Source organism: Centroberyx affinis, unplaced genomic scaffold (assembly GCF_046629955.1).
Source record: "Centroberyx affinis isolate AG114_WGS23_722 - 3 ecotype Tasmania unplaced genomic scaffold, CSIRO-AGI_Caff_v1 ptg006031l_1, whole genome shotgun sequence".
Taxonomy (NCBI): domain Eukaryota; kingdom Metazoa; phylum Chordata; class Actinopteri; order Beryciformes; family Berycidae; genus Centroberyx; species Centroberyx affinis.
In genome coordinates, this window is record NW_027283067.1 from 94,830 (window position 1) to 239,008 (window position 144,179).

General features: G+C 43.5%; 5 protein-coding genes across 7 annotated transcripts in view; 3 read left to right on the plus strand and 2 right to left on the minus strand.

Moving 5' to 3' along the window:
- Positions 1 to 37,884: 37,884 nt before the first annotated feature.
- Positions 37,885 to 102,602, minus strand: ttll7 (tubulin tyrosine ligase-like family, member 7). The gene is made up of 22 exons (XM_071512038.1): positions 102,578 to 102,602; positions 102,008 to 102,139; positions 99,681 to 99,802; positions 95,850 to 95,917; positions 95,425 to 95,583; positions 90,994 to 91,210; positions 88,763 to 88,927; positions 84,441 to 84,599; positions 71,454 to 71,548; positions 69,084 to 69,231; positions 67,695 to 67,768; positions 63,581 to 63,716; positions 59,678 to 59,764; positions 56,074 to 56,305; positions 53,241 to 53,536; positions 51,276 to 51,410; positions 49,049 to 49,129; positions 47,358 to 47,518; positions 44,055 to 44,228; positions 42,489 to 42,598; positions 38,619 to 38,694; positions 37,885 to 38,005 (listed from the first exon to the last, which is right to left on the minus strand). Exons 1-22 carry the CDS (start codon positions 102,600 to 102,602, stop codon positions 37,885 to 37,887), a joined length of 2,973 nt encoding a protein of 990 aa, XP_071368139.1.
- Positions 102,603 to 112,916: 10,314 nt separating this feature from the next.
- On the plus strand, positions 112,917 to 126,681 carry prkacba (protein kinase, cAMP-dependent, catalytic, beta a). Of its 3 annotated transcripts, XM_071512035.1 has the most exons (11): positions 112,917 to 113,226; positions 116,328 to 116,336; positions 117,020 to 117,081; positions 117,506 to 117,634; positions 118,277 to 118,375; positions 118,687 to 118,769; positions 121,161 to 121,287; positions 121,695 to 121,790; positions 122,249 to 122,371; positions 122,627 to 122,791; positions 123,182 to 126,681. In XM_071512035.1, the coding sequence occupies exons 1-11, from the start codon at positions 113,181 to 113,183 to the stop codon at positions 123,305 to 123,307; spliced, it is 1,065 nt and encodes a 354-aa protein (XP_071368136.1). In that variant the 5' UTR covers positions 112,917 to 113,180; the 3' UTR covers positions 123,308 to 126,681. The 3 variants fall into 3 exon arrangements, with proteins under 3 accessions (XP_071368136.1, XP_071368135.1, XP_071368134.1); XM_071512034.1 differs by lacking the exon at positions 116,328 to 116,336; XM_071512033.1 differs by lacking the exons at positions 112,917 to 113,226; positions 116,328 to 116,336 and adding an exon at positions 115,020 to 115,231.
- A 258-nt stretch (positions 126,682 to 126,939) lies between these two features.
- On the plus strand, positions 126,940 to 129,612 carry samd13 (sterile alpha motif domain containing 13). Its single transcript, XM_071512037.1, has 5 exons — positions 126,940 to 127,123; positions 127,506 to 127,623; positions 128,263 to 128,305; positions 128,424 to 128,535; positions 128,643 to 129,612. Exons 2-5 carry the CDS (start codon positions 127,596 to 127,598, stop codon positions 128,784 to 128,786), a joined length of 327 nt encoding a protein of 108 aa, XP_071368138.1. The 5' UTR covers positions 126,940 to 127,123; positions 127,506 to 127,595; the 3' UTR covers positions 128,787 to 129,612.
- Positions 129,613 to 130,334: 722 nt separating this feature from the next.
- On the minus strand, positions 130,335 to 135,826 carry uox (urate oxidase). The gene is made up of 8 exons (XM_071512039.1): positions 135,806 to 135,826; positions 134,445 to 134,657; positions 133,094 to 133,210; positions 132,722 to 132,800; positions 131,447 to 131,633; positions 131,018 to 131,141; positions 130,511 to 130,594; positions 130,335 to 130,409 (listed from the first exon to the last, which is right to left on the minus strand). Exons 1-8 carry the CDS (start codon positions 135,824 to 135,826, stop codon positions 130,335 to 130,337), a joined length of 900 nt encoding a protein of 299 aa, XP_071368140.1.
- Positions 135,827 to 137,483: 1,657 nt separating this feature from the next.
- Positions 137,484 to 144,179, plus strand: part of dnase2b (deoxyribonuclease II beta) — a 6,862-nt gene continuing 166 nt past the window's right edge. The window contains exons 1-6 of the mRNA XM_071512036.1: positions 137,484 to 137,599; positions 138,291 to 138,465; positions 139,215 to 139,293; positions 139,931 to 140,092; positions 141,051 to 141,248; positions 142,436 to 144,179. The exon at positions 142,436 to 144,179 is cut by the window's right edge and continues 166 nt beyond it. Of these exons, the coding sequence (XP_071368137.1) occupies positions 137,490 to 137,599; positions 138,291 to 138,465; positions 139,215 to 139,293; positions 139,931 to 140,092; positions 141,051 to 141,248; positions 142,436 to 142,770 (1,059 nt within the window). The 5' untranslated portion in view covers positions 137,484 to 137,489 and the 3' untranslated portion in view covers positions 142,771 to 144,179. The remainder of the gene's footprint in view (positions 137,600 to 138,290; positions 138,466 to 139,214; positions 139,294 to 139,930; positions 140,093 to 141,050; positions 141,249 to 142,435) is intronic.

A 144,179-nucleotide genomic window follows, 5' to 3' on the forward strand; every position in this document is an offset into this window, starting at 1 on the left:
TTCATGATTTCTCTGTTAGAGAGATGTCATCACAAGAGACGGGGGGAAAAAAAAGAAAGAGAAAAAAAAAAAAAAAAGAAGAAACTTGGCGGTCCAGCAGATGACAGCCCGTCAAGCCCCTATGTGGAAATAATGGAAGCCGTTGTCTCTCAGATAGAGCCGTGTGCAATAATAGATCTTGTATGAGAGCCAGTCCCCAACTAGCTATCCTCCACCTGTGTACATATATTATGATAAAACCTGTCATTACAAAGGATGGAATCTTCCCTCATCTCGGCTCTGCATTGGAATATATATAGATATTTTTTTTACCCCTCTTTTCTGCAGCCATGTCTTGTAATTGGTTTCCCCGCGGATGCCCTGACCATAATGCAGATTGCAGATTGCCACGGATCTGAGCTTGTGCTGATTTGTTTGAAAGTTCCAAATGACCCATAGCTGGTGACTTCAAGATGTTTCTGGGAGTTGCATCCAAAAACAGGGATGCAGCAGGAACAGGGTGCTCTCTTGGTGGTGGTGGTGGTGGGAAGGGGAGGGATTGGAATGAGACTCGAGAGGCCAGATCACCGAATCTGGGCCCAGGGTTTTTTGGCAGGCAGCTGAGTGTGAAATTTACAGAATTTCTTATGATGGTAGTGCAGCTGCCTCTGTGCCTGCACCTCCACATCGCCAGGCACGGGGTCTGAGAGACGGATAGAGGGCTGGAAAGAGGGAGTGGAAGAATTTCAGATGTGATGTCTTGCCAGCTATTGTACAAAATACTATAATGCAGATGAGGTAGACGGATTGGTACATTACTTAGATTTTTCCGTGTACAGAAAAACGTCAAGGACAAAATTTTTTGGCTGGGTAAACGTCTTTTTTTTTTTATTCATTTTAGTCTTTCATTTACATTTACACTGCAATACATTATGTTTAGCTGAGAGTGCTATGGGAAAAGGACAGTTTGAAACGCCATTAAAATTCCACCTTAATAAAACGGAGTTGCGAGGATCCAAGGCATACATAAACATAAAGCAACAAGGATAAAATGACATCCAAGTGTTTAAATTTAGGAAAGCCTGTTGGACTACTTCACCCTTTTTTTCTTAGAGTACTTCACTCCTTTTCTTTTTTCCCCTCCCTTTTCTTTTTCTGCCTCCTCCTCAGTGCCCAAAGCCACTCATATTTACATGGTGGTGTTGTGGAAGTACTATAGCATGGCTAATTTGCAGCAGGCCCCATGTTTTCCTTGCAAATTGCAGTCACATATCATTTAGTTTCCCTTTATTATTGCAAAGAAAAACAATCAGAAAACCTCAAACGGGGGCCACTGTGCGCTGGTCTCATCCCTGGCTCCGGCTCTCCTCCCAGTTCATCACACTAACTGTCTCTGCCCCTGCCAGGATCTGCTGGAACAGATGCCTTCTTATTTTGACGGCCCGCTGCTTGCCTCAGTCAGTTGGGCAGCAGGTCACGAATGCACACACACACCCATGAGGACACACACACACACACACACACACACACACACACATTCGTCATGACGGCTGTGAAGCATATGTGTTTAACTTGCTGGTTGTTTAAGTAAGCTGAGAAGAATCCCCTCAGGTGATTAGTTCATTTGCGAGTCGTCGGCTAGCATAGGCCCGCTGCCCTTCGCTGTTTCTCTCTCTCTCTCTCTCTCTCTCTCTGTTTTGCTCTCACTGGCTCTCTTTCTGTCTTATTCTCTCGCTATCTGCCTTTCTTTCCCTTCCTCTCCCTCTTTCTCCCCTCTGTTCTGCTGTTTGTTTATGTTTCTCTGGACTCAGAGGGAGGAGAGGGAGATAGAGAGAAAGCGAGCAAAAAAAAAAAAAAAATGAAGGGAGAGAAATGTTAAGCTGGCTGGAGTAATAGCGCGGGTCTTTGTCCTGCACTCATTATTTTCGCTTTGATTACAATCTGGAGCGGCTCAAGTTACCCTAATTCAGCCGGCTGAGGCTCTGGCTGAAATTGTGCCTTGCTGAGTGATGGTTGAATTGAAGCTGCCAGGGGGGTCAATACTGGCTTTGGTGTAAAAACAAAAAAAAAGAAAAAAAAAAAACAAAGTCAATATCAACTGTAATAATATGACAAACACGCAGCACCATAATGAACACGATCTCCAAGTGAATTTCAGACTCATCCAGCATGGAGGAGATGTAAACGATGAGACCGACCGTGTAATTCCTTCAGGGACGTTTTCGTGCCAACGGGGCGCCTTGTTTACGCCAGAATGAGACTGTTGAGAAATTGTCTCGCCGTTGCACAACGTCGAGTGGCTGGAGGAGCGGGCGGGCGGGCGGGCGGGCGGGCGTGCTGGGATCCTCTGGCCAGTGACGGTGGTACCGTGGGAGGAGACTGAGGGCCGGGGACGCCGCCTCAGGCCAACCACCACTAGACACGGAGCTCCGCAGAGGCCCGGTCCCCATGTAGCGCTAATCACAACCCCCTGCTCCTTCCATCTGTTCTCCATCAGCGGCCTTACAGTACTATTCCTCCGCTCTACCTCCATCCGCCTCCATCCTCTCCCCTCCTGGCTAGGCGCCATCGACAAACCTCTATCTCTCTCACCGTCTCTTGTTCTGGCTGGCCTCTTCCAATTTTTTTTCATTGCTATTTTTTTTTTTTTTTTTTTACATAGTACTTCCCTATCATCCACATTTATTTCAAGGAAACAGGAATGTTTGTTACACCTATTGTCCGGGCGCTGAGGCTCCGTCGCACCTCTAATATTAGTTTCTCTTCTAAGAATATATTGCTTTTGCTGCTGCAGCTAACTTGAAGCCTAAAATGTAAATGTAAAACACAATCTGTTGATCCTCGATGCTTTCTTGCGCTCTGTCTCTCTTACACTTTTATGTTCACTCTCTTTCACACAGTCTCTCTCTCCCTATCTCTCTCTCTCTCTATGCTCCCTTTTGCCTTCAGGTTACAGTATGTAATCTTTTAGAGGAGGCAGAAAGTTTCACTAGACAGATGTGACTTTCTCACCGTGTCGCCGCCGTCACTTCAATTACTAGCCGAGTGCAGAGTTATAGCTATGCTGATTTTTTGCTGCCCTTAATGATCAGATTAGAGTTACTAATTAAAAAAAAAAAAACACAATATTACGAGCCGCCCTAACGCTTCTCTGGGCGGTGATGAGTGAGGGCAAAGTTATTATTCTTTTGAACTCCTGTGGTGAGGGGGAAAGAAGGCAGACATTCAAAGCAGCATGACGTTTGGTGTTTGTTATTTCTCCTCAACGTTTTTTAATTCCTGGGCCAGAGATTTATGGGTTGATAAGTATCCTGAACTTTTCCTTTTTTTTTTTTTTTTCAAATGGGGATAATTTGAATATACCTCACAGGCAGGCTGAGCTTTTCTCTCTCTCTGACTTTTGTTTCCTCTCTCTCTCTCTCTCTGTCTCGCTCTCTTCTTCATCTTCTTTCTGTCTGACTCTCTTCTCTCGCTCTTGCTGTGTTGCTTTGGTATTCTCCTTTTATTTTAGCCAGGGTTTTTCTCTGCTTTCTGCACCACAGTGGACGTGGCATGTTTTTCCTGTTGGGATTTACTCTGCCTCTGCGAGTGTTATTGGAATTCAACTTCCTATTGTGAAAAAGAGTTGTTGTTTTCTAAGGAGGAAACCATGACATGACCGCAGTGTTTCTTTTTCCAATGTATTACAGCTTTAAAGTCATGCTTGTAAACTCTCCGTAGTCTCACCCTTGGAACCGCCGACATACAAAACGTTATCGGAGAGAGAACAGTAAATAAAACATGTTTGAGGCCAAGAAAATGACCCACATACACACACGCACTCTCCTGTAGTGCATTTAAATCCATTTCACCCACTTGCCTCAGATTTCAACAACTCTCCCAGAACTTTTGGCTTTTCTTTTTTCCTCGGCAACTGAAAAAAAAGAACAGTGAGAAAGAAAAAGGAAAAAAGTAACTTTCACATGGATGTAGGTCAGGAAATTTGGACTGAATATATTTCTCATGAATTTTCTGCCCTTAACCAAGTCGCCCAGGAGCTGCCTGTGGTCTCGCCCGCCAAGCTATCGGCGGACGGCACTTCCTCATTCAGCCATTACATCATCTGTTTCTATTTCCTGTCAAGCGTGACTGCTCGACAGCCCATCTGTATAATTAAAACGACCTTTAAGCAATTTGCTGCCGAGTTTCTAATATTTTTAGCCTGGTCATTATTCCCGATGCGCAGATGTGGCATGTCAAGGAAAACACTCCGCAATGATGAGGGAACGTGGGCCTGACAGCATCTCTCTCCTATTGTTCATTTGGGAAAAAATTTGGGTATAGGTAGTCAGGTTGGTGATGGAGCTATTGCCCAATTTATTCATTCAAGTGTCAGTTATACAGACAAATATATGTAGCGCCAATGTGGGGCTGAATTTTGGAGCTGTTACAGCCTGTCAACATAGTGAGAGCGCAGTCATTAATCACCATACATTTGATCAGAATGCAGCGAACCTCTACTGTTTCCTGTGATGGAAGGACGATGGAAGGCTGCGTTAGATCTTGTTCCGCTAATTGGGTTAGTCCAGCTAATGGCCATTTAGATGGCGGATAACAGGGAGGCATTTTACTCCACAAATGTGGTGATGGAAGCAGAAGCTATCTTGTATTTGAATTACACTCGAGATAAGAAAGCTCACCATTTCTGATAGTGCTTGCTTTGGACTTCTTAGATAGAGAGCACAGTCTGAGGATATTTGGTCCTTTTTGCACATATTCTTTGGTAAATCCTGCTCTGAGGCTGCCTAGGTTGCCAGGTAATTCTTTTTAAAGTGCACTCTGATGCAGCAGAAAAAGGCTCAGCAGGTATTTGTTTTCTCCTTTCTTTATTCTCACAATCCAGGTGTGATGGTTTGACAGATTTGTATAATGTATGCAAGAAAGTGTGTGCAGTGGAACTCGCCGGTGCCACAAGTGGTTTCTAATTTGTGCGAAATGCTATGTGAAATCACACCGCCTCTCCTCGTTTAAGCGGTTATTCTCTCTATCCCTTGCAGTTACAGCACGCAGAGCATTTTCCAAAAATGTTATTTCAAACTCCTTTGAGAGGAACAGCAGTGCACTGTACAGGGCCGTGGGAATTGAGCAGGGAATTAAAATTACAATACTTGCATGCCCAGCTGCCCAACTCAAATTGCTCAGCTGTTATATGCCTCTCTATGCAATATCCTGCCATTGAGCTCTGTGCAAGGCACGCTAATAATGAAGCCGTCTCTGGCGTACGGATTTCCTAGCGCAGGTCTTGAAAATTGGAATAGTGGGAACAGATCTGTGACTGTACTGGTCTAAATGGGCTAAGGGGCTTGCTATTCCCCATCCAAAGTCACCGCTGTTGTTTTTGTGGCGTCCGGTGGAAATGACTGCACACTCGCTGTGAACAAATGGCCAGCTTGGAACTCCTAAAAGCACCTCAAAAAGTGAAATTACCCCAGTAATATCGGAGCATGTCTACACAGCTCTTTTAGTGTTACTAAAAAAAAACAAACAAAGACTGGTTGGCATCCTTGCTTGAGTGTAGCTCTGGGTGCAGTTTCTGTTTGGCTGCCAATGCAGTTTCTGGCCCCGTTATTTCCTTCCAAATGAGAAAGAAATGTTGTTTGTCCCCCACCATGAGCGAGCGGCCGCTGAGATGAGGAATAGGCCCACTGCTTCACACAGACTAACGTGACAGGCTGCATGACATCACTTAGCCAAAATGGATTGCCACTTCAAAATGGGACAGTTTTGCCCAGTGTTAGCGGGGCTCTCACTGGAAGGAAATAATTGACTCTGAAACGTATTCAATGTATTTTCATTTTGTTTTAGTTCTGGCAGAGGTGTTGTTTTTCTGCGGGTGGCAAAGATTTGTTGCCAGTGTTTGGTATCTTTAGACTTGGATTTCTCTGGGAAAAGTGAATGAAAGACAAGAATTAAAATTCCCTAATTAGAGCAGTTGAAAGTATTTCACGGTGTCCTATGGTGTGCTTAATAACTTATGTTCAGCTGTATTTCCCAGGCATGATATTTAGCTAGAGAATATTACCTTAGTGACACCCACAGTCTATAGTTAGTGGAATCATAATGGATGAAAATTATATTTATTGATGGTCCTGTGGGAAGAGCAATAGAAAAAAGTTCAATGGATAGAGCAAAGGTTGCCAAGGTTACATTTTTAATTACCAGCCACTGAAAATATACTGTATGCTCGGTGTTTCGTTTAAACCCAAAAAGTATCCACAAAATTACAACAATGAACCAGACTAATCATTGTCATTTCTCAAATATGCATTAGACATAATACAAAGAAAGGTTATCCAGTCCACAACTCTTGTTTGGAGGTTCACATTAGCCAGATGATAATGTTAAATGCGCATAGCTGTTCTCCCAGGAGTGTGTGTGATCCTCCCACCCCACCCCTCCTCTCTCCTGGGTCAGGACTTCTTTGGCTGTGACCTGCGCACCAGTCGGGCCCTGGGGCCTCAAGCGCACACAAACACACACACACACACACACACACATGGCCTGAACCGCTGCTCCCGAGCACTTTCAATTTCACTCAACTACCCCATGTTCTCCCCCTCCAGTACACACACACACGCACAGCACAGCACAGGCACATCTGGTTTCCAGGATGGCTCCCATGAATGCAGACCTTTTAGCTGCCGGTACAGGCAGGCCGCTGGTGTTAATGACTGGGGCATTCCTTGGCTCCCAGGATGAAAATGTGGAGAGGATGCAAAACAGAGGCAGCCATCGCTTCTAAGGGGTAACCCAATCCATCCAGCAGGAGCTGCGTGTGTGTGTGTGTGTGTGTGCAAAAGGCCGAAGGGGGGAAGCCCAGCTAAAGGTCCTTGAGGTCAGAAGAGGCTGCCACAGCAGACCGGCGCGTATGTGCCAGGGCTCGCTTCCTCCCAAAAGCACCGAGAGGTCACAGCAATTTCCCCAAGTCAGGGGTGGGTCAGGGTCCCACTTCCCCTCCCTATCAGTCACTGAAGGACGGGGAGGAGAGAGAGCGAGGCACGGTCATTGTAGAATTACCTCCCCGAAATCCCCAGGAGTGTCGGGATCGGGGGGGAAAAGGACGCTGTTGTTTTGCGAGGCATGAGGTTATGTGAGGGGAATGTGAAAGCTAAAGAGAAGTATTTTTCAGTCTGCGGCTTAAAATGTAATTATTCCGTTCATAATTGGAGGGGAATTTCCTCACAGGTGTCATTATCTCTCTGATTACCGGCCCGGTCCCACGATGCTTGGCGTTAAGTTGTTCTTTAACGTCAGCACATCACCTGACTTGGCAGCAATAAGCGAACAGGGATGCCGTGCTCGGGGATCGAAACAGAATACATTAAGGGTGGAAGTCAAACTTTCCCCCCGAAAAGAGCTCAATAATGATTTAAGTAGCTTGCGGTGGAAGGGATTATTTTACTGATTTTTTTTTTTTTTTTTTGGAGAGGTTTTTCCTTGACCCAAATAGCAGGCTTCCCTCTGTCTCTTCTCCGCTCACTTTCGTTCTCTATTTCTCTTTTGAATCCCCAAAGAAAGGCAGCGGTCCAAACATGCTCCATATTTATTGCAGTGTGGTCATTTAGCTGAGTGCTTTGGATAAGTCTTCCAAAAAAAAACAACAAAAAAAAAAAAACGGCTGTGTGAAGTTAATGTGCCGATGGTGCTCACCCAAAACCTGCCATGGGCAACGTCTAGAGACTTAATTTAACGAACTCAGACCTAATACCATCAATACATTAAGCACCTTGATCCCCCACTTCCTCTCTGTCTCTCGACAAATGCAAAATTTATTTGGGGGTAGGGCGGCTTTTTGCTGCCTCGCACATATTTCTGTAGATTGGGGTGATGATTAACCGATTATGAAGATCTAAATCCCCCCCATTTCTTGGTAAGTATGAGTCTGTCTGTCACTCCACTGCCCTGAAAAGTTTGCTTAAGGGCATGGGAAGCCAGCCTATATTGGCTCATCAAAATGGGCCAGTAATTGGTGGCCCTCCAGTGATGGGTATTATGAACTGCGAAAACCCATCGGTGAGGGTTTTTAATATCTGAGAAGGGAATACCACTCCATTTGAGAATTCACATATCCTATACTTCTGGGCTAAGACGGCTCAATCAATATTTGTGAACACGGACCATTGTCCATAGCTAGCTTTTTTATGTAAAAAAACAACAACATTTGAGTCCTGAAAATCCCCTTAGTATTCCCATGTAAGGGTCAACTATACAGGGAGTTTTTCTAATTTATGACTTATTTGTATTTATTGTTTATTTCTGAGTTTGCTACGGCGTGTTTTCCACCAGTGTTTCATACAACAGCCTTGAGGTATTGCCGTGCACGCTTCCCATCCTGTCGCATCAACAGTGTAACAGTATTTATTTGCACATGTAAAAATGCTAAACATGCACCCAGAGATAGTGGAGGGGTCCGCCGCCTCTGGAGACACATGTTCCCCTGCTGTCCCCCTGATATCGAAACCCCTCCTGTGTCTCTCTCTCTGCTTTATAACTGCCGGAAAAAATTTTAAAAAATGCTGAAGGTGAGTGGACTGCCCATTCTCCTTTAAAAAAAAAAAAAAAAAAATGCTAAATGTGCAGGCGTCCTGGTGGCAAGTCCGGCCCGGAACCTTTGTCGCATGTCATCCCCCTCTCTCTCCTAATTTTTCCCGTCTCCCGTCCCCATTTCTACTGTAAAATTATCACAATAAAGGCGAAAAGCCCCCCCCCAAAAAAACTGCTAAAACACACAAAAAATATAGTTTAAAAAGCTTAAAAAATAGGGAGGCTTCTATAAAAATCCCACCTCAAATAAAACAATGAAATACACCAAAAAAATAAAGAAAAAAAAATCCAACATTGCCCCGCTCCTTGCTTCCCCCCCCTCCCCTCCACCCCTTCGCTGCTGCAACATATTTCAATGAATGCATGATTGACTTCTCATCCGGGAGGCACGAGGCGGCCACCCGGACGCAAACGGCAAACAGGCAAGCCGGCGTGGCACTCGAGCCGCCGATAACAACAGCCATCACCCTGTGCACCACTAAGCAGTTACCACATGATTTTATGAGAGCCATGCTCATTTATGAGTGCAATCAGTTGCAACCCAATGCCCCATAGGATGTCAGTGTTAGCGCCCCTCTTTGTCCTATGATGATGGACTGTCGGTTCAATGGCGTTATTGTAGCCGTAGTGGCCGCCGAGGGAGTAATACATTGATAACAATATCAGCTCATGAAGACGGTCTGTTGGCGAAAAGGTCACTCCCTTTCTTGCCTCTACTGTATCTCTCTCTCTCCTCCCTCTGTCTCGTGATTCCTCCCCCCTGGTTTCCCCTGTCTCTCTCCCTCTCTCTCTCTCTCTCTGTGTCTCTCTATCTCGCTCGCTCAGGGTGATGACGGTTGCCCCTCGGTGTGTAAGGAAACTGGAATGTCATGTTTTAACTGGAGTTGGAGGTGCGTTGACAGGCCAGACAGAGCGAACAGATGGCAGCGTGACATGCCCAAGGTCATCTGGCACGCCGCTGTCGGGAGCGCTGGATTTGAAACCCAACACTTTTTCGCCTGCTTCCCTTTTCTTTCTTTGGATCCCCCCTCCTCCTCCCTTCTCTATCCCCCTTCCCTTCCTCGCTCTTTCTCTCTCTCTCTCTCTCTCTCTCTCTCTCTCCCGTCTATCATTTATTCCTTTCTCTGTTTATCATTCTCTAACTCTTCCCCTCTCTCTTCTGCCTGCCCTCTCTCTCAGTTACTCCTTTTCTCTGTTTATCTCTCCTTCTCTCCCTCTCACCTCAATCTAGGTCACAAAGCCTCCTGTACAGGCTGCTGCCTATCTCTGCTTAAACACACTCCCCCCTAGACTCTCCTGACTACTCTATTCACACACACACACACACACACACAGAGGAACGCACATTCGCTTCGATGAACATCCATATTCTTCCTCACTTCCTCTCCTCTCTCTCTCCCACACATGCTCTACTGGCGTCACATCGGCCCCCTACCCCATAAAAAGGTGCCAGGATATCTTTGTCTCCTAAAGTATAGCCCCGAACAGCGCTGTCAGCACAGATGAGTAAGGAATCCAAATGAGTTTTAATTACCTTTGCAGCCATGCCTGGAAGGTCGTGCACCGGAAATCCCAGCCACACCGGTACAGTAGGCATGCCATGTCGCAACACATGCCTTCTTTGTCTCCCGGCTAATTTCCAACAGAAGCAGAAAAGTAGAAAGGGGGGAAAACAAGAGTGAGAGAACAAGGGAGGGAAGGAGATAGGGAGGCAAAAAAAAAAAAAAAAAAGGAGAAAACTGCTGTTATTGTTACTGGGTGCTGCTTTCTCCCTCGTTGCATGTTTGTTGCAAAATCCCAAGCAGCGGAGGGCAGAGCACAATGTCCTCACCTTACCCGAATCTTGTCAGAACTGTTCGTTTCAGCTCAGCAGGCAGAGCCGTTGTCCCAAAACAACACCGCCTCTCGCTTTTCTGATAAAGAAAACATTGCAATGGAAATACAAAAGCGGCTCGGGAGGGTAATAAGTCAAGGGGCGATGGCAAAAATTTCATTCATTGAATTTTCATTTTTGAAACTGTATCTGTGTCAAAGTTGCTTGTTTTATCAAGCATGTCAGACAGCTTGTGTCCGTCCTGCCAAGAGCTGGTAACCTCTTGGTGTATTTTTAATGCAGCCCTGCGAGACTCCTACGGGTGCTTAGCTCCATTTGCAGCTCTCACAAGCTGCTCCCAGCCGCACAAACAACGGCCCGAACGAACCCTAACGAGGTGAGAAGGACACCGTGACAACAGCAGCCTCCTAACGTGACATTTCCTCGACACAGGCAGCCCCCACGAATAAATACACAAATTCGTTTGGGAGACCTCGGCTAACTAGGTCTGCCTCTTCCCCCCAGATCACTGACTCGAAACAGCCTGTGTTGTGTTTATTAGCATGTGTTTACGGTGTGTATTTGTAGTCGTTGGGACCGTGTTTGTCATTGCTGTTGCTCAGGCCCTGTGATTATGCCTGTCGTTTTTTGGCAGTGTATTGTCTGAATATAAACAGCATAACAATGCCAGGGCTGATTAGTCTTGAACGCAGCATAGACGGCAGATCTCTATCTGGGGTGATGCAGCAGTAAAGTCATGCTGGGAGAGAGAGGGAGAGGAGGCAGAGAGGGAAGGAAGGAGGGAGGGAGGGAAAAACTGTTTCAAATCTTCTCATCTACAAAGGTTATTTTCTGAATAGTAAGTCTTTCAGCATAAAACCGCATGTTTTTCCTTGAATAGAAATATGCGTAGCCACAAACAGAGAGCATATGGATGTATTTATGGCACCGCTTTGTTCTTGCAGTGTTGAATGTGTAATGTCGAGACTTTAAAAAGCCTCTTTTCATCTCTTGTTTTTCTCCTAGTTTCCCCTGCTTTTTCAAAAAAGCATTTTACTCTGCGAGAATGGAATTACAAGGTATATTACAAGTGAATGCCGGTATAATTTGTCGCAATTACACCTTATAAACCTCGACGTTTTGCTCAATACGTCCAGCGCCCTCGCAATTCCCCTGCGGTCGAGGGAATGCAGAACATTTGCTGTTTAAAAAAAAGGAATAATACTGAAGTTTGTGTGCAAAAAAATAAAAGCTAAATTCGCTCGCTGGGGACAGCAAAACTCGATGGCAGTCAAAGTCGGGGTCCGGATTGACGTCTCGGTGAGAAATTTGATTTTGTGAACAACTCCAAAGTTGTTGCTTTGGCCATTAATCATCCGTCCCTGGAGAAGGGAAGTCAGTGGAGCACAGGACCCTCTCTGTGTCGCCGCGACACAGGCTGAAAGCCGAACCCAGCGCTCTTGAACAATAGATGCCCTGGCGAGACACCATTTTGTTACAGTGTGTGAGTGTGTGTGTTTGTGCGAGAGGCCAGGATGGATTCTTGAAAGTACAGTGACACCTAAAGGCCTAATCCTATAGGCCCTCTCTCTCTCTCTCTCTCTCTCTCTCTCTCTCTCTCTCTCTCTCTCTCTCTCTCACTCTCTCTCTCTGACAATGGGAGCAAAGCCACTTAAGTCAAGGACATGGTGAAATTTGGGGAAAAAGTGATGAGTTTTCACTTTTACTGCACTTGATAGTTCCAAGCGCTTGTACGGGGCATCAAATTCCCCTCCTAATGACATGCCTGGGGCTGCCTGCAGGAAAAGTGGCATTTTCATCTCCCAACCTGAGCATCTGATTGGACATCGGGTGGGAGAGAAAAAAAAAAATGGATGCTGTTTTTTTTTTTCACTTGGTTGGTGGAATGGAATTGGAATGTATATATGGCAATGTGGTTCGTGTTTCTGTGCCCTCAAACCAATCATTTTATTTTTTGGTTGTTGTTTTTTTGTTTTTTTTGTTTTTTTTGTGGTTATTTGGTGTTTTAAAAATTTTGACCAGTGTTTGTGTGCGCGGGTCAGTTCTTCACAAGTGTGTGTGTGTGTGTGTGTGCGTGTGTGTGCATGCATGTGTGTGTTTGTGTGTGTGCACATGCTGCAAGACTGTTTGGGTTGAGTCTTTATAATAGGCACAGGGAGGTAGACCCACCCAAACTAAGTTTACCTACATTCTTATTAGCAGAATAGAGTTTACTCACCTATTTTATTACTGGTTTTAAAGTTTTTATGACCTAAATTCATAGTAAACATCATGCTAAGTAGTATCAAACTGCTGTAAGATACATGGGGATAGGGTTTTTTAAGGAAAAAAAGTACTTTTTAAATTATTTTGATGATTGTGATGCCTTAAAGATGAACACCTTTTTATTTGCCGCTACATTACTGACTACACTCATACAGTGCTATTTTGTGTGCAAGTGTGTCTGTACGTGTGCGCGCGCACACACACACACACACACACACACACACACACACACACACACACACACACACACTTTTCCCAGCTGAACAGTACCACTGTAGTGGTGAGATCCTCACTGGGCAGCCCTTTGATCTCGGCTCGTCTCTTGTGTCTGCTTTCACGGCCAGCTCTGCGTGCGGAGCCAGTTTTTAATATGGCAGCGCACCCTGGGTCCCAGAGTAACAATAAACTTTACCTTCAACTGTCAGCAGGTCTTAATCACTGGGATTACTGCAGCACTAAATGTTGGATTCCTGTTAATATTCCTGCCGGAGAAAAAGGTAAACAGACCCAAAGAGATAAATATCGCCCGCCCCCCAACAGAAATATCCTTTGGAGTTCACAATCTCATTTTCATCACTTGCAAATATGGCGGTGGAGACAAAAAGGGAAAGAATAAGCCTCAGTTTCGATGACTGCGGACAATTACAATGGAATTCTTTTTCGGCGGTGGGCTTTCTCCCACAAATGTACAATCGGTCATTTTCAAAGAGCCTTCAGTGGAGCTGTTATTTGGCGTCCCGTGAGGCAGCATGGCTGCAGCTCACTATCCTGCCAGCTAATGGAGCTTCAGAGGCCTGCAAATGGCCAGGAGCGAACACGTACCGGCCTCTGTGGGCCACATGGATTTAGATATCCATTTAGTTTGGCCTCCCTGATGAATAAAGAGAAAACAACCAAGCTAAAATTAATAAACTCAAACAAAAAGTTATATTATCATATTATTGTTGTTGTTGTTATTGTTATTATTAAAAGAATGTAGCTAGAGACTGAAACATAATAATAATAATAATGATAATAATAATAGCAAAATTACACTTCAATTTTTCTCTACTAGTAATACACTACATGGCTATTTTTCCATTGTTATTGTTGTTTTTCTATTACTACTATCTGCTTGTAACTGCACAGTATAATTCATTGCAATGTTACAGTAAAAAAAAAGAGTATAATATTCCTCTTTTATTTATTTTTTTTATTATTGAAAAAATAATATCTGTGACTCAGTGGCTGAACATTTTAACCTCTTAAAACTTCCTCTATTTATACATTTTACCTCATTTTGCAAATTTCCCTAACATTTTCCTCAACTGCCAAAATATTTGAAATAAACATTCACCCAATTGGAGAAACTGGATGGCATCCATATATTCACACACCCTAAAAATGGCGTCTAGTGGAGTGTGCTGTTTCAGGAGCTAAATCCGCTCTCTGCTGGGCCCAAATATTTTACCATAGCTTAGCTGCTCCACTAAAATCTGCACTTGTGTGCACTCCATTGCCCCCTCATCTTGCTTTGAAAACACCACTGGATTAGAGGCCGTTGTCTCAGGACTCAGGCGGCTTGACTCCTCGGCGACACGGGTCTCATGTCTGTGTCATGTTCTGGGAGCAGGCGGCAGAGAGAGAGACAGAGAGACTTAAACAATTCAAGAGTACAGTCTCTTCAGGGAAGACCCTCGGCCGCCTGCGAGAGGCTGGGCCTGAGAACAAGCGTTCATGCATTTTCATCAACAGTGATATCATTCACAGGGAATGCGATTCAGGTTGGTTTGAATGAATACATTAAGTAAAAGGGGGAGTCATTTATTTAGATTGTGCTGTATAGTCAATGTTTAGGCTGTGCATGGCTGAGCTCTGGTTACAGGAGCAAATGAAAAAATGGCTTTGTATGAATTTGATTTTTTTTTTTTACTTTTTTCTTCCTCATTCATTCAATTGCATTCCCTGTAAGTGACCCTCCCCCAGTTTTTTTTTTTCTTGCGCTGTAAAACTCCAGATTTGAATGTATGAATAAACCCATGCAATCCCATGGCTGAGAAATCCCCACAACTAGAGCCACATGAATATTTTCATAAATAACTTGTGTTTCACGTTTCACTTGGAGAGCGGGGCTTCCTCACACGTTCCCCTTTTGATTTCAATTGCAAAGCCCGGTGAGTAAAGTGAATATTATCAGGCGGAGACACTTCCATCACCCTATTCGTTTTAGCTAATTAAATTGCTATGAATCCTGCTATCACAGTGTTAGCACCGCGGCTATATGATGGCAGTCTTTATTGAAATGATTTCCATGGGTGTTTGTCTCACTCCTGGCTCAGTGTCAGGCTTTTAGGAAGAGAGACAGAGAGAAAGAGGTGGGGAGAGAGGGAGAGAGAGGGATGGGGGAAAGAGAATAGGAATTGATTAGTGAGCTGGGATGGAAAATAAAGACTTCATCAGGATCACTTTGTGCAGTCCTCACAATCAGCTGTGAAACAATGCAGCCTCTCTAATGAGGGGAGAGAGAGAGGACTGTGTTTGCGCGTGTGTGTGTGTGTGTACCTGCATGAAAGCACATTTGTGTGTGTTTGTGTGTGTGTGTTGTTCCATTGAAATGAAAGTAAAAGGGATCAGAAAGAGAGTGGTTTGTGTCCCATCCGCTCAGATCCTCCACTCATCCTCCACAAGTTTCTAATGGAAAGAAAGTATTTTTTGTCATTCTTGAAACATTCAGGCAAGGAACCAAACAATTCTGCTTCACTTGAGTGCTGTTGAATTTAATTTTTTAAGTCTCATCATCTAAAGATTTTATGTTAAATTGTCATGAACATTCATAGTTTACGGCAGTATAGAGGTTGTGCCCCTCTGGAGGACGGATAGCATCCACACTCCAAAAGGATTCAGACTGTCAACAACTGCAAGCATGGTGGCTGTTTGAAAAAAAATAAAAATAAAAAAGCAGGCTGACGAGCCACACTAGCAGTGTGTGGATTTAGACGCATTAGTTTTAAGCACACACAATTTATTCACGCCAAGTTGCTTCTTGGTGTAACATACTCCAATTAATTCTACATCACACAAAACCTGAATAACCAAAGTTGCATTTCAAATATTTTATTAGTATTTACAATTTCTTTTATGAATATAATTTCAATTAAGAGATGTAATAAATGTAATAAATGATGAGGTGTTCTCAAGAATTATCGGCACCCTTTGGTAAGGAAGACTCAAAAAGATTACAACAGATAAATTCTTGTAATGATATTTTACTCAAAAGCAATTGCCCAGGAAAAAATAGATTGTGTCTGATGTGTGATAAGCATTATTCTTAAAAAAAAAAAAAGAAAAAAAGATTTTGGAAAGAAAAGAAAATGGTGGTCGCAATTATCAGCAACTACTATTGTGGAGCTTATTAAAGGTTTCCTAAGGTGTTTTTTGTTTTTGTTTTTTTTTGTTTTTTTTATATTCAATATATCTGTGTCAAGTTTGATCCATCTAGATCATGACACTCCCTGTTTATTCTTATGAGATGCTCTGTCAAGCCCTAACTCTCACATCTTGGTTTTCACTGCTACCCAGTGAGCTTTCTCAGAATTTTTCAGGTACTGTATTTTATTTTATTTTATTTTTTGCTGTGGTATATTGTGATCTACATCGCTGAATATTGGATTTCCATGGTACTAATGGGAGCAACATCCCCTCAAACTATTACCCTGGTTATAATACTCTTAAATATCCAGATGGATACCTCTACAGCAAGATTCTCACTTGCTATAGAGATCAATAAGAAAACAGCCGGAAGAAAACCTCTACTGCAAAATAAACCTCTATCTTCATGGTCGTAGCGAAGCAGTAATGGTTGGCGGCTGATGTACTCCCTCCGCGTCATGATAGCTTGACATTATTTATTCACCGTCGAAGTCTGTGCTGTACGAGAGTTAACAGCCAAACCCGCTCCGCACCTGAAAACCCATTGAGATGCATTCGATAAAGTGCAGTCGAGGCATGACAGAGAAGCTTAGAAGATTATACCGTATTCTGCTTTAGTCGAGTTCTCCTGAGATCTCGCAACACATCAAACTTAGGGGGATTTTCATTATCTTTGAAGCAATAATTAACTCATTTACAGATTAAAACATGATCACACAGTGAAAATAAAATAAAAAAGAAAAATAACAGAAGAATCACAGTTGAGCAAAAGAACCTAATATTCCCAATTCTCTAAATTTGCTTCTCTTTTACAGCCACTTTAGCTCATCATCAGGGTGCCAATGATTCTGCGAGGCTCTGTATTTATAACACTTCAATACACAAGACCGTCATTTAAAGGCTAATTGTGAAGATCTTCTTATCAACACCATGGACAGTTGTGAGATTCATTAAACTCGAGTCTCCGATGATGAGGGGAAAATACGCACCAAACTGGGGCATGACACATCAGCCAATCAAGGCAGAGCGTCATCAGGCAGGCGTCCAATCAGAAGCCTGCTCCGGGTCGTGCTGACGAATCACTCAAGACCTTTTTTTTTTTTTCCTTTTTTCTTCTTCTTCTTTCTCCTTTCCTTACTTATCTCTATGCTGATAGAGTATTCTGACTGAATGTGAGAATGGCTGTATTGCCACAGTGTTGCTCTCACACGCTCCCCTCCTCTGGTTATTTGGGTAGGGTAGAGAAACTGTGGCTGACTCCTGGAAGAAACCCTCTGGCGACTGCTATTTATAGGGAAGAGACACAGTTGCATTTGCATCTGGAGCTTATGAGAGAGAGAGAGAGAGAAAAGAGAGAGAGGGAGAAAGAGAGAGAGGGAGAGAGTGGGTGAGAAGCATGAAGGATACAGTCAATTTTTGAAATAAATAATTTATCCCGAAAGCCAAGTCATTTGTTTCCAGGACAAATAAAGGAAGAGAGGAAAAAAGGGGGGAAGAGGGTAGAAGAGTAAGAGACTTTGTCCAGATTCTCTTTTTCTTGCCCATAAGGTGAAAAAAAAAAAAAAAACACTTTGAAATAAGACAGGCTGACCCAAATTGAATTAAATCGATTTGGATTCTCCTGAGCCTGCTTTTTCCACAGTGTGCACTGTATTATCCTCCCTTTCCCGTGACAGTGTCATGAGAAGTATGCATTACTCAGCTCCTCATAAAAATACTCTGGAGCTGCGGTATCGATCCCCGTGCTTCGATAATTGAGCCGCCAATGCAGAACGACGACGTCCCCATTGTTCCCATTTGTGCCGCGAGTGTACATCTCCCATAAGCCCGGCTTACAGGGAAGAGCCGCGGCCTGCGAGCGCTCACCGAATGAACGACGTTTAGTATGAGATCAGCAAAACACGTATGGATTTTGACTCAGACAGAAAGGACAATCCCTGGATCTGCCCCCACAAACCGCAGAGACGTAATGCAGATTAAAACCTAGGTACAGGAGTCGGTTTGATTCCCTGAGAATGAATGGAGAAGGGAGAAAATGGAGAAAGAGAGAGAGAGGGGGGGGGGGTGGGGGAGAGTGAAAAAAAAAGAACAACTTGATGGCTTAAACACATTTTTTTTTTGCCTGTGTTCGTCCGCTCCGTTTGAAGTCCCGCGCGGCGCTCGCATGGGATTTTCCACATCTGCGTGAGCCTCAGAGTGTGTGCGGCGCGTTCATTCAACATGTAAAAAAGCACAAAGCGTGGCTCTCTACGTCACAACAAGGAAAAACGTACAGCGGGGCCTCTCAAGGCGAATCAGAGCAGCTAAATCTCTCCGCACCGACGTACACAAGCGAGCCTGTGTCTAATTCTGAGTGTGTGTGTGTGTGTGTGTACGCGTATGACCCCCTCTCTGTGATGAGCGCATCAGCATGCAGCATCCAAGTGACCATCCCCGGACCAGACACTGGGCAGCGTTCGGTTCGCCATTGTCCTCTCCGGCTCACCGACACATTAAGGCGGTATAATTAAAGAGCTGCGTTGAAGTGTGAAAGGAGTTGTGTTCTCAAGGCTTTCAAATGAACCCATTTACATCTGCGTTGTTGTCACAATTTCTTCGGATGGGGGCTTAAGGTATAAATATGTTAATGCGTGTTTACCCCCCATTCACCACAAGGGCACGGGCGTATTGAGTGTAGTGGAGCACACAGTTGTGTTGTGGAAGGGAAAGGGGGCTGAATGGGGGGGGAGAGAGAGAGTTAAGGAAAGAGAGAGGCAGAGGGAGAAGTGGGGAGAAAAAGAGTGAGGGAGGGAGGGAGGGAGGGAGAGGGTGGCGTATACATTATTAACTACGACTTCATCACATGTTCCCAGTTTCTTGGGGACTTATTATTCCGAGGCGCTTTAATGAATAACAAGAGAAGAGAGGGCAGAGAGAGAGAGAGAGAGAGAGCGAAAGGGAGTGATTGATGAAGCGAGTGCAGACACCGCCACCACCTGGCTCGCTCCAGTACTGCGTCACAAACAAGAATGCCAAGCAGATGTATATAAAAATAGCCACAGAGGGCAACAACCTCCAAAGTGTCCCTGGCATTAGCATTTGACAAGGTCCCTGCCTGCCATGCTGCATATAGATTGGGATTTGCTTTGTCAAGGATACTTGTCAAGCGGACGCATGACAGCCAGATTTCATGAGCCCCCGCGCAACAGCGAGGTTGGACATCCAGGAGAGCGCTCGCTAAAGCCTCCCAGTGGGTGTGTGTACGTGTGTGTGTTTGTGTGTGCGTGTGCGAATGAGAGAGAGAGAGAAAGAAAGTATATTTGAGTTAGAGTCTTTGTGCTTGAGTGTGTGTGTGTGTGTATGCAGGTGTGTGTGAGCGTTCCTGCGTCTGTATGTGTTTGTGTGCCTGCAAAAGAGAGTTGGAGGGTACGATTCGCTGTATCCAAGGTGACCGATTTTTTTTTTTTTTTTTTTTTTTTCTCGTCGGAGTGGGTGGGGGCATTTCTGATCGCCAGCGTCCTACTTTCCACAAGTTTATCCTCTCACGTAAGAGCAATGGACATTTCTATTTAATTCCCCGCCATATTACTCACTGTCTCCCGGTCGTTACATATGCAGAGAGAATGAACGAAAGAAAGATGAGAAGAAAGGAAAGGGAGGGAGAAAGAAAGCAAGCAAGGAAGGAAGGAAGGGAGGACGGAAGGAGGAAAGGAAGGAGGGGAGAGAGAGGGAGAGAAAGAACGGAAGGAAGAGCGAAGACAGGCTTTCTCTTCAGTTGCCAATGTTTCTTGCAACCTTGGGCAGTGTAGCTAGGTTGTTCTTTTTGCATGCCTTTTAGTCCTGTCAGTGTGAGCTGGTGAGTGTGTGTGTGTGTATGGTTGTGAGAGAGAGAGAGAGAGAGGGAGAGAGAAACTACCTGAAAGAGCAAGAGATGCTCCTAAGCAGCCTCCATGCCCTTCAGGGCCGCAGAAAGAAGAACGGAGTGAGAGCGAGCGAGCGAGGGAGCGGGGAGCGAGCGAGGGCCTTCCGGGGAAGAGGAAAAAGAGGATGCAATATCAGAGGTTGTCAGGTCCGTTTACAGAGCAGCGTGATTCGGGCCTGTGAGCTCCCTGCTGCTGCCTTTCATTTTGACTCAGAGCAAAAAGTAGTGCATGCGTAGAGGACCATTATAGGGGAAGCTCATAGGAGAAGAAAGGCTTTTACACTCTCCCCGGATCCCTTCATCTGTCCACCCGAGTCCCCGGACCTTTCCCCCTCTCTACCGTTTCAACCCCCGTCTCTCTTCCTCTCTCTCTCTCTCTTGTCCATGCAAGTTCACGTTTGGAAGCACATACATCGTGTGTGTTGTTTGGCCCTCGACTGCCAAAGCAACAGCGCTGGTCTGTCCAAAATCACTGGTTCTCTTTAAGAGGGAAACACTCTCTCAAAACACAAAAAAACTAGGGAGATTGACTGAATAATTGATAAATTGGTTGATTTTATTTCAGTGTTGTGAACTTGATGTCTATACATGTTGCAATTTGTGTATGACAAACATATTCCTACATGAACCTGATATCATACAAAAAATTAACCGTTTTTTTTTACGACTTTCATCTAACCAAAAGAAAGCAGAAGTAGAATATATTTTAGAAGATATTTTACGATAAAGCACACTTGCCAGCTCATTCTATAAAACATAAAATTATATAAAGCATACAATGAATTTGAATAAATTTAATATGAATGGCAACTGAATGAATGAATGAATGAACCAGCGAACCAGCCAGCCAATCAATCAATCAATCTGCAGGAATGACTCTGAAGAAAGGTTACACTGAGTAGATGAAGTGGTGCGGAAGGTCAAAACAGTGGGGGAAATGTTTGCATTGAGAAACTACAATAAATGAAACGACAGGCTTCATTAACAAAGCTTCAGACGGATCTCAATCGTCGCCTCAGTTCTGATGCCACTCAAGATCAGAAGCAACGTCGATGCAAAAGGTTAGTGCAAGGTGACATCTTGTCAAAACTGGAATACCGACCCCTCTCTAATGGCTGTAAGACTTCGACAGTCCGTCTCCCGCAAATGACCGCCGTCTGGCCTGGTCCTCGTCATCTTTATTTTGTAACCCTAACCCCATCTGCAGCTGTTTTCACAGGCCTTTGATATTTCTTTTCTTTCTCAACAATCAGGCCAACTGGTAGTGTGTTGTGCGAGAGGCTGCTGTGTGTCCACTCTAATGTGTGACAGCCTAACTGTTTCTCTGGCTTGGCCGAGACTCTAAGTGCAGCAAACAAGCAGCTAAGTCCCAAGGATTCAGCTGGTGACTACCGACGCCCAGACTTCACAGACTCGGCTTAACAGTGTTTATTACTAGAGGTCAAAGTTCACGCCTCGCCTAATAACCTGAGGCGGGACATGCCGTCGCGGCTGCTTGAGAGGGAAAGGCGGCGGCGAAGCGGACGGCTGTCGCTCTCGTTTCCCCCCGGAAGAAAAAGAGAAGAGACAGGAGGGGAGTGATGGTTGAGTTTGAGTTTTGGGGTTTGTGGTTTGGGGAGGGGGTCACACCTGTAACCTGTCACTCAAAGGCTGTCATCACCAATCTCAGCCATTCATCATGTTTGCAAAACCATTAATCTCATTCCTCCCTGGGAGCAACTGTTCGGAGGTCGGAGACAGGATCTGTCCCTGTCTTGTTCCCCCCCCCCCCTCTGTTACATCTTAGTTCTGAGGAAGCTTACATCCGTGCCGACGTGTCGCGACGTGAAATCAAAGCCCTTGGTCCCTCTAGCATAAACCCTCTCTTTTGTCCCAAGGTTGTGTCACGTACTCGCAATAAGCAGCGACATCAAAGTATCAATGGATTCTCCAGGTGATGAAAACCAGGATGTGTTCACATGCAGCCTGAAGACTAAATCATCTATCATCTTGTCGTACAAGACCGGACAAACAGATCACATGCGTAACCCGGAAAGCAATGGGTTTGTACATTGGCTACAGCAGAGGTAATCTCACAAGACTTGGCTTTATTGCCTCTCTCAGCCCCGTAATGATGTTAGGACTCTGGGCTGCTTTGGTTTGTCGGGCTCCGGCTCCCCAGCCAGCCTCCATTTGGCTGTGGGGAAGAAGGCGATATTGGCCTGACTGCGGAGAAATTTCCCCTAACAGGTTAAACCTCTGTTTACACTTGGGCCTGCAGACACACATATGAATATAATGGAAATATACATACACACACAAAACACAATGGGGCGTACACACCCATGCACTCATGATGAATCTGTAGACTACATGTTCGCACAGACACGCAATCACACACATTCACTTGCTTATATACAGTATGCACACACACTCACACATTCAGTACACAGAAACACACACTGAATGTCTGTAAAAAATGAGTGGAGTTGAAAGGGGGAGAGCACTATCATGTAATAACATTGTGATGTGGGGTACAGAGTGGGTGGAGGTGTTGCAGTACATGTTACTGTTGCCAAATGACATCAAATAAATGATGCAATTACTTAAAAGCCGTGCAGCAGCGGTCACTAAACATCCCTCTCTGAAAGTGCACAGCTGTCTCTGTGTGTGTGTGTGTGTGTGTGTGTGTGTGTGTATTTCTCTCAGCATCTGTGTGTCGATGCGCAGTGTTTCTGTCTGTGTGTGTCTGTGTTTGTGTGTGGCCGCTTGTTCGTGTGTGTTCTCTGCCGAATTTATCATGCCACATAAACACAGAGTTGCTAAGCTCTTCGGGGGACCTTTTTAAGAGTACTCCAACTACAGCAACACACACACACACACACACACAGACAAAAACACACACACACACACACACCAATCCCTGCTTCGGGGTTCAACAGTTCACATGGTCACCTTGTGAACTATCCCTCAACCTCTGCAAGACATCAGTGGTCCCTGCGCTCTCCGGAGCAAAGGGAGGACTTAAATGAAATAATAAATATCCTCGGTATGGCTCCCACCAGCGCACCAGGACACTCTGACCCCTCTCAGGACCTTCCAAACCAGGCAGGAAGAGTCAGCGAGAGGCGGCGGTGGGGGGGAGGGAGAGAGGGAGGACGCGGGGAGCCGGGAGGGGAGGCTGCATGCTGCTCAGGTGACCCAGGAAATGCCTGGAAAAGGCCGGGGACCATCTGTCTGTTTCGGGGTGGGGGGGGGGGTGAGAGTAAACGGCCGGGCGGTTCAGCAGTGGTCAGCGCAAAACCTAGAGCTTTATCTGAGCCGGGGTGAGCCAAGCTGAGCCGGTCAGTTGGCAAACGTCACTGAAAATATGTCGGTGTGCGCCGGACAACGCGGGTCAGATGGGTTACGATCCGGGAGGGAGGGATGGACGGAGGGAGAGATGAACTCAGGAGAAAAAAAAAAGAAATAGCCCCTCTGGAAGAGAAAGCGAGAGAAGGAGCACTAATAACAAAACAACAACTCCTAAGATAGACAGTCATTTCTGCAGTATATATACTTACTTTTTTTTAATATGCCCTTATTGTATTCTTTGCCACTGAACACAAAACCTTTCATTACATTACATTATGTCATTTAGCAAAGCGACTCACAATAAGTACATTTCAACTGAAGTACATTTTGTTAACCTTTCAATGGCAACCAGTCAGTATTTGGGAAGAAGAAAAGAAGGTGTGATTTCTAAAACTACAAAGGAAATCTGACGACAAAAAAAACAGAAGATGCCTCACAGAGAGAGAGAGAGGAGAGAGAGAGAGAGAGGCAGAAGCGTTCCTCACTACTTCCAATTACGTTATCACTCATTCATCCACTGCTCGCAAAGTATATTATCTTTAACAAGCGATATATGTCGACTCGCTTTTGATCCTCGGACGTGTCCTTCACCCCAAAACTGGACGGCGTAGGAGTGACGTCTATAGGCCCAGATGCTGCGGTCTGTGAAAACACGGTGTGGGCGAGCCCCCTCTCTCCGAGGGCCGGAGTTCAGAGCTGTTATAACATGAGAGGACAGCGGGATTACATGAAAACCTACAGCTGTGGCTCCAGTGTGTGTGAGAGAGAACGAGAGAGGATACAAAAGATTAAAGGCTGAGTGGCGGATTGAAGGACACAAAGATTGTGTAGTGCATTTGTGTGCGGTAAGGTGTGTGTGTGTGTGTGTGTGTGATTATATGAGAGGGAGTGAGTGCGACATCAAGAGGGATATTTTGTGCTCTGCTTCACTGTGTTTCTGTTTTCTGTGTGTGTGTGTGTGTGTGTGTGTACGTCTATATGTTCTTACATGTGGGGGATGGCAGTAGCCTAGAGCAACCTGGGCGTTGCAAGATCATTTTGGGGGTTGCTAGATGATTTATGGGATAGTAAAAAAACATATTTCTCTTACACAAATGTATTATCATGTCTATTTTTTCAGATTTTGCTTTTTTCTTGTGGAATACTGAATAGCTTTCAGGCTGTTGGCCTCTGACAATTAATCAAATGAAACAACCTGAGAAGGGAAAATCATTATTTGCATCACTTCATTTTAAGGGGTCAAAAAGGTTGAGAAAAGGTGCCAGTTTGACTCCCACGACCAGCTGGGAAAATACTGTTTAAAGTGAATGAATAACATTCTCCCCTTACTCAGTAACCACTGCCAAGGAGCCTTTGAGCAAGGCACTGAACCCCCCCACTGCTCCTGTGTAGCTGCTCAGTAACCAACAGCAGAAGACTGTGGTTGAACTTGGCAGTTCCCAGTTGGGAAAATGTGGGGAAGTGTGAATGTGAAGCAGGGCGTCGCTGGAAAAGAGCAACCCAGCTCAGGTGACCTTCCCTGGATAAATGTGTGTGTGTGTGTTTAACATGGCCCGACCTGCTCTCTCCTCCTCCACAGAGCTAAAATGGCAGCAACAGAGCTCTCTCTTCCCTCTGTTCAGTTTGACTCAGATTCAAAGACGGCATCACTGCCAAAAACAACACAGAGAATAGTGGAGTATCAAATCAAAACCATACCAAGTGATGAGCCTGCTAACTTTGCTGTAATACAGTGTTGCCATGATAACCGATACTACTTCAATTGAATTCTGTTGGGAAAGATTGAATTCAGTATTGCATTTTCTAAACGTTCAAAACTTTCAAATTCAATTTCATTGTCACCTCCGGAGGGCGTGTAAGTGCAGATGGCACGTGGATTGGAACGGTTAAAAGAAGAAGAAAAAGGATTGGAATGGAGTCAAACATCTGAAAACATGGCAGCAGCGTCAAACAGTCCACCACATCTTGAACTGAATCCCAGTCCGACTAAACTGTCCGACATAACTGGTGCCAGGAGCCAAATATGGAACCATTTCATTTACAAAGTCGACGTATCAAATGTGCAGGAAGTTGCTAGAAAGATGTCCGAGTCAGGTAGGGTAACACACCAGCTTTTCTTGTTTGCCATGGTATTGTGGTAGCAGCGAATTTTCACATATTAAACTTAGTATTGGTGTCAAAGTCCAAATTCTGGTATCACAACGACACGATTAGAACAATAAAATAGTTGATTACATTTATGATATCTGATAGAAGCAAGAATATTTTGCATTAACTCACAACAGCTCTCAAAAGCTCTCTCTCTGTCTGTCTCTCTCTGTATCTGTCTTTCTCTCTGCATCTCTCTCTCTCTCTCTCTCTGTCCGTCTCTGTCTCTCGAAGAGGCATCTGGGGACAGGCTTCAGCGGAGCGCATTTCTAAACAGCCTGTCTATGGGGGGTTAGTTTGTTTTACTGTCCCAGCAGGAGGGCTGATGGGAGTCAACCGGGGTCAAGGCAGGCTGAGACTTCATAGCGGTGCTTTGACAGGGGGGCGTAGCCTCTTCAGACCCCACAGATTGCTGGTTCAATAACGGCACCGAGCGCCCCACTCAGGGAGTTTGTGTACCCTTTATAGAGGACGACTTTAATCAAGCCTGGTTGAGTTGTTTGTGTTATTGTTTTAAAGGAGGAGTGAGTCTTTTTTTTTTTTTTTTTTATAGCGAGTGTCAGTTTGTCATTTAGGTGTGTAGGCGATCCGGTTGGCCCATCAAATGTTCACTAGCTTTGTCCAGTGTGCGGCTTACACACAACAGATGGAGAGGAAAGCAGGTTCAACATTTCAGCGAGCAAGGTTTCAGTTTGGGTTTCCGACAGTGAACCATATGGAGAATGGTAACGGCATAATAAGGATGCTATTAAAAATCCAAGCAGCACACCACCTATAGGTTCAGCATAGATAAAGTAACTTTTTTTTGTGTTGAGAGTTATTGAGGCCAGCGTTTTTACCCACTATTGTCGTCCTCTTGCGTTGTGATGTCCCGCCCCTGGAGGATGCGTGAGAGGAGTTTACAGGCATGGCGAACAGTTCTTGGCAGATGTGAGCAGCTGGGCTCTGCAGAAGGGCTACTTAAAGAGGCCTTACAGGTGCGGTAATGAGCAGGTTTTTAAAATCCCCCCGCCGCCTCGCTCCTAATCAGCCTTGGGGCTATTTTTACCAACCCCTATGGGCCCCTCGGGCTCATCCACTTTGAGTTGCTCTGAGAGGGCACGCCGTTCTCACTGAAACACACACACACACACACACACACACTTAGTGACACACAGCACGTTCACACAGAGATACAGTGATACAGCACACACACACACACACACACACACGCTCACATCTAATATCGAGCCACAGGCAAGACAATAGTCACATGCTCTCACCTTGTTAGGGCTTTTAGAGGTTTTTCAGGTGGTTTAAAGTTTTGTCGGAGGAGTAGCGAAGGATTTAACTTCTATCTCTTGAGAAATCAGAAAAAAAAACACTACCTCTGCTTTAGAAAGGACGAAGTGTATGACTTTCCCACATTTTGATGCAGTGATAAAACTGTAATATAGATTTAGTTTACACAAAAAAAAAGGCCAAGCCATCGTCACTTGGCAGCTGTTTTAAATTTTAGCTTCGAAATATTTCCGCTCTCAAAATGTCTCTCCGTGAGTTTTCCTAGACCCACTTCCAGAGAAATAACAGTTAATTAAATTTACCACATTCGATTGACATCTTGTTGGCCTTCTCTTAGACCACCCAAAAAACACTGGCCTTTCCAGTGTTAAACTCTGTTTTGAGACTATTTTGAGATAATTGTGTGGGATTAATTCAGTAATACAAGTTATTCAATATAATACCGTGGTATACCAGATAAAAACCTTACTAAATTCCTAATGACAACAGCAGCTTTTCAAACCATCTGTCTGTCTCTCTCTCTCTCTCTCTCTCTCTGTCTGTCTGTCTTCTCTCTGTTTATCTCTCTCTCTCTGTCTTCTTTCCATTTATCTCTCTCTCTCTCCCTCCCTGTTTTCCCAGCTTGATTGACACTGTGGAAGGTCAGGCACATGTACATCATACTACACTTCAACACACACTCACACACACACACAAACTCGCAAACAAACACACAACAACATGACACGGGGAAGCAGTTTTCCAGCTGGTGGAAAATCATAATCCTGTCATCTCGGGGAAAGTGGATCCAGCATGGCGGGACGTTGCCGTGGCAGCAGCTAACCTTTGGCCAAGTGGAGCTGTGTCGTGTCTGTTAGTCCCATCCGGGGCCCGGTTTACAGTCGCAGAGCCGCCGCCGCTGCTCCCAAACCTGCTGTAAGGAGGACCAGACGTCTCGCCCAGGGACCGAGGAGCTGAGACAGACACAGGCGCCTGTTTGATGACTGGATCTTTAAACACGACGCACTCCCGTGGGTTTCGGTGCTCCAAGTATCGCTCAGACACCGTCGTCTGGTTACCAGTCAGCCTTATTAGCCGCCTGTAGGCGTGTGTTCGCTTCCCAAAATCTCTCTGTTTCTGTCTGACTCTCTCCCTCTCTTTTTGCCTGTATCTCTGCCTGTCTCTCCTTTGTCTTCCTCTCTCTCCATTTGTCTCTTTGTCTTTTTTTTTTTTTTCTTCCTTGACTAGCGAAACTACTGAGTGAGATTTGGTCGTCAACAAGGATAAGAGGAGAAAAGGGATTGGGATTAATTAGCTATCATTCCGTACACTTGAAGAATGTGGTCCGAGGTTCAAGGCAGCTCTCTTTCTCGCCTTCCGCCATCTCGGGAGTTTGAAGCCCCAGAAAGCCTTAGATCATCTGAAATGTTTAAGTCTGCGCAAGGCCTTTGAAATAATTACACGGCAAAGGAATGCTCATTTTAGAGACGAGTTGAAATAATTTCCGTTTGCTCTCCTTTTTCCCCCCGTCACACTCGTCTGCATTTGAAGTTCTCAACCGTGGTGGAAACTCGCCTACTTATCGGCTCCCCTCTGATGCAAAGTATACTCCGCAAACCGGGACTTTCTACTCAAAGTGCCACACAGCCTATAGCCCAAGTGCAAATATTCCTGGATGACAAAAGAGAACAGAAATAGGTTATTAATCCGGTCATTCATCCTCCAGTGACAGACTCACATTAGAAATCAGCACCTACAGCTGATAGAGGCTCACTCCAAAAGCCCCAGGCGAGAGTTGTTCTGACAGTTGTTCGCCATTTGCCTGGCGTTCTATCCATGAATTACTGAGTAGATTTAAACACCTACATGTTGCCACACTTCTCCAGTGTTATCCCTCAAAACATTTTGACAGCTACATATTATTTATTGGCAATTAGTTTTTTTCCATTGAAGCAACAGCGCAAGCGGTTGTCAAAAGGGAAACTTGACATGACAATCCTTCAAGGTCAGTATTGTTTAAAAACTTTCAAGATCCATTTACCATCATTTTCATATCGTATTTATGCTACTACTTTGCTCACCTGTGCTACTTTACTACTTTGCTTACTTACTTTGCCTTAGACTTCCCATCAGCCATGTCCCATTACGCCTGATGTACAGTCGCATTTTCTCATGTGTAGCATCAGCAGCATGATGCTAGATACAGTAATTTAGTGGTGCTGTTCAACATGCCTAAAACACAGTGATAATTTCCATTTCTATTTGCATTTAACAGCTCAATTAAAAGTATCAGTTTGTATGACAGTTCATTTGGAGGCTCAAATATATAATATGCCTATTATGTCTGTAATTAGAATAGAATCGCCCTGCTCCAGTGTTTGGGAGCTTCATGGCCAAATCAATGACTCTCAAGTAATTTATTGAGAGGTGCAGGCTATTGTACTTGGAGCACTCTTGACTGTGTAGAGGAATACACTTGAAAATACAGTTCAAGACTAGATTGTAACCAAATGGAATTATCAACTCAGTGTTATCAACCATGATTGTGTGTGTGTGTGTGTGATGTGTTCTAGTTATTTTAGTTACAGTATGTGTAAAGTTCCACAAAGCAACTATAAGACAAAGCTGTATCTTAAATATTTAACTGGAAGAAGTCCATATATGAATGATTTTCTCCAAGGTTTTATGTAATTGTATTGAACTTTTCAAGTGTTCACCGTGCATGCTGTTTAATGGTGGTAATGTCAATTAGCGTCGGTATGACGCGGCGTAGGCACGGCATCAGGTTCAAGGATAAAGCTGTACAAGCTGAGAGATGCCGAGACACTAGCAGTCTGAGAGGCCAATTATTTCAAGTTTCAGAGGCGGTGAGAATGTTCCGCTAATTATCGAAAGCTGAGTTTGTTCAGGTTTGCTGAGAAGCTGCAGATACACTAGAACAATTTGCTCCCATTGAGTATCCGCAAGGCTAATTGACGTCAGCCTGACTATTGAAAGAGAGGAGTCAATTTGTTTTGTAGACACGTCCATTTACTTTGGATGTGCCATCTCAACTTAAAAAGTATTCTGGCTGTATTTCACGCCCCTGAGCAGCTGCGAAGAAAGTTTTGCCAATGCAGAAAGTAAACAGAAGTTTGAAGGACCTTGAGTGGCGTACGTCTTCCTGTGGGTACGTAAACTTTAAAATGTGGGCTTCAAAAGACTAGCTTTCTGAGACATAATGGGAGCAAGATAACAGCTATATTTACTAAAGTGATTTCATGCAAAATTACCACACTGCCAATGCAACACAAACACTGATTTGCCTAAATACACAATCAAAGCGCGCACACACACTGACACACACCAAAACCTAAACACACACACAACACATACACAAAATTTCTCACAAAGTGTGCAGAAAATGTCTGGGAAGTCTAATCTCGCCAAATCACACTATTTAATCTCTCAGGCTTCAAAAAGAAGTCCTGCATTCAGTCAAAGTTAGCAAAATGGAGAAGTGCTGTTATGAGTCCCTTCTGTGAATGGAGTAAAAGAAATACAAAGTGCTCACACACAATTGGGTGAAAAACATTTTGCAATTACAGTACAAGAAATTAACAAATAAGGTGTGTATGCCTGAAAGAATAAGAATATGCTCACATGATATCGTTGCGTGATTCTGTGGCAAACATGAACGGTGGGACAGAATCTCTTCTGCTAGACGCTCTGGGATTTTTACCAGGCTAGACATGTTTGTCTTCCATTTACTGGAGTGGACCTAGACACCTGAGGGATCACCAAGAGGGGTCATGAGCGCCGGTGACCTGTGTCCGTCTTATTGTTCCAACAAAATGGCTGACCCTTCCTCAGTGGAACCCGACAGCCATAACAATGACAGACAGACCCTTGAAGTGGAGCCACGGAAACAATAAAAGAATCCAGACACGGGGAGAGTGCTTGCAGCTTGGAGAGGTTCACAGGGTCACCGTTTTTAAATTCCTCTTCTTTTTGGAAAAGATGAGGTCATGGTTACACCTGGTCAAGCGATTCGAGAGCGATTCAAAATGGCTGCCGACTCTGGAGACCGAGCCGTGGTTTCTGTTGAGTGTTCCACCAGCTGAGGTGAGCCGAGTGCAGATCGGCCAGCAGTCTGTCTCTGTGCTGCATCAGGGATAAAATGAAGACTGGGAATGATTTGGCATGGGACTAGTTGGCGGCAAGAAGAATCAAAGCTAAAGACTGACCAAGAGTTGAACGTTAACCTGCATCTCAGCAAGTGATACGGCCATTAGCCTTGTATCTTTATTTGATCCCTATTTGATATGCTACTGCATGCTGAAACATGGTCATCCATGGCATTGGAGGGGTGACTGGGGAGCTGAAATAAAGATTACACTGTATCATCTTATTTCACATTAGAATGTGTTGCATATTATTAAACAGACAATGCAAAGTATTCACAATGAGGAAGCATTAAAAGTGCTAGCGGCAAACCCAGACTACATAAATATTCAAATACATCTTGCTCAGTTCAGTGGTTGACCTGAGTTCAGCATGTGGATGGTTCCAACTGTTTGCAATGTGCAGACATGCAAATACAAGGTCAGCATCCTCATTAGACAAATACAATATCACACAATTTGGAGGGAAAAAAATAGAGACAGAGATGCAAAAAGCAGAGGGAAGGCTAAACAGAAAGAAAAAATACAAATAAGATGAGAGATAGAGACAGAGAAATAGAGATACAGAGAGACACTGAGAGAAAGAAAGTGAGAAATACCTGAGAGAGATAAGAGACCCAGAAAGAGACAGACGGACAGAGACAGTAATGGTGAAAGAAAAGTAAGAATCAAGGACGGCGGGGTAATTGCTCAATAGTTACGTCTGCTTCTATTGAGAGGAGCATCGTTCACTGCCACGGCACCGGGCCAAAGGCATCCCCATGAAACGAAGCACTTAAAAAAGAGCAGGGCACATGTAATTACAGGAGTGGGCAGCACGATGTGAGTGTAGGCGTACCTTGGCACCCTCAAAGGCAGGGGAATGAGCGAGGAAAGAATAGAATAGGGGCGTGAGGATTATAAAGACGGAGAGATTTGTGAGAGGAGGGAAGGAGCAAGGCCAGGGGAGAGGCAGTAAATTGATGATGGGTTTGAGGGCGGGCAGGGAGAGAGAAGGGGGGAAAAAAAGGAGAGGAAACAAACAAAAAAGAAAAGAAGGTCTGAGCCAAATCCACAAGGTGAGTCAGTAAGCCTAGGAGCAGGTAAGGCAGAGGGAGAGATGGAGGGCTGGTTGGCAGAGGCTCCAGTCAAACCAGCTGTTCCCCTTACACACCGACGCTCAGCAGTGGACTAATAGGCAGAGTGAGTCAGTGGCTTCGTCTCCTGTCTCCCAGGCTGCCTGGAGGGCCTGTATTGATAATATCCCAGCCTGCAAGGCTCAATCCTTCCCCTGGGGCACTCAGCAGCAAGTGGATGAAGAGTCCCCGGACAGTCTTTTGGCTCCACAGCTCGACACTATAGAAGAGGGAGAGATGTGCACACACACACAGGCAGGCAGGTACATGCATGCACAGACGCTCACATATGTGCAGGCACGTACACACACACACACACACACACAGGCGCACGTGCCCGAACTCAGACACATTCCCACACCTCATTTATTCTCATTTTGAGTCTCCCCTCTCACACTCGCTGCAGAGTGAGGGGCAGAGAGCAATGATCACAGAGGGGGCGAGGGGATGTATGAGGGAGGGAAAGGAGAGACGGGAAAAAGAGAATGACAGCCTACACCGAGGATAGTCCTCCTCTCTTCTCTGCCATCAGAAGTGTTAATCCAGCCAAAGGAGGCGCAGACCACCTCTCACACCTGCCTCCTCTCCATCTTGTTAGGGCCAGACGGGAGAGAAAGTGACTTCCCTCCGTACTTCCACCACAGGGCTCTTTCCCTTACATTAATACCTTTACTGCTCGGCTCCATTTGTTACACACACTCAAGACACACACTCAGGGGGAGCCCGGGGCTTTGAATGATGGCCATATGCAGAGCTGTGCTCATCTGTAACCCCCTGTGGCTGGAACAAAGTACAGTAGACTCCTTGAGTGCTGGAACCAAGGTTAACATTGGGTAGTGGTGCACTGCAGCCTGATTCAGAGCCTCTGCATAGAACTACGCCCAACTGGGGTCGACCATACCGTAAAGGTTAGTGAAGTGGGCGTGTGGCTGGAAGGTCGCCGCTTTAAATTCATGCATATGAGTGTGTGTGTAAAAATCTGGGCAGGGAAGGTGAATGAGCAACTCCTCTCCTCATTCAACAACCACTGTGAGAACGGCGTTTAACCGCTCTGTGACCGGCAGTAGGAAACAGCGGTTGCACGGCTCCCAGGTGTGAATGTGTGTTAATGTGTGAACGTGAAGCAAAGCGGTGGTGAAAAAGCATGCATGCTCAGCAAAACCCTTCCCCCGATAAACACAGGTTAAAAAAAGATAGCTGATGGATGGATCAAAGGCAGAGAGAAAGGACTCACACTCGGGCCGGCGCACCAAACCAACACCAGCTTCCCATTAAAATTCAAACAGGGCAAACCAAGGGTATAGAAACTAATACATAATGATTGGGTTCGTGGAGTGTGTATGTGTGTATGTGTGTGCGTGTTTGTGTATGAGTGTGTGTAGTCAGCGGAGAAACAAAACATTGAAAGATTCCGCTTTTCCATTACACAGGATGCAACATTTCTTAATTAGTTTGTTGATGAATGTAGCCTTTTGTGCTCATTGGACGAAAAATGGGGTGACCTATGCATGAATAAGCCCAAATCACCTTGAATTAGCTCCATACCTAACAATGTGTGTGTGTGTGTGTGTGTGTGTGTGTGTGTGTGTGTGTGTGTGTAAAAGACGGAAAATTAAAGGTGCAGCTTAGCTTGTGAGACAAATGCTGTTATCAGGGTTGAGGTGACACGTGTGTATGTGTGTGTGTGTGTGTGTGTGTGTGGATCACAATTCTGATATGTTTCATTGGGGAATAATTCACTTTATTCACCTTTGCCAGATTTGGTTTACGTCATACTTGTGGTGGGAAACACAACCTGTAATTTAGAAAAGCAGATGTACACAGAGGCAGACTCAACCAGCCTTTGGACAAAGAATTTAAAATATAAACCAAAATTAACCTTCGATATTGTTGAGGGATGAGTTCCCATTCCACAGCTACATCAACTGAATTAAAGGGAACATCATGATGTTGATCCATCTTAGTTGATGTTAGCAGTCAGCTACACCATGTTGTTAACTCCATATTTATCTCCAAATAACGTTGATGTCTTCTGAGTGGCGTTTTCTATATTTCCCCAACATATGAATGAAGCAAATTATGCCTGATGTGTCCGCAGTCCGCATCAAGATAGGCATGTTGGCGGCAACGAGCTGAAATTGCACTTTACTCATTCTACACACTGGGTGTGTCTGTGTGTGAAGTGTTTACTCATTAGTGAAGGGTTTGAAATTGAGGCCTTCATCTGGTAGGAAAATGCAAATGTGCTGCAGAGAAACAGAAATGTATGTGCTGGCAAATAACCCCGGCTGCAGGGACAGGCTGAGTGAAGACCGTCCCGGCCCCTCGGTGCGCCTGTGTTTATCTGTTGGTTTATGTGTGGGTTGCAGGCAGGGCCCCTGCTGAGAGGAAAGATGTTGTAAACTAGACACCATGGATAATGTATTGCAGAGGGTGTCACTTAATGCGTCCCGAGCGAATACGCATAAACATACACACACAGACACGGATGTCAGGACACAAACAGAGACAGGTGTGAGACAAGAGAAACAAATAAAAACGCAGCAGTGAACATATGTGAACATGCTATGCAGACATACAGAACATGTTGCCGTTACATGCAGAGGCTAGGAGAGATAAAACAATCTATGCAGGTATGAACAGGCCAGCACACACACACACACACACACACTCTGCACTCAGATAACATTTGTGTCAAACAATAACAAACTCACTGTTGTAATTTGAAAGGCCATATACCACTACAGGGCCCAGTCAGTTATAAAGTCTCATCAGAAAGGAAAAGGAGGGCAGCCAGGCCACAGGACACCTTACTCCAGCAGCCATAATTACAGTACAAATCACACTGCTCTCTTCCTCCCATGTCATCTGAAATAGTGGATTAAGAGCAAAACCAGGTTTTTGAAGCTCGGCCATCTCCGGAGCTTTTCTCCCCGGTCAGTGTGCGTGTGCGAGAGCGTACGTGTCTGTGTGTGCGCCGCCTTATCTCATCTGAACCATCCACCTCTCACACAGGCTCCCAGTCGATTTTTTACTCTCCAAGCCAGGGATGTCGGCTTACGGGCCCCGAAACTGGGTCATCCGCAGGGACTTGGTGGAAAAAAAGGGCTGGACACCGGCTGCAAAGCTGCCTGGACCGCGGACAGGTAAGGGAGAAAGGGATAGAGGAATCGGAGGGAGGGAGGAGGGGAGAGGCGAGTGGAAAGGTCAGGACAGAACAGCGCTGCCCTGTTGCTGGGGGAGATATTTTTGGACAGCGCGGCGGGGTCGCAGCGCCAGGCTGTCAGCCTCTGCGCTCGTCTGGTTGTGGGGGCCGCAGCCAAGGCAGAGGCAGGAGAGCCTCAAGGTCACGGCCTCCACCTCTCCTGTTGACAGAAAGAGAGAGAGAGAGAGGGATGGAAGGAGGAGGGAGGGGCGGAAAGGTCAGAGGGAGCCGGACGCCGCCGCCACGCGTTGCTGCCGTGACGGGTCTAAATAAAAACCGACTCCATTCCTCCCGAGCGAAGCCGCGAGCGCGCACACACACACACACACACACACACACACACACATATACACGCAGGGCAGCTTTCGGGTCAAGATGGAACAAGACGGGGCTGCTGGGTACACACTCTCGTTTCGGAGGCGAGTGACAGGTCAGGAGTGTCACCTGTCCACTGGGGCCTCTGGTGGGAAACGCGATATCACTCCAAGGCTGACCCAGATAGCCTGTCAGAGCTTACAGCTGTGTGAGGAGCGGATATCAGGTGGACGGGAAATTTGATAATCCATTACAGTTCCATTACAGCGCTACAGAAGTCAAAGTCAGTGTTTGTAATTAGCTACGCGTGACTTTGCTTATTTATTTATTTCACAGCTCCCATTTCCACTGATATTATCTCAGGTAATTAATTGGTAAGAAATAACACTCTGGCAATGTGTCAGCTACGCACCAACAAAGAGCTACTTAAATGATTCATTTATCTGTATTTCTGTGGTTCAAGTAATGAGAGGTTTATGAAAACAAAAAGAGTAATTTATACTTCAAGAAAACAACAACACGAAAAAGATTAAATGTGTTTGTTTAAACATTTTATTGCTATGTAAAATTAAAAATCTCATACCTCCAATGAAAAAGTACTACTCTTAAATAACAAAAAAAAAACATCAGGCAAAATAAAAATATTTGGCGTTGTGAATCGACGTTCAGTATATGGGGAGAACACACCTTTAATTTTTTTTGCAGTTTTAGCACGGAATTGCCGCTATACCTATTAGTCAGAATTGTTGTTATAAAATGTACAGTGTAATGTATAATCTGTTGGCACACTACCACCTTTAAAAGTCTAACCAGTAGTATTTGATCTCATGGGGTAGTAAACAGAGCACAGTCTATCTAAACATATAACACTTCGTTCTCCCTATTAACATTTAAATACTTTATGTAACGGAGGTCCTACGGTAATTCATGACATAATAACCTTAATTAAAACCCAATTGAACACATTAAGTAGATGCGCTGAATGCTGGCACATGTCTGTTTGCCCTGGCACTTGTACCTGCAGTAAAAGGGGGGGAAACAGGACGCAGCTGCTAAAACAAGGTATGGCTGCTCGTCCCAGGCAAAGCACCGCAGTCACAATACAGTAAATCTGGGCAGACGACGTGCAAAGTATGTCCCTCCTCCCCCGCCGTAAACTCACATCCGTCAACGTGCCGTACAATCCATAGGTGATGCAACACATTCGTGAACTTAAGACCACAAATCTAAAAATGAAGTGTCTCTTTTCTGAGAGTGCAGCCAATAAAAAAGACACAATAATTAATGACAACACAAAAATTCAAGTATTTTCCGTACGCGGTTGCTCTGCCTAGTGACTACGTCTGGATGGGGGGGCTAAAATCTATGCATGCAAAAACTACCGTAACGTACACCCCACTGGGCGGTGTCTTATATTCCCTTTCTGTGACGTACTGCAAAGTGCATAAACAGGATGCTCTCTGAGACTTAAGTTTGGCTCTTTACGCTGTGGCGTCAAAGTCGAGTCGCTCACTGAGAAGCAAAGAGGCTTGGCTTACTACATTGACATTCTAAACATTGTGTTGCTCAATAGTGCTGCACTTAATATCACACAGGTAAAACATTAAGCTAGCGTTCAAAAGTTAAACGTTTTTAAGTTTCCAGGCACCACCTCTCTACTGTACTTTGGACTGCAAAAACTAGAACATAAAGTGACTGTTAAAACATTTATAAACATAAAACCTCTGTTATAAGTTATGAAATAAATTAAATACAGACAGCGGCAAAGTAATTGATCATAGCCAGCAAAAATAAGCCTTTTGTTGTTTTTTTGTTTTTTTTACATCCGCTTTCTCAAAGAAGGGATAGCTTTGTTGATATCATTCCATATCTGCATTCTGCATCAGCATTCACTGCATTCATGGAATACCTTACAAAATAAATAAGTACATAAATAAATAATCCTTGCATTGTTTAGTATTTGTTATTCTTTCCCTTTACAGTACCATGACTTGTAACTGTACAGTGAGCAGGTATATTACAGCGGTTACAATGAGAGAGAGAGAGAGGGGGTAAACCCATTGTCTGATATTAACGGGGCTAAAGTTAGGGATCAAGGGTACCGGCGGTGTGCTGGTCTGGGCGGAGCTGGTCTAGGCAGGGCAGGGCCAAACTAAACTAAGCCCAACAAGACTCTTTATCTATCCCATATGGTCTGGCCTTTTTTGGTGTACCGCAGGGGCTTTGGCCAAGGTCCAGGCTCCATCCTGTGTCCAATACTGCCCCGTGCACAGATCCAAACCGGAATTGCTGGGACTGGAGGTTGGCTGGGTGAAGGTTAAGGGTGGCTGAGGTCAAAAGGTGAGGTGTCAGAAGCCAGGGTTGCCACGGTGACCTCAGAACTGGCCCATCCTGGCGGCAAAGAGGCTGCGGGAGCGCGGCATGGCCGAGGAGACGCGGCCAAAGCTGGACGAAGGCCACTTCATGATGAACTGGGAGGTCACTGGCAGCAGATACCTGGACAGACGGACAAGAGAGAGGGATGGAGGGATGAGGGGAAAGGATGAACATAATGAGGGGATTAGATATGCAAAAGTCAGAGTTTAGCGGTCAGGGCGCATTAACCCTCGGCACAGTAATCACATTACCCCTGCTTTTAAAATGAAAATGCTGTGTGAACACTACCAGTTATGGTCAGCTCACATTTGCATATTGCAATTTTAACGATGGCCAAGTGAGTTAAAGATCTTATAATTCCCAACCAAAAAAAAATAAAATATGGCCAGTGTCTGTGTAATTATAATAGGATTTGCTCACATTATTTGTCCCTCTGTCAATCTGGAGGCTTAAAAGTTGAGATCCATATGATATGAAGTATTTTATATAATGCACAAATTGTCAATTTATACATAGCGGTATCAATTAGAGTCCTGTTTGACGAGCAATAAGCAATATTTATCTGCTTGTAGAGTAATAATTTATCGGCCTCATACTGGACAGATCGAAGATGAATTTCTTTCAGAACAATGAAGTTTCTTAGCGCAAGCTGAATTGAACTTTGACCTTTTAAACTTTTGGTATCATGAACAGAAAATCCTCACCTATCATTCCGCGGCATAGACGTCAGTACCTTTCTAAGACTTTTCTATGACACCTTCCACCGAGACAGAGCAGTGAGGCAGCTCCTGCTAACAGCGTTCCAGTACCTGAGAATGAGACCAGCGTCAGGTTGAGATAGAGTCAGGAGGGGCTGAACCCAGCGCCTAGCTTCCTTGGTTACTGGGTATGAGTCAGATGTGGTTGTCAGAGCAATGTCAGATGAGATGATCAAATCCTGGATAAAGTTAATTCCAAGTTTGGGTCTGGGTTACACTTGAAGTTATGCATTAGATGTTAGGTCTTGTTTAGTAGACATGAGACGGGGCATTTTGAGCTCTTCAAGATTGATCAGTTGGAACAATGACTTACATTATGAGCTTTTCCAGCACAACATACTTTTCCATACTGTGTGATTATCTGTGACCTGATTGCCACATCCACAATTCCGATCTTTGCTAATAAAAATCTACGCATACACCATTAGTCAAACGAGTACAATGGTCAAAAGAAATAGTCCCTGTGGAAACGTTAAAGATGTGACAATCTAATCAAAAGGCAGCCACTGGGGCTGAGGATTACAGTGTGTGAAAATAATATCTTCTTTTAAGCTGGTGGGGAGATAGCACACTTTTCCCTGACAGCCCTCTTTCCTTGTGAAATAGCTCTTGGACAAATTAGCTGAGCAGCTTCTTCTAAAGTCGACCGGAAAGAAAAAAAGCCTGTCGCTAAGGGCATCCGCTTCAACACAGCCCCAGACCCAGGAGAGTTAGGAGGGATTCAAATTAACTTCATTTAGTTCAACGAGAATGTCCTTGAAACAGCTTCAAGTGGGCCGTGGGTACTTGTCGAACACATCTTCTTCGGCTGTGGCTGAACTTGGCGAACAAGGGCACAGTCCAGCACCTCTTCTGAAACTCCACTGCTCAAGCCTTACAGAACAGAAGGGCAGGATGAGCTCTGCCATGACTAGCACACACTAAATATAGTCATTGTTTTTCTGAGCTGTTAGCATTTGCAGCTGTTACACAGCTTAAAGTGCAGTCTCAGAGACATTTAGTGATTGAGTGTCATAATTTTGTGTCACCATTGGATTCATCCCATCTACATTGCTTATGTTTCTCTTCCCCTCTCTCTAGTTTATTCCATTCCATCACCCTCTTTTATGAGATTCACCAAAACCATCTGTTGGTTGGGATTCTGTTCTTGGTTTTTGCAGAGTGATTTCTCCTCTCTCCCCTCCATTTCCATAAGGTTTTCACTGAAAACCCAGGCCCAACCATGGAAATGGCGAGCGAAAAAAATGAAAATCAAATATTGAATGCATGCATTGGGGGCTGAGTGTGTTCTTCAGAGCTCCTCTGCTATTCACTTTGAGAATATTGTGCTCGTAGAAGGAATCATGTGGGGGAGGTGGGGGGCTCCTCACGTCCGAGCGGCCGCTGTCTCTGCAGGCTATATTTAATTAGACCCTGCTTCGACATCTTCCAGGTTCTTCCTCCTTTTGATCATGAAGAAGATCTTGGCAACAACGTGCATGCTTGAAAGCCAGGGGGAAGCCTCTGCATGGGCTTCTGCTTCCCTTCAAACCATTAGTTGACAGAGAGAGAGAGAGAGAGAAAGAGACTCCCTCGCTTCATTCGTTACATGCAAAACTCAGCACTACATACACAGTCCACTACTGTTCCTACTGACAGGCGAAGTCGATGCCACTCCTGCGTCCTCTATCGAGACACAGCTGCCACAGCGAATTAGCAGGAGGACAGACACAACAAAGTACCATGACTAAGGATGGAGGGGGAGATCGCTGCGATAGCTGACGCAATCAGAAACCGAGTGGCATACAGAGGCTTCAAGGTTATCTGCAGCCCACATTCAGCCAAACACCCCAATTAACCCTAATTATCGCCACACTTTTCAGACAGATGAAAGTTAACAGGATCTGAAACTTTTGTCATTATGGGAAAATTGTCTTTGGTTAGTGACAGTTTTTCCAGGCTTAGCGCAAAAGTCATTAGTGGCCGTTTGGCTAGTTCCTCTCGTCTGCCCACACAGACTGAAGGACTTCGCTAAGACCCATGAGGCTATTAACACACCTGATCAAGGCACTCCAGCGAGGAAGGATGCTTGAACAAGAGCGGGCAGGTGTGGTCAACAATGGAGACCCCCAAGATCCCAGCTCTCACACCCACTCTGACGTGCGCCAAAGGCTGCCAAGAGCTGTGCGAGTGTGTGTATGTGTGCGTGTATGCACAAGTGACTGCGAATTATTAATTAACTGGGGCTGAATTTGCCTGAGTATATGATCTCTGATTTCAGTGTGTGTATTGGAAGAAAGTTGTGGGCAGTAAAAAGGAGATGAAGTAGTCAGAAGGTGGGAGTCGCTGAAACTGGGCTAGTCGGGTTTCCATTCAAGCATTATTTCGCTAATTGTGATTTATCAAATTAGAATGCTAAATGGAAATGGCAAAATTTGATAAAATTTCCTCAATGTCACAAAAAAGGTTTTGCATTCACTTGAAGTGGAATTTATTGTTGTTGAAGTTATGCAGTGAATGGCAATGAAAACACATTAGTCAAATAATGATGGAGGCTTGGCATGATGAATGGTTCAAGCTCATTGCACAACAGTTCAAAAGTAGCTTTTGACAATCTGAAATTTTGTCTGGAAACTATCTGTCCACCACGGCCTTCCAGAAATGTCACACCTGTTGTCGCTCCCATGTATAAGATGCCCATTATGGTTGCAGGGTGGCTAATAGTTGGTACATTAAAATATTGCCAAGTGCATTTTGTTGTTTTCATCGTTGGATGAAACAACTTGTCCAATACTAATCAATTCTTGAAATACACTCCATTTTTCAGGTGAATGTGTTTTTTCTGACATTCAGGAAGCCTATTTATTTGCTTCAACACAGATGATTAAAGCTTACTAAATTCACATTTTATTTTATGCAACATTTCAGAAGTTTGCATAAAACTCGCTTAAGAGTTGGATGGAAACGTAGCTTGTGAGAAACAGCTCTAGGTGAGCTGAGTGTCAGTCACTGAGGCGGGCGGATGATGCTTGCATAACAGGCACATGACACGCGTGCGTGCACACACGTGTGCACACACACCTACACACTCACACACATACACACAAGTTACCCTCCCATACAAAGCTTATGCGACCAATGAGAAAATAATCCTAATTGCTTCTCGACTATCTGAGGACAAAGGAGTGGTGGCGGGGTTGCCACTCTACTCATGGCGTTCCCTGCATGCCTGATGGAGAGATGAACCTTTTATGTTGTGAAACTGCAAACCACACGGTGCAAGGGGAACCATTTTATGTCTTCTTGTGACAAGAAGAGAGCGCTCCTGTGTAGCTCAGCGAGTTGATCATGGCACTGACGCTGTGCAGGTGAGGGGTTCACTTCCCACTGGGGCCACTCATACTAAAAATGTATGCAATCAGTCTACTGTAAGGCGCTTTGGATAAAAGCATCAACTGAAAGGCATACGTTATGTGGCAGCAGAGCGATTGGCTGGTGATGTACAGCAAGTTAACCAAATGGTTGTGGTGTTGACAAGCAATGCTCCAAACAGTCTCAATATGCTTCCTTCACCTGTCTCCTTTCCTTCAAATTCATTATGCACATTATGGACTAAATTGCAAATATCAATGTTGTTGAAACCCATCCCATTCTTATATCAACAATCCCTTATTTGAATGTTAGTGAGGGAAAGGAGAGGAGGTCATGCTAGACTGTTGGTTGTGCAGCCAAAGTGACGATCGTTAAGCAGGTGGGACCAAGCCATAGGCATGGCTGTGAGGGAGGTGAGAGCAGCAGGAAGCGGTGAATGGGGGGGGGGGGTGCTGGAAGGCGGGGGGTTTAGCAGAACTAAACCAAGCAGAGACCTGCGTCGAGGGGCGAAGTGACGGAGGAAGAAGAGGAAGAAGAAGCGGCAGCAGCAGCAGCAGCAGAGGTGGAGCCATGGGCAGAGGCTGGTCCAGCAGCCAATGGTTCGCTTTTTTACACAGACATATATAGACACACAGAGGGAAATAAGGAGAAACAGACCAATGCACGCTTAAATGGAGTCGCAAGGATACCTCCTATAAAAATATGGATACACCAGTGTATAATGTTCATGCATGCTCGAGTCACTAAATCCCATTCCAGTTATATCTTTAAATCCTCACATAAACGACTAATGAATTCTTACGCTCTGTGCACTTAAATCCATCCTCAAAACAATTTGGCTAAAGATAAAACGATCAAAGGCAAAGACGTCAGATTAGTCGAAACATTTGTAGCTCTGCAACTGTAAGCCTATAGTATAAACACAAACCCCCTCCAATTTTTTTTTTTTTTCAGTGGAGGTTTTTATAGGCGCAAAGTGATAGCCTGTTAAAATATGCGTAAGAGTTATGAATCATGTAAAGCGAGGCCCCGGGAAAAAAGGAGCTCTCTCTCTCGTAAGGTCATTTGCAGCACAGGCTCATCTGGGCTCTAATTGAATTAAGCAGGCCTCGAGGGGCCCCGGGCTAACCTGAGCGCTAATCTGTGGGCCATTATTTCCTGTTAACAGCACTCTCTATCCCTCTCCCCCCACACCCCCCCACACCCCCGTCCGCCAGCCCAAAGCATATGTGCCTTAAAAGTTCACTCACTCCAAACCTTAGCTGCTGTCTCCTGCGGGGATCGACCTTAAAAATAGAATGTAGCTTTTTTTTTTTAAAGGGTTAGGTATTTTGAAGATGATGTTTCGAAGGCTCCACGAAGGAGGGAGGCAAAAAAAGTTTTCTGAGAAAGGTCCAGTGTTGATAGTTGCGTAAAGTTTAAAATTAAAGTTTATATGTTTGTGTGTGTGCATGTGTGTTTGTGCACATGTTCGAATGCTGGGTAGAAAAAACAACCTTCCATACATTCCAGTGTTTAAGAATATAGCCTGCATTGTCCACTTCATATGGATACAGTTTATTTCAGTGTTTTTCTAAAGTGACAGTTAGTCAGTGGTTCATATTGCCTTAACAAACTCAACCTTTCAACCACTTTCCTTTTGGAACGAAACTCTATCAATCAGAAAAAAAAAGACACCACACTAAAGGTTCCTAACAAGTCTGCCTTTAAGCTTGAGGAGGTTTGAATACTGCTCATAAGCTTTGCTGCATGTAATTCCCTCCCATTGCCTTCTGGGATTTTCTGCCATTCTCTACAGTTTACATTTACGTTTAAGGCATTTGGATGATGCTCTCGTCCAGAGCGGTTCAGGGCCTCGCTCAACGACACTGACAGGATATACGGCCGCAACCTGCGACCTTACCAACACGGGATTGTCTCTTGAACCGCTAGGACACCCAGCCACCCTACTGTACAGCCTACTATCTGGAGAAGCAGAAACACTATAAAAAATAATCTTCCAAAAATAAATAAGTCGGCGGATATTGGACGTGGCAGGGTTGGGTGTCCCTCCTCCTCACCTGGTGTCGTCCCATTCGGGGCTGAGTCCGGTCAGCGAGCCGCGGGACTCGGAGACAAACTTGTAGACGACCAGCAGGCAGTCGCGGCACAGCTGGACCAGCCGGCGGCAGCACTGCAGCTCCTGGGGCGACACCACCTCGCTGCTCTTACTGAAGATGGTCTCCCACGAAGAACTGGAGAACAGAGGAGAACACACACACACACACACACACACACACACAGAGTCATTTACAGTTAACAGTTACACATCGCATTGTATATTAACCCATGTACGCAAGTATTGGAGAGAGAAACGTGTACAGAGGCGAATATACACATGCATGATGCACGCAAACGCAGAGCACATGGGACCGTGTGCGCTAATGCGATACACAGACACACACACACACACACACACACACACACACGACAGGCACACAGGAAGACAGACAGAAACACAGAGAGGAAGGATGAAACAAATCCAAGTACAGTTAACCCTCTTTACAACCCCGGACATACCCCTGACTGTGAGAGAGCTTCAACAACTGAGACACAGAACCCCGGGGGGTACGTTTGATGTCTCCCCCCTTTCACTCCTTGGGAGGCGGGGGGTGCTTTCTCTGAAAGGGTTCAAAACTGTGTGTGTTTCCATCTCTCCCTCTAAGTCTTTTTCAAAGCCTGTTGAATTCGGCGCCCACAATAGCCGCCAGGGCGTTTGATTGTTGTTAAGTCCCTTAGATAAAATATCAAACAAGAGAGAGAGAGGAGCAGGGGGGTTGCACTCGGATTTGGAGTGTGCTTTTTGAGGTGCACCGCTTCACTGTCGCCGCGTGACACCGGGGCCCCCTGCGGGGTTCATCCCTGTAGGGGCCGTGGCCTGCCGTGGGGAGGGGTTGGCCGACGGGCTAGCCAGCTAGCTGGTTCATCCAGGGCAGGCTGTGATCAGACAAAAGCAGCATGGGGCGCAGCGTGCTGGGGGTAGCGATGTGTCGGCTAGGCTAGGCTAGGCTAATCCCCCCTCGGGCCACAGCGGCCCCCGACTCCCCTCAAAGGGAAAATCTGGCCATTCGATCATCGAGCCGTAATCTTTCCTCTCCTTTTTTTTTACGATGTCTCATTTTCTACCCCTCTCACATCCTCTTTTTCTCTGTTACCGAGTCCCTCAATTTCTCTCCCTCGCCTTATCATTCCCTTCATCTCTATCACTCACTCTCTCCCTTTCTCACTCTCTCTCAATTACCGCCGCTACGGAAGCAAGGGAAGAGGGAAATGGAGAGTTGTGGGCAGCGACTACAGTTAAACCCTCTGAGCCCTCTGTGGCGGGGGAGACACGGCCGCCGAACAACTGAACTGTAAAGAACACGGAGAGAGGAAGGCGCAACAAGGTCGCACCTTCATCAGAGATGAGATGAAAAGCTGCCAGCACAGCAGCTGTCTGTATGTGTGTGTCGGGGTGTGTGAGTTTTTGTGTGAGTGTGTGGTGTGTCTGTGTGAGGGCACAAATGTGTGTCTTTGAAGTAATAAATGTGTGGGAACCACTCGGTGCATTTGAAAATGTGTCGCCCTGTGTGTGTGTGTGTGTGTGTGTGTGTGTGTGTGTGTGTGTGTGCGTACGCATGTGTGTGTGTAAGTGTATATGTGCGTGTGTGTGTCTTTGTGTCTTTGAAGGAAGACAAATAAATCTATGAAACCAATGTTTGGGAACCAGTCAGTGCATTTGAATATTTTGTGTGTGTGTGTGTATGTGTGTGTGTGGGGCATGTACGCTGTTCATAAGGTTCTATAGGGACACAATCAAGTGGAATGACTCATCTTGTGGAAAGCCACTTTCTGACACTTCAAAAAAGAAGAAAAAAAAAAAAACTAAAAAAAGGAACCACAAGAAAACTTCAAAGTGTCAGATAACAAACCAAAGTAAGGGTAGTAGGAGGCCTTCTATCGCCTTTTTCCTCCTTCCATCCCTCCCCTTTCCCTTTTTTTTTTTCCCTCTCATCTGATCAACAGCCAAGATCTGTGGCCTTATTTTGCACCCTGTCTCCTCAACAGAGAACCATGTTGCTTTCATCCCCGAGAGCTTTTAGAAAAGATGAGTGCAGCGGGGTCTGGTCGGTCTGGTCGGTCTGCCTCTGTCTGCCTGCTGCCGTCGCTTCCCCAGCCGTATATAATAAAGGCTAAATGCCCCCACTGTCACTCAAACACGTATAGCGACAAATGCTGGGCGTGGGGATATGGGAAGATTGCGTGGTGCGTGAACTTCTTGTTGTGAAGACGAAAGAAAGATTGGTGTTATGGAAGGCACCGAGTGGAAATTGGGCTGGGTGTGATCACACGTGTTTGTGTTGATTCTGAAGAAAGACTTCTTTCAGCTGCCATGAACATGTCAATTTAATCAGACTTCTTATACATTTTGCTAATCAAATTCCACTTCTCAATGACTCCATGATATATGGTGCAATTGTCAATGTTTTAATGTCATTTTTTGTTGAAAAGCTGTCTCTAGTTCTTGCTTTGGCTAGATTATTACTTAAGGTTTCATCAGGTTGTCATCAGGAAACTTGTACAGTATAATTAGTATTAAGGTTGTTATTTACTGTTTACTGTTTATCTGTCGCCAATTCTGCTGATTGTGATGATTTCACTACTTTACTGATGATTTAGATGGTGTTGAATAGGTACACATTTCATGACTGAATTTTGAAGCATGAAATACGGAAGTGGTGGCAGCAGCAATTCCTCTAACGTCCGCTAGGTGCTGGCTCCAAAAAGACACCAAACCCGGCCCAACTGCAAGTCAATGGGACCACAACCCAACTTCTCGACAAAAATATAAAGTCAATACATTTTTTCGACAAGAGGTTATCCTCTCAGTGGCTATTTTCGCTTCTTCTAATGTGTGCCCCTATGGTCATTTTCAAAATAATTGTGTCATTAACGGGATATAACGGATATAAAACTGGGTTGACTTCCTAGTGATTGACAGGTCGCCTATTACGGGCCAATACTAAGCGGCGCTGTGGCTCTGTGGCAAACCCGAATTCCACCCTCGGCCTCGCTTTGGCTGCTCTGGCTCCAAAAAATGTCACGGTGGCGACCGTAAACACAATCTCCAAGCTTCAAAACAGCCCTTCAGAAGCCAATGGGTGACGTCACACTCACTACGTCCATCTTTTTTTACAGTCTATGCATGAAACTCATTTAAAAATACATTTTAAAAAAATGCAATTTGAAATGACAGCAGGTATATTTCCATCCACAGCCCAGCCCCTGTCCACCACCTGCCTCCCAGCCCCTGTCCACCGCCCTGCCCAGGCTGGCTGGCCTACCCGGTGTTGGAGAAGCAGTTCCACAGGCCCTGTCCGTGGCTCCACAGCAGCCGGTTGAAGACGCGGTTGAAGAGGCGGTAGAGGTGCAGGGTCTCCACGTCCGGCTCCCTCCAGATCCGCTGCAGCGCCGAGCGCACGTTGGTACGTACGATGTCCAACACCTGAACAACAGAGAAAGAGAATGGAAGAGAGAGAAAGAAAGAAAGAAAGAGAGAGAGAGAGAGAGAGAGAGGGGGAGAGAGCACACCAAAGGTTCAAATCATGCCTGTCAGAATGAGTGCAATGCTGCGAGACCAAGGCGACTGCATTTTTAAATGAATATGCGTGAGGTGGAATTTGTTCCAACTGGAAGATTTCTCCCATTTTATTACCTAGCTTTTATATCTTGAGGTTAGCAGCCATGGAGGCTAATGCATTCGCTCAGGAACAGAGGAGAGGGCAAGCATGCGTTTATGAGCTATGCATACACAGGTGCACACACACACACAAACACATAGATATATGCACATACACGCACACACAAACACTTTTTTCATTGGAACACGGTATGCACAAAACACAATCATTTGCTCCCACCTCATGCATTACGTGCGCTGATGATGAGTGTTTATGTCTGCTTTGTGTGTGTGTGTGTGTGTGTGTAGGGGGGGCTGGGGGGGGGGGGGGGATGGAGGCTGTGTTAGAGGCAGGACAGGAAGTGTTAGGGCCGACAGTGGAGAGCCAGAGCAGAGGACTAATTGCCACGCCGACGTCAGTCTGTCAGAGAGGGTGTCAGAAGTTCCCGGGCGGTCTGAGGACCCCTGCGCCAGCCTTCCATCTTCCATCTTCCCCTTTTTCGTTTCCCCATCCCCTCCCCACCTCACTCCCTGCTCAGAGTGCCGTGGCTCTTCTGCCTTTGATTCCTCGCTCCTCATTACTGACGTGTCTGTCAGACTGTGTGTGTGTGTATGTGTATGCGCGTTGTGTGTGCGCATTTGTGATACGAAGAGGCAAGATTTCTCTACAGTGATATGAGTTGTAACAGGCAAGTGTGACACACATACACACACACACACACGCAGACACACTGGTAGTTGAGTAAACACACACACACATATTTTTTGGTATGGTAATGAGATGGCAGAGCGTTGGGCGCTACATTCCTGACCTCTGCCTGCTGCTCATTAGGCTGCCCCACTCCAAATAAAACATCAGCTCGCACCGCCACAGCCCACAACATAGCTGAGCACAGTCGTGCAGAAAGGAACGGCTGAGAGATCACATCATTACTGACACGCCTACTGGATGCCATTTCACGTCTGCTCCCCTTTTCGGTTTTGTTTACATCCTATTTGGTGTCTGTATCTCTCACTCCGTCTGACATAGTAATGATTTTCATGCTTCTTTTAGTTGTATTTGCTGTAACGTTTGATTTTTGGATTATTTTTGCATTTTAAAACTTGTTCAAAATAGTTCAAAGGATTAGATAGGAGCAGTGACATTTTGTCACATTCACCAATGTTTGCATCGTCTATTCTGTGAAGGGGGCCGGCGAGGGTAGAGGCAGGCGGATTATATATTTGAAGTGGAATTCAGCCCATTTTTAAGGCTGTCCAAATTGACATATGCAAAAATTTTAAAAAATTGCGTGGCTACAATGTCTCAGTACCTCACTGCTGTTAATTAGAAAGGCATTAATAAGTAAGACTCACCTTCCGTTGCTTGGTAGAGTCCAACTTCACCAGCCAATAGGAGGCCACCTTTGGTTTATGGTATTTCCAGTTGTCGAGGATCTGAGGAAGAAAAGCCAGAGTGAAAAAAGTGGAAAAAAAATCGTTTTGAGCATGCACCAAATTTACAATTCACCAAATGGGACATGTGCTTGTATTCCTTAAGAAGAGTTACAAGCAAGCGAAAGATTAAGAAGCATTTCAAAGGAATCATTTCAAACTAAAAAAAGAACGTTGCAATTCCCAACAATTTCATCCCCCTCCGATTCGCGCATGTCTCTCTCTCTCTCTCTCTCTCTCTTTCTCCCTCTTTCTCTTTTTCCTCCATTTCATCTTTGTTTTCCAGCAATCGTCCAATGGAAACTGGGGTTGTATAGTTACTACAGTATTCTAATTGGCAGGCATCGTGTTGTGTGATTCAATTGCTGCCAGTGAGAAAAAAAAAATCAACAATAAAATCAACGGGTGGTGCTGCAGAGACGGCAAAGGGGGAAAGCGAATAGACCTTTTTATCGTGAGAGGTACTCTATAGAGGTTCCCCGTATACGTCACGCTACTCTATAGCGACCTGTCACTGCCTTGCCAGAGGTTACACTGGGGCATAATTTGACTTGAAGTGGTTGCTTTTCTTCCAGTATTTTAAAACTGAATGGATGTTTCAGAAAAAGAGAAAGAGAGGAAGAAGAAAACAAAGAGCTACTGTAGCGCTCATACCCAAAACCATGAACTCACCCGGCGCACCTTCTTTCACACTTTGTGCCGTATCTTTGCAGAGGAGGCGAATTTAAATGCAGCAGAACTGCGGGATAATGGTGAAATCGAGTGGTGATCTTTGTTACTTTAGCAGAAACTTACAGTATGTTTTGAGGGTGCGCATCAAAAATCCTCGGGGCATGTTTCGTTATGTTCAGATCCTGTGGTGGATATTCCCATGTGCTTGCTCCTAGTGCCAACATCACTGTGTACCTACAGGCACTGTTATTGTTGCCGTGTTGACTTAGGCTACATCTCCCCACTGGTGCACATAAACCTCTCACGCAGCATGCTAGATCCCCAGCAAACACTGCTCCCATTGGGAAGCTGTAGAGTAAACTTTACGTGTACACACACACACACACACACACACAAAATCCACAAGGATTTCGCAGATAGAGGGCTAAGGTGCACGGTAAACAGTTCTATTTTCCTTCGATGAAGTTACTTCTTTGGTATTATCTCTCGACAAGAACCGTTCGTACCTAGACTGGTGCTCCGCATGCTCATTTGTCACGTTTTTGTCATACATACATACACAAATTACCCTCAATTAAAGCACAACAAAAGCACTCCATACATTTCAACTTTCAGCAGTTCCAACCGTGCCAGAAAAAATATGCAGGTTTTGAGTGAAAAATAAAGCTGGCAATTACTCTGACACAAACACGTCATTAGCCCAATTAGCCTTCAACTTTAAATCACGGCAAACACAAAATGCCAAAGTGCCAGGTGAACACTCCCCCGTCTCCCGAGGCAAAGAACGAGCGCTACAGGTGCAGCCGCTCATCTGCGTTTCCATGGCGCTCTCATTAGGGTTCGTTAACACTACAGGTGTGGTGGTAATTGTCTTGCGCGACCCCGACACACCCAGACTACACACACACACACACACATACACACACCGAACGTAAGCACACAGAGAGAAGCCATACACACAAATATATAGCTCAGCAGACCCAGAGAGGAAGGAGGCACTGATTAATACAATGGAGCGGTGGGGAATAGCGCGGGGCTGCAGCCTGACCGACGGCTTGTCACCGGGGTCGACTGAAAGACAATGGGAGCCGAGCCAAAGCGGGCCGGCTATTGTGGAGGGAGACGACGAGGTCACTTTTAGTTAGGCTGCAGAGTGACCGCAGAGTGACCGCACCTGGCCGCAGCGGGGGCTCAGGGAATACAGCAGGACCAGTCGGCTGTTCAACACATTCACACACACACACACACACACACACACACACACACGCTTTCTCTTGCTTTGTTTCTCTGGGTCTGTCTGCCTTTTTCTTACTTTATTCCTCTCTGTTTCGTTCTTATTTTCTTTCTGCCTCGTTGATTCTGCCCGTTGCTTTCTCTACACACACACAAACGCACATAGGATCCGTATATGAAGTAATGCGCACACACACACACACACCCACATACACACACTCACACACACAAATAGTGCGCCCACCTCATCCAGCACGGCCTCAGCCTCCTCCTCGGTTTTGCCAGGGAACCGGATCCTCATGGCGGTGAGCGCAGCCAGGCTCTGTCGCACCAGCTCCGCCTCCTGCTCCTTACTCCTCAGGTTTAGCAACGGATCGCCCTATGAACACACACACACACAAACACAAACACACACACAACCACACAAACAAACACACATGTCGAGGAACACAGGTCAAACCCATCCGGTACACAGGTAAAAGAAAAGTTCCACTCAACACTACTGTATCATTTCACCACCACATCAGATCTGACGAGGCTGTTGTTCAATGCATACAGCATGTTATGAACAGACATGGGAGAAATGGAGGAGGCAAATCATTTTTTTATTTTTTTTTGCATTTATTTAAAACCTGCATGGAAGCCAGAGGGGTAGTTTTGAACATCAGGACAAAGCAGGCAATGTCTTTTCAAATACATACAAGTATACTAAATTGACTTAATTGCTTACTTTCTTGCGACTGCATTAACTTTGTGGCCTATATGGCAAACCCGTCCCATATGGCCCCTTTCAGAATATCTGAATTCAATGGACTTTATTGTATGTCACTGGCCTGTAACTTTTATGTATGTCTTGATGCTGCTTTCCTCACCAAGACTCCACTGAAGAAACATAAAGATTAAAAATAATGCAATGAGAAATTACCTGCAGATAAATTACATTAGAAGTGCAATAAAGGATATGAGCTCAAAAGTAAAAAAAAAAAAAAAGAAAAAACAGTGGTATTTTCCACTGGCAAAAGGGCATTACATGAATAATGTAGGCTAAGAAATTAACTTTCTTTTCAGAGGGCAGTTTTTGCCCCCTCAATCTGATTTTTAGGGGCATTTTGTTTCTTTTCGGGGGGGAGGCTCCCATGAATCAACTACGGAGGCCCACGGGGGACAGTAGTCGTATTCACGCGACTATTTGTCAACAAAAAAAATTTGAACAAGGTGAAATGCAAAAAAAGGGTACTTCTAATTATCGGGGGCATTTGTGTGTGTGTATTTGTGGCTTCACACAAATATGTCACCCAACTGTCAGAACACATGCTGTTTTTTTAATGTTTATGCCTAATTTACAAGCAAAACAAGCAAAAGACTTGCAACGGCAATGTTTTCTTATTCGGCAGATTAACCACAGTAGTGATGCGCTCACTGGTGAAATTATATCCGTATTTGCTGAGATTTGCTGGGCGTACTGATCGCCACATGTCTGTTAAAGACAAAACATGTGACAAAAAAAGTGTGCAAGCAGGTCTTGTTGAGGCAGTAAAGGTCAGGAAAAAATGCTTTTGGCAGTGTGTGTGTGTGTGTGTGTGTATGAGGGTACAAGCATACAATCATGTGCACTCTATGGCCTTTGTCAGTTGAAACGTTTTCCACTGAATTCAATTCTCGATGTTATAAAGTATTCCGTTCCATTTCATTTCATTCCACTTTATCCAAAGGTTACCAGCGTACGTTCTTCAGCTTGTAAAGGAGGAAAAGTGAATGGAGGAGGCAGGCGGAAAGCAACAGATGGCGACATAATAGGAGAGCATTGTCACGGGCTACAGTAGGCCCATACAGTGCTGAAGGAGCCGCTTAAAAGGTTCCAGTGGCCCTTGGTACTGTATATTCCAAAGGAGGAGAAAAGCACGCGGAAAAGAGAAAGATAAGTAAAGTGGAAGTATGTTGGCAGAGCAAGTAAATTTGTGTGTCAGAGTTGGGTCAAGTGGAATTTGGAAATCATTCTTGACGTTTACTTTAACCTGCTTGGAGTAGTAGATCAGCGGGGATTGACACACTGCACAATACACAGCCAGGAACTTGAGGCTAATTTGACAATCAAATTAGTGTACTTTTCCTGCGAGTGACAACTTTTCTGACACACTCTGAATTGTTGTGATGAGGTAAACCCCAGTGTGTGTGTGTGTGTGTGTGTGTGTGTGTGTGCGTATCTCACCATGTTAGAGTGGATGGTCCCCAGGCTGTTGCTGTGAGGCACACGGTGGGCGGAGCCACTGCGGCTCAGCGAATGGGAGCGCAGCGAGGCGGAGCTCGGCCTAACCAGGGGCGTGGCCAGGGGAACGGTGGGCGAGGGCTTGGCCGACGGCGCCCGTGCCTCGCTGGGCGACGACAGGGAGGCGATGGAGCGCGGGCAGGAGATGGAGCGTCTGATTGGGCCAGAGAGCGTGGGGGACGCGGAGGGGGCGGGGCTCGGTTTGAGCGGCTTGACTGGAGGTTTCCAGTGCACGCGACCTGCGGAGGGAGAGAGAGAGAGAGAGAGGGGGGAGGGAAAGGGGGGAAGAACGATTAAAGATTTGAAGTGGTGACCTACATAAAGCCCAGCCAATGAGAAGTCTTCATGTTTTTTTTTTTGCCTCTGCTCCCTCTCTTGCTGTCAGTTTTTCGATTTCTTTTCTTCTCTCTCTCTTTTTTTGCCTTGTCCCCGATCCCGTCTTCTTCTCCCAATCACTGTCAAGCTCTCCTCTCTGCTTTCCATCCATTGGCGGGTGGCTTTGGAAATGAAGTGCGGCATTAAAACTCCCATAGCCGCACTCTGGCACAGTGGCCTAGTGGCCCAGTGTGTGTGTGTGTGTGTGTGTGTACGTGTGCGTGCGTGCGTGTGTGTGTTATTAACGACTGCAGCATGTGTTTCAGTAGTCCGGCCTGGCTGCTCTCTTTGTGGGATGGATTAAAGAGCACAGACCCTCCAGCCGGTTGCTCTCTCTCTCACACACACCTACACACACCCACACACACTCACACAGACACACACACACACAAACACATGGAAAGTGTGGTTGAAAACCCACAATGAAACTCTCCATCACCCTTGAACCTCCTCCAGTTTGTCCACCAGCCAGTGCATTAGTGTGTGTGTGTGTGTGTGTGTGTTCATGTGTGCGGAGTGCATGTCCGAAATCAAGTGTGTACTTGTTTGAGTGCACACACTTGAATACACAAGTGTTTATATGTTCCTGTATGTGTGTGTGTGTGTGTGTGTGTGTGCGTGTGTGAGAGAGAGAGAGAGTGAGTGTGTGTGTGTGTGTGTGCGTGTGTGTGTGTGTGTGTGCGTGTGTGTGTGGCTGTCCCAGTGCCGAACCTTCCGAGGTTTGGCAGTTGCCAAATGAGCGCATTATGGGGCTTAGTACTAGCAGCCCCCTGGTGGCTTGGTACGGAGTAGGCCTTGGCAGTGCTGCTGTCTCTCGTGCACTCATGCACACACACACACACACACACACACACAGATAGAGAGTCCAAAAGTTGGGCCTAATGGCTTTGTCCCTCATTTTGTGGCAAATGGAAAAAGCTCATGCAAGTGTCGTCTCTTTTGAGCAGGAAAAGCCGCCGCGCCACAATGCGACGCGTGAACGCGTTCTTTCCGGCTCCAAGGTCGGCGCTGCGTCCGCTGTGAAAGGCGCCCTCTCACTTCACAGAGCTCAATGTGAGTCGACGCCTGCGACTTCTGCGAACACGGAAGAATACTTGAGACTTATCACTCTCGGTATGAAACACGGAATATTTCAGGAAGCTTTACTCAAGGAGCTTTCAAGGTAAACCACGAAAGGGCTCTTTTCTTTTTCCCTCTTGCTTTCAATCTGTTTCCCTTTTCCCTTTTCTCTCTATCTCTACTCTCTTCCCTCTTCTTCTCCGTTCTCCAAAATTGCACTTTTCAGGACCCTTTTCTTTTCCTCGAGTGCTTTCCGGCGCTTGACCGTGAGTCGTCATCAGACGATCAAGACCAAGACATTTGTGTGTGTGTGTGTGTGTGTGTGTGTGTGTGTCCGCAGCTGTGCCACTATAGCGCTCCTTTACTTAGGAACTGAGCAACAAAAGAGCCACACCCCTTGAGTCACAGTCTATGATCATCTTGCATAGACTTTAATTAAAATCCATGGATTTGGTCCCATTTTACCACATTAATTAGGCACGTAAATACTTGCGGGCCGATTAACATCTGTGATGTAGCCCCTACCATGCCACCACAACCTACCCTGCACTCCTTCTTAAGAGTGTGTGTGTGTGTGTGTGTGTGTGTGTGTGTGTGTGTGTGTGTGTGTGGGTGGGGGGGGGGGGGGCGGGAGAGTTACTGCAGGTACTGATCGAAGTAAAACTCTCAGCATTTGTATTTGAAAAAGTGTGTGTGCTGCATAACTATGAATACTTGTTTCAAAATGTGGATGTGTGGGTGGTGCTCATGGCGTACCTGGGGTGTGTGCCATGTGCTCACAGCATCATGGGATTGTGTCCAATTCCCAAACTGTATTGTTATACACTTCCCTCCCACTTCATCTCTCTCTCTGTCTCTCTCTGTCTCTCTCTGTCTATCTCTCTCTCTGTTGTCTTTCTTGTTCCTCTCTACTGCAGTCCAATAAAATGTGGAAATACCAAAACAATAATCTTAAAAATGCGTATACGTGTGCATAGGTGTGTGTACATTTGCAGATGTGAAACAAAGGTTTGTCTTAGCAATTAAGTCAACCCCTGTAATCATATGGAAGGCTGCAGCCTAGAAAGAGAGAGAGCAAGAGAGAGAAGAGCAAGAGGAAAATAGAACGAGAGAGAAAGTGAGGAGAAAGCAAATAAGCAAAAAAGAAAGTAAAAAAAGAAAGCAAGCAAGAAAGAAAGTAGGCAAGAAAGTAAACAAAAGAAACAAAGAAAGACTGAAGTAACTCAGTCAAGGAAAAGAGAGAGAGAGAGGGTCATGGAAAAAAGCTTTCTGTCAAATCCCCACACCCTCGGCTTCCTCATAAAGACATTCCTGGACACTTTTACACATCCTGCCTCTTTACCCGAGCGCTCGGCCGAGCTCTTCTCCTTGCTGTCCCCCAAGTCGTAGGAAACTTTCTTCTCCCTCTTCTCTCCTCCTCCTCCTCCTCCTCCCCCCGCTCTCCTCCTGTCCTCCTCCTCTTCGTCTGAGGAGGAGCAGGAGTTATCGGCGCTGCTGCCGCTGGTGAAGTCGGCCAGGTAGTCCGGTCGCTGCCGCCTCGGTGTCTGACCGCTCTCCGGCATGGATGACAGGGGCTGGCAGGGACACACACACACACACACACATACATATGCATAAGACACATATAAACACACACATCATACATAAGACACACACATACATATACATGAGACTAGAATGTAGAAATACACACAGGAGGCAGAGTTACATGCACAAACACAAGTCATATGAGACAAACGCATTCATGGGGGAGAGAGACATGAAAACACACACGCATACACACACACACATCCTTGGACTTCTATCCTTATGAGGACCTTCTATTCACTACATTCGTTCCCTAACCCTAACCTTACCCCTCACCACTACATTCCTAATCTTAACCCTTACCCTCTCCTAAACCTAATCCTAATTCTAACCTTAACCTTAAACCCTAAACTAGCCCCTTGAAGAAGTGAAGACCCTCCAAAATGACCTCATTTTGCAAAAATGTCCTCCCTCCGAAGGTCTAAAGCTCAAACTAGTTCTCACAAGGATAGAAGTACAATAACACACACACACACACACACACACATAAGAAGACAGTGAGATGATGTCAGCCCCCCCCTCAGCCTCTCTTCACCCTCAGACCATTACCATCTGTCACTGGGAGACCTAGAGGTGACAAGGCTGGTCCACTGTGAAAGAACGTGTGCATACATACACATACACACATGCATTCTTTAACAGGCCTGGCGGGCATTGTAAACAAGAACATGACTGACTTGAATAACTTGAACAAAATGGACCTGCTTGGTTATGTGAAGGCTGACTTAAAAGAAAAACAATTTCTCATGAGGTGTTCATATTTGAAAACCTCTATAAATGATAGAAATTGTCAAATACGTATAAGAACAGACTGAATGTGGACTTTAACTTCCACTTTCACAATGCTGACTCCTACACTGTTCCCTCCTTGGGTCTAGAGCTGCAACGATTAATCGATTAATCGATTAGTTGTCAACTATTAAATTAATTGCCAACGATTTTGATAATCGATTAATCGTTTGAGTAATTTTTAAAGAAAAATAAGTCAAAATTCTCTGATTCCAGCTTCTTAAATGTGAATATTTTCTGGTTTCTTTACTCCTCTATGACAGTAAACTGAATATCTTTGGGTTGTGGACAAAACAAGACATTTGAGGACATCATCTTGGGCTTTGGGAAACACTGATCGACATTTTTCACCATTTTCTGACATTTTATAGACCAAACAACTAATCGATTAATCGAGAAAATAATTGACAGATTAATTGACAATGAAAATAATCATTAGTTGCAGCCCTACTTGGGTCCTTGAGAAACAAATCTGCCATTGTTTTCCCACTGATTAGAACAGGGTGAAATTGCCAGCAGACTGACATCAGTCAGTATTCAGAATACTGAAAGGAGAGAGTTTGTCTCTGTGTGCTTTTTCATATTTCACCTGCAATGCTTAGGGTCAGAAACTCTGGTCGTATCAATAAAGAATGTCCATAGCAATAAATTTTTCATTTTTACACGTACTATTTTACACAAAAGAAGCGGGTTGTGGCTTAACTGTATTAAAGGTAAATAAACCATCTGTAAGGACATTTTAATCAAACAAATACATAAACATGTACTTAAATTAACCAAACTTTTTTTTTTTTTTTTTTTGAACAAAGAAAAAGTTGATTAAATTGAATGTCTATTTCACATCCTGGAAGGGGACACATTGTTAGCATTAATAAGGCATTCACACATCTGTTATTCAACGGTTTGCTCGGGCAGCGCTGTCGGGCCGACCCAAATTAATGGGCAGGAAGTGATCACACAGGGCTTACACTGTCACCGCCGGGGAGCGGTGAGGATGAGTGATGGAGGAGGATAGAGAGACAGAGATTAAATATATGAGAGGGGAGAAAGAAAGAGAAGAAGGGCGACATCGGATAGATGGGAGGAGAGAAAAAAAAAGGAGAAGACAGAGATGCTGGATATATGGGAGAAGAGACAGAAAGAGAAGAGGTATTGAATAGATGAAGAGAAACAGAAGACAGAGAGAGAGAGAGAGAGACTTTGAGCATGGCTGAAGAGAGAGAAGGAGACATTGCATAGATGGGGAGAGAGAGGCTCAGGGAGAGACATTGAACAGACGAGGAGAGAGAGAGAAAGAACGGAAGAGAGAGAGAAACTTCTGATACATGTGAAGGGAAAGAACTGGAGAGAGAAAGATAGGCAGAGAGCGAAGGGAGGGAAAGACGAGTCAAGTGAAGAGTGACGGAGGAAAAGCAGGCAACGGGGTGAATTGAGGAGACAGAGGGAAATGGGAGGAGAGAGGGGGAGAGACCACAAGAAACAAACGCGATAAGGGCGCATATCATAATTGGAGAGGGAGGAGTTAAAAAGAGAGAGGATAAAGAGAACGACTGAATAAGAGGGAGAGAAACCCAGAAGGCGCTTGCTTGCTCTCCCTCTGTGGCACACTTTCACCACTTCACTTCCTTCCTTCCTTCCTCTCTCGCTCTCTCTCCCTCTGAACATTTGCTCAGCGATAACAAACCTTAGCGCCCCTTCCTTCAAAAATCCTCCCTCTAATCGCTTTGCTTCACTCCTCTCTTCTCGCTCTCGTACACTCGTTGGTTCACTTTCACCAGATGGCTCGTGAGTACTACACCCCAAGGAGTGAATCTATCCGTCAGAGCTCTCTCTTTCCCCCTGCTCTCTCTCCCTCTGTCTCTCTCCACACACTCGGCAACGTCGAAACTGACGGGGCCCAAATTAATTTGGACAACAGTGATTGTGTCTGAACGAGTTCTCATTCCGGCTAAGGCCTCTCTAATGCAGCGCTGAACTGCCCTGTCGAGTCCCTAACACACTCTTTGAGTGTTCCAGCCAATTTAGCCCTCGAGTGAGGGATGGATGTAGATGTGCAGACAGAGAGGAAGGGATGGAGAGGTGGAAGGGGGGGGAGTGAAGCAAGGTGATGGAGGGAGTAATGCGCTGTCGTGGGAAATTGAGGGGGCGTATAGGTGTATGTGACAGACTGGGAGAGAGAGAGAGAGAAGGAGAAAGAGAAAGACAGAGAGAGAAAGAGAGATAGAGAGATAGACAGAGAGAGAGATAGCACAGAGAGAAGGAGAGAGACAGCCTGACAGCTGTCCCCTAAGGGAGTTGGGTCTTTTCTTTGGGCCTCTTTCTGATTCTTTTCTTTCTCCCCTATACCGCACCCCCCCTCTTTATTTTTCTGAATCACGTCCTATGTGCTTTCTCTGGGCGTTAGCTCCAGGCATCTACCTGCCCTCCCCCTCCCTCTCCCTCTTTCTCTCCTTCTGACACTCTTTCTTACGCTTTCTCTTAGTTCCCTTGAGGCATTTGGCCCCCTTTCTCCCTCCTCTCTCTCTCTCTCGCTCTCCCTGTCTCTCCCACTCTCTCTCTCTCTCACCCACCTTGGGGCCTCGTTGCCTGGAGGATTTGCCCATCAGCTTCTCGTCGTCCAGTTCGCACTGCTCCAACAGATCCAAGATGTCCTCCTCCTGCAACAGGGAAAACGCAGAGGAGATGAGAAACTGCCAAAGGTGTCCATTTTGGATCCATAAGGAATGTATATCATCAGCAAAGAGCAAGAGGATAGTCACATTTTGATGACATATAAACAAGGAACAATTACAACTTCAATTTTTCACATCTCTCATAACTATGAAGTAAAAATGAGGCATGAGAAGAAATAAGAAACTTCATTGATTAAAAAAATAAAGAGCATGAAAAAGTTTGACTTCACAGCGGCCGAGCCGTCTGTGCCATGTCCGGGGGCCAGAAAAAAGGCCCTGGCCGAACATGCATTGCTCCTTGGCAGTGCTGATAGAGGCTGAATTTGGAAAAGGCAGCGTCACAGCCATAGCCAATATGCTGGGGCCCTGGCCATTTGGCCAGAGCTGAAATGCAGGCAAAGGTGATTAATGCTGCTTTGCGGTTGGGGCATAACAAGCTCCCACTTGCCGCTCAAACACAGATGAAAAGTGATTGTTTTCTCTCAGATTAGCCATCAGGCTGCTTTCTGGGGTCCGCAAAAAGGTCACTGTGCCCCTGGCTCTATGTCTGTGTTAGTGTGTGTGTGGGTGAGTGTGTGCGTGTGCATGCGTGTGTGTATACTACACCCCATACAGTAGCATATTTGCTTGTGTGAAAGACTATGAATGGCTGCCAAAGTGTGTATGTGTGGGTTCGCACACTTTTTTGTGGCTCTTGCGTGCCTCTTGTGTGCATACTATATACATACTGTGTGCATATGTGCATGCATTTGTAGGCGCGTGTGTGTGTGTGTGCGCGCATGTGTGTGAGAACAGTGCTGGCATGATCTGAGTCCCTGATCTTGGCCTGAGCAGCCAGCTCAGCTAGCATCACAGCATGTTGGGCGGGCATTAGCTCATATAGACCCTGAGCATCATGTACGGTACATATGGCACATCCTGCTTCATATTTGCCCCACTCTCTCTCTTCCCCTCTCTGCCATCTCTCCCTCTTTTCTTCTTTCCATTCTCCATGCCTAAATATGGCCACCGTTATGGATACACATGGAGTTAGCAGGATACACACTTGTAGATTCCCATAAAAAACACTAATTTTAAGATAGTAAATCACATCTAAATCACACATTTGTATGTTTGCTAGCCTGTTATGACATTAGCTATGTTAACTGTCTCTATAGTCACCAGACTGTAAAATGGCAAAACAAAAAAGGCATTACAGAGAGTAACATCACTAGGGAGTTAGCTGCACTCATCTGTGCAGATGATTTATGTGGATATTATGGAAGAAATATTCATATCACTTGTATTCTCCAATGCAACATAGACAAATATTGTTTTCTTAAAAATGTACTGTGTTTTATATTATTAAATATTACTTGTTTTTCTACTTTTTGGTTAATGTGGACTTACTGCAAACTAGTCTACCAGATCTCTGCTACAGTATTTGGGCCTATGATTGCAGCTGCTGGTTTCTCCAGCAAACCCTCCCAGATATACAGTATATTAAAAAAACACTGATCGATATGATATGGACTGATAAAACATTACAAAATCAATACTTCACTCCCTTTGTCTGAGTACTGTCTGGCCCAAACATGTTGTGCACAGCTATTCATTTAGATGAAATAAATATATTTACCCCTAACAAATCCTGGGAAGCTTATCACGAAAATTTTACATTTTAACTTGATAATTATAAAAAGAAACTGTAAAAAATGCATACTTTGCGTTGTTTTCAAAAAGTGACTTACAAATTAGAGGCATTTTTACTACCGTCTGCAAACTCAAAATCCTTTCACTAGGTGAAAGCTTCCTCTCCCACCATAGTTTAAAAACCACTGGAGGGCCATTACCTTGTTAAATTGTACTGAAGCGCATTGCAGGGATGTTTTGACATGTTTTTATGGAAAGGGAGGAAACTGAACTTGACACATATATAAAAATAACAGATGGACTGAAAGCAATTGAGTTTTTCTTGCCATGTAAGTAAAGGTGTTCACAACACAGTGAGTCTACATTAAATGATGCACTTCTATAGGTTTGTGAGAGCCGTTATTTAGCAATCATTTGGTTACCTGCAATCACTTGGTTACCTTGGTTACCACCATGGTTACCTGTAGCTAACATTAAAACGTCTGTCGCAACTAGCTTAGATGATGCTCTCTCACTGTTAATGCCCCACTCTGTAAATGAAACATACTATGAGGGGCTACACTCCTGCTTTGCTCTTCATCACTGAGGCTATGAGGCTGTTGTTTGAGGTTCTGAGTTGGTTTGCTTTTACAAAATTACAACAGATGTATATTGCATCTCCTCCCAGTGGACATATTTTGATATGCCTTTATGTCAGTGCTGTTGCCAATAATATCCATATTCAGTATTCACCACTACTATTCAGTATCTAAAAAGCTGTTAAGCTTTTTTGTTTCATCTGTCTCTTTCCTACTCATCAACGCTTCTTCCCTCCATGTATCTTTATATCCCACAGTGACTTCCTCCATGTCTCTTTGTATCGTTGATTTGTTCTTTCTGACTACTTAGCCGGGCTTGGAGACAGAAAATTGCCTCTTTCAGTTGCTCATTTTTTCAGTGACTCTCTCCTACTCACCTCAAGTCAAATCTTGATTTATAAAGTGCTTTTCACAATACAAGTCTGTCACTGTACTTAACAAATAAAAGTGACAAGACACAAAAATGCAATTGAAAACAAAGATAATTTTTTTCTCAGCATTTCACCATTTTTTCATTGTATGCCTGACTATTTCCTTCTCAAATCCTCCTCTGCTCTCTACTTAAACACTCTACATTCATCTCCATCCTCTCCTCTCTCCCCTCTCTCCTGTAAACCTGTGTGGTATGGAAATCCACTTCCCTCCTTCTCAAAGTCTCTTCATACCTTTACCTTCAAAGCTCGCTGAAGCTACATTCCTCCTGGTACCAGAGAGGCTTTGGCATTTATATGCATACAATGGCTTCTTCCCCGTATAAACATGCACATATCTCAAAGTATGGCCACACAAAGTGTGTGTGTGTGTGTGTGTGTGTGTGTGTGCGTGCGGTGTCCATGTGTGTGTGCATGTGCATTCATGTGTATATGTTCAAATGTGTATCCCTATATCTTGGTCACAAACTGGAAAATTCACTTATGGCGAAGCGCATTCAAATGTGTGGGGCAACTCATCAACTTTGAACAGCCTCTTCAATATAAATACAAAGACAGCTCACAAGTCAAATCTACAGAGCTGCAACTCACTGAGAGAAAAAGAAAGAGAGAGGAGACAGAGGAAGAATTAGAAAGAGGGCGAAGGAAAGTGAAGAGAGAGAGTCTAAGTGGGAAAAAAAACAAAAATTAAATTGTTGTGTGGGATTTGCCTTGCTTTTAAAACCTCATGTTCACAGCCAGATAAATACTTGTGGAGAAAGAGAGAGAGAATGACAGTGAGAGAGAGAGAGAGAGAGAGAGAGAGAGAGAGAGAGAGAGAGAGAGAGATAGAGAGGGGAGGAAGGACATTCTGTCAGACATTCTAACAAATACGAAGGACTGCAGCACGCTTTTCCGCATTATTTGTGCACCCTTCTTTTCTGTTTGTGGGCAGAATCTAAATAGGAGATAGGTGTGTGCGTGTGTGTGTGTATGTGTGTGTGTGTGTGTGTGTGTGTGTACACAGGTTTCTGTGGCATGTGCTCGTCCACAAGTGTCTGCATATTGCGTGCGTCTGTGTGTGGGTGTCTTCAGGTTTCTATGGTGTATGAGTCCGTGTCCGTGTGTGTGTGTGTGTGTGTGTGTGTGTGTGCATGACAGTCTGCCACTGAGGTACGTGCCTTCATTCGTTTCAGAGGATTATTCATTTCCTTTTGAAGTGAGGCGGCCCGCCCGGCGAGGAAGGTCTGAAAGGCGGCCGAGAGCAGGCTTTCATACTTCTCCAACAGCAGCTTGTCGTCTGGGGGGTAAATACGTCTGTAGGCCGCAGAGACACAGAGAGAGAGGCAAGGGGAGAGAAGGAGCGATGGAGGAGTGGAGGAAGACAAAGAGGGAGAGAACAGGCGTGAGGAAGGAGGGTCATCAAAGCAGAGAGAAGGGGGAAGGAGAGGAGAAGGAGAAGGAGCGGAGACAAAGAAAGAGAACAGGGGGATCGGCAAAAGGAGGGATATGAGATGAGAGGAGGAGTGGAGGCAGAGAAAAAGAGAATGGGGAAGGAGGAGGTTGCAAGGGCAAAAAAGGGAAAAAAGGAGAAAGAGCAAAGAAGAGATGTTGAGAAGAAGAGAGATGGATGAGAGAAAGGGAGAGAATGTGCGAGCACGAGGGTTGGCAATGAGACGAAGAGGTGAAGAAAACGAGAGGAAAAAGAGAGAAAACAGGAACACAGAGATGGAGAGGTGGGGAGAGGGAGAAAGGCAGGGACAGAGGAAGAAAAATGGAGGGGGAGAGAGAAGCAGAAGGAGATCGATGGAGAGAGAGGAGAGAGAAGAGTGGATGGAGTGAGGCGCCAGAGAGAGGTCGAGGCACAGCAGGTGAGAGGGGTGGATGGAGGGGGGGGGGGGGGGGAGAGAGAGAGCAAGCAGGAGGAGAAACAGACGCAGACGGAGAGAGTTATAAGGATTTCGATGAGAGGTGTGAAGTGGTGGAGAGACAAAAGAAAGGTGTGAGTGGCAGGAGCAAGGGAGAAAGAACGAGGGAGGAGGGTGCGAAGAGGAAAGACAAAGAGAGAAGGAAGTATTAATGGAGACCTTGAGTTAGGAAACAAATCCTCAGTCCCTCGTTCTTACCGTACAAACTTCAGCAAGTCTTTTCACACGGCGGCGCGATGCATTAATGCCCCCCCCCCCCCACCCCCACACACACACACACACACACACACACACACACACACACACACACACACACCTCCTCCCCCCCTCCCCCCTCCCATGCCTTTGTCGAGACGTGCACTTACTTTCACGTCCGTCGCAGCCTTCGCTAATGTGCCTGTTCACACGTTCCACATAGTTCTGCGCCCCCAAGACTAAACTAACAGCGTTCTGTGTTTATCTTTGGCCAAAGGGGATTAGGAAAACGAATAAACCTCCGCTTGGTTATCCTCTTAATACATCTCCGAACTCCCCCCTCCGAGTCATCGCCGCAGCCATCGAATCAAAACAATGACAGCGCTTTTAATCAAAATAAGCATGGAGAGAGTGGGGGAAATACTTTGGCATCTGCGCGGACATATTTGGAGCCAGACTTTGGGAGTTAATAGATTGCCGTTTGATTCAACAGGGAGTTAAAGGTGCACTGACACAAGTTTAGGCCTCCCTTTTTAAAACACCCAGATGGAAAACTGGATGTGATGTCTACACTAGCAGGAAATTTCAAGCCGCTAGTATACTCTGGGCGAGCGTGGGGAGATACTGATCACTGAACTTGGCTATGTGCAGTATTTATGATGACGAAGCAGAAAGTTCTTCAGCATCTGAGTGTACTATTTCAGCACAGGTATCAATTGTTTAAAAAAATCCACAATTCTACCATAAAATCCCCATCGTCCTCATCGCAGCATTTGCACTTTACATTTAGCCTCTTTCATGCTGTAAAACACTTTGTAGCATTTGCTTTTAAAAGTGCTATATACAGTAAATAAAGTTTATTATTATTATTATTAGGATTTCTATATTGTTGAAAAGTTGTACTAACAGTGTCAGCAGGGGAAGGAACAAAGGAGACAGGGGAAGAAAACAAAAGCTACAAAAGTTTAATTGCTCAAAAGTAAGTAATTCTGTGTAAAGCAACAACTTAAAGACAAAGAAAAAATCTTTACTCAAGCGTTGTTTGCGTCATGTTTTGGTTACTGCACTTCAAAACAATCAATTTTCAACTGATGAATGCTGAATGTTGAGAGACTGTCTCATACTCCACAGGTCAGAATACTGGAACCAAAACAAAAACAAAAATGTGGTTACGCACAGAACAATCAAATTGCGAAATCATGCTGTTCCTTCCCCTGGCACTCTCCTGTGAAGATTTTGTAACTCTGCCATACTTTTTTGCTTTTAACGCATGTGGGCCAGAGTCTTTTCTTGTTCTTTTTGAGATACGCTCTGAGAGATTTAGAAAAGGTCTCTTCATAACAGAGGGGTAAACTAAATGTAATGATAAGATGGGGAACGGGCCAAAATCTGTGAATCCTCTACGAGCTACACGTGTCTTATCACTTGACTCAAAAGCGAAAGATCAACAGTTTAATAGCAAGTGCTGACTGCTCTCGTTTTGGGCCGCCTCCTTCATATGGCTATTTAAGTTGAGGGTGACCTCAATGATACTTTTTTTTCCAATAATATGTTCATGATGAAGTGGATTTTCCTCTCATATTTTCTGGGCCAAACTAAGATCCATACTCCATTTACATCAGTTTAAAACTATCCTTCATTCTAGTCTACAGTAGAGCTGAACAAGTAATCAAAAAAAAAAAATCGAAATTGCAATATGAACTTCTGCTATTTCCAAATCGCAGAGGCTGCTCTGCTTAAGAGGGAGGGGCGTCCAAAGTGTATTTCTAAAAAGGAGTTCTCGTGCTGCGGGTAATCTTTGGTCCATGAATCAAGTGCAATATTGGTGAAGACGTTTCATCATACTCAAACATCATACTCTTTTAACATTTTTCTAAAGTACTGTTCTAAAAACTGTTCTAAAATTAAGTTCTAAAAAAAATTGACAAGAAAAACTTTTCACAGTTTAAATCGCAATTGCAATATTCTGTCAAATAATCACAATCAGGTTTTTTGTCAGTATCTTTCAGCCCTAGTCTGCAGTATCATTCAAGCCCCCCCATCCTATAACAGCTTAGTAGATGTGTTGTTAAACGGTAGAACGGTGACAGTGACGCTGACCAGCAGGGTTTCCTTCTGATGTCAGGGGGCCCCGGCTTCTCTGTACCTGCCGCAAGTTGCATCTAACAGCCGGGTAAGTAAGTTCATTAGAGGAACTCCTCTAATGAGGAGCACTGTGTTAATCAGACACCAGTGCTGTGCCAGGACACCATTTGAATGCTAAGAGGTCTTTATTAGGGAGCGCTCCAGACAGACCTCAGCCTGTCTGATTGACTGTCTGACTGCCTGTCGGAGGAGAGGAGGGAGGTGACAGCACTTCATGCGGGCTGTGATCAGAATTCTGACTAGCCATTCAGTCAAGTGATGAGTCAAGAAGTCACTTAAGTGAAAGAGAGACTGGGGGAGACAGTGAGGAGAGGTAGGCGTGTGTATGTGGCAACTGTGTGTGTGTGTGTGTGTGCGTTTGCGAAAGAGAGACTCAGAGTCGAAAAAGAGAAAAAGTAAAGCAATACTTGGAAATGTGTGCGTATGTGTGTACGGAGAATAAAGAGAGAAAGAGGCAGGGAGAGAGATTGAGGGAGTGAAGGAGCATTAACAATTTACGAGGGACAAGCGGCAAATCAGAAGTCGACGTGGCTGAGTCATGCTCTAAGGTGGTATCTGCTCCGTCTGTGAGGTGACTATTAAAAATTGACATGCTCCATGTCTTCTGAGGTCCTGGTTGGAATTAGAGGAGAAAAGAAAGGAGGAGTATAGGGAAGAAGGAGAGGGAGGATAGTTTGCAGTAGGCAGGCAACATATGCATGCTCGTTTGCATTTCTGAAGCGCTGCAAAGGTACCATTGTTTGTGCATAGAGGAGTAACAACTTGAACCTTGCAACCACCTCCCTTTCCCTTTCTCTCTTTCTTACATATTCGCTCGCTCTTAATTCTTCCGTCTCACGCTCTCACAGCATTAGGCGTTCTCCTTTTCCTGTTCTCTCCACAGCAGCATTATTTATCCTCCCGAGAGCTTGGCGCTCTGCAGATGACCCCATAAATGTAAGCGGAGCTGGCATTGGTGTAATGGGCGGGGTTCCCGGGGGGAGCGCCTCCCCCTCCCCGCCTCCCCGCCTGCACGCCTGCTCCTTACCTGTAGTTCCCCAGATGTTGCTTTTCATGCTCCTCCCTTGAGATCTGCTTGCGGACCTGTGCCAGTCGTTCTTTCTGGAAACGGGGGGAGAAAACCAAAGGAAAAAGGAGTAAATCTTTCAGCTGAAAGTCACCCTTACCCCCACCCAACCCTTAAAACTAAATCTGTGTTACACTGAGCAAAATGAATCCCTCTTCAATTACAAAGGGAGAGGAATGAAGTCTTAAAAAAAGAGAGCGAGAGGGGGAAAAAGAGTTGAAAAGAGAAGTCCCACTCATCGATTCATAATTCACAGGCATTTTTCCACCCACTCTCTCATATAAATACATTAGAAAGGTATAATTGTGGAGGAGGTCAGTTGGTCAATTTGACGTGAAGCAGCAGGGGTTGGGGGTGTCACTCCAATTATAGGCACTACAGTATCGTTGAACACTAAGCAATATGTGCCTTCAATAGACCTCAGCCTTGTCTCGCACTGCAGCCATAACAGCACTCGAAGCTGTGGCTGTGCCCTTTTTAAAACAGCAGCTCTGCTCCATCCTTCCATATTCCCACTGATTACTGCCGTAGCTGATCAAAAGGATAATCAAGGGGGTGGGACGCGTTACTTACTACGAGCTGCCACTCTACCATGAGACAGACGGAGAAAGTTCCACGACCCCCTCACTTCAAAGAGCAAATAATTAAAAGGTATGCTTGTCTCAGAAAACTTTCACTCTTTTGACGCGGAGTAAGAAATAAGTGAAGCACTTTATGACTTTCTTCTCGCCGTTTTTTCCCACTCATTTCAGCTTTTATCGTTTCAACCCTGAGGAAAGCCTGTCCGTGCTGCAACACATTAGTGTATTGTTTTGTTATTTATTGCAGTGAAATTGGCCAATAAAATTAGAATTCTAAATTTGTTCTAAGAGAAGATTGCCTTGGAGGTTTGAGGTTTTGATTTTTTACAGAATGATTCATGTTTTTACTAAATAAGAGCACGCCCGTCTCCGATGAGCACCTCTCCCTGAACTGCTGAAGCCAAGGCAGTGTTCCACCTCTGTGCTCATTTTGGGGTGGCCTAAAAAGCTTAAAAGGTAGCTTATGACTTATGAAGGGGGTTTATGACTGGAAGGTCACCGCTTCAGTCCCCAGACTGGCTTGGAAAATCTGGGTGGGGGAAATGAATGAGTATCGCTCTCTACTTCCTTGACCATGGTCAAGGTGCACTACCTTGTGCAGCTGCTTAGCCCCGCAGATGCTTCAATGCAGTTGGGCAGTGGCCAACAGCAGAGAACTGTGCTTGTACTGGGCAGGTCCCGGGTGGGAATGTGTTTAACTGCATGAATGTGAATCAGAACCCTCCTCAGCAAATCTTCCCTTGGTGAATAAAGGTTAAAAGGAACATACCAACTCTTCTTTCCTTCGCTCCAGCGTGTGGCGCTGTTTCTCCCAGTCGGAGGAGGCGGCGGAGAGTTTCTTCATGGAGCCGTGTCCATACAGCCGTCTCTGAGCCTCTGCCTTCTGCTGGGCCAGGTTGCGTTTCTTATCGCTGGCTCTGGACCAACACAAATACAAGTACAGATTCTGTACAATCCCACAGTACATAGATAGAAATCTAAGGGAGGGATGCAACTAGAAAGAAGGCCAGAAGGAAGCCAGACACCATAAAAAGAGACTACCCAGGAACACAAATGTTACAGATGACATTTTCTGTCTCCTTTCCTCCTTTCTGTCTCTAAGTTCCTCCTATATTCCAATAATTAATGGATCTTTGTCTTGTGCTCTGTCACATATTTAGTTGCTGTTGTTGAGAAACAAATGCATTACCACTGAAATTCTTTAAACCATTAAAATGCTCATTCCCTTCCCACTGGTTTGTAGTGGTAACCTCTTTTTGTTTCTATGTGATGATGATAAATAGTTCTTTCTGAATACACAAGAAGGTTGTGGGAGGGAAAATGTGCAGCTAAGGTGTGAAGATTCATAGTTTAAATGACATTTTTACAATAATACAACATTTACTTAATTTTATTAACTAGATACTGCTCAATAAAGAACAGATGTAATTTGAAGAAAATTATTTTCTCGAGTTTGAACCTACGCACCTGCATCGGAGATAGTTGGATGTGCAAATATCTCTATGAAAAATCTCGAGTTTGAACCTGAATTTGTCCCTTGATGACACTGCAGCAGTAGTGCAGAAACACCCACCGACACAGAGATAGACATACAGGCAAGACACAAACAAAACCACAACCTTCAGGATGAACGGGACCAGACAGGCTGATTCTGAACGAGCAGGCAGTCATGGTCTGCAGAAGGGGCAATTCATTTTAGTCAATCGCTGGCCCTTTAAATTGGATATTGAGTGCTGTTGGGGGGCCGAGGTTTGTCAATGTCTACGCCCGGCCGGGTCTGAATTGATCCCACGTTGATACAGTTGGTGTTCTAAGCCAAGTTGAGAGCCGACCCCACCTCTACACACCACCAACCCCTCCCTTCTGGGAAGCAAAGCCATTACTATATAAGGAGAAAGTGAGCGAGGTAGAACAAAGGCCTCATTCACTCCAGCATGAACATAAGCAGTTTGTCCGGTGGAAAGAGCTCCCCGCCGCCTTTCAAGGCCCCCTAAGATTTATTTGTCACGAAATAATCAAATCTCCCCTTTTAATCTGTGGGAACACAGCAAACATCAGCCATGAAACAAATCATTCTGATAAGGGATTTGTTTGTGCCGACTAAAGCCGGGCGGGAGGATGGAGTGAGTTTTTATGTAGAATGGCTGCACCACGTACCGCACATGGCCGATCTAGATCTGTGGTGGTGCATGCATTTGATCCAGTGTGTGTGTGTGTGTGTGTGTGTCGTGTGTGCGTATGTGTGTGTGGTAGTAGTAGTGTAGTAGTGAGGAGACTATATTTAGAGCCATGAGAGGAAGACAAGCACAGAGAGAGAAAGAGAACAGAGATCTAGAGGTCTGGTCTAAGATGATCAATCAGTGGACAGACTCACTGTAGCCAGGGACAGAAAGGCACGCCAACACACACACACACACACACACACACACACATACACACACACACACAGACAGTACATATACAATAAATGCCGAACACACCAAGCATGAACATATGCATAATACACACAGGCAAACAAATACACCCACAAAACCCAATAGACAAAAAAGGACACAGTAAATAGTAAGCACATAAACACACAGATCACATACAGAGCAGTGCGAACAGTAAATACTCCAACACGCAGATAGCATAAGCTACAGTACAAATGAAAGACATTCAAACACACACACACACACACACACACACAGCATGTCTGATTGAAGGGTGCACAAAGAGCACAATAGACAGACATAGCTTTGTAGCTTGGCCATTCTCTTGCTTTGCATCCCCCGCAGCAACGCCAACACACAAGTTTACAAGGACGGCAGGTTTTTGTCCGGAGCTAAAACCTGATAAATAAATCCTCGACCATCTCCTGTGACATCAGTTTGAAACTAAAACAAGATCACGGCCGAATGGTGCCGTGCATCAAAGTAATTCCCCAGTTTTCAGGGTTGCCAAATAAAAAAAGGGGGGGGAAAGGGGGGGAATCGATTGGAATCTTTAAACATTCAGAACCTTATAAAATAAACTTTGACGTGAGCTTTGCCTGTCTGTGTACTTGAAACTTAATGGCCCTCTAGAGGAAATCCATGCGTGTCTATCTGTATGCGCGTATGTGTGTGTGTGTGTGTATGGCTGTGGAAGAGAACAGTACCTAATGTTGAGCAGTTTCAGAGCGTTGAGCAGCACCCCCTTCTTCACGTCGTAATCAATCTTCTGATCGGTCCCAAAACTCGGAGCTCGATTGATCTGCCGGAGAGGAGGAGGAGAGGAGAGGAGAGAGATGCATTCAGAGAATACTCTGTATTTCTTTCTTTGTTTGTCTCTTGTTTTATTTTTTTATTTTTTCATTTCACCAGAGAGAAATGCTATGCAATTACAAGAGTGGATTTAGGGCATCTTTGGGGAAAAAAAAGAGAGATCTGTTCCCACAGAAAAGAGTAAAGGAAAGAGAGAAGGAGAGGAGAAGAGCGAGGGACAGTAGGGAGTTTCTTTTCTTTGAAGGACACTTCAGAACTCTTGGCCTTTGCCTGGGCATGAATCCTGTCTGGCATTGATGTGTGAATGCTTATGCATGTCCATGAGCCTACGTGTGTGTGTGTGTATGTGTGTGTGTGTGTGTGTGAGCGCCCGCATGTGTGTGTATATGTTTGTGTGTTAGGTTAAGCTGTCACCAGATGAGTGACCCTGCCCTGTTGAGCCAACCACAGCGAGCGGTCCATGACTCTGTAACCTACTTATGCCCCCCTCGCACTTCCTGCGCCGTGCAGCCAGTCAATGCCAACGCCCACCCACAACACCGCCGCCGCTTATCTCTTTGTGAGCATCGCCGAATTATCACAGCTCAATGCCGCCATATACAGTCAAGAGCGCTCTGAGAGAATCAACTGAACAGGCACAGAATAAGCAACCTGTGATTTTAGGTACAAAAACCGGCATCACCAAGGGAAAAATCCAAGAGTGGCATACCTTTCTTAACAGAGCAATTTCCAGCACCGGTGCAAGGTATTCAGATATCAATTATAATACCTGACACGACAAAATCAATTCCTCCTTTCTACTCTTTGTTATACTTCCTCTGTCTCTCTCCCCATGTGGTAAAGAGATTGTGTGAGACAACAAAAGGGCCAGCGAATGGAGAGGAGGGAAGGATGAAGGGAGGGTGAAGGGAGGGTGAGGGGGGCTGGCAACCCTGATTGGATTGCTTTCTGCCTAAGAGGTGAGTTCAAATGACAGTGCAACAGACGCCCGCCTAAAGGCTGGCTCAGGTTGAAAACCTTGAGCGCTGAGATAACTCGGGAATCCTGGAGTCGCACAAACGCTCAAGCCGCCTATTTCCCTTTTCACGTAGGAACAATGGTGTGGACGGCACCTTTTGGCGTCTTTAGATTTGTAATAGGTTTAATAAAGGCGTGCCAGGTGTATGTGGGTAAGCACGCGTGTCCATCCTTAATAATTCAGCAGCCCTCGGTTTAAACACAGAAAGAGATATCCGACTTAAAGGTGTACACTGAATCACTGGCTTCTGAGCTTATTTCCTGTGGTAGCCATAATCTGCAGGTGAAATGGTATTCTGGCACAACTTCACCCACTAGCAAGGTGCAGAGTATGGACAGATAGCACTGGGAAGAAAGAAATCTAATCATCCAGTAGGGACCTGCGTAGGGCACTACAGTGGGAGGATGAAAACAAGCTGTTGCAACTTGTTCCTCATTATTGATAACATTTGTGTGTTGAAAGGCGCTCCCTTAGAAAGATTTTCCTTATTGTAAACTTAGCCATCTTGTCAGAAGATATCACTGCACCTCTCATCTGTTTTCAGTTAGTAGAGCTGTCTAATTTTGTTTGTCACATGACCATATCCTCTGCTTCTTTACGGCTCAATAAGGCTTTATCTGTAGGTAATCTATTAGCTGCTCAATTCCATTTTCTCGTATCTAGTCTATCGGTTGATTTTAGTGTTTTTTGTATTTATATATTCTTCTGCATGAATTGGTTTATTAACCCCTCACAAAGGCCACATGCCAAAATGCGTCTGTTTTTCTGATCAAAATCGCTGTTAATAGTCCTGCAAGTGTTGCTGGGATTCCTTCCTTCCCAGTTGCCTTAATCTGCAGTCAGGGAGAGTATTTGTGTCAGCAGTAGTATTCCTCCTGCTCCTATCTTCCTTCAGAAAAAAAGCAGTTGGATACAGTAGAACACATTAAAGCTGCACAACAGCCAATCACAAGTCGTGAACTAAGTCACAAAGCGCCACTGAGCCAATCAGAGGTCTCGCAGCACATCATAAATCCATTCTATCTGCCAATCAGGAGCGGAGTTACAGGTCGCAGGACACGAAAGAGGCCAATGAGAAAACAGCTTGGTGTGTGACATCAGGCAAATTGAAACCGTGATGATTTGCGGGTGAAAATGAGCAACAAAGCCCTAAAGCTCCTTCAGAGGAAAAAGAGAGATGTGCAAAGCTTCTCAAGGGTTGCGGCGCTAACTCTCACAAACTCCCTCTCTCTTTCTCTCCCCTTCTCCTGGGCTAGCCGTTGCTAATCCTGACACAAAGGTGCTTACTGGTGTGTGGCGGACTCGAGAACGCGGCCGCAAGATAATATTTACATCACAACCGGGCCCCTTCAGGACTGACAGAGCCAGAGCGTCGACTGTGTTGCCGGGGGGCAGCGGTAGCCCAAAGAAGCGGTGGTACGACTGAAAGATCGCCTGTTCGCATCAAACAAAACCGACTGGAAAAATCTGGGCAGGTTAAAGTGAATCAGTAAAGCTCTCCCCTGCCTCAACAGCTAGTGTCTTTGAGCAAGGCACCTAAACCTTGAACTTCTGTGAAGCTGCCAAGCGGGCCAAGAGGAGAAGGCTGCTGCTGTGCAAGGAAGCTCCCAGGTGGCGAAGTGTGTAACTGTGTGAGTGAGTGTGAAGCGGGGCATAGCTGAAAAAGAGCATACGAGCTCAAGAAACCTTAGCGTGAGCCGCAGCTGACTATGTTAACCTGAGCTCACTGTGTAACCTTCTCTGAGCCTGGTGGGCAACGGTACCCCAGCTCTTGTCTACGAGTTCAGAGGCTAGATCCCCAAATACCACAAGTGAGCTACTAAATCTACAGCAAGAGAACAGAGGCGTGCGTGGGCGCGTGTGCGAGTGTGTTTGTACGTGTGCGAGCGTGTGCGTTTTTTTTCCACACGGCAACCATTTATCAGAGGGAGGGGGGGCTGGAGGTGATGAATGTCTTCCAGAACAAGAAGGAGAAAGGAAACAGAGAGCCTATCCAGCTCTTTCACTCAATGGATTGAAGCCTACAATACATTTCTCTGTGCGCTGGGAAGGACAGAACTATACTTCCACCTACAGTACCACTTACCTAAGAAAAAAAAAAAAAAAACACTACAAAAGAAAAAAAGGCAAAGGGTCTGTTTTCATTTATAGCACTCCCCGATATGACAGCCACAATGAAAAGAGTGTGGCTTTAGAGCGCCGTAGCCTATAGGTAACAGCCAGACTGGCAGTGATCCCGGCGACGGTTTTCTCGTCGCTTGTCTTCATTTCTCAGTTTGATTTGTGGTGTCAAACTGTCACAGGGTAGACTGGCATCGCAGCACTCGCTGTCTCTCTTTGCTCTCCCTCAGTCTTTCAACTCTCTCCTTTTACTCTCTGCCTGTCGCACTCTTCTTCTTTTGGTTACGTTCTCTTCCCACTCTGTTTCTCTCGCTGCCTCTCGCTTCTCTCTTTCTCTTTCTCTCTTTCTGGTCACTCATTCCCCCTCCGCTCATATTGCTTGCTATCCCTCACTTTCTGGTCGTTACCTCTGTCATTCGTTTCTCTCTCCCTCTGTCTGTGTTCTCCTTTTCCTCTCTGGCGGAGGACGTTGGGCCAGTCTGGTCCTAATGAACCCCTGCAGGCTCCCAAACCCCCCACTCTGATTTCCTTAAGTGACTCTGGCAGGGTCTTAAAGGAGCCCTCGCCCGTTCCAAGACGCATTCAATAAAAATGTCAGATGAAAAGATTAGAAAATTCCTTTTTACTGCTGCTTTGATTCGGCCCGGCATCGCATCGACATCGCCCAAATATCAATCAATCACACAGCAGCAGAAAGCATGCAGGAAAAGGGCACATCAGTCTGTAATTTTTCACAGGACAGGTTTTTCCTCATCTGATCATCCAATTAAACATGCCAAGATCAGAGGATGAGTTGCAGAGTGCATGCATGTATAGGGCATGTACCTCTTTTTTATTTTCTGCACCTGGACGTGTGTTTCTTTGATGCATAAGTAACCTGCCAATGTTTATGAAGGCACTTGTGAAATAAAACGTCGTGGTAGGGTTTTTTTTTTTTTACATTTAATTTTTTTCACATAGTCCATTTGGTTTGCATTGTCTGTGAAGTGCAGGTCTGTCTACTGATCTTTATTGCTGGTCCTAAAGAACAAACAGAGGGGGAGAGTGCAGCCGGCAGATTTTTCATGGCTGATTTGATTTGATATACTTTATTAATCCCCAAGAGGGCGCCGGGTCAGACAGCTAGGTGTGGCCCCCCTGGAGCACGTAGGAGTTAAGTATGTTGCTCAATGGTACTTTGACAGGTGTAACGTATGGGGAGATCAAACCCTAATCATAGGTTATCCTGCCACTCCTGCACACCTGGAGAGTAGACTTGAACCTCAGTTCAAACTATGACGGATCTACTTCTCAGTCTGTATCTACCACTTCAGTGTCATCATTTCAACTAAAAATAAACCCAATAAAAAAAGGCCTTACAATGATCACACGACTGATTCATTGTTGAATATGCAGCGGCCATTCAACACTCTGCGACTCTGGCCTCTGCTGCGCCGCGCCAACCCTAATAACATAGCAACAGCAACGGATCAACAACAATCAGCTGCTTTCTTTCCACAACAAATTGCTTCCCCCCATCGACATCCATTGTGTGTCTGGAATACTCGTCAAACAAGTGCAAGGGCTGCGCGTGATTAATCGGTTCAGAAAGACGACCCCTCCTTATTATTCCTGGCAGAGTGTAAACAACCACTGCTTTGACAAGGCTCCCGTTCTGCCCCGCACACTCGAGGGTATCGGCGCAGTTCAACCGCTGTCAGAATGGAGTGTTTGTTGCCGCACAATGGTGGAATGAGAAAGGGAGGGAGAGAGAGAGGCAGAGAGAGAGCGGGAGAGCGACAGAAAGACAGACAGCTGGCCGCCCTGTTAAGTCGCTCTCTGGTTTCAGCCGTCTTATCAATCACCGTTTTGTTCCTTTTGTGGCGTTTCTAGTGGTCCACTCCGACGCAGGGGAAACTCTAGCTGAGCCTGTTGAGCTGCTGGTAAAGGTCCTGGGAGTGAGCGGGCCGACGCTTAGCTTAGCCACCAGTCAGCCTGACCTGGCTGACTGGCAGGGTGTGTGGAGTGGTGGGTTTTTTTTTTTTTTTGAAGACACACACAGATACACTCAGAGGCGTTCACAGTAAAAAAAAAATTAAAAAAAAACCCCCCACAAAAGACGGCACACAAAAAAAAGGGAAGAGCAGAGGCAGTCGCACAACACGCACACACGCTCCATTCCCACCTCAGTACTCGCAAACATGCAAGAATATATATCTTCCACATCAATAAGCCATACTTCAGGTCCACCACAGTCACTCATAAACATGCAAGACTATATATCTTCCCTTTCAATCTCTCACACACACACACACACACACTCGCGCACACACACACACACACACACACACTTCAATTGCATCCCAGTCACTCACAAACACGCAAGAATATATAACTTCCCCTTCAATCTCTCTCTCTCTCTCACACACACACACACACACACACTCACACACACACTTCAGTTCCATCCCAGTCACTCACAAACGTGCAAGAATATATATCTTCCCTCTCAATCACACACACACACACACCTACACACACACACACACACACACACACACAGTCACTACTGCCATACATGCCTGATGATAAATGACTAAACGTTGGGGTGCGTTTTCAACTGCCCCACATACGAGGCCTGCGCGCTCCTAATTTGATACTTATTCCATGAAATAGTCATGTTGGGGGAAAATGGATGTGGATAGAGACAGACAGTCCCATACATCATTCTAATTATTCTTTAATAAACCTCTTATGAGCCAGAGAGCGGCTCGTAGGGAACTACTGCCACCTAGGGTTTACCAAGAGAAAGACGCCCCCTCAGAGCTGAGGACGATATCCATGGACATTTAAAATAAGAATGAATTCTACTAAGTGCCAAAGATTAATCAAAGGCAAAGGGAGACTGAAAGGAGAACGGGGGAAAGAGAGACACCAAAAGATAATTGAGTATATCCAACTGTATGTATTCTCCCGATCATTTTTCACCCTGGAAAATTCAATCATGACGGGTTGAATATTATTTGGAGAGCACAGGGAGCAAGTCAATTCCTCCTTAATCACCTTGAATACAGAATCATGTTCGACTAGGATGTTCTAAGGGTGGGAAAACACTTCTCGAATTTCCTGAGAAAATATCTGAAAGGCAGGCTGCCCCTCTTCTTGCAAAGCGTTCTTCAAAAACCCCTGGGGAAAAAAAAGGAGCTACGGTTTAAACGACTACTGTTTAGAGTTTTATGAAAATCTAAAAGAACATAAATTTTAAATTTTATTCTGCGCATATAAAATAGATTTTTTTTGGAAAGCTTACATAAGTGTGAGCGACTATTTCTTCCGCAGTGGGAATTAACAGTGCCAATATGAGGGAGTATTTTCGGATGTAATTCAGTGACAATGTGTGTGTTTGTGTGTATAGTGGCATTTGTTTACATTCGCCAGCGCAGATTACTCCCCACAAAAACAACCCCTACACACACACACACACACACACACACACACACACACACACACACACACACACACACACACACACACACACACACACACACACACACACACACACACACACACACACACACACACACACACACACACACACACACACACACACACACTCCTGCAAAAGAAAAGGAAGTCTGGATTATGTTGGCTCTCAGGGAAGGACAGGCAAACTAAACTCATCTTGAAACAATCGGGGAGGCAGACGTGAAGGGGAGGAAAGTTGGAGAGAGGAAGGGAGGGATGGGTGAAGAGTCAGCGCCGCTGGGGGTGCAGTCCAGCTGCAGTCTGTTGTCACACTGCACGTTCACACACACAAACACACACTCGCACACAAACAAACCAGCACCACGCTTGACCCAAGCATGCCCGCCTCATTAGCTGCCAATCACGCTGCACAACCCATCCTGGAGGGGGGGCAGGAGGGATGGAGAGAGGGGAAGGGATGGACGGAGAGATGGCAATTAGGCTGCAGCCACCAACAAACAAACCCTGGAAAGGAGAAACAGTAATATCACACTGAGTGTGTGTGTGTGTTTATGTGTGTTTTTATGTGTGGGTGTGTGCATGCATGCCCATTTGCTAGGGCTGTAGTCGAGACCGCCTCGAGTCCAAGTCCAGATCGAGTCATTGGTGAATCGAGTCCAATTCAAGACCAAGACCAAGGGGGGTTGAGACCGAGTCTAGACCAAGACCGAGGGGGGTCGAGACCGAGTCTAGACCAAGACCGCAAAACTATGAGTCCAATTCGAGACCAATACCATAGCAATGTGTTATCCAAGGCTACCATTGTATTTATTGACTAAAATAACATATTTTTGTTTATTGCCTAAAATAGAAGGGAGGTTTCTAAAGACATTTTAACAAAATTAGCATGTTTTGAGGACAAAATTAATTGTAGGCAGCTTGTTTATGTTCATAACATACAGTAGTTGCACCTTTACTTAACTGGAAGTGGATTAATCTATTTCACCTACTTTTTCTTACTGCCCGACAACCACATGCTGCTCTCAGCATTGCCTGACTGAAAATATTTTTACCTGTAATTTAAGAAGGTGTAGACGAAGGAAAAAAGACAGAGAAAGACAGAGCGAGAGCAGGACATGGTGAGTTTTTTTTTTTTTGTTTTTTTTTATCAAAACGAAGTCATTGGTTGGGTAGTTGGCATATCACCAATCAGCAGTCAGTAAACCTTTCGGTGGGCGCATAACTTTAACAACTGTGAAAATTGTATCATTCGCTGCTGGTCACTTTCTTAGAAGAGATTAAAATTATAAAAACAATAATATTATGTAACGTTAATTCATCCGAGACCGATTCAAGACCGAGTCATATTCACTCCCGAGACCGATTCAAGTCAGTCATATTAACTACGAGTCCAATACAAGACCAAGACCACCAAAAATCGAGACCGGACTCGAGTACTACAGCCCTGCCATTTGCTGCCTAAGCTGGAGTGTGTGATGGCATTTCGATACTCAACAATGCCATGTACAACACCGCAATTGGCAGCAAACGAGGTTTCTCCACCTCCTCTTCTTCTTCTTCGCTCTCCTTCTTGTTCGTGTTGCTTATTTAGTTGGTGTGTTCGTGTGTTTTCAAAGTAGGATTCCTCCCAGCCCCTCCGGGTGAATGAAAGGACGGGCTGTGGTTTGATGGTGGGCAGATCAGAGTGGCCAACCACACACACACTACAGAGGACTTATCCCAGAGGGACAAAGGGCACGTGCACACACACACACACACACACACGGTACACACATTCACATGAAAACGCAGAAACAAACAAACACAAATTGCCCAGGGTCACATGCATTCGCTCTCATACACTTGCGCTTCTGCAGAACAGACACATACAGACACAGTCAAACAACACACACTCACACAGCACACGCTCGGACACATACACACACACACACACACACACACATACGCACACTCACACACTGACCCTGCCCCTAACAAGCAGGCCGACCGGCCTTTGAGCTGCCGGGAGCCCAGCGCGAGAGAGACAGCCTCACAGCGACCTGGCAGGTTTCTAATTATTCTCGCTCGCTACAAACACTTGTTCCTTCTTATTTAGAGCTGACCAGCTGGAGTGTTTTTTTTTTTTTTTTTCTGCTGTGTGTGGGGCGGACAGCAAAACGAAAAAAAAATCCACAAACATGAAGTGAGCCGGAGCCTATAATGAGCCTGGGTCTCAGCGGGTAGCGCAGCGGACCTGGCGATGGGGGGCGCGGAAACCCATCGGGACCTCATGAGAACGATAAATTGCGCTCTCGGTCGGGTTCCGGTCCAGATGGATGGGGCGGATCACTTGAAGGAGCAGTTTTGCATGTATATATTCCTCCAGTCCTCCACCATCACGCACCCCACCCCTGGGCACACCGAATATTTTTCCCTTTTCCTCACGCCGCTTGACATTATTTGTCATGCCGGCTTACCGCACACGGGCCCTGGATCAACTTGAGAGAGGAGGGAAGGGGGGCAGGGGTGATAACGCTGTCCCTCTGCTATATTTTGCCAATGAGCAAAAGCATTCCTTATGACTCACACTGGATTTGGAAAAGCCTGCTGTTCTCTTTGACCCAGCCCACCCAATTTTAAGGCGCTACCACGTGCTAGCCGGGTTTAGAATTTATGAGCAAGGCCTGTTTGACAAGGACATTCTTCAACTAAACTAAATATATGCATTTGTGCATCCTTTTTTTTTTTTTTTTTTTTTAATTGAGCTTTCAAAATGTAAAGAAAATGCTGAATGAAGGCCTCAAAGCAAAAAGAAAAAGCCTTGGCACTGACAACACAAACCACAGCCTAAACAGACTGTGTGCTTGTGTGTGTGTGTGTGTGTGTGTGTGTGTGTGTGTGTGTGTGTGTGTGTGTGAGAGAGAGAGAGAGAAAGAGAGAAAGAGTGTGTGTGTGTGTGTGTGTGTGCAGTGAAGATCACGGCTCAATGAAACGCCTTTCCTCTACGAGACACAGATGCCGTCTGGGCTAGTTTAATGAAAGTGAACGGTCTCGAGTTACAGCCATTTCAGTGAGTGAGTGTGTGTGTGTGTGTGTGTGTGTGTGTGCCTGTGTAGCGCTGATGTTTTGAATGTCAATAGGAGGTAAAACCTGTGATGAAAACCCTGCTGAATTAAGATAAGGATCACACAAAAGCCTGTCTCTCTCTTTCTCCCTCTACTTCTCCCCATCCTCCACTCGCTCTCAGCACAATGCGGCTGCTTGATGCCTGGCCTTGGTTTGGGGAACGTCACTCCTGCCTTCTCTGTTTTCACCCCTGCGACAAGCTATTTAGCAGGTGTGTGTTGTTTGTGGGTTGTTCCTCTTGAATGTCCGCATTTATTTTCAGTATATTTCCACTGATTTCTCTTTGTGCCCGTTCATTTGGAAAGAGCCGGTGTTTAGGGTCTTGCACAGTAGTTTGCTGCGGCAGCGAGAGAGAGAGAGGCGAGCGCGTCCTCTAATCAAGGGTGTTTGGAGCGCCACGCAATGCTGAATACCTTGTCCAAAAAAAAAAAAAAAAAAAAACAGTGGCTAGTTTCTGGAGCTGTAATTGGAGGATGTGAGAGACGCAATCATGTTCCTTTCCCCTGCTCTGCCTCTTACACACACACACAGTCGCACAAAAATACAAATACAAAGGGAAGGAGTAATGGCATTTGACATTTTCTTTCATATGATACCATCTACCTTTCAGGTATTCGACTGGCTTTGAGTTTACACAGGTTGAACTTTCATTTCCTGGCTGCGAGTTTGCATGTCCAACAACCAACTCTGACGTTTTAAAGAGTGAGAGAGGCAGACGATGCAGGAACACCAGTCTGGCTGAAGCCCCCGACGAGGCGTGGCGCACGTAATTCAGGGTGACACCAGGAACGAAACCCGAGCCACAAAGTCTGCAAACTCAAAACAAACCTGGAAGGCCTAGATTAGGTTGCACTTTCTGACACAATTTTTTACTGTTTTAGGGCTCAGGGGGGGTGACAAAAAAAAAAAAAAAAAAAAAAAATGGTGAAACCGGGTGAAATAGATTCAATTTACCCTAAAATGTTGTAAAATGATCTGCTGAAAAATTAAATTTGGACCTGAGGGCTTGCCATAGGGTACCGTTTGTGGCGAGCAGCCTATGGGCCTAGTGGTGTGTTGTGCCCCTGCTGAATAGGTACAAGCGTCAACAGGCTACAAAGTGGTAATAAAGTTATTTTCAGGCTTGACAGCGTACGCAGTGGGGATTGAGAAGGGGTTTCTACGCTTGCAACTATCCCCTGACTAATCACTTGCATTTTGGAAATAAATGATTGTTGCTGTAAATGTTGCGTGAAAGAGAAGCAGGGTGGTGTGTGTGAATGTGTATGTGTGTGTGTGTGTGTGTGTGTGTGTGTGTGTGTGTGTGTGTGTGTGTGTGTGTGTGTGTGTGTGTGTGTGTGTGTGTGTAGGATGTTAATTGATGAGAGTTATGGAGGGCTGCTAGTAGCACAGGGGGGATCATTACTGCTGGAGTGGAACAACTGCATTCACGGCTGTTTGCCTTGTCTCAGACACACACACACACACACACACACACACACACACACACACATACAGTCACAGTGCACCAGCAGTCAGAAGGAACAACCCCCTCTTTCTCTCTCTGGTACATCCTTTTGTCATACAACTACTACACCACACAAAAAAAGAGTCAGGTGGGCCAATTATAACGCCCATATTCCACGATGACTCTGCTGAACACAAACCGACTATCAAATGTCACTCTTTTTTAAGTTTTTTTTTTTCTTTTTCCAAATCAAGAGGCTTTTTGAAGAAAGAAAGATTTATTTTGGGTTGATGTGATGGGGAAAAACAAACAATTATCCCAAAGGCATTTCCCATCCTTGAGTCAACTTGTGGGGAAGGAGGAGGAGGAGGAGGAAGGGGGGGGGGGTGTAAAAAAAAAGGCGCGCAGCCACTTTGGGTTAAAGGATTTAGGTCACGCTTTAACTGACTGGCTGACATCAGGACGGCGAGACAGAAATCCTGGAGTGGAGTCCGAGCTCCAATCCCGCTCCTGAATGACTGACACTTGAGAGACGGGGGTGGGGTGGGTGGAGGGGTTCTTGCTAGTCAACCTGCTGCCCTGACCTATATTTTCTTCCCCTGTGTGTGTGTGTGTGTGTGTGTGTGTGAGGAGATGGGGGGCAGGGGTTCTTTTCTTATGTGGGGGTGTGTATGCATGCATGCTTGTGTTTCTTTTTCTTTGTGTGGGGGTGTATGAATGGGTCCATGCATGCTTGTAATTGTGCGTGGGTGTGTGTGTGTGTGTGTGTGTGTGTGTGTGTGTGTATTGTGTGTGTGTGTCTCTGCCTAAACGCGGGAATGTATGCATGCATGCTCTTGACTATGTGTGTGTTCCTTTGCCTGTGTGTATGCATGCAACCTTGTAAGTATGTCCGAGTGTCTTTCCTGAGGCGCAGATGTGCATAAATACATACTTGTGACTGTTTGTTACATGTGTCTGTGTGTGTGTGTGTCTGTGTGTGTGCGTGCAGACACACACACACCAGGGCAGTGTGTGTGTGGTAGCACAATCAGTGTGTGTTTATGGTTTCTGTCAGTGTGAGGCAGCGTCTCCCTCTGTCCTGCTGATGCCACATTACTTCAGTTTATGAGCCGCTGTCACTTCAGCAGCAGCATGGACAGGTGAGACTCCACAGCATGCAGCTCCTCTCTCTGACTGACACACACACACACACACACACACACACACACACACACACCAAGACAACCAAGGAGGCAGAGGCTAACCCTAGCTATGTGACAATGCATCTAATATTATAACTGTCTTACGGTACATATTTTGAGGTTGGAATGACATTTTATGAATGACACACACAATGTCACAACAGTCCTATTTTCATTACTTTTGTTTCATTTGTTTTTGTTTTAAGTGGTGGGAGAGGGGGTAAAAAGTGATATACAAGTTAAATAAATAAACAGAAAATACAAATTTAAAATGAGTAAATGAATTACTTCAGTTAGTCAGTCTTAATTCAAATGCCTTAAAATTGCCTTGTTATGAAGCCAGGAAAAAAATCCCCAAATTAATAATAAAAGTATCCCATTAACTAATACAGAAAATGCATGTATTTATTCCAGCAAGAATAAGCCGAAAATGCTGTTTTTGGCAGCAACGGCAAGGACAAGTATTTGCTAGGATAAAGGGATACACACACACTCGCACTCGCACACACACACACACACATTCACACACACAGAGCCGTACCTCCAGTAGCCAGGGTTTGAGCTTGCGGTCCAGGATGATGTCAAAGCCCAGCACCTCGAAGCAGACACTGTCGCTCCCTGGTGGCTGGCCAGGGCGACACATGCGGTAGGCGTGCAGCACGTGGGGCTCGGCCACTATTAACGTCTTCACCACCAGCTCCTGGCAGGACGGACACACACACAGACACACACACACACACACAGAGGAAGAGAGAAAGAATAACCAAGCTGTTCTGACAAAAAGACTACCCATTTAAAATGACTTCAGAGGCTATAGGGCAAGAGAGGAACAGCATGCGTTAATAAAGCAGAGAAACAGAAATCTTACTTTTTTTTTTTTTATTCAGTCATTAATTCATTTATCCTATAAGTGCCTCTTTAAAGCTACATGCTCTTATTTGTATAGCTGATGATTAAAAGCCTTCTTAACCTGAAAAAAGTGCAATTAGGAGTTCAGCTGTAATTGTAGGCTGCCAGTAAATGGCTGTACCTTTAGATTCAGAAATAGTCTCTGACAATGGAGCAATCATGACACATAGAGCTGCACTAACATAGAGCTGCTTCACACAGGCATGTATGGTATCTATGACGCATCCACAATTCTCCTGTCTTAAGTCAGTCAGTTTGAAAGCTGGACTGTGTGGTGAAACCCGCAGTGTTGCTGACACAGAGACCTTTTGAAATTTGTGCACACGCAAACACACAAGTGCACACACACATACACACACACACACTGCCGTGCACACTTTGGGGTTGAGAGAGGACAGAGCAGCCCCCAGCCACGCAGATGGACCACCAGCACTTTATATGTGTGTGTATGTGCATGTGTGTGTGCGTGCATGCGTGTGTGTGTGTGTGTGTGTGTCCAACCCCCTAATACACCCCCACAGACACACACACACACACATCGAATGCTGGTGGTGGTTCATCTGCAGGTCTAAAGGCTGCTCTTTACTCTCTCAACCTCTGTGTGTGTGTGTGTGTACGTGTGTGTCTGTGTGTGTGTGTGTGTTTGCTGGCTGCTACCTGCTTGTTTCCCCCCACTGTGTATCTGGGATAAACATACACACTCTGACACACACACACACACTCTACAAAGCTTCCTTCCCAGTCGAGCCCCACACAGTGCTGCTGGCCTGCTCTCTACCCAGTCCGGTCCGACTGCTGGGTGTGTGTGGGAGGGGTGGGGGGGTGGTCTGGCCCCGGCCTGATAAGACCCCCACACCCCCCCACACCCCTCATCTGTCTGTCTGTCACTTACACACCTCCATCCATCCATCCGTCCATCCGTCCATCCCTCCAACCCGCAGGCTGCCCAGTACAAACACCTGCTCCCTCTATACCCCAAGCCCCCAGCTCTGGCCACTGTGTGTGTGTGTGTGTGTGTGTGTGTGTGTGTGCGTGCAAGTGTGTGTGCAAGTGTGTGTGTGTCTTTGTCCCTGCTCCCATCACCTTTTTCTATATCCTGAGCCCCCAGCATTGGCCTCTGCTTAGCACCGTACATGTCTGTCTGTCTGTGTGTGTGTGTGTGTGTGTGTGTGCAAGCGTGTTTTGTTTGTTTTGAGCTTAGATAGTTTTATAAGCCTCTCTGCATTTTTTTTTTATTCTCAACTGCACAAATTTATATATTTTTTTTAATTCTTTTGTGTGTGTATGTTTTTTAATCATTTTATTTCATCACTGTTTTGATGGCCTGGTGGCTGGTGGCTTTGATTCCCAGTGTGGCCGTACCTGTTGAAGTATCACTGAGGAAGATAATTAGCCTGGATGAATACAGTTTGTCAAAAACAAATCAAAAGCCAAACTAGACTAGATTCAACTGTGTTTGTTTGTATGTGTGTGTTTAGACAGGGTAGCATTCAGGGGCACTTTTAGAAAGAATAATGCACGTCAATATTATGCCTTTCTGTTGAAGTCAACTAGCTAGAATTAGCATTTAGTTGTTCGACAGAATTAACTTGTCATCCATTAAAATGAATTAATTTTTCTATCGATGCAAATTTATGCACAACAACTCTGTTTTTTGGTGCAGGGGCACTGTAAGAACTCCTGAAACCCTGCAATTCACTGAAAGTCAAGTGTGCTGCAGCAAAATGAGGATCACTTTGGAAATTTTATTTTTCCATGTAGCACAAGAAATAACACATTAATTTACTTTCTTTCCGAATGTCCACCAAAAAAAACTAGGCCAAACAGTTCATAACAATTGAGATAAGGAGCATCTGAGGCATGTGAATGGGATTATTCAGATGGAAAATTTTAGCTATTTCATTGCATTGATTAATTAAGACGTTTTTTTTCCAATTCTAAAGCATAACTTATTAAAGGCAACGTTTGAATAAGGAATTCAATGTCTTTAGACTTTGCCAAGACCCCCAAAATTAAAATTACAGGCTATGATTGCTGCTCATTTCTCAGTGTATTTTCTACCACTGTCAAAACAGGCTCAGAAGCTTTTTATGAACATTCAAGGGCATTTTTGCTATGTTCAGCGCGCGCGCGTGTGTGTGTGTGTGTGTGTGTGTGTGTGTGTGTGTGTGTGTGTGTGTGTGGGTGGATATTGTGCGGTGCAGGTAAAATCCATATAACTCGCTCATCTGGAGTCAGACGTTGCTCTCGAAATTACAGCTACATAAAGATGCTGCTGTTTGGCTGGTCAAACCTTGCTCTCTGCCCTATATACACACACTCTGCCCTATACAGTCAGTCAATAATACCTGGATATGAAAGAGATGTCAATGACTCACATCACAAAACATACATATAGACACACACACACACACACAATTTTCTAACCCCCACAGACAATCTTTTGGCAAACAAACTCTCTGACCGTGACCGTTGGCGGAAAGAGTCAAGACGGCCTGCTAGGTCCGTACGAGAACAAAATGTAAGAGGAGAGATGAAAGGAAAGAGAGAGGAGAGCGAGCGGAGAGCACGAACACAGAGTTGAACAAAGCGCAGTGTGCGAGCACCGTCGCACAGCGCTAAGAACAGAGTGGAACAACTTCTGAAGAAAGAGCGGGGGAAAAAAGAGATGGAGAGAGCAAGAGAACGGGCAGACGGTCTGGCTGAGTCAGACGGTGAGACTCCGGTATCTAACTGAGGATCAAGACAGATAAATGGAGAGAGAAGAGAGGGAAAGGAAGGAAAAGGAAGGGAAAGGAAAGGAAAGGAAAGGAAAGGAAAGGAAAGGAAAGGAAAAGAGAAGCAGGAGCAACGAAAGGAGAGGTTGTGAACCATATGGAGGGCTGGAAAGAAAGAAATAAATGAGAAGGAGAATCCAAAGCAGATGGTGGCAGATGAAAACGGCTTGTACACCTTGACACGATGGAGAGGGTGAAGAGATGGAGAGATTGTACAGGATGGAGAAGAGAAAAGAGCAGAGGTTGTATGAGGAGAGCAGAAGAAAAAAATGAGACGAGACAAGTTACCTAAACACGAGCCTAGTCTGAAAGATAAAGCGCTGGCACCTTGAGAGACCTAGACTCAAAAGCAAAAAAGCAACTCTGTTCAACTCGAACAAAAAGGAAAAAGAAATCTGAGGCAGAGAAGAAATGGAAGACAGAGAAATGGTAGCTCCAGGGCCTGGAGGAGAAACCATAATAACCAATGGGATTTGATTTGGGGGCTGAACGCTGTTCGCATGAGAACAGACAGAACAAGCACTGAGGGACCATACAACTTAGATGACTATGGACAGAGGGACAAAGAGCCAAGGTCAGAGAGAGAGAGAGAGCGAGAGAGATGAAAAGGAAGGATGGAACAGCGAGAAAGAATGAGATAGCGGTGAATAGAAAGAGAATCAGAGAGAGTGAAATCGGTAGAAAAAGACAGAAGTGACTGAAAGCGAAGCAAGAGAATAGAGAAGGGCAGAGGAAGGGATGAATGGGAATGAGGTAAAAAAAAAAAAAAAAAACTGAATGAAGCAGGAGCGTGAAGTAAAAGAAGCCTTGAAATGGACAACGATGAAAGAAAATAAACAAGGTAAAGGTGTTTGGATGAGTCGAGAGCAGCACCGGTTGCGGAGAGGTCACCCTTCCAGGAATGATGTTTTCGCCAAGCTCTTCCTGAAGCTAAACAACACGCTGATGCTCGGTGAATCGCTGTCATAACAAAAGCCATCAAACCTTGGCTGGCCTGAATGTGTAATGCGGGCAGCGTGTGTGGGTTGGAGAGCGTGCATTTGCATTTGCAGTGTCTCTTGTATGTTTTGTTACATTACTGCACATGCTTGCTTTTGTGGAAGTACACATCTGCTCCTCTACGTATATGTGTGTGTGTGTGTGTGTGTGTGTCTGTATGGGTGGACTGCCCACTTACAGAGACGTCTCCCCAGAACTTGGCCACATCGTAGTCGTTGGTGCGGAGGAACTCGGTGAACCAGCTGATGGACCTCTTGCTACCTTTGTCCGCCGTCTCGTCCCGCTCAAAGTTCTCATTGTGTTTGTTGACCGAGTAGTTGGTCAGATGCATGTAGAGCTGGCTCTGTGGAGACAAGAGGGAGGGAGGGAGGGAGGGCAATTATGTATTAGACAGTGATATCTGTCCATATCTCCCTTTGTCTGTCTAACGATACCTATCCCTATTAAATTTGACAGCAGTGCAACAAATTCACGGGCTGGCTCTTTGTATATCATGTATAGGAATACAGACTAATGGTTTTGCCGAGATCACACCTTTTGTCCAGTTGTTGTTGCCTTCATGAGAGGCAAGTCTAGTAAGCCTGATAGTGTAGCCAGAGTATATAGACAGACTAAAGTGGAACTGACAATGTTAGAAGGAGAGATCACAATTGATCAACGCATCAGATTTTACTGTAGTCAAGTTATAACACAGGCAGAAATTACAGCCATAATCAGTTACCTAATTAACTTGGGGTCTCGAGAAAACCATTTTTGTTATCGCATGATAATGAGATAATTAAGTTGTGATCTCAAGATGAATGGGAGTAAAATAAAAAATTAGCAACCACAGCCGCTCTCAGCTTCCGTACGTATTGACAAGGAAAAAAAGATTTTAACTCCTTCATGTGCTGTACTTTATTAATGTCTTTATTTAACGTCACTTTCCAGGTAAAATGATCAAAAACAAAACAAGCCACAACCACTTCAATGGTCTTCTACTAATGGCTAATGAGCAGCTACACTGAAGCAAGTGGGGGGGGGTCAGTGCCTTTCTTAACAACACCTCGACATTGGTTGTTGAGGGAAGAGAGTGCATAGCAACCTTCCAGTCACAAACCAAAATACCAAAAATATAATTGCCATACACAGAAGACCTACATTGTGCTTTAATATAGCAATGCTACCCGTGAAGGTGCTCTTTACTGTCATCTTAGGTGCGTCAGTGATGCCCATAATCACAGCAAACAACGTCCTCGTGGGTATTAAAGCTTCTATCCCCTGAGATCACATACCATCGCATGTGTAATGAATGAAAAGTTTTCTCCCAATATGTGTAGTTAAGAGTACAGGAGGATACAGGAGGATACAGAATACAGGAGAAAGCAAAAAACATCACTAACTAGAGATGGAGAAGTAAAAAACAGAGATCAGCTAGCTGTGCTTTATGGGAATAATCAATGTTACGTATTAAAAATTTTGACATTTAGCTGTTGCGCTTCAATAGTAAGAAATGCAAGAGTCGGAGCCGTAGTGCCCAGCTCGGCTGGAACGCGTCATTGACCGGTTGGCTGAAACTATCCGTTGTATAATCCTTCCTTTTAACACTATCTTTCACAGTGGAAGACAATAGATCCTTGTCCTTAGCCCACAAGGTAATAACGCTGTGACCGCAGGCCACTCTAGCCCCTGATGGCTGTCTGGAAGTCACTCTCTGTGGGATTGAACATCCATCTCCATGGCATGACTCACTCCATCATGTGTCACAGACTGGGTAAGACAATACGCACTTGTGTCACAGGAGGCAGCCGGTGTGTGTGTGTGGGTGTGGGTGTGTGTGTGTGCATGTGTGTGTGTGCACATACAGTAAATGAGCATCATGCCTGATACAAGATATGTGATCCCATATGATATGAGACCGTGTGTGTGTGTGTGTGTGTGTGTGTGTGTGTGTGTGTATGTGCGTGTGTGCCTGTGTGTGTGTACATCCTATCATCAGTAACAGACTGTGGTTCAGCAGGTGCAGAACCTCAAGGCAAATATCAACGGCTTGATATTACAGGAGACATCTGGCGTGTTGACGTTTACGCTCAGCTGTGTGCATATGCATATGCATATGCATACCATGTGTGTGTGTGTGTGTGTGTGTGTGTGTGTGTGAATAAGATTGGCCTTGCAGTTGTCTGCATTTGGGCAGTGTTTAATTGTGCGTGTGTGTTTTGTTATCATAGGGAGGATAAGGCATGGTGTTTTTGTGTTTTTGTGTATGTGTGTGTAATTTGATTGTGTATATTTGCACATGCCAGTGGTGTCGCTTCATGGGAGTGCAAGGTGAAGTCAGTGTGTCTGCTTTGTATCCATGCATGTGCTGTATGTCCGCAGTGCGTGTGTGTGTGTGTGTGTGTGTGTGTGTGTGTGTGTGTGACTCACCAGGTTGGCCTCACTGGGCGCGTGGTACTTCTCGGTGCCCATGCGCACCAGGCCGTCGTTGTAGAGGAAGATGCGAAGCGGGTCGCAGGAAGTGACCAGGATGTAGATGCGCAGGTCAAACTTGTAGCCCTCCATCAGGAAGGGCTTGTCCAGATACTCCTGAACGATAAAGTGCTCCTGGGCTGGCAGCTTCTCGCAGTTACGGATCAGCGAGATCCTGGATAGACAGAATCTTTATTAATCCTCGGGGGGGAAATTGGGGTGTCGTCAGCAGCATAATAAAATATGGCATAGTAAAGACAAAAAAGATAATTAAAAAAATGATAGATGGGAGCATAGCAGGAACCATGAACATGACTGATGGCGTTGTCATTGTCTTATATAGGTGTTAAAGAAAAAAAATTGACCCAAACAGTATACAGCTTTTATATGTTTCAACACCATATTTCATTTTAAAGACATCTAAGAAAGTTGGGGACATTTTTCTGAGATGCCAAGTCTGCCTAGTCGGGTGATATTTTAGATCTCGTTCAAAGTCCTCACATCCCAAGATTTACTTTTCCCCGTTCTGTTTGGAACCAACGGAGAATAGGCATGGTGTTGTTAAGGGAACTAGAGGGAATTAAAGGGAGAGGGGGGTCCTATCAATTACATTTCCAAGAGCCCACTTTGTTGCAAAGAGAATCAATACACTTTAATTTAATATAGTGATCATTTCTAATTGAAAAATCGAAACGGCCATAAATATATGTTCTAAGTTTGTTTTGGATTAATTTGGTCAAATGTTTAGGCGTTGTATCTTTCTGATATGGTGTGTTTCTTTATGTACCTTGTACCATGTGTGTCAGTATGTACTGTAGAACTAATACCCATATATTTATTGTACTTGGCCATTAAAGTTCTTCTGATTCTGAGAAAATAATGTATGCAAACATATTATTACAGCTGTATTCTTACTCTAAATGTAGTGCGTCTTTCCTTAACATTTTAGATATTTAGCTCTTATCCAATAAATTATAGGAATATTCAATCCCTAGATAACCATCATTACAAGCAATTGTACCCAGTGCAAGGGTCAGAGTCACAGCGCTCTGACAATATTCCTGTGACCTTCCAGTGCATGCAGATGCTTCGAGAACCTTCATTGAAAACATATGTAAATGAGTGAGCTAAGCATGCCTCGGGTCTTTTTCGAGGAGAACAAGCTGTTTGGCTCTGCGGCGCCTCAAATGTTCCAAAATTTTGTTTCTATGTTCATTACCAGGCCTTATTCTAAATAAAACAGTTGAATAAACAAATCTACAAAAAAAACAGACAGGTACACAAACGCCGGCTTGTCCGAGCCAGCATCTGGAGAACATTGTGATTTTCTGAAGCCAAACTCCATTCCGTCCGCGCGGCACAGTACATCAAATACTGTTGCAGGGTCTCTTGGCTCTGGGCAGGTTAATAGGAGCAGACGTTGTGCTCCGCTTCAACCTCCACTCTAATTCATTTGCTTTGGTCTCATGTCACTGGCACTCAGGCCTTATAGTACGCAGGCCATTGCTAGCTGGACTCAAGAACCAGCACCAGAAAGCATGTGTGTCTGTGTGTGTGCATGCGAGGGTGAGGGGCGATGTTTTCAAAATTCTGTGTGTGCAAGTGTGTGTGTGTGTGTAGGGAGGGTGAGGGGTGGTGTTTCCCAAACAATCTGCCACTATGTGCAACCCCCAAGTCCGACCTATATCACCATCACTCAAAGTTAGGGCAGACTTGGGCTAAATTGGTTACATGCCCAGCCTGGACGGCCCCATTACACACATTCAAGCAGGCACACTCGCGCACAGACAATATCTGGCCGAGATGTATAGACTCGATTGTTTAAAAAGTACAGTCTGAGGCATTGAGGTATGGTGGCACCGAGCCACCGGAGAGAAAACTGCAAAACATTGTTCTGCTTTGTGGCTTCAGTAATCGCGACCAGATCATATCTTGGGGACTGTGTAGTCTACGTTGTTAGAATTTAACCAAAGCGTTCACCTGCTCGGTTAACACTAATGAACCACAAACGTTGGGACATTGTCGATGAGCCGCTAAGTAGGCTTCATTTGTCAAGTGTCAGGCCGGAAGAGTGCTAATCTAGAGTAGGATCAGGTATTGCCTTTCAGATTATGATGAAACAGGGTCTTAGATCAGCACTCCTTCCCTCAGAGGCGGATAACAACAGAAGTGGTGCACTGTTGTGGGTTACTCCAGCTTTATCAATCACTCCTCATCACCGTTTGCTCCTGCCAGCTAAAAGACTGCTGTGTCATAGCCCGGCACTTAGTTCGGCCTGCTTATCAAAGCACTTGAACAGAAAAGAACAGGAGGAAGTTGATGGGAGCCTGGCCGACGATGTGAGGGGCCCTCCTAACAGGCAGACAGCGAGCTGAATGATGAGGACAGGGTTAACGGTGTTAGTTAGCCGAGGAGGAGCAGCCGAGGAGAAGACGACATGATTGATGAGCCGGGGTGTCAGGTAATCACGGCCCACTCTCCCCTGCCTATTTAATTTGGCACCGGAGGGGATCTCGCTTTTTAAGCCCTGTGCGCGCTTTTTTTTTGTTTCCCTTCTAACAAGCTGCGCTTCAGACACAAACAATAACTTCATTTAGTTGGCCGACGGAAAAATAAATTACGGGGGGGGTAGATATAACTTAATTTCCTGCCGCGTCACGCCATGCAAAAAAATTGAGAAAAATCTAATCTTGTGGGCCGCCTGCCGTCGAGTGGCCGAGCTAAACTCATCATCTTTCACTTTCTTAATGTATCGCAATAATTCAGCCTTTGCCGGCTTTTATTCTTTAATAAATAAGGGCTTAGTGTAGCATGGAGTTATAAGTAATGCTCACATTATACCAGAAAGGACAAATTCAAAGAGAGTGAGAGGGAGAGGCAAAGCACTCTTGACTATTTGTACTTCAATACCCCCACCTATTGGTGCTGATGATGAATACAACCCAAAGTATTTCCTCATACAGGCACTTCAAGGATAAACTCTTCAAAGGATAAAAAAGTCAAAATGGAATACTTTTAAAAAAAAAAAAGTATTTCACAATCTGTTCAGTTTGCACACATTCTGAAGTACTCAAGAGAGCCGCAAAGCAAAAACAAATTCTTTTTAGAAAACATCATAATTTAGCCAAAATCAGAATATTCACAGTTTGGGCTGCCTTTTGGTTTATCTTTTATCTTATAAAAGAGACTTATTCACACAACCAAAAACACACTTGAATCGGCGTGTCTCAGCATCAAAACCACTTGGCATTTTCACTGGAATTCAGTCTCATTTATGAGGCCCGGACTTCCAAACAGGTCAAACAGTAGCTGAAAAGCATTCTTAGTGTTTGCTTAAACTGTTTTGGGAACCAAATTGGTCAGGTTTGCCTCATAGGAAATTACAGTCAGTGCCACTAAACTTAGATTATATTACAGACAATTTAGTATACTGTTCTGTTGTTTACCACTTTCTGAACATTATCTGAATAGTTTTAATGCAGAAAACTTACACCCATCTTATGGTCCAAGCAGATTAAAACAAAAGAATGATAAATAAAATAATTAATTTTTAATATTATTTGAAGCTAGTTAAGGACAACTGGTCAGATCCCACTGTAATTAGCTCATTCATTACAATCCTAGAGTTAAACTTGCCCTTGAGAAGCCTGCGGTTATTGTATAAATGAGTGATTATCTTTTGCAATGTTTTCAAATTGTTAAAGGAACGTGAAATCTTAATTACCTCATGGCTCTAATTGGCAGTGTAGTGAAAACCGGGAAATGTGACATCAAATCATGAGGTGGGATCTCACCCCATGTGATTTCTAGTATGATATTTGCGCTCAGGCACCAGGCTCGCCTTTCTTTTGATTGAGAGACACTATTGAGAGACCGAGTTCCCTGCAGCAGCCGGTTTGTTCCATTTTCTAGTCTGACTGGGTCTCTGCTGATGGTGTCTCATAACAGGATCCAATAATCACATGCAGAGACCTTCAGGGAAGCGACTGACTGCCAGGGACTGTGTGTGTGTGTCTGTGTCCGTGTGTGCGCGTGTGTGTCCTCCACTGGCGGCGATAGCCACTGATTTATGGCGAGGGTGACCATCGAGGAGAATGGGGCCAACAATGAGATTCACTTCACCCTCTCAGCTCAAATACGCAATCTGCTGCCAGCTGTGATGCTATTTCCACAGACGCCCGTGTCAGGGTTGCGTGCCTCTTCTTACCCTTTGTTTTGTTGTGCTTGTCCTCTATTTGGTCTATTGCTAATTTCCTCCTTCACTCAATCACTCCCTCCCGCTCTATCACTCACTCTCTCTTTCTTTCTGCCTCTTTTCCTCCCTGCGCCTATCAGTCTCTCAGTCAGCGTGTTAGATTGCTCCGGGGCTCTCGCTAGCCCCTGACCTACCCGTGACCCATGGCTCCGTTGGCGGGTTTGACGATGAACGTCTTCTGCTTGCGTTTCCTGCGCAGCTCTTTGACGTAGTTCTGGAACTGGGTGTACTCGGCGGGGAAGATCCACGTTTTGGGTATGAAGCTGTACTCCTGAGGCTGGCACTTGATCATTCTGGAGCGAAAGCAAAACGATTACAGGGGTTTGGTCTCGTATTTATAGAGACGTAGCAGCATCTCGTACTTTAGGGCAATAACATCTTGTACTTTTGTGGCAGTATAGTAGCATTTTGTGCTTTTACGGGAAGGCTACAAATTCTTGTGTACTTTATGGAGTGCCAACTACAACACCAAGCTTTGACTTACTCTTATTTTTGCACACCCACAGCTGAATCAAAGCACTCGCATCTTGTGTATTAAGAGAGATGGCTGAAAACTTACTTGGACATGTTTCTTGCCAGGCAGTCTTTCCGGCAGATTTCGCCCATGCCAGGGAAATGGTTAATTCTCTGCAGAGGGACAGGCAGACATAATAATGTTGTTAGGGCCATTACGCCACTCAATTCCACCCCCGCCCCTTCGTAAAAATGAGCACATTAAAGGCAGCAACCTGAAGTGAGCTTACAATGTTCTGACATTTATGCCCAATTACGGACTCAAAACAAAAAGGTGACGCTGAGACCTTTCTTAACCCTTATTTAGTATACCACGTCATTTTTTTGTATTTTAAAGGTTGGGGAGGGAGGAGGGGAGGGGAAAAAACACGATCAATCTCAACTCCGAGGGGCCGAGGTAATTGGTTCTGCATCGCAGGCTCCTGCAGTGACAGTTGAATGAATTGCTTTGAATGCGCCGAAGGGGGGGTGGGGGGTAAAGGAAAAACTCAGGGTTTTCTGTATTCTTTGACCAAATGAGCCTGAACAGGGGCGTTAATTAGGCTCATATGAACTGAAACTTGACAGCAAACTTCCAGAGTAAATCACTAAAAGGAAAGAGGGAGAAAAAATGAAAAGAGAGAGAGAGAGAAGGAAAGGGAGGGAAAAAACAAGAAAGCAGAGTGTAAAAGGAATCCGTGATTATTATCCAAACGAGACAGACGTAATTAGGGATTCGGAAGAGATCGCACAATTATGCCGATGCCGAGAGCCGACGTGGCATGTGAGAGGAAATCAAAACCAATTGTTGAGGGACTTCGCCTGTTCTTCAGAGAAATAATCTCACGAAACACCACAGCAGCGCGAGGGAGCGAGTGAAACCAATCGACAGCAAATCACCAGTTCTCTGTGAAACATTAGCCACGATGCTACGCTTTGAGCCTTTAGAGTATTTGTAATGTTCAATCTATTTAGCCGAACCCCTGCCGCCCCTATCCTAAGAAGCCGTACTCTCTCTGACTAGCCTGTGATTTAATCGATCATTAGTGTCCAGTCTAATCAAATAGGCGCTCTGGAAGATGGATGGCGAACACATGGAGCTGGAGGGGAACAGCCAAGTTCACTCAGCAGGACAGGGAGGTCAAACAGAGGTAAGGCCACTCTCAGACTAGTACACAGGACTCAGACAAACCCTTGTTGTTTAGCTCCTTCATGTCAACATCACTAGTCTTTAAACACCCCCACCTCATCCCCTCCTGCTCACAACTTGTCAGACTACCTGTCAGTCTTCCCATCTGTCTCTACAGAAGTTCTGTCGTTCCCTCTCCCCCCCTCAACTCTCTCCCTCCCTCTCTGTCTTTCTTGCTCGATCTGTCTGTCCGCCTCTCTTTCTGGCTCGTTCTGTCTCTCTCTCTCACCTCCCAGGGTCTGAGTAAAAGCAGATGGGCAGAGTCGGAGCAAGTGTCTTCCATTTTGCCTGCGACAGGCCCCCGCGGCAAGCCAGTGTGGCCCGGCAGAGCGGTTGGTGTGTTGGGTGGAGGGGGGGGGTGGGGTCGTTAGGGGACACAGGGCCCTCAAGATGTCCCTCTTTTAGTTCAAGCGTCCTCTCTTCACCTTCCCTCCCCTCCCCTCTTATTCCTCCTTTCCCCTCTCCCTCAAAAACTCCTCTACTACAATTTCATACCGCCGCTTTTCCTCATCTCGCCCCCGCTACCCTCTCTTCTCTCCTGTCGTTTTTTTTTCCCCTTACCCCAGCTTTCACCTCTCCCGGTGACAGGTGGAGAAAGCAGTGGAAGGCCGGCCGGTGTGTGAGGACATGATAGGCCCGAGGTGGGGAGAGGGAGGTCAGGGTCAGGAACGCTCCAGTCAGACAGAAACTCATCATGTTCAGCTTCATCCTGTTCTCCGCCTCAGCTGCAGCTACCTGAGCCATGGTCCTCCTGTGTGACTGTGGCCCGGTCGCCGCCTCACCTGATGTGACACGGCACGAGCATTTCCCTACACTGTCTGCACTTGTGACGCCTTCTGTGCACCGTTTTCTTTCATTGTTTCAAAACGTGGAGCGCTTTGAGACTGTGATTAAGGACTATATAAAAATAAACTTGACCGTTACCGCCTTCTTCCATGTTCCATGATAAGCATAGTGTTACAGTGTACATGCGTTTTTGCACATTGCTTATAATGCACTTCTACACGCCACAAAGACTTTCTGTGCATATGCATGGCCGTCTGTGGACTGTGAATGTAAATACAATGCATATTTGCACATCATGTTTATTGCTGTAAATTCATAGTACCATATCCCTCTCATTGTTAGATACTTAAATGGTGATACTTTTCATAATGGTTCCACCATTTCATGCTGTGCATATTGATATTTTTCATATTGTTATATGTTTACATTATATTCATACATATTTATATTTCTCTCTAGGACATTTTTCCTATTTAGTAAATCATATTTAAGTGGGCAATTAGTAACAACTGAAAGTGAATCCATACATGTAAGTAACTCTTTCACATAATTTTTGTCAGCTGCATATGCTTATACAACCCCAATTGTTTGTATTCTATTTTTTCTTTGCTGTATATATTACTTTTGCTGTTGCAGGAACAAATTTCCCCACGGGAACAATTAAAATTTGATCTTATCTTGAACTTAAAAACTTATATTTTGTTGTTTTTCTTTTTTTAGTTGAACTGTTTAGATCATAGGTCAGTTATGCATTCATGCCCCTTGTGCCCTTAAAACCTCAAATCAAGTCCCATAGTTTAATTTCAAAAACGCCTCAGCATCAGAAAATAAGTGTTTTCTTCATTTCTGAAAACTTTCTTTGTCCAAATACGTGTTGCAGTATGCTCAGGTTGAATTTGCTGATGTGTGGAGGGATATGTATAGTGTACTTTATAATGCATGCATTGTACTGTCCCTTTGCGCTGTATGTGAGGACCTGTTGTCCTCGTGCCATGTGTGTCAGTATGTACTGTGTTACTATGTATGTCGTCAATTTGTCTCTGTTTCAATGCCAAGGATACGAATTGTGTACATTTATTGTACTTGGCAAGTGATCGTGATTCCGGTGACGGGGATAAATTGAGACCGCATTTTTCTAGGGATGTATTTCAGTGTATGACTAAAGTGAATAAACACTGCAGTTATGATTCAGATTTACACCATAATTTACCGCACACATTTAGAAGCTTTGGCGAAGGGCTCGCATCACAGTTTTATGAGGCCTAATAGGTTTTTCTCATTGCAAAGGCCTACAATACTTAGCTAGGAATGCTTTGCGCTTTAATAAGTTCAAGGAATCTGCAGGAAATCTTGTCGTGTTTATCCATCCCTAAGCGAAGGAGTATTTGAAGGAAGGGATTTGGCTTTATTCAGAAGAAAGTCATTTAGAGAAGATTCCATAAGCACGGGGGGTTAAAGCATCTGTCGTGTTTCTTTCATCCTTCAAATCCCTTTCTTCTGGGGCACTGCGCCGTTTCATCTCAGAGGCATCACTTTCACCTTTTCTCTAAAGGAAACCTCGGGGAAAATCCCTACCTCACCTCACCTCACCTACTAGTGATACTAGACTGTTGCAGGCAGGATTTTTGTTTATCCACGGAAAGTCAGCTGAGCACATATGTTCATTTTCAGCAACATTCGTCAGTGCTTCACATTCACATAGTTACACAGATGCACGCCTGGGAGCTGCCAAGTACAAGCACATCTTCTACTGTTGGCCGCTGAGCAGCTCTACAGGAGCACTGGGGTTAAGCTCCAGATTTTCCCAGTCAGACTGGGGATTGGATCTGTCGACCTCGCGGTCACAAGCTCTCTTCTCTAACCTCTAGGTTACTGCGCCCCCAGCAAGGTGTGCTGACTTGAGAGGGAAGCCATGCTGTGTACCTGGTAGTTCCTGAGCTCAGCAATTTTCTCGTGCTGCACGGCTGAGTCGTTCCAGATGAGGTTGGCAGTCTCGTCTTCATCCCGGGTCTTGATAAAGTCCATCTCACTGATGGCTATACGAACTGGGGGGAAAACATCAACCACTCACATTAGATTGTATTTCATTAATAGAATGAACTACGCAGTCATTTAGAGTGACTTCATACACTGAATTTAGAAAAAAAATACCAAGGGGACTGCGTAGCCATATTCATGATGAGGAATCCATTGATTGTTTGATTGTTATGAAAGCAAAATGAAAACAAGATCTGACTTGGACCCACAAGTCACATATTTCTACTTTCAACATCAATGTTTCACTCAAACATTTTGCCAGAGTGAAATTCTGTTTATGCATACATTAAGAGCGAAATGAGTTCTGGAGCATATAGATCAAAAAGCTCACAGCGATATTTACCATTCGTGGAATGGCTGCAGAGCAGCCAGTCGTAGTGCCTTTCTTCAAAAAGATAAATTAATGGTCTGTAATGCATTCAAATCCCACTGGAAACCCCAAAGTATGAGAGATAGGTGGCAAGCGCATTTGGACATTAATCCAACGACTATTCATTATTCAGTGACTAATGAAAAATTCATATGCCCTAACGAAACGAGGTATTAATTAATTTCTTGAAAGCCTTCACAAACCTGGAGACGGCTGGCCTAATGTTGCGTGATGGCACTTGAATGGGAAAAAGATGTTTCCGCTGCGACTTCATCCATCTGTTGACGTCAGCAGAGACTAATAGCGTTTTGCTAACTGAAACAGCGAGGGTTTACATCGCAGTAGGCCTATGCTTACAATTACCAGCATGGTCTTAGTCAGGGCTTTTGAGTACAAGGCTACAATCACTCCTTTCTTACACGTCTCACTAAATAGACTTCCTTGGGGCAAGAGTTTCCATCCCCTTATCAGCGGGTGTAAAGCAAATCTTCAACAGCATATTCCCTGACCTTTAACCTTTATCCGTAATACTATCAATTCTGAAAAGGGAAAAAAGACAGGTGCAAAAAAGGAAACAACTAAAATGTGCGGCCCATCTGGCCCTTAGTGTTCATTTTTCCTCAAAACAGCCCTGAGCTGCCCTCAAAATGGCCGCTGTGAGGGTCTCGTCACAGCTAGCGAACCGACTCACAGCTAGACTCCCATCTACCTACAGGATCCCGACAGCCCTCAACTTCTACGCGCTGCTGCTGACTCCTTGTTTTCATAGGTTGCAGTTCACCCCTGAGAGCGCTGCCGCCACACAATATGCTGAATATCTGAGGAGTGCTTACTTCGCTCTTCTGGCCCTTCCCAAAAAACCCCTCACTGCCAAGTTAAATTACCTGAATAAAGATTTATTTATCTTCTCTCAAATGGCTCAGCTGTCTCCGCGTGAACAGTTTGACTGGACTGCAGCTCTATTAGGTCTCATTTAGGACATTAAAGAGCAGCTGCCTCCTTCAAATGATACACCACAGCAAATTAGATTTTATTGTTGAGACAATTTTGTGAATGGATTTGAGGGACTGACTGAGCCCTGTTGAGAACTGTTTCTCAATGTATGGACTAATATACAATGTTGGTCTTGCCCTCTTATGATTTTTTTATGAAGAAAACCAAAATATATATTCAGAGGCTTAAAATACAGAGGCTTTGGAATAAATACAATGGGGTTGCATCTGACCTGGAGTGATCTGATCTGACATAGAAGTAGCTTACACTGTCAGAAAACAAGGTACAACTCTGTACCATGTTTTCTGACAGTGTACTATAAGAAAAGGCATTAATCATTTACTGTATGTTTATGAATATTACTGATGTGAGTAGTGTCCTGGTAAAGGAATTTCCCACTGCAGGAATCAATAAAATAAAACTACTACTGCTACTAGTAGTAGCTGATGCTACTAGTAGATCCTGATACTACAACCGCTTCCACTACTGCTAAAAGGTTTCTCTTTGGTCAGTTTCATTCTAGACCCGTGTGCACTATGCCAAGAGCCGACTTTCTTGTGGTTACTAGGATAATACACATCAATGAAAGGATTTCGTCACTGTCCACAAAGAAAGCCTCTTTTCATCCTACACTAGCTTCTCAGCTGAGTCGAGCCCTATGATCAAAAGATTTCTCGTCTTTGCAGGCAGACTTTTCTAGTAGTGTATTTGCCTGTTTTAGCTCCTTTTCAACCCTGTTTTTAATTTGTGTCTCACATCTTTATTATTAGTGCTGTTTTATTGTCTGAAAAGTACTTGTTACCCTGATTTGAAAAGTTTATTATTATTAGATTTGTGACGGCTGCCATACCAATCTCGTATTTTGTGCCGGCCACGTTGGCGGTGATGGTGCCTTTCTTCTTTTTGGTGCGCACCTTCCTCTTCCCACTGCTGTGGTAGGAGCCCGCAGATGGCACGTTCACGGGGGACGCTCCTTGATCCTCTGGAGGAGGTGACAGCATACAACAACACTAGATACACAGCTCAAGCTCCAGACTCTGGGGGGGGGGGGAGGTGGGTGCTGGAGGGTTGCTGGAGCCTTCTAATGCATTTCTCTCATTTCAGCAGGGGATTTAGTGGCTTTTGTTTATGTGGCTAGAGTGTAAATGAATTAGGGGTCTAGTTTCTTGTGTAGCTGCTCTCATGATCCTTTCATCATTATCTGTGTCTGTATGTGTATCTGTGTGTGTGTGCCTGCGTGTGCGTGTGTGTGCCTGTGCAAGTGCTTCTGTGCATATACGTGTGGGTGTATGTGTGTGTGTGTATATGTGCGCATACTACTATGTGCATGTACATGTGTGCATGCACATCTGCAAGCCCGCCAACCATGTAGCAGCATGACCCGTGTCAGTCCTGGGAGAGTTGGACGTCTCCTACTCACCTCCATCATTGGGGGGGGAGGGCATCTCAGGGGCCGGAGGATGGAGGGGTCGAGCCGAGCTCTCTGCCAGGCTTGGCGGGCGGGCCGCGTGGGGCACTCGCAGCGCCCTCCGGAGGCTCTCTCGCACTAGTTAGTCTTCCCTGTCTGGACTATATGGACGATGCGGTTCCGGACGGCCCAATGGATCATCTGAGCCTCTCCCTGGCGTCCCTCCGCAGCATAGGAGAGCAGCGGTCCGAGGAGTCCGAGTCTGGGCGGGGGAGGGGGTGAAAGGGGAAAGCGGGAGGGGGAGGGCCTCTCAAGGGTCCGCACGGCCCCGGCTTATTTACAGCCCCCAGAGGAGAGAGGGAGGGAGGGAGGGAGGGATGGACAGAGGGATGGATGGGGATGCCTGTGGAGGAGGAGAAGAAGAAAAGATTTTTTTTTTTTTTTTACAGCTGCGGAGGAGTAGGAGGAAGCTGATTGCTCAGGGGGTGACTGCAGTGCATACTCTAGTGTGGATCAGTGTGCGCTTTCTCACTGGAGTGGAGTGTAGTGGACACGCTTTTGATGTAAAGCAGCAGTAGCAGCAGCAGCACATGGGCCTATCACAGGCTATATCAGTCAATCTGACACTGACCGTAACGCTTCAATAAGAACACTGCACAGCTACTAGCACTGTTAACCCTAATGAAATAATCTAATGCTGTGTGATGTCCACTGGGCTAATTGGTATTCTACAGAGGCATTGTGAAATATTAATGTGGTTGTCAAGGAAAGGGTTTGCGGCATCTCATTGTGTCAGCTGTGTTTCCTTTTATGGCTGGAGCTCAATCCATTCAAACAGATGGCATTTTCACAGTGGTTATGACAAGAATGCTTCAGGCTAGCCTTACGAACAGGGTGGGAAATTAACGCCACTCATCAGCCAAATGCTGGTATTGTTTGGCTGTGGTTGGTTAGTTTGTCTACTCTTCCAGCCACTTTGGCCAGCAACCAACCGTCCCATTATATTCTAAAAATATCGTTGGCTGAGGCACTTCAGTACCTCAGTGGTTAGCACTGTCGCCTCACAGGAAGAAGGGCCTGGGTTTGATTCCCAGCCCTTTTCTGTGTGGGGTTTGCATGCTCTGTGTTTGTGCAGGTTTTCACAAAGGTTCTCTCCCAAGGTTTCCTCCCATATTCCAAAGACATGCAAGTCTTTGGAGAATCCAATCCTTCAATTGCCCATAAGTGTGAATGTGAGTGATTGTCTGTCTATCTGTGTTAGTCCTGGCGACCTGTCCAAGGTGTTTCCCTGCCTTTCACCCAATGTATGCTGGTATAGGCTCTAGCCACCCATAACCCTAAATAGGAATAAGCAGGTAAAGACAATGAATGAATTGTTGACTGGTCAAATAATGAAAGTGACTGATTACTTTTGAGATTACCAGCCACTGTGGCCTGCAAGTATAAAATACAGTTTCCTGCTCTTCCTATATGGACCTAAAGATACTGCAGTAAAACTAAAGAGAATGGTAAAAAAAAGTTAAGATCTTTTGATTTTGAAGAGCCAACATAAACCGGTTACGCTACATTTACAGTAGGCTGTCTTACAGTGCCCACATTTCATAAAGAGATCAACAGTAGCCTCTAGTGGTGAGAATGTACTGAGAAGCCAATTTCATATCTACCATTGTTTACAACACACACACACACACACACACAGATACTCCTGTAGATGCACATGTAGACGTATGCACAGCACAGTATAAACACAAGCCGACTTGAAAAGCAACGGCATCGATTCGATCAACATCGGCTCGACAAATTAGAATGGGAAAACAATCCAATCGCATTACTCGATCACTCAGTAGTCCTCCCTGTCAGTGTCTGTTGGTCTGCCTCTGGTAAGCAGAACACATTGATCCCGGGGAAGACAGAGGCTGGAGTGAGTTCTGGGGAGAGGGGAGGACAGCAACAACAGGGAGGGAGTGATGAAGTGAGCCAAGCTGTGCTGCTGACACCAGCTCCCCCCCCCCGGGTGGTGTACCAGCTCTCACACTATCTCTATTGAAGCACTGGACTTTGGTGTCATGTAAACCCTGAAGAGCGAGGGATCTGAAAGGCACAAATGATGCATCTAAACACCTAGCCTATGTGCACACATACAATTGGAACACATTCGCACTTTTATGCAAGCAATGGCTGAGATGATTATCCTGATCATTTTGCTCAATATTACCATCACAATTATTAATCTTGATAATTTGTGGAACAAATTTATTTCACTGTACTTTTTTGTGTGTCATACATCTCTTTTCAATTACAGCGGATATTCTAAATTAAATTAAATGTTTTAATATTTCTGATATACTTAAATCTACAATTATTAATTGTGGAAACTACAATGTTTCAGATTTTGCACAGTGCTAATATTTTGCATTGAGTTTAGGCTCAAAAATGAAAGTCATGCTACCATGATAATTGAAATAAAAGCACTTTTGAGATTCAAAGTAGGGAGGAACATTTTCAATTACTTTCACAGATAATGTTCTTAAATTTCTTTCCTTGTGCTTCTTAGAATAAAATGTCACCACAGAGCCGTATAGCACTCATCATGTGCTTGTTTGCTCGGCTACCATGTGAGGTCACAGCTGAAGCACTCTGGTGGCACACTGATGGATGATCCAAACAAACAGAGGCTCTCTCATGTTTTCTTCATCTGTGTTAGTGGTAGTGGTGGTTCTCAACCACAAGATGGCCTACTTTCGCTTGCATTGAGAATGAAAGAGGTGGGATTTCAATGTAATGAAACACCACAGATCATGATCAGTTGCACCTCTGCCACAGAGTAACTGATATCACTGACTGGTAGAAGGACTCAAATTGGGACATCCTGGTGGCACAGTGGGCAATGAAACATACCATGAGTTTGTCACAAGATCACAAGATTGAATTCAGCTCAATGACCTTTGTCACACCTTTGTAATCCTCTCTCTATCTTTTTCTAAACTGCCCTATCGAATGAAGAAGAAATGCTTTAAAATAATATTTTAATTATATATATTTAAGACAGACTTTTCTCAATGTATGCAATGCCTGTAAAGAAAAGGCTGATATTGACCATTGGTATACTTCTATAGCCCCTATGAGTTGCTTTCTTCAAACATATTTTGATTATTTTCCCTCCTTGCAGCTTTTAACATATAATTTTCTGATCTACTAGAAGAGATTATGTGTGGAATTCAGCCTGAGACTTCCCCAAATATTGTGGCTAAGTGTTTGTAAAGATTACTCACCATCACATTTTACTGCTAGCATTAGAAAATGTCATCACAATTAATTCCACAGTGATGTATTAATTCCAAAGTCTTAAACTGAAGCCTTTCCAATGAGGAGAGTATCATCCGATAATCCTCTGGTGCAGTGACAGTTTCTCTCCAGCAGAGGGAGTCAGAGGGCTGGCAGTGCTGAGCTGAAGGGCCAGAGTTCGGATGGATGCTGAGCTCAGGCCTTTCCTCCCTGCCACACAGTAAAGAAAGGCCTCATTGTGGAGAGTCAGCTCTTCAGGCAGCTCATCTGCATCCCTCTCTATTTTACAGCCCGTAAATTCATGACAAATGGACATTTGTCTTTCAGGGTAAAGTGCTATGCTGAGTTTTCCCCCTATCCTGCACGTGCAGACAGTGTGTATGTCACATAGTGTCACGGATTGTCGCCAGTCTACTTGGTTTACTATCAGAAATGCCAACTGAAACACTACATCACATGCAATTAGTGAAAACAATACCTGTAAGTATACTAGGAGGAAGTAGATTGATTCTAGTTCAAAACACAGCCAAGAAATTCATCCTCACACAGACATTATCCTGCTATTACATGGCAACACCACTTCAAAAAATCTCTCTTTTATATCAAAGGCAAAAGCACAAACAGCACAAATAGCTTTACAAGAGACATGCCAAAGGAAAAGTTGAACTGAAGCAGCAGACTCTATTCATGCCCGACAAGCGGTGACACACCTGTGAGACGAGTCCCTTCAACCGCCAGCGGTACGTCCCCGGGGGGCTTGTTTTACGCTCGTCTCCCTGCCTTACATGAAAGTGCGTCTTCAAAGCAGACGTCAAACACAGAATCAATAGGGAGGCTCGGGGAAACACCACTTAGCCTTGCGTTACGGTGAATGAGCGGGGTTTGCAGACATGAGGTCCTTTCTGTACATGTTGTACACTCTGGTCTTGCCATTACAGCAGTGCGGTGACCTGCGGGTATCTATAACCATTTAAGAGAGCTGAGACACGGGCTAACCACAGAGGCATGCTGTACTACTGCACTTCCTTGATTGAGAAGCAAATGTAAACAAAAGCATCTTCAGGGAGAAAATGGACCCCGAGTTCTTTTGTATGAATAGTCTAATGGCCTTGCCGCTGGGCTTTTTCTTGCATTTAAACCAAGCTGGGCAAGAAACATATACTTGCATTTAAACCACAAGGGGCCAGAAACATATACTTGCAGGGTTTCTTATGTAAACACTGGCTCTACTTCTATCTCTATCTATCTGGCCACTACAACCACATTGTCTGCTCAGGAAAAAACGATAGCCTAGCTGAGTTTGCTGAATACTCTCACAAGAGAGTAAGTTGGTTTAGAATTGCCAGTGGATCTAAAATTAGCCCAAACCGGTGACCCGACTCTGGCCTTGTGCTATCTTCCAGATATGAGGAGGAGCAAGTGTGGGAACTGTCAGCCCACAGGTACTGAAATACACCAACAAACAGCTGAACGCCAAACTTAACTTTATCAGCGAGAATCTACAGTGATACAGGCTAAAGATGGTCAAATGCAAAATTCAGCCAGTGCCTTCAAAACTCTATTAAACATTTATTATATAACATTAGTGACATTCTCGTCTGACCTTGTTTTCTATAGGACGAAGTGGGGCAGAAATATTTCAGTGAACAAAAACTGTGCTGGTGTCTGCTAAAAAGCATTGCACTATTGCAACAAAGTAAGCTTTGTACACGTGGGAGGATTATCAACACAGATGAATATGGACTCAAGCTGTTAATCAAACGCTTAGCCCTAACTGCTTATCTAATCCTGTGTGATTATTGCCAGATTAGATTGGGTTTCAGCAGGGGCCTACAGTCAGATAACCTTGCGAGGGTCTGAATCAACTAGAAAAGTCACCGACATTAAATAGGGAAGATCCAGGTCCTAACAAGTAAAACCTACATTACCTGGTAAAGCAATCCACTGGTAAACACAAACCTGCTGCTGGCACCGCTGGCTTTACAGTCATGCGTTTACTATTTCCTAGTATAATAATTTGCCAAGTACAAACCAGAGGAATGTAGTGCGTATGACATGTAATTTCAGCATGTAAATCTGATAAATGATGGTTATCTAAAATCATGAATTAGGCTTATTTAGATAAAGTACAAGCCCAGTCTTTAGATCAACTACTCCTGGCTTCAATCACCTCCACAAACAAACAGGCCTAAGACAAGCCTGCCTGCAATCATGATTTTCTCTGGCATCAAGGATGCCACAGAAGAGCAACAAAACCTTACTGCTATTTCAGAGTTTCCCCCTGTATAACTGCAATGCTGACTGCATCAGTACTTGTCTGATAAACTTCAGGAGGCCAACTGTAGCCTGAATAAAGTAAAAGATTAGTCATATCATATCACCCTTAATAGCCTTATCTGTGGGATATGTCCAGGAAGTAGGATGCCATCCAGAAACCTTATGTTACGCTGTTATGATTATGTAATCCATCTGCTGGGAATGGTCATCTCCATATGGGCTCTATCATACAGTGTGCGGTCTGTAAGTAATGTGGCACAGTAGCCTACAAACGGGCCACACTCAATCAAATAAAAAATACCATCTTTCCAAATACCACATCCTTCATGCAGATAACCAGGTTCAGATCACTCTTGGAAAGGATCTAAGATAGTCTCTGCGATCTTGCAGCGGACTGAAAGAACTAGAACTGAGCAGGAAAGCTCGGCAGGCAAGACAGATCTCTGAAGGATCCTCACAAAGCTAGCCTGAGCTAAGAGGCTATGCTACTAAGAGCAGCAAGGGGACCTGTCACAGCAAAGCAGCCAATATGGTATCTTCCAGATCACTGGAAGGATAGTAGGCCATCCCCTTTTAGAGATCTTGTCTGTATTTTAGGATTAACACGCGCTTGGTTTCACAAATCCTGCATGTAATTCTTGGGAATGGGTACTTTCAGGAAATTGGTTGCGCTTATAAATTTGATGACACAAAGCCGGCCTGATTGATATCATTTTGCGGCTAGCGAACAGTAGCTAACGTTAGGTCGCTAGCCACTTGTATAGCCCATACTATAGGTCAGGTGGAAGGATGACAGACAGGGGAAGAATCTGGCAATGCCGCTATTACTTATGTTAGCAACAATCACAGCTACTGCAACGTTAACTTGCCGATCAAACACTACGGGTGTAAGGGTTTATTGTACAAATTGAACAAAACCAAACAACAAGTTCGTGAATGAGAGTCTATCTAATAATTCAAAGAAAACAGAAAGACACTGTATGCTGCTCTCTAGTTAGCTTAGCCAAGCTAACTAGCTAGGATGGAGAGGCGAAAGCCAGGTAGCCTAGTTAACGTTACCTTATTTATTCCAGCACTGCCAGTGCAGTGCTTGCTTGTCTCACCCGAACGACACAAATCCTAAAATCGGTCGTTATGACAGACGCTAGGAAATTGTCTTGGCTGCCCATTCCCAGCAGTATTTTCAATACTGTATCACTGTTTGTCGTGTGTAACGGCGTTACTAGCGACAGCTGACGTTGGCTCATTTACAGACACAAAAATCTGTATCTTGTAGTCCCGGTGTGCTATCAGTGCTGGAGAGGGTCCATGGGCGAAACCATTCCGTCCACAGGGGGGGCGGAGTGAACTGCTGAAGTTTGCATTCTCAGTCTTATACAAACGTAGCGATTTTTGAACCTTAGGGCTTACATTTTATGTCAGCACATGCTTTATTTCAACTTTAGGTATTTCTTAGAGCAAAAGAAATCTGTCCACAGCTTAGATTTATATTTTGTACACCTATAGGCCAGTATTTAGGTTTCAGTGCTGTTCTTCACAACTCGCTGATACAAACACAGGAACTACCTAGCAACTGTGTCGCTGACCATGGTGCTAAAAACCAGCCCAACCTGCCACACACTTCTTATTACCTGCTTATCACTACACACAGGATATATTATTTGGTTTTAGATTGCGACAAAGCCTCTCTTTTTTCTATTCATACTTTTTCTTTTAGACCTTTTTTTTTTTTTTTTTTAAGCCAGTATATGCCAAATTGACATGGAAACATAGGTTTATGGGCTAATTTGGATTATTCTTATTCTCATTCTTATTGTTGATGGTGGTGTTTTGTGTTAAACATCTGTTAAAGGCAGGTTTTTTTAACCAGACTTGCATTCTGTTTTGTTTTTTTGTTTGTTTGTTGTCATTATCAAGTATACACATTCATTTCACCAACGCTATCCTCTCACAAAGCTCCAGACATAAAGTTCTGGTTTTATTCATATGTTACATGAGAACACATATGGATATAGAAACACACTCAATCTTTAAAAAGTTGTGAATAAAAGCTGGCTCAACAAACACACTTAAGCCCTAGTTTGACCACAAGGCTTAAAGACTGCTTTCATTTTTATAAGGTGATTTACATTTAACATTTACATTTCAAAACATGTTGGGCACACATAGCTTGCACTAATACATACATGGTGTGGCTGAATCAGGGCTTTGTTATTGCCCTCACAGGTCCCAGACAGGAGGGTGTTTTCCTAAACAATGGACATGCATCTACAATGGCCATCTGGGCCAATCCCATCGATGTAGCACTTAACAGCTATGGGGTCTCTGAGCGTCACCGCCACCTAATGGGCACTTCTGAACAACTCAATGACCTTTGATGCATCCCACTATTAACAGGAATGTAGAGGTGAGATAGGGAGCTCAGGTATCAGTCCTTGTTAAAATAATGTGTTTTAATGTGACACTTCATTGATCCCTGCAGGGAAATTCTTTTTTCACTTGCCCCCTTACAGGTCAGAGGTCAGAGGTCAGCTACAGAACAACACTCCTGGAGCTGATACAGGGATACAGTGAATTGCTCAAAGACACTTCGGCAGGGCAGATGTTTGCTGACATGGGGCTTGAACCTGGGTTGATGGGTTGAAGGACAGTCTTGTGAACCACAATGCCACCCTGCAGCCTTGTTGCAGATGCTTACAGCTTGCTGAATCACAAACAGAGATCAAACGGTGGAGGCAAGGTCAGGAATGACAGGTTGTTGTGTGCTTACTTTTTACTGATTTTCTACTATTGTGCTCATTGGACTTAGGACTTAAGATAATATTCACTCAAGTAAAAGTAGAAGTTACCTTGCAAATATTAACTTTCCACATCTGAAAACATCACAAACAAGGGCCACTGTAAACAATATCATGGGTAAAGTAATGAGAAATATACATATTTGCAAGAGAAACAAATCTGATAGCAACTGGTTTCAGTTCTCAATTAGTCATTGAGAAAAAAAATGTAAGTTCCAGGTGGCATTAGGCCATTTGCATTTGTGAATGAAATATTTATTTATAGTATAAAGAAAATAAAAATAACAAGAAACACTATCCTTATCAATGTCATTATTGTCATTATTTTTTATGGAATTTTTTTGTAAACACCATACAAAATGCAATTTAATTTTGTTGAATTCCAAAGATTACATGCAATAGGGAAATGTTGGTCTAAATTATAAAAAAAAACCTTTTCCTATAAAGGAGTTATTGCATCTTGATTCCTGTAAATTGATAGAATTAACAACCAAGCTATGTATACAGGATTTGAGGTGCAAGGATGTTTTGCAAAAGTTAGACAGACTGGTAGGCACAGCATCCATCACTATGGCAAATTCCTTTGTAGTTACAGGAAAACAAACGAAAAAAACAACAAACAAAAAAACAGCATAGTAGTTAAATGGAAGACCCTGCGCATGTCTTGAACAAAATAATGCCTTTGTCAAACCATCTCTGAAAAACACAGATTTCCTTTTATAGAGTACACATCTATTGTTCCAAATAGAGAATCTGTGTGGAGAAAATTATGACATAAGATTCGTTTGGCTGCTCTTAATATCATTAGATAAACCACTATACATAAGCTACATATATATATAGTATATATATATATATATATATATATATATATATATATACTATATATACATGTTAATCTCAAATACACTTGACAGCGTCATTACGCCAGCTACGAGGACATCATTTCCCGTGTGCGCAAAATTGTTTTTGTTTTTTTAATGGTGTCAATGGTAATGCTGCATTCACTTCGTATGGAAAATATAGTATATATGAACTTCATCCTCGAAAATACGGTTCACGTCATCTTACAAAGTGAAGGATTTGCATAACATTACATAACTAATTTTGTGATCATAACTCTTAAAATGCAATGGGAGGACATGACTACTTGATGGATTTTTCGTTTGTGGTTGGTATTGCAATGTTTGGTTTGCTGTGTAATCGAATGTATCTCTTACTAAGTGCATGTGTGCCAAATGTGCAAAGGCTGAGTGTAATTATCATGAGCAGCCAAAGTGTACATTAAACTTCAGTCATGGCGTTTCAATGGCTTCAAATGAGTTTGGATGAACTACGTAAGACCTCCTTGCTTTGAACCATAGGCGTGAGGTCCGGGTCCAAGTCATTGCTTTTGCTGCGTTCACGGGCTGTCGGAAATATTATAATCGCCATATGACCATAATGAATAACCTAACAAAGTGGTAGATAGGCTACGACCATGGAAGTTATATTACGCTATGACTTGGAAATTCGGAATTTTCTACTATACTCGAGTTGCTGAGATGTGACGTTTAGGGGGCGTGGCATAAAGATAAACAGTAGATAGCATGGATGGAGGCCATGTCAACAATTGATGATAAAGGTGATGAATTTATTGCTAAATATACAACAACTTTTGGCAAATAAATGATTTAAAACATCAATTAAATGCCTGATGTGAAGTACAACCTCTTCATCCTGCCACTGCAGCAATAAAAAGTCTGTGCAGCTTGCTGTGTAGAATAAAAGCCATAAAACAACTACTTTTCTATACGGTATGTTTCGTTATTATTTCCGTCCAAAAGGACTTGGATGTGTGACAAGTAGTATTTACGTAGCGTATTTACGACTACCAACCTCATAACAAAGAGTTTACGAGGAGCATGTGAAGGCAGCATTTCAGCCGTCAAGTCGTTCCGACGGGTATTCCCATATGACGTGAACGCAGCATAAAACGACAGGCAGGCTGAGGTGAAAAGTCTGGATAATGTTTTCATTCCAGCGGAGGCATATTTGAACGACAACGGGCATTGAGGAGAAATAACGACAAGGGGGATTAGCAGAGCACGTCGAGGTTCTGTTCACAAAGAGAAGACATTGATGTTGTTGTTAGCCAACCAGCTAACACAAGCTGAAATTTGTTAGCTAGCTAACGTTAGCTAACGGAGGACCCTGTTAGCTAATCGCCACCATCATCGCTCCTAGCCAGCTGTGTATCGCCCTGTCTTCCTACGATGGGAAACGCAGCAACTGCCAAGAAAGGCAATGAGCAAGAAAGCGGTGAGCACCTGAAAATAATCTAGCTAGCGAGTTAGCTATCTAGCGATTTTACAACATTAGCTTACTAACCATAACGTCAGTGGAGAGCAGTCTTTAGCTGTGTTAGCCAACGTTAGCAGACACTACTGGAACATAGGCTGCAGAGAACCATGTTTGGTAGGGCAGCTCGCACGGTGGGTTAGCTCACTATCAATGGATTTTGGATACTTAGCTAACTTGGAAAGAGTACCACAGTTGACATTGCTAAAGAATTATTGTATGTGACACCAGTATAGACAAGTGACAGGGTGGTCTGCGTCGTCTGATGTTTCTCAGCAGTAGATTCAAAGAGGGGTCCTTGTTTCAATTAAATGAAAGGTTGTCTAGTTACCTTACCGTTAAATATGTTAAAGCTATCTAGAGGTTACGGTAGCAAGGCACAGATGTCGTTCATGATTGCTTGCTATGCAAAGAGGTCGCTGGCTCAAGCCAGATAACATCAGCAAACATTGGTTTCTACTATAGCTGCAGTGGAAGGCCTGGTCATTGCTAACAACAGGTACTTGATAACGACAGACAGCCTAGTTGGCTGGAAGGCTGCTTTTGATGTGGCTAAACCAGGCTTATTGTAGTACTACTATTCCTTGTTTTCAATGTTGCTCCGTATTCAAAACAAGGGCTGCAAGATAGCTAGCTTGCTGAAAAGAAACAATTTCCATTCTACCTGCCAAACACCAATATTTCAAGTGAGCTGTCAACAAGTTTACTGTGAATTAAAATGTCATGCCTAGATCACTGTTTTCTTATATTGACATTAGCCTATTGTGTTGATGCTAAATAGTACATCAAGGAATGGTAGCTCTCCTCCTAGTTAAATCGTGCACCTGTTGAAAAGCAAGCTTGCAATTCAAATTGCTCTCTGTCACTTGAAAGCAGTAGCCAGAGGTCACTGTGTTGTGTTTTGTCTGCATTTGCCAGTAATGACCAAGTTAATCCACTAAACTGTACCATGGCTAGTAGTCTATCTGGAGAGGACTGATCTTGACCTGCTTTCTGATTGGCAGTTGTCCATATAGACACACAGACCTGTGACACCAGCCACCTGTAGCTTTTACAGGGAGGGGCTGAGGGTTGTGCACAATAATACCAACTGCAATGCAAACAGCAAGCTACTCCAAAACACTTTAAATGTTAAGGTGGCATTGGATGACAGAGGACAGATTCCAGCTCACTGTTCCCATTCAAATTTCTGTCATTTACATTTTAGGCATTTACCGGACACTCTTATCCAGAGAGTGACCTACACTGAAGGCAACAATAAAATAAACTTAAATTCCTAGATTGCCAGCGTTCAAAGTAAAGCATGTAAGGGTCAGTTCATAGGGGTGACTTTAAGCATAGGGGAACGCTCTCTGAAGAACTGCATTGTTAAGCTTTACCACCAGAGAGCATGATCGCCTGAAGATAACTTGTCTGCAGGCTAGTTAGTGGGTGTTACAGGGCCTACCATTTCCTTATCAGTACCCTGTTTATTTTATGCACCCTAGCTGTTCAATGTTTTGACATTAGAGTAAGACACTGTCCCTTTAGTGTGTTTTGCTTGTTTTTCATACTTGTGCCAAACAAAACTTGACTTGTGCATGGTAAACCCACAAATGCATTCAACTGACACAACATAGTCAAAGTAGACATGCAGTTGGCCGCTCAAACTGAAGCAGAATACTTGAACAGGAAGCTTAACTGTGTGTGGTTAGCCAAGCATTGCAGTGTACTCCGCTGCATACAGGAAGCTTATATCCCTCCATAGCCTTCAGTCAGAAAACTGTTATTTGCCTGTGAGCTTTGTCAATTAAACGGCAGGGAATTCACCTCGAAATGGCTCAAGGAAAGGATCACTCCTTTCCAAAACTGGATGATTTGGCTAATCGGCTGTTCAGCAGATATCGCAAAGGCAACCAGGAGCAGAAAGGACAAGAGAGCGAGGGGCCTCATGTCTCTGAGTTCACCATCATTTGGGATAAGTTGAGTAAGTGTAGTGTTGCTTTCACACTTAGCAGGTGTCAGCTACCCTCTGCTGCTTGGAGCTGGATGTGTTTTTTTATTACAGTTTGATTAGGGTTTGTCATTTTTTGTCTGTGGGCAAATTGTGTTTAATAGTTTCACAAAAAAGCTTTCAAAATAACTTGATTTCAAGTTGTTAGCCTACTGTCTCTTCTGCCTCTTCAGTTGGCCTCCATTGCTTCACCAGGTCTTAAAACTGCAACCAGCAGCCTGCTTTCACAGCCCTTCTTGTTTTTAGAAAAATGTAATTGAGTCTGTTGCATTGGATACATTTTTGACTAAAGTTGGCAAAATGATGTTCCCGCACTTATTCTGATCAACCAGAGAGACATCCGTATTTACGTAGCTTAGCGATAATAGTGATCTCTCTCAATATTTACTGCGCTATTGTAAAACAACCGCTTTTTGGTGCTTCAGTTGCTCACCTCATCTTAATATATATGTCCTGTCATTTTCTGTGTACTATTTTCCAAGTATGAAATCTGTTTTTCTCTGTTAAAATGTCTTTTCAATCACTGTTGTTTTTTGCTTCTTTGTCTCAGATGTTTTAGTTTTAACAATATTTTATATAAATATATAAAACCACCTTCTAATACTGGTAGGCATACATTTTAAAGACTACTTACAGAATTGAACCCCTCTAAACAGAAATGTCCACTTGTTGTTGTGTAGCCTAACTGTAAAGAAGTAAAATATTAGTCTCAATGAAGTTTTCTTAATGATGATAGCAATAGTTCCCTTGATTAGTGTTTGTAGCTACATTTTTTTCCATGGACATAGGAAGAAATATTCAGTCGTCAGTCTTCCTAACTAAAATGATCTTATAGTTCAAATCCAGAATTATTTAGTCTAGCTTATTTAGGCTTTTATTTCAGTCAGGTGGTAGGGGTGCCTTATGTTGTCTTCTTCAATGTCATTTTGTTGTGTGTTACATTTAATCCACTTGAATCTCTAATGTTCTTGTTTTTAGCACTTCATAAATGTTTCTTCCCTCTCTTTCTCTTCTCCATCATTTCCATCTATGTGGGTGAATGTTCCTGCAAACCCTTGGTGAACTGTAGAGACTTTTGGTATGCTCATTTTTCCATAAGCCGTCCAAAGTCACAGAGAGAGAACATTATGCGTACTTCAAATTATCCTACAGCTTAGGTCTACCAAATATTCAAACAGTTATCACAATTTAGAATAATTTGACTGTTTGTGAACATATGGCCTAGCTTCCACACATACAGCAGTGCTCCATTGCTAGGTATTCATGTAAACCAACAACAGCATCAGGGCCATTTGGTCTGGACACCTGCCATGCCTCTGTGACTATGGACAGCTCATGTCTGCTGTGATTTTCACAATGCACTGTCTTTCTAATGCCTGCACTGTAGACTCGGTTATGTTCTGCCTTTTGGTCTTCCTCTCTGCCTATTTTTATTGCCGTTTCCCTCCCCTACTACTTCTGAAAGGGATGCAGAACAGCTTCTCTTTGAATTGGCAGATTCTGTAAAGTCCATGAGAGCTCTTTGCATCTCTTTTATTAATTAAACTTTCCCGCTTAGGTGTTTGGTTTTGGATTTTGTAATGGAGTTTTTTTTCCCCTTTTTTGTCAAGTACAGTACTGCCTCCCCAGTACTTGACAGTAGCCTGACCTATAAATGCATTTGTTTGGTTAGTGTACAATCCCTTCCCTGAACATGTTAACTGGCCTTGTTTGTGTACCAAAATGCTAATTGTTGTCTACTGTTTTTATCCCTTTTTGTAGTGAAAGAGTTCTTAGCCAAAGCCAAAGAAGATTTTCTAAAAAAATGGGAGTGTCCACCACAGGTAAAGAGATCATTTAAATCAAGTTGTTGTCTGAACACTTTGCAAGTCATCGAATTCACAAGTTTCATTTCCTTAACACTCAGGGCTTCAATGTTCTGTGTAACAAAATGATTAAACATTTTGGGTGATAAAGCCTAGCCACTTCCTTTCATGTGCAAGATGGCGCTTATCTTGTAGGTTTGGGGGCTAGAAGTTGATTGTGCAATTGCACTGCGTCCATAACAAGCATCTCCTCTAAAAAGAACATCATCATCAACTAGGCTATATGTTTTTTTCATTGTGACTTATATGTTACTTGGACAAAATGTTACACTGATTCCAATGGCGACCATGGTCTGTACATAGGCCAAACTAACTAACAGAATTGAGATGTCTGCCCCTTACATTTTGCTGTCTCACTCTCACTGATAATGTGTTTCCTCAGAGCACAACTGGCCTGGACGACTTTGATAGGTTCAAGACTCTGGGCACCGGCTCATTCGGGCGAGTTATGCTTGTCAAACATAAAGGAACGAACCAGTTCTACGCCATGAAGATCTTGGACAAACAGAAAGTGGGTGATGGTTTTGAAACAAACAGCTTAACCCATGTCATAAGAAGTGGTGCAGTAATAGGCTACACTATAGTCTGTCAAAGGCAAACTCTTGCATGGTGCACAAATGCTGTAGCTAAATGTTTTGCGTCTCACAAAAGGAAATGGAAAGTTTCCTCTCGTGTACTGTCAGACATGGTGTCATTGAAAACCTCAAACGCGCTTCGCATGAGGGTTTCACTCTGTAAATACTGATGTGAAAGTCGTAGGAGGAGGTTAGCCTGTGTTTAATATATCGCTCATGTTGAGGCATGCTGTCCCTTTCTATTTTGCCCCGTTAGTTTTTTAAGAACTAGACCTATCTGATTTTCAGTTTGGACTGCTGAAAGACCCTCCTTGTTTTTTTTTTATAGTATATGGCTAGTTGGCCCCCTTTTTTTGGTACCTTAGCATTTTGTATGCTGACCTTTATCAGTCCATGACAGAGGTCTCAAGCATGCAACGCTTTCAGATGTCACACAACAGTTTTAAAATGCCCTTTGGGTCCTGATGGCTTTTCTTTACCCAGTTGTGTTTCTGAATTTATAGCACACGCGCACATCAAGGATATATCATGCACAATACACCCTGATTATCTGTCTTAATCATGCCTTGTTTTGCCAGGTGGTGAAGCTGAAGCAGATAGAACACACACTAAATGAAAAGAGAATACTACAGGCCGTCTCCTTCCCCTTCCTTGTCAGATTGGAGTACTCTTTCAAGGTACATGCACACACTCACCTCTTGTACCCAGTTGATTAAAGAGGATGGCATTACCAGTGGCCTTGTTTGTTTTACCAAGGGAACCGAGGGCAGGAAGCCAGTTTTTTTTTTCTTTTGTCCTCCTGACACAGTGGATGGTACAGCTCAAAATTAGCAGCTAACTAAATGTTTACAGTGAAGGAAGACCTCGACAGAGTAGACACATTTAACAGACACAGCCAAAATCGACCAGCATTTAGCTGCTGGCTGGTGTTAAAAGCAGTTTGCACATGATCAGTGGGTGCATTAAAGTATCTTGCTTTGTTTAACAGGACAACTCAAACCTCTACATGGTGATGGAATACGTTCCTGGTGGAGAGATGTTCTCGCACCTCAGACGCATTGGGAGGTTCAGGTATAGTCTACATGTGCAAAAGTTTCTTTTGTTTTTTATTTACTTTTGATGCTGTCCTCAACCACTCAGGCACTGGATCTCTCTCACCAGGGTGTTCTTAAAAAGTCTTAAAATGTCTTATATTAAATTATCCAACCTCATGGATTAAATGCAGCGTTCCTATGCAGATCTGGAAAAGCATGGGAAATGTGTTTGATTATTTACAGCTTTGAATAGTTTACAAATTACACAAAATTCCTTGAAAAGTATAGAAAAATATTGTTGTTCTATATCAATTTGCATGTAAACCCATTATCTTTTTAACATATTTGAACATCAACCAAAATCTTCAAATCCTGTCAAGAAATTAAGCGTAGAAAAATCACGGACTTTTGAAATTGAAATTATGTTGGAACACTGTAAAAACTGCTAAGTAGTTAAAACCATTTTTAACAGACATTTACGTTTTATATACAGTTTCTGTCAGTATTGTGGGCTAGTCTAAAATAGTGGGCATACTGTCAGCTTATCTAGGATCCACACACACTGATGAGTGTGTTGGGTGGGGCATTACTGTACTGAACAGTCTGCCTTATTTTCAGAAGGTGATACTGACATGTGTGTCTACAGTTTGTTGAATTCTCAGACTGATAATGATTTTTCAGAACATAATTTGAGTGCAGTTGAACTAATTTCAAAGTAGTGTTAGTTTGACACACTGCTTTTGTTTTGTTTTTTACAGTAGTTACAGTGTAGTTTTGTTTCATTGTGAATTGCATTTGACCAAATTATACATGAGTGTTTTCTCCAACACTGGCGACAACTTAAGTTTTGCATCACAGCGCCTCCCAAAAAGCTGGGGCCCGGCTGTTGCATGTGCGCCACTGTGCCACATCACAGCAAATTGTTGTTGTTAATTTAAATCTGAGAGTGTAAATATCATCATCTCTATGCCAGTGTTTACATAAGTCCTCAACCATCAGAGTTCATTTAACACTTTTGGAGAGTTTTGAACAGCCACCCCAGAGCCAACAAACAACACTCCCATCTACACCCGTCAACTCAAAATAGCCTAGTTGTCACTGTAAACTTAACACTGGACAATCTGCTTGACATATTTTCTCTGTGCGGAGTGGACAGTGCGTCTTTTCTAAAATGTGAAAATCGCCTTCCACGTCAAACATCAGAGAACTTTAACCTGAAAGTAACAGAACAGCATCTCCATGCCCCGCATCACTTCTCACTTTTTACCCGCTCTTGACGCCCTAACAGGCTCTCATAAGCCCAGATGCATCTTCCATGGTCACTGTCAATGAGCCGGTACATGATCTGTTCATCCATTGACCAATACCTTATGTATTCGGGTCCTTCGATTTTTCCGCCTGAGAATGGCGTTTTAGTAGGCCAACCGCTTGCCCGAGCTAAATACGCCAATACAGGACACTTTGTTTCTGATAGAGATAGATAGAGAGAGAGAGAGCAAGATAGATACTATATAGACAGAGAGTAAGATGGAGGGCAAGATAGAGTTAGGTTGTTTAGAGATAAATTATGCTGTGATAAATGACAGCAGAGTTATCAAGCAAAAGCATTAAAAAAGATATGTTGCGTATCACAGCTCATTTCTAAAGGGGCATATTGTATATCCCAGAAGGCATATGGCATTTCCCTGCTTATCAGTGAGACTACACCACTGGTTTCAATGACGTTGAAATTGTTGTGCTTTCTTGGTGAGCTACTTTACTAGAAAGAATTCAACTCAATCATGCAGACTTATTCTGATAGGTCTACTGTTTTTTCTCCACTTTGCATTTGTTTATTTTTATGCAGTATTTATGTTAAATGTCATCTGACTGGCATAAATGTGCTTTGTGTATCATTTTTAAACATCAATATATCATTATGAAATGAATTGTACCTTGGTATAATTACCGTAAAAAAATGAGACCACGGACAAAACATTTGGTAGCCTCTATCTCACACCAGTTGTGTTGTGAGTGCCAGTGTTAAAATAAATAACACATTTCCCATAAACCCTGTTGTTTCCTGTCACAAAGAGGATGTTGCTAGATGCCCTCCCCCTTCCCTTGTGTTGCTCCACATGCGTTTGTTTTCTCTTCGGATTTACTTTCATTCGTTCCACCATCTGCCATTGCAAGAAAGAAGAGATATTTAGCTTTGTTTGTGTTAATTAATGTGGTAATGATTTATTTAAAGATGTTACACATAGTGCCTTTTTAAGTATGCTCAAATTTAACTTGAAATCAAAACTTGCAACTTGAAACCTGCACACACCCACATGTGATCCAGTGCCATGACTCTAATCGTTGCTATGCCTTGTTCCTACTGTAGAAACTTGTCTTCATGTATTGGGCCTATGTCTGAATATCTGTCTACTCTTCCCTCCTACAGTGAACACCATGCACGATTTTATGCAGCTCAGATAGTGCTCACCTTTGAGTACCTCCACTCACTAGACCTCATCTACAGAGACCTGAAGCCTGAGAACCTGCTCATAGATCAACATGGGTATATCCAGGTACATTACATTACGTTGTTTAGCAGACGCTTTTGTCCAGAGCGACTTACAATAAGACAGGTAATAATAATAATTCTAAAAGATCAGTAAAAAGTCATCCGTTATCCCAGGATGAAAAAAAGTTCTCTTTGTAAGCTGTTAGACATGGCCATTGCCTGGGTGAAGAAAGTGAATGAAAAACACTCTCCTCTCACTCTACAATTGCCAGCAGAAGACTGAGCAGCCACTGGGAGTCAGTGGGTGAAACTACAGTATTTGAATGTGAAGCCCTGCAGTGCTGAAAAAGAGCATCCATGTTTACTCAGTTTTCCCTGGCTGAATAAAAGATAAATAAAATCAACTGACACTCAAATAGTCTCTGCAAACAGTCATATGCTTAGATTGTGTTGCTGTTGCTCTTCCTTCAGGTCACAGACTTTGGCTTTGCCAAAAGAGTAAAAGGCAGGACCTGGACATTGTGTGGAACTCCTGAGTACCTGGCTCCAGAGATCATCCTCAGCAAGGTGGGTGCTTCATGTCCAACAGAGCCTGTATACAGACTTGTTACTGTGTCTCAAGGTCTCATGTCCCGTTTGCATCCAAGGTATTGCATGCAAGGTTTTGCATGGTTAAAGTCCCCATGAAATTAACTCCCATTGCTTTTACTTACTGGAAAACATGGTGACCTCATGCTGCACTAGTAGGCATATATATACATTTCTCACCAATAAAACCATCAGATTTTTTAACAATCCAACCGTCCCATCAAATACAACTGCCCTTTTTCCCTGACTCATATTCCATTAGTTTAGACTTTTGAATGATCCCTCACTGCATTATTTCGAGCCCCAGCATCCTGCTTCAACAGGAAATCAAGGAACTAAAGATGCCGTTTTATGGGATTTTTAAGGTAAGGTAAGTTTGTAGCCAGCTGGAGCCTTCAGACATTAATGGATTTCTTTCTGTTCCTGACTCTTTCCAGGGCTACAACAAAGCTGTGGACTGGTGGGCGCTTGGAGTCCTTATCTATGAGATGGCTGCTGGTTACCCTCCATTTTTTGCTGATCAGCCTATCCAGATCTACGAAAAGATTGTGTCTGGCAAGGTGCACAGAGATGGGCAAACTCCTAAGACTTTTAATTACTTTTTCAATATTTGAATAATCAGCCATTTCTACAGAGTTGGATTTAAATGAAGCTTTTGATAAACACAAGGACCAGCCTGACATTGTTTCTGCAAGGGTTCTTTAGGCTAACCTGTAATCAAGCATACTAAAACAAATTTTCAGACCAATGGATTACATGCATTTGTGTCATTCATGCCTGATAATCCAAAATTCCTTTCTTTTTCAATCTTGTAGGTACGATTCCCCTCTCACTTTAGCTCCGACCTGAAGGATCTGCTGAGGAACCTGCTCCAGGTAGACCTGACCAAGAGATTTGGCAACCTGAAGAATGGCGTGAATGACATCAAAAATCACAAGTGGTTCTCCACAACAGACTGGATTGCCATCTACGAGAGGAAGGTAGGTCTCGATTATTTATTGTTAAAGAGCGTACAGCCGTATTTTGTTGGTTTCTGTTCATCCACCTGATGAGCCTTTATTGTGTCATTTTTCTGAATCTAGTAATTTGAAGTTTTGTTCCAAAATGAGATATCTGCCATTTGAAAAAATTGACACTCTGACAAAGTGATTGATAACACAGAATTAAAATAAATTATGGTACTTTTTAAAGAATGGTAGATAACATAAGACAAAATGAGGACACTTCTATAGACTGGAATCTCTATTTTTAGGACATCTTGAATGATAACTTTTAGGTATCCCAAAATGGATATATAGAATTTGGGAAAAGAACTCTTCAAATATCGTTACATAATTTTTAATTTCCTCAATTTTCCTTGATATTCTCAGGTTGAAGCCCCCTTCATGCCAAAGTGCAGAGGACCAGGAGACACGAGCAACTTTGATGATTATGAAGAGGAGGACATTCGCGTCTCGCAAACAGAAAAGTGTGCAAAAGAGTTTGCTGATTTCTAGTGAGTGGGCACGGGCTCACATGCTTTGGAATATTTTTGCACTCTTTTGAGGGTGAAGGTGGAGCTGAGACCGTCACGTGTTCAAAACAATTGCCTAGTTCCTTCATTCCACAAGGCTGAATGACGTCCTTCTTGCCATGATCCTTCTCGCGTGCAGTTAGCACTAACTTATACACAGGCACATTATGCAGACACCCCTCGTGCTGCAACACACAAATACTAGACCACGTTCTCTTATCTTTTTTTCCTCTTCTGTTTTTTTTTTCTTCTTTTGTTTGTTTTCTATGTTTGCCACTTTATAGAATTTCCTCCCTCCTCTCCTTATTTCAATTCAAGTGATTATTTGCAAAGCAAGATGAAAAGTAATTATATGCCCGTTTTTACAGTGGCACAAAGAGTTGATTGATTGTATTAGCCGGTATTGCACATTTTGTGATTTAAGTTTCGGGGAAATAGAAGGGATTTTTGGTTGCAGTTCCTGCCAGTGTTTTTTGTCAGTTACTGTCTGTTACATGCCTGAGTGTGTTTTAGGATTCAAATCAAGTTTATTATTCATTAAACATTTAACATTTTAACATTAACAATTATTCAACATTTTGCTGTCCTTAAGAAGTAGAACCTTGTCTTTGTGCATATAGAAATATACATATATCAGACATAAGATTTTAAAACACTTTTGTGTTTTTTTAAAGCATGACCAAAAGTTAAACAAAGAAATGGCAGTCGGTGAAGGAAAGGGTTCAGAAACACTGGATCACCTCTTGAATTTTCAGTGTTTTAGCACTCGGGCATTCATTTCTTGAACAGAGGGGTTAGCACAGCGCGGCAAGCCTAATTATGAAGCAGAAACATGTCAGTGCTGTATTAGTTTATCAATTGTAGCATTGTTTTCCATATCTGGTCACGGGACATTTCCTTTTACCTCAGAGTAGGTATGGCATTCAAATGAAAAGAAAGAGATAATATATTTTTCAGGTACAACTCTGTTTCACCAGAAAGGAGACTGATGGGCTTTAATCATGTTGCTCCATACAATAGGTCATCTGTCTTTGGCACGTCCAAAAAATATGAAGTGTATTGAAAGGTCAGTTTGTTAGATTTTTCCAGAGGGTACGTAGTTGTGGCTGTGAAGCAAGCGTTGGGTCACATGGACATGTTTTGTCCATTTGGGGTCATTTCTCACCTTTTTTGTTTTTTTTTTTGTTTTTTTTTTAATGCTAAAAGTTCTTTAGCAAAGCACTCGGATGACATTGTGTAACTGCCATATTTGTTTTATTTCCATTTTTACTCCTGCATGTTTGTCTTTGTTACATTTGTACGAGTGTTAAACCAAGCTAATAGTGCCCCGAAAAAGTATTCGGCTCCCATCCCATCCCTTTTTTTGTTTTTTGTTTCTTGTTTTTTTTTACATGAAATAGTCTCACAGCCTGGTACTTTGCTGCATTAGATTGGCAGTTTTTATGTGTGAGTGACATATTCCTCTGCAGACTCCCCCTTAGAAAGAAACTAAATAAAAAAAAAAAATTTAAAAAAAATGAAACGTCATCACCTATCACCTTTAAGTATTCATTCCTCCAGGTCACTAGTTTATTGAACCACCTACCTACAGCAGTTATAGCCCGTATTCTCTACCCACTTTGCACACTGTGATGGAGCAATATTTGCTCATTCTTCCTTGCAAAATTGCTCAGGCTAAGTCAGGTCAGTTGGGGAATGATAATGGACAGAAATTTTGTGGTGCTGCCACAGGTTTTCAAAGGGAATAAGGTCAGGAAACTGACTGGGCTCTTGAAGAACATCCATTTTCTTCATTGTAAACCGCTCCTCTGTTGAGTTATTTGTCTTGTTGAAATACGAATTTGTTCCCCAGTTTTCTTTTGTTTGTTTTGTTTCAGTGAAATAGAGGTTTATATCCAGGATTTTTCTGCACTGGGCGCTATTCATTTCCCCATCAATTCTGACACATTGCCAGTTCTTGCTGCAGAAATGCAGTTCCTGCCTCTGCAAATTCTTCACCAGCGTGGCAGGTTGACATGGCGGTTAAAGAGGTCATCGTGTAACCAATATGTCACAGGTTCAATCCCCACAAACGCCAAGGTGTCCATTCTTGTTGAAGCCCTAATTGCTCCTGCTTTTGTGATTATTTGATTCCTGAGGGGGAAATTAGTCTTTCTGCAGGTCGGACACTCAGGGTTGTGGGGGGAATCAAATCTTTTTTAACCCAAGTTTTTCATGTTACACCTTCTTGAACAACAGTGCATTGTTGGAAATTTTTTCAATTTACTTTCTTTTTTTTTCTCCTTATTTGACATGGTGCTCAAGGCTTTGTAGATGAGTCGAAAAAAATGCAATTTAATCTAGTTAAAAATAACTTCAGAATCTGAGACAACCAAATGTGAAGAAAGTTTGGGGACTGAATGCTTTTTTTATGGTACTGTATATGGATATTGGCAATGCCTGAATTTGAACTTGTAATGTCACATGTTCTTTGTTTTGTTTTTTTTGTTCAAAGATTGAGCACATGACGTGACATTTCATTTGGCCCTTATTTCATTTCAAAAGGCACAACCTTTTCTTATGCTATTTTTTTATTTATATTTTAGAGATGTCTAATAAATTTACCTTTTAAATGTTTAAACTTGCATAGTTCTCAGTATGTATGAAGATTCCAAATGTTTTATTCACAAAAGAGTTATAAACAGTGAAAATATTGGATTATTTATTTGTACAACTTTTTTTTTTTCATTTACCCTTATAGAAATAAACATTCGTATTTACCACAGTTAATAGACATTGATGCCTCTCATGCCTATTTAAGATCGTAGCCTTTTTTTTTTCACCTATAGGAAATGAAGCTCATGCTTTAATAGGGATCCAAATTTGTTTTCCCAGAGTTTGGTAATGAGGGTGAACAGAATGTAATGGTGGAGCCTTTGGAAGAATCCAAGATATTTTTTATTTGGACATAGTCTGAAAACCACACCCTCCCCTGGGAATTCAGCATGTTTCAATCCAAACTGCCTGTGTGTAAATCTTCCCAGAAAATGTGCAGTAAATCCACAGCAATTCTTCTATGTCATTATCCCCCATGTGTGTAATGTTTGTCAAAGTTATTTGATGTAAATGATGGCACTTTTTTCCTGAGCCACCTCACACTCCTTACTAAAGAAAATCAGTTTAATTTCTGAGTTCTTTATAGTCACACATGCCAGTATGGGATAAATAATATGAAATATGTCTGTATTTAGTTTGTTGGATATTTTGCACAATATCATTTAGAAGGCTGACACGTTTTCCCACCCATATTTACTTGTATTTGCAAGGGAAATATAACATACTTTGCTGTAGCAGATTTTATGTAACAAAGGATATGTCACTGTAATAAATTAAATTCTTTGTATAAAAAATGAGAATCGTTTGTATTTAATCTGAAGAAATATTGCTGTAGATACAAATGTTGCAGTGATAACTATACATGCCATTGCCCTTTTGATTTCAGATCTTTAGACGCAAGATATTCTCCTTAGATGTTGCCTTTATTAAATATTTATGTGTAGATGAACTGCAAGCAGTGGCACCTGTAAACGGTCGAAAACTTCACTTCCCATGAGTCATTACTGTCATGTGGGCGAAGGAAGCTAAAACCGATGAAGAGAGGCTAGTTGGCAGCACTCGATCAAATCCTAATTTTATTGCGTGAATATATGCATTTCCTTTGTCGTAAAATATCTCAGTTATTAGAAAACTTGTATATGTCCAAAGTGCGTTTATACATTGGGTGGACTCGTACTGTCAAGCAGGAATCATCTAAAATAAGGTAAGATTTGTATTAGCTAACCCAGCTAACTTATCGTTGTTAGCGTAACACTAAGGAGCAGCTAGCTAACAAATATTAGCTATCGCCATCTAGCTTAACGTTATTTCTATATCGAACTGTAGTGATTTTCTATGTTGAACGTTAGCTGCGTATGCGTGTTTAATTTCATAATGTATCGATATCTGCTGTAATTAGGTTAGCTAATAGTATCAGAGAGTTTTCTGATCGTCATTTTCAGAGATAGCAATTGATGCAGCTGTCAAATTCTTTGAAGTAACATCAGCTTTCTTGTGTTGATTTCTTATGTTTTGGTTCGTTATGTTTCTGTGTGTTTGCTTGTTTTCTAACGTTACATCGTTGTACCGTATTGCTCTTACTCCAGAAGAAACACCCAGTGAATGTCAGACTTGGAGAGAAACGATGGTCCTGCTGGAGCTGTCAACCCACTGAGTTCTCCGCGAGAAGACATCTAATGAAAATTTACTGCAACATTACAGACTGTAAGCGACTTATTTTACCAAATGGTTGCTAAGTTACTGCTTGAGCTAAAACTCACACAACTTCACCGATCACACAAGCAGCAGTTATTAAGCCTGCGGGTCTCTCTCAGGAAATTAGTTCATAATTTCCTGCTTGCATTAATGCTACAGCAACAGGCCAATGATACCTAATTGTAGCAAATTCTGTATGAATCTATTATTTCAAATGCAACGCACAAATAGATGGTGGGGGAAAGAGTAAAACATGACTATATAAGGAAGAGTTCATTGTGGGAGGGGACACCTAACAAATTCCCCTTTATACCCCACGCTTTGCCTCAAAGACCCGACCCATAGCATAAACGCTATAGTGCATCACCCCAAAACATGGCTTCTACTTTAAAATAATCACAGCTGTTATCCTCAAGTAGCTTATGTTTGAGAAGTAAAGTTTCCTGGCCAATTTTTGCATAATTAACAATAATAATAACTTTATTTGTGTATCACGTTTCTAAAAACAGTGGTTACAAAGTGCTTTACATACAATAAGACAAAGAGACAGTGATATAAAAGTACCACAGTTATATAACATGTTGTGTGGTATATTATGATTTGATGACTGTTTTTATAATGACTTTTATCCCTTTTCTCTTTTCCCAGCTGGCATGGATGACAAGGCGAATGGTTCCGTTGACACCAAAAGGTATCGCATCCGATTCTTTATCGAATGATTTGAAAGAACGCGTTAAATTGTTATTACAGTGCAATGTGCATGCACAGTAAATGTCCCTAAAATAATCCCCTTCAACGCGTCCCCGCAGCCCTGTGGAGAACGGCCAGCTGCCGGACCCCGCCAACTGGGGGGTAGCAGACGTCGTCAACTACTTCAAAGCAACAGGGTTCGAGGAGCAAGCCACTGCTTTTCAGGATCAGGTAAGATTCAGATTAAGGTCCAGATTTCTGTGTCACACAATGACAACAAACCAAAAGAAAAAAAAAAAACAGGCTGTCAATCAAACATTCCTCACTCCGCCTGACAGGAAATCGACGGCAAGTCCCTGCTCCTGATGACGCGTAACGACGTCCTGACGGGACTGTCGATAAAGCTGGGCCCGGCGCTGAAGATCTACGAGTATCACGTGAAGCCGCTGCAGACTCAACACCTGAAGAGCAACGCCTCGTAGCGGCCCGACGCCCTCCCCCACCCCCCCACCCCCTTCTCAGCGACAATCAACATGTCAGGAGCCCCCAGGTTAGCTGCCGCTTCACAAAGACTCCTCCGGCCGCAGCGGCACCTTAACGGGACGACAGGAACGATTTGAATGCTGTATGTTTTTATAAGCGTGGACCCTAAAATGGGTTGCACATGGGGTCCACTCAGCTGTTTACCCTTTCAGCCATTCTTATTTCTGCTGCTTGAAATATGTATTTTATGTTTGTTTTTTATTTAAAAGAAGGAAATTTGGGGAGGATATTGTACTGGTATGATTTTTTTTTTGGTGTGCGTGCGTGTGTGTGTGTGTATTGTGCGTGCGAAGTGAATTGACCAATGTTGGTTTAAAAAAAGTATTTGTATATAAGATCATATTATATAGTTGAAAAATGTGTATGTTCCATCGTATGTGAACACTTTGATACATGCAGAAAATTATCTGATGCGTCCCATTTTGCCCTAAAATCAGTTTTTATGCTCTAAACTGCACAGCTGAGTCCAGGAGTTGTTCATAGCATGCTACGATGAAGCATTTTGTTTTCCCACACACACGAAGCAGACCGAATGCCCTGTTTTCCTGCAAACCTACTGTATCTAGGCTATAGGTTCTTGATATGGAGATATTTATGTGTATAGACAGATTCTCATTCATATGTTCTTACCTGTGGTGCTTTCAGCATTGTCTCAAAGACAAGTGTATTGAAGTGTGTGTATGACCAATGTATATGTCCAACATAACACTGGAGTTTGAATATCTGAATCAAAGATTTGCAATAAATGGTGCTCTTTTCTCACCAAAGAACAACACTGGTTGATGAATTTGTTGCTGGTGGTTTTCTTTTAATCAGTCATGTTTTATTGCACATTCAAATTACATAGTCAGAGGCTTTGATCATGGTTGGGAAATCTTGAGCTGTCATAAAAACATTTACTTAATACAATAAAACATTAAAGAGGTAATCTTTATTTTCACAATTCAATATATATTTTCGTAGGCTTCAATACTGTCACACTGACTACGTTTACATGGAAAACAATAATCTAACTGTTGGCCTTATTCTAAATAAGACAATATTCTGATTTAGCTGTTCACATGGGTTGCGAGGATTACAACCGCTAGTGTTGTTCTGCTTCTTTGCAGCACGGTAGCTGCTTTTGAACATCTTCCAGCAGTTGCGAACTTGTTCAGACAAACGCACATAACCCTCTTCCTTCATTCAGTCAGCAACCCTTTTGAAAATATCCCCCACTGCGATGTTTGCACCCATCCAAAAACACTCCAAATACTCCACGTCTTAATACGATTCTGCTTACTCCAACTATGAGAGGTAATCAGAGAAAGCCCTACATGCCAATTTCTTATTCAGACTATTGTCATAACTGGGTTAATATTGGATTATTGCTGTCCATGTAAACATAGTCACTGACTATTCTGTTGAATAGCTTGGGTCAGGTCGATGGATTACAGCAGCAGTTTAACCTGTGACTGTAAACAGTTTCTGGGTGTGTGTCGATGTCCTCACAGCTTGGCTAGCTGCTTCCTGCGCACTGTGCCTGTGATGTTTCCAGAGGGGCTGTCCAGTGGCAGGAGAACCTGTGAGGAGACAAAGATACACGGCAATTACAAATTACGCCATGACTGAACTACTTGGGGAGAGTAGTTTTTGAGATGAGAGATGTTTTTGGCAGGCTTACTTCATCCTTGTTTGTTAGGCCCATTTTGGTCATGTCTATGGTGAAGTAATGCTGGTTGGGCATGATGATCTCTATCTCCTCCACCTGAAACACAGCAGACTCACACTTTGATTTCTGAATGCACTGTGAACCTGTGGTACATGTGGTTTAGTGTTCAACTTTAAAGATTTTGATTGGATGGTACAGATACAGTGCACAAATTATGTTTGATTACCATACATTGACTGTATGTGTGGATGGTAAATGAGTGGTAGGATGAGTATATGTGCATATAATTGTGAATAAAGGGACATGTATGCATGGCACGATTGTCTACATGTATTCATCTACTTATAGCACCATTTTCAGTTTTTTAACAAGTAAATTTGAGGTTTTAACGTCAATGTGTGGAAGAAGCAGTGGTGCCATTTGACCTTGGCGATGGATAAAGCTTATCTTATCTCACTGCAAATGGATGTGAGGAGATTGCGTGCTTACTGTTCTCATGATTCGATATGCCATGCCTACCTCAGGAACTCTGTCCAGGACCAGAACCTGTGTGTCGTAAAGCGTCTTCTGCACAGAAGGTGAGTACTCTCCACGATCGTAGGGGCCAGCGAACTTCTCGATTATCGTCTCTTTGACACGTTTCCTACGAGGAGAGTTGTGTGCTGATCGTTAGATTCAGAAAGAATGTTATTTCTCTACTGTTTTCAGGATGTTTGGACATATCGCCCATTCATTTGTAACAGGAGAGCAGTGTTTTCTTAGCTTTTTCCCTTTATTTTGTGTTCCAGAACCCAATACTGATATCAGTTTATGCTTACAAGTTAGTTGTTTCCTACTTTAAGTCTTGAACAAACTGTTTGAAATGATGGCTCACAGACTTACATCTAAGTCTTTAATTAACTCTGTAATGCAATGTTCCCTTTCACAGGTCATGAATTGATAAATTACCATGCAGCATCAAAGTCGACGTTCTGAACCCTGTTGTAGTGCCACCTAGTGTAGACAGAGGTGCAGAAACACCTGTCCTTGGCCTCCTGCAGAGTAGTGAAGCGGTCTCGGAGGAAGCCCACAAACCCAGACTGGGTGGTCTTCAGCACCTTCATGTCCTTTATCCCGCTGTGGACCACTGGGGCACCTAAGTGGGTGAGAGTGCAATCATCAGAATCACTTGTTTTCACCAAGTACAATAAATGTTCAGGAATTTATCTTGCTGGCATTTTAAAGAAACATATAGACAGCTTGCACAGTAGCACAGTACATACAGTGCTGACACTCATGAGATACAGCAGGACCTCACATTCAGTACTTGAGACTGGTGTCAAGAAATGTATTTTTGATATAACTAATTCAGAATACCATAACTTAACTTAATCTTAACTTCCAAAACAGCAATTTATATGGGAAGTTTAGCCAATTTGAGATTACCTTTACAGTTCAAACATTACTACAAAGGCTTTTCTCTCAGTGATTACTTCAACAGTTCTACGGATTTCCATCCTCAGTTCTGATAGGCTGAGTTTTGTTTGAAGCCGTTGTAAAATACCTGATAAGAGCACACCTGTGGTCATAAAAGTCAATTTAAATATACTGTGCAAACTGAAAATCAAAACTCAAATGTGTCGCTTACCAACCACATTGTTAAGGAGCTATATGGTAGATGAATAGCATATTATTATTAGTAGTAGTAGTAGTAGTTGTTTTAATTGTCACTAATAAAAAATAAAAGTTAGTGAAAATTTGCATTCTCTCTCTGTTGAAATAGTGTGCTACCCCCATTTTATAAAACCAATAAACCACTAAAGGCCGTGTCTTACAGGAATAGCCGAGAGACATTTTTAGACACAATGCATTTGTTGTTTATTGCTTAAATATGTTAAGCATGTTATTGCTTATGTAACAAATGCACATATCTTATGTATGAGCACTAATTAGCTTAAGTAATTTATAGCCTGTCAATAAGGAACAAAATACAGGCCATGTTACTATGGATTAGCATATCAGAGACTATTTTATTTTATAGAAATCTGATCCATTCTAGAAAGTAGCCTACTGTAATTTAAGTATTTTGAAATTGAGCTTCTAAAAGCATATTTTTAACTCCACCAAAATACAAATGACAAAATATGCAAATACATTTTCAAATACATGTAATGTGTCTGTGTGTGTGTGTGTGTGTGTGTGTGTGTGTGTGTGTGTGTGTTTGTGCGTGTACTTTCTGCTCACCATTAAGGTTCTGTTCAACATCGCAGAAGCGCCAAGCTTCTGGGCTGAAGATAAATGCATGAGCATGCTCTGCCCCATTCTGAGAGAAAAACAGGAGGGAAATATAATATATTCTGCATCTCATCCCATTAGACTATCATCACACTCATCAATGGCAAACCGCATAAAAACCTGTTGGACCATGAATATGTTTTTGAGGTGCACTTGATATACGGTGTTACACTGTCTGAATAGAGGACAGTCTGAATAGAGGACACATTACTTTTTGCAAGATGAGATGAATTACATGCCGTTCTTGTTTTTTTCAGCTATTCAAAACATATTCAAAGCTTCTGTTTTCCCCAGGAATGATCACTGAATTATATATTTTACCTTCTCCAGCCTCCTCCACGGAGCCTCCTCCATGTAAACCTTGGCCCTCAGCACGTGGTTGAAAGAGGTCAGGAAATGATGACAGATATCCAGGGAAAACTGCTCGATGGTCTTTACCTGGAGAGACACCCAAAAAACACAATGACGGGCCGGTGTTCATGCTTTTTAGCTTCACTGACACCACAAAGCACAGTGGGAGATGCTGTGTGGTTATTAGCTGCATTCAAAAGCTTTGATATCTCATCCCAATTCTGTATCCTCCTTAGACAATATGTTTTACAAGTTTCCTGGTGTAAATGTGAATTACTAATCAAAAAAACATACCTTAACATATATGCATACATCAATCTTTTAAATTGGTACCTGAGTATGGGGTGCCATAGTGGGGGGGAATAGGGGTACCGACTACCGAAGCAGAGGAAGGGCCGCTAAAATGTCTTTTGTGGTCCTCAAGTGTGTATTTATACAGATTTTCTGAAATGCTGAGTTTGGATGAAATCTACAAAATCCCAAACGGATAAAACTTTCTCAAAAATATGACACAGCAACTGTTATGTTATTTGAAAACAAACTGGAACAAGCAGGGATAGCAGGATTTCCTTGGGCAGACTAAAACAAAATTGGCCTTTCCTTGACAGATTTTGAACAGGAGACTACAGGTGAAAGTGTGGTGAAAGACCACCAATTAGGAAAGTTTCCGAAACTAGGGATGTGACGATATTTTGAAATTCAGTATATCTCAATACAAAAATGTGACAATACAGAAATACAATACAGAAAAAAAATATTTGCGATATTAGCTCCATTTTATTCTGCTGTAGTAATCACAAATGAGACGACTTGCCCATCACAGTTTCACAAGCTCTACATCCAAATTATATTATTTGCACATTGTAATTACATTTTAAAATTGTTGTTTGCATTCTAGCAGACCAGTGCCATTTCTAGAAAGAATAAACATAATTCTGCAGTCACACTTGTTGTCAGTGAAATTTTATTTATTATATCGTATCGTGGTTGTATTGAATCGTGAACCCCGTATCGCTTATCGAATCGTATCGTGAGATCGTATCGTCCCATCCCTATACCCAAAACCCATAATTTCAATTAGGGATGCGTCCGATAATTGATCAGTAAATGAATGTGTGGAGGTGTGTTTGAGCTGTGGATGGGTAGATATAAATGTTTGTCATAGATGGAATAACAGTGGTTGGACTGGGGGACGAGAGGGAAGTGGAGGGTAGAGGGGGTTCCAGAGTCACCTCCTGTGCACAGGGCCCTATAATTCTTAGATAGACCCCTGCCTATTGTTTCTAGCTACAGTAAATCCACATATTGGATGGATACCTACCCCCTTGAGCTTGGCCAGGGCATGGACAGTGTTCTTGATGGTGTCGGTGGGGATGATGTCAGAGTTGTCTCCGGTCAGGTAGTCCTTACGGGATTTGAGTGTGAGCTCCACGTCAGCCTTCAGCTCGATGATGTAGTGGTGGATCCCCTCTCTCCTGATGTACAGCACCTTCACTATGTTCTTGCCGTAGCCCGTCCGCACAAACTCCACATTCTGCACACACACATTAGATCAGCGAGGAGTCACGACTCAGCAGTGTCCAGCGATCGCGTATCAACATAGCAAGTAATGACTGCTTCTTGATTTTATATTCATCTATCCTTGTGATAGTGTCTTGATTTACCCATTATGTAAACAGGTGTTTTTGTGCTATATATAAATGTTTTGATGGAATTCTAATCTGTATAATGATTTAATTGGATGTATATTATGCTACTATGTGATAGTCAATGTGATATGATTGGCCAATTTGTACTCAAGTCAAGTTTATTTCTATAGCCCAAAGCTCAAAGGACAACAAGCCTACCCAGACCTAACTAATCAACAGTCTGTCACAAAACAAAATGATTCATCAGGTTTAAACATCATTTGGTTTAAACAGTAACATCATCTGGTTAAAACTGTACCACCTGGTTTACTGTATCATCTGGTTTAAACAGTAACATCATCTGGTTTAAACTGTGTCATCATCTGATGCAATACAGTATTTGCAACAAAATAAAACACAAGGAAACAGTGTCGCCTGTGTTCATGAGTCCTTTTCATTTTGTATTTTTATTTGATGATGGTAAATTTGTAGTGAAACGTCATATTTTTTATATGATGAACTGGTAAAGTTTGGACATTTATCAGTGCACTGCATCTCATAATCCCTCCATGCAGTTTAATTTAAGGTGGCACCTCTCCCTCTGGTTGCCTGAGCACGATTTCTTTCCACAATATTCCATATCCATTCTTGCCATTTTTTATTGACTGCAGTGTCTGCAGAGTAATATGATATTATGGAAGGAAGAATAAGAAATATGAAAATATGAATATGGATGGATGCAATTTTTTTATTGCTCACTTTCTCCAAAAGGATCAACAAATGCTAAATTTGTATTGAAATAGGAAACATATGTGACAAAACTTTTATTGATAGTTTACTGCATTAGGATTTAGTAATGAAATGGATATTTATTATCATGCGACATGGCTTGCCCTCAGATAGACAGACCGTGGCTCGGCTCCATGGTCGTTGACCTCACCAACGAGACAAACTCCAGTGCTGAATCATCTAAGCCCATACTTTGTCAAAAATAAATCATCTGTTGTTTTTAGGAAATTTCCTGCTTTTTAGAACATAACAAAGTTGTTTTTACCTGAGCTGAAGCAGTTGCCATGATATCTTCCTTTCCCAGTCTCTCTCCCAGAGTTTGCCCACTGTCTGTCCTCCAAAGCCCCTGTCCCGTCTCCAGCAAGAGGTGTCGTTGCGGATGGCGGAGGATTTTGTAGAGAGGGTGGTGCTAACCTGTGGATTTCGTCTTGCGCACACAGTTCTAGGCTATGTCTTTGAATCGTGAACCGGTAGGTCTAAACTTAACAGCTGCAGGACAACCTAGTTGAGGTTGTTATGTAACAGTCATACTAAGAATCATTGATCTGCATAGAGTCTGTGTTGATATTGTCGACCCATTATTTTAAGATAAATATCTACAATCTTATTTTTTTTTAGACCATCAAAGAATCTAAGAGACCATCATTTATTCTCTCACTTAAGTGAAATCCAATTTCAGTGACCACTTTATGAAACAGCAATAAAATGAGACAAGGGGTGACACTTTTCTTTTACATGTGGCTTTAGGCTATAGACCTATTTGGAAGCAATCCAGATCCATTATTGAAATGGTATGTTAATACTAGGTTTATGTCAGAGGAAGGTAGCTTCCTGGCTTGTCATTAAAACTTAGTATTGTAATAGAATGTCATTAAAAAAACTCAATGTTGTGCTCTGATCTTGTCATTTGGGCCTTTTTCTAGTTTTTGAGAATACATATAGTCCAAAACATTACTTTTTAACACGATTATTTAATTGATATTTTCTGGATGTGGTGTATGCCGGCAGGGGGGCCTTGTAAAATATATGCCTGGATTGTTTTATGTTTCTTTTAATCTGGTGTTTTTAATGTTTAATTGCTTTTGAGCACTAGAACCAGGACACATTTATGTGGAAATGGATAATTTTATTCTCTTGCCTTTGATTGTGTTTGATGTTGTATTTTTTTATTATATTTTTTACTATATTTTACTGTTTTACTATCCATGTTTAGTTCTACTGTTGTATATGTTCTTATTTTTGTAGTATCCCATTGTGAAGCACTTTATAACCGCAGTTTAGAAAGGCTCTAGATAAATAAAGTCTTACTTACTATTAAAGTTTAATCTCAGCCTCTAAAATAAGCCTCTCAGTTGGACTGTTGACCTCAATCAGTGGTACTAACAGTGTTAAAAAATATAAAGCCAAGTAAAAAGAAATCAAACGAGTGTTTCTTTCAATGAGGAACAAACTTTTTTTAAACTTTTCTTAAATCTATAAGGTTTTAGGAATATATTTTATCTTATTACTGCACTTGTGACCAGAAGCTTTCCAGTTCAGTGCTCAGCTGCCCAGCGGCCAATAACAGAGGACTGGGGATGTACTGAGAAGCTCCCAGGTGTGAAAGTGTGCAACAGTATGAATGTGAAGGAGGACGGTGCTGAAAAAGAGCAAAACCTGTCCTTGGATAAACAAAAAAGGTAAAACAAATAATTTCAAGGTATTTATACTTTTTTCGTAAGGGCCTGTGAAAACATCCTACCATTTGATTTGATAATGTCAGTATAAACTCTCCTCTAAATGAAACTCCTATAGTCGGTGTTCCCCTGTCACATCTTATGACTTCCTGTTTTGCATCTCCAGCCAGCTGTGCTATATTCACTTTCAAAGTTGCTCAACCATGAACCAAAACCTGACAAAAGATTTCAAATTCCCTTTTTTGTTCATTACACCCGAGGCAGTGATTCAAGATGGCCGCACGGTTCAGTTTATGGCTCCATATTGTTGTTATGTTTTTATGCTGCACGGTGTGTAGCGCAGGCATTTCCTGTAAAAATGAAGCTGGTGAGCCTGTTGATTGGTGAGTTGATTGAGTTTATTTGATAAATTGAAATATAAAATACTAACAATCATAAAGCTTTGTAACAGGATGAAATTAAGTCACACTTTTTTGTTCACTGTGGTGCTTGAGTGTCGTTCTGTGTCTTTTGGCAGGCAAGCGGACAGAAAATGTTTACCTCAGTATATTATTGAGTCTACTCTTTTATAATATGCTGAAACATGAAATAGAAAGTCTGTGAGATACATTACTTATTTTATTGTTTCAATGATTGCATACAAAATCCCCTGAAATGCAAAACATGCTGCACTGCAAAAACGGACAAACTTGTTAAGTTATTTTTGTATCCGGATTTATCAAGCTTATTTTAGGATTTTTTAGTGAAATCATCTTACTGGACTGGCAGATAACTTTACCGGTTTCAACAAATATAACTTTTTTTTCAGGATAATGTAACTTGTTTCAGAACATTTACTTGGTGAAATTGTCTTGGAGTTTCTTGTTTCAGCATCTTGACATGTAGGCCTATCATGTGAAATTTATTGAAACCAGCAAGATTATCTGCCAGTGCAGTGAGATAATTTGACAAAAAATATCAGAAAATAAGCTTGATAGGTCTGGAAATAAGATAAAATCACTGGACAGCTTGTCGTTTTTTGCAGTGTGTTTCTTGAATACAGTACAACATTTCTTTTTCTCTAATCCACTGCAGGTTTATCATCTACAAGCTGCCCAAGTATAAGATTGGGGAGATCGGTAGTGGAGTGGAGTACATGTACCTGGACTCCTCAGTGGGGAGCTGGCAGATGAGTAAATTCCTGGTTAACAGCAGCCAAGGAGCCATAGGGAGCACACTGAACCAGCTTTACATGGGACAGGCCTACAAGGTGAGATCGTGTCCCCTCTTTCCATGTGGGATTTATACACTCACAATGGCATACACAAGGCAAGGCAAGTTTATTTATATATTTCACACTCATCTGCAATTCAAAGCACTTTACATAAATAAAAGCAAAATAAAGACATAGGTATAAAAAGTGAAAGTTAAAATCACATTTAAAAAGACAGTCCAAGAAGATAAAAGATAAAAAGATAAAGAAAAGTGAAAGTGCATTAAAAAGACAATATAAAAGATATACAAGAAAATATAAAAGATAAAAGAATAAATATTCCAGTGCAGATGAGTGTTGCCCTAATTTCTTAAACACTACAGTTACAAATATACTTCAGGTGTATAATAGTAACTGATAGAGATTCTTGTGGTTTTAGTCACACTAACGGATTGTTCCTGGTTCAGGTTTCTGAATAGATGCAAAGTTGTTTCTATGAGGAACTGTTATAGCAGCAAAGCTGCAGCTGGAGATGAATAAGCTTCCCCCAGCCAGATGAAATGAGTAACAAAGTCCTTCCTTGTGATGTTTAATTTGTGGTGCAAGTTTTACACATTTTTTCAGTGTGTGGATATACAGTAAATCTCTGTGCAGGGTCAGGAAAGTGATCAGGAATGTAGAAAAGCCAGAAAAAGAAATTAAAACAGTTAACTCTTCAAAGAAATGAATGGGATTTGTATATCCAAAATAACTGAAATTCTGAAGAAAATCATCCTTTCCATGTATTTAACTAGTATTTCCTTCAGTCTAACAGCTTAGTCTACGCCCTCTACAATGATGGTCCACCGGTCCTGGATTACATCAGAGGATATGGCCACACTAAAGGTACTGCAGATGCTCATGTTAACAAGACTAGACTCTAGTGAGACTAGACTGGTTTTGGAAATACTAGTAATAGTGGCTGTACAGTAAGTCAGCTAGGCCATTAGCACTATATAACTAAAGATTATTCTAAACCACAATTTCCTCATACATTACCAAATTGTTTTGTAAAATTCCCAATCTTTTCAAGACTTGGAAATAATTAACTTTATTTTCCATAATTTTCCAGGCTTTCCAGGCCTCCTTATCCAGCTCTACTATACTCAGTAGGAAAGTCTCTCATCAGAGAAAGAGCGATTGAGGTTATCACAGCAGAGTCACCCTTCTTTTTGTAATGTAATGCACTCAGTGTCCTGTGTATATTATGGGTATATATTATGTGTACATTGTATTTGCATTCTCGGTTTATATTCAAGTTATCTGATGTGATGATTTTGCAGAAAAACACAGATCAATATGGTTTTGGTGTCAGGGGGAGGAAACAGGGCAAAGAACATCCCTCTGATAACTGCTGTTGACTCTGGATCACTGACTAACCTGACGTGACTTTGATGGAAAGCACACAGGGACTGCATGTTTGTACGTGCATCGGTGTATGTATTGTATATGCGTTTCACAGTTGTTTGTGTCCATCCTGCAGGGGCGCTGCTCTTTGACCGCTCTCAAGGTTTCTGGCTGTCCCACAGTATTCCCCATTTCCCTTCGTTCCCTGAGAGGGGCTACCTTTACCCCTCCTCCGGTAGAGTCAACGGCCAGACAGCTCTCTGTGTGACCTATAAGTATGGACAGTTGCCCCTCATAGGTGAGTGAATGGTCATGAAGCAACGGGCCTTGACCTACTGCAGCTCTGTACACATCCCTGTCTAACTTCCACTTACAAAATTCTGTATTTGCTGAAAAACACAGTGACACACTGAAGGGCTAATATAAAGCCTCAGTGATTTCTATGCGTAGTTTTATGTAAAATGGGCAATACATTGATTCCAAAGGCATGCAATCCTGCGAAGCATCATGCAGTACATTTGCCCAAGAGATTTCACTTTTGTATGATATGCTGTGGAAAATGAAAAACATTAAAAGGATTAATCCAAGGCATGAAGAATGTAAAAAAAAGTAGTGATACACATGGCAACATTTTGGGCAATGCTATTAGGAAACATTATTCACAGAGGTGCATCAGCATTTTTGCATTGATTATTTAGGGCGTTTTTGAAGGCAAATACCAGTATTTTTGGATGTAGGCTGCCACAACCCAATATTGCCAATATTTTGTGCCAATATTCAATTTCTTTCAGTTTGACAGATATTCAGTGTTTCCCCTAGAATTATATCTTGTCAGGTTGGAAAAATGCTGAAACAGCATTTAGACCATCATGGCACACTAAAACTCTATTGAAATCCATACTAATGAAATTGTTTTAGGAAGGTTAACTTAGCAGCTCCTTAAGGCAGAGTGACCCTGGGAACTCTGGGATTTATTAGGATTTTAAATGAAGAATTAATTTACAAAAGACATTATTGAAAATTTTACGGACAGGGAGGATAGGCCAATATCGGCTCAATATATCAGTATAACCCTACCAGGTAAAATTTAAGTACATTTTTTAAATCGGGTCTCATTTTGTTTCCGGCTGCTGGGAATGTCGCCCATCTACAGTATGTTGCCCCCTCAAAAAACAGCCTTGTGTATCAGCACCTTTAGTCATGAAATACATCCTTTATTTCTCTCTGGTTTCTGATGGACACGCCTTTCCCTCCAGCACAGCAGATGGCGTACCTTTACCCACGTCTGTATAACTGCTCTGTGCCCGCTCCGTTCATGGCCGACCTGGCAGTGTTGGCCCAGTTATGCGAGGGCTCCAAACCGCCGCTGGCCTCTGATAAGAGAATGGAACGGCTTTTCTCAGCCGGAGGGGAGAAGTTTGTCAGTTTTGTCAAATCGGAACGCTTTGTGGATGGTAAGGCATTCCTCATGTACTGTTGCCCATTTAGATTTTACATTTTAGCCATTTAGATGCTCGTTCTGTGCCGTAAGAAACATATTACATGAAGGCAATGTAAGAAAAGAACCTCTTTTAACCTGCTTGGGACATATTAGTGTTACACAATCATTATTGACATAGAGTATGCCCTAAAACCTATCAAGAGTAAATATTTACTCCACGGAACATTTAACAGCCTAACTAAAGAGTCAGACTACAAAGGTTTTACAAAACTGTGGAACTTCTATCTACTGTCTTGTTTGCCCATTTCAATTGTCTAACTCTGACACTCATTATCTGGTGCAGACACACTATCAGCACAGAACAGTGCTTGAACACATTGAACACACCCCACCCGCCGACCCAGGCCTTCAAACAGTTTCCTCGTAAACTAAAATGTTATTTCAATATTATGTGCTCCACACTTCTTGGTTTGGAGTCTATGTTTTGTGCTTTAAAATATCACAGAACCCATTTACAGTGTTTTGTATTGAACTTTACAATCGCATTTCTTGACTGTTATGATAGCTCAATGGCTCAAATGCTCATAGATCTCTCTCTCTCTCTCTCTCTCTCTCTCTCTCTCTCTCTCTCTCTCTCTCTCTCTCCTCTCACTCTCTCTCTGGTTAAAAGCATGATATTGCAATTGCTGATCTCAGTTACCTGTGATAGGGTAACTGAGGTTACATGCTCTGTGTTTGGTCTCCATTTAAAGACTAACTACACCCCAAAGCCAAATCTGTGTAAAGCCTGGCATCTAATGGTAAAAAGCATGCTGCTAAAATTGCCATTGGCTGCTATTGGCTGATCTTTGCTGCCAGGTGATGTCACCACCTGTTGTACTCAAAGGTCGCATAGATCAGTCAACAGCAAATGCAAAAGCTTTCATGAACTGGTTATAGATTGATCAGTATTGTGTGTATCAATCACCGTTAAGAGAGTAGTAAAACAGACATTTATTTATATGAAAAATTCACAAATTATCACTTAAAACCATTAACTTAATCTAATCTAATGCATTCTAATAACCCAATGAGGTTCACATAATGCATCCTGCACAGGCTTCCACCTCACCTCCTGACTATACTGCCTTTATGTTATACTTTATATAATTTTTGAATGATAATGCATCTAAACTAAACCCCTCACTGGTCTGCATTCAGATATCTACACAGGCTGGGTGGCCCAGATGCTGGACACCGACCTGCTGGTGGAGACCTGGCAGAGACAGGACCATGAGCTGCCCTCCAACTGCTCCCTCCCCAAACACGTCATGAACGTGAAGAGGGTGCGGCTTCCCGGATCGGTCCTGTTCCAGTCCCACTACGACCATTCGAAGTGGTGTGTGTCCTTGGCTTACGAGGACCAGTTGACCTGCCTGGGGGACCTGAACAGGGAGAAGGCCCAGGCATGGCGGGGTGGGGGGCTGGTGTGCACCCTCAACCCCGTCATTTACAAGGCCTTCCGACAGGTGGTGGACTGGTACATCAGCTGCTAGGTGAGGGAGAACAGAATGATTAAGAATGGGCCACTCTCACATTGAAGGTGCCAAATTTATGAGAATAAATATGGAAGTTTAGGATGATTTTGAATAATGCTGTGTACATTGTTCCTGTCAGCTATTGACCCTTTTCCCCACAGTCACACATGGGGTGGGAAACTCTACCCAGAAGATTGGCATAATATACATATAAAAGCGTTACTTCAACACTGAGTTATCAAACTAGCTTGTAATCTCGGGAGCAACAACTACAATGGCTGCTAGCTACTACAATCTTACTAGCTAGTTAGCTAGATTCCAGTAGCTAGCTATAGTGGGCCAAACATATAATCTTAAAATGTGAACCTATTTCCCTGCAGATTCTATTTCCATTAATTTCTAATTCTTCTTCTAGATTTTTCAGTGGTGAATCTGTAGAATAATGAATGTCTGTCTGATACCTGATGCTTGAATGATGTGTATCTTGGTATACACAACAGAAAGACGTGGCTGCTGTAAACTACTTGCTCTTCCAGATAGAAGAGTTTCCCACCCTGAGTATGACGTGAGTTCAATAAGGCCGCACAATTTCCATGTTGCTAAGTTTGGCAATATTTATGGGCATTTGATACATTATGGGTATTCTTTGATTAATCCCAGAGGACAGTGAAAAGGTTGATATTCCTGCATTTCAGTTCCATATACACACCCTACCATAGTCCTTCTTTAGACACCTTTACTCTTTACCTTTCTATGGATTCTAGGTGAGAATTTGGTGAATAACAACAGTTCAGACCTATGATACTGTATTTTATTGTATTGAATCAGGTCTGAATGAAGAGTTAGATTATACTCCTGTGTGATGGTGACTATTGTGTTTTGTTTCTGGGGTTGAACGTTTTGTGTAGGTGGTACTTCCATATTTTTTCTTTTATAAATTATGTGAATATTATATGTTATGTATTGGATATAAAGTTTCAAACTATGACCTATATCTATGTGCTGTTAAGCGAACCAATCTTTTGTCCTCACTCAATCATGCAATTAATAACACCTGTGCTCCTGCTAACAGTTTGTACCCCTGAGGAAGGCCAGCATGTGCCGCAACACGTCAGTGCAACTTTTACTGTAATGCCATGCATTAGCTACTAAAATAAAAGCTTTTTAACTTCTTTTCTAAGATAAGAGTGCCTTGGATTTGTCTTAATTGCTCTTCAAGTCTGAACACCCCAACTTCCAATGAACACCTCTCTACAATACATTGAAGCTGAGGCAGCATTTCTCCTTTGAGTCAATTTAAAATGATCTTGTATACAGCTTACTGCTCTAAAAGATCCAATGCAAATTTCATACATTAAATGAATGTATCCAACTATCTCAAGTTTTATTATTCCACATCGCACAGCCTATTTATTATTATCACATCG

What these genes read in the sequence shown, in the direction of transcription:
- ttll7 (XM_071512038.1), bottom strand. Translation starts at nt 102,602, where the DNA reads ATGCCCTCCCCCCCCAATGATGGAG. An exon ending in CTGAGCTCAGGAACTACCAG is followed by an intron (nt 95,918 to 99,680) that starts GTACACAGCATG and finishes GTCCCTCTGCAG; the next exon opens with AGAATTAACCATTTCCCTGG. An exon ending in ACTCTACCAAGCAACGGAAG is followed by an intron (nt 47,519 to 49,048) that starts GTGAGTCTTACT and finishes TCTGTTGTTCAG; the next exon opens with GTGTTGGACATCGTACGTAC.
- prkacba (XM_071512033.1), top strand. Translation starts at nt 115,081, where the DNA reads ATGGCTCAAGGAAAGGATCACTCCTTTCCAAAACTGGATGATTTGGCT. An exon ending in AATGGGAGTGTCCACCACAG is followed by an intron (nt 117,082 to 117,505) that starts GTAAAGAGATCA and finishes GTGTTTCCTCAG; the next exon opens with AGCACAACTGGCCTGGACGA. An exon ending in TTGCCATCTACGAGAGGAAG is followed by an intron (nt 122,792 to 123,181) that starts GTAGGTCTCGAT and finishes TGATATTCTCAG; the next exon opens with GTTGAAGCCCCCTTCATGCC.
- samd13 (XM_071512037.1), top strand. Translation starts at nt 127,596, where the DNA reads ATGAAAATTTACTGCAACATTACAGACT. An exon ending in TTACTGCAACATTACAGACT is followed by an intron (nt 127,624 to 128,262) that starts GTAAGCGACTTA and finishes CTCTTTTCCCAG; the next exon opens with CTGGCATGGATGACAAGGCG. An exon ending in CCACTGCTTTTCAGGATCAG is followed by an intron (nt 128,536 to 128,642) that starts GTAAGATTCAGA and finishes TCCGCCTGACAG; the next exon opens with GAAATCGACGGCAAGTCCCT.
- uox (XM_071512039.1), bottom strand. Translation starts at nt 135,826, where the DNA reads ATGGCAACTGCTTCAGCTCAG. An exon ending in TGGCAACTGCTTCAGCTCAG is followed by an intron (nt 134,658 to 135,805) that starts GTAAAAACAACT and finishes GTGTGTGTGCAG; the next exon opens with AATGTGGAGTTTGTGCGGAC. An exon ending in TCCTGGACAGAGTTCCTGAG is followed by an intron (nt 130,595 to 131,017) that starts GTAGGCATGGCA and finishes GCTGTGTTTCAG; the next exon opens with GTGGAGGAGATAGAGATCAT.